Here is a 142,455-nt window from a genome sequence, read left to right as displayed (position 1 = left end):
GTTGAACTCATATTTCATTAATATTGAATTTCTCATATGATTCTCTCTTAAAAGATCCAACACATATTTGAATCCTGCAAAAAATCATAAACAAAAAACCACAAACCAATATAAATTCAAAAAATCCTAAAATACACATTATCCAACTTAAACTATATCAACTAAGGTTTTTTTACCATATTATTACACGTGTAATATCATTATTGACCACATTACCATAATATTTAAAAAAAAATACGAAATTTTAATGAGTAAATTTTCTTAATAGAATTCAAATTCTAAACTTCATTCGAAAAATTTACATCAATCTGACTTGACTTATGACATAAGATTCTGTTCTCATCATTATTTAATATATTTTATAGTTCTTTGAAAACAATAAAGGCAATTAAATTCAATTACATTAATTTTGTTTATATGTTAAATGTGTTTCATGTTACCATTTTGAGTTATTTATATTGTTTGATATCTTTCTATTTTAACATCAGTTAAAAAACACTTTTAACATGTCAAAATAATTTAAAATAGTTAGGTTAAAAATTATATCTAATAAATTTTAAAGTTTGAAATCAAAATATATCAAAATTTAAAATATGGATAAATTTCAATCTAACGTCAAACTTTAGATATTAAAAATATATTTAACTCTTTAATTCATTTAGATTGGATTTTTTTTTTTTTATTAAATTTTTCCTTTGACACATTAGAGTTTGTTTGGTAAGAATAAAACATATAACTATTGAATAAACGTTATGGGGCATGATTCTTAAGTATTCTGTCTTACTCTTATTTTGGTGAGCATGTGTTAAGAGATTAACTCTACTTAATCATATATCTCCATTAATAGTGCTATAGGATTAATTTAATTTTTTGCAAATAATTAATTTAAACTTTAATGATTTTTTACACACTTATCTTATATATGTATGTTATTTAATACTAAAACATTCATATTATGTTTCTTTCATATTCCATTATTCTGAAATAGAGTTTAAGTGTGAAATGAGAATTATAAAAGAAGGAAAGTTTCGAATTTAGTTAACACTTTGAGATAAGCCATCATTCCTGCAATAATTTGGAGTTTATTTATCTGGAAATATTGAATGGAGAAGATAAAGTAGACTTAGAGTATCAGGTGCAGTATATATGACTCATTTGAAATTGATTACTCTGATGTTTTTATTTATGTAAATGTATATATTTTATAAATTTTGTTTTTGTTAAAATCTGAAAAAAATAAAATAAAGACAATGATGATGATCAACGACTTACAATAATTTACTTTATTGTAATCAATATTATATATATATATATATATATATATATATATATATATATATATATATATATATATATATATATATATATATATATATATATATATATATATATACTACTTTGCATTATTTATGCAATTTTTCTAATTATAATTAATCCTACGTATTTTTAGTTTAAGTTGTGAACTTACATAGTCAAATAAAGTTTTTTCTTCTTATTATTATATTTGTATGTATTTTTAGGATTTAGAGTTCAGAGTCAAAGGTTTTATTGTTATTTTCTATATATGTTTAGACCATGTTTTGTAATTCACATAATTAAAGGTTATATTTTGTGATAAATGTGAAAATTAGATTATTTTAACAATTATATATATATATATATATATATATATATATATATAATTAATTAATGTAAACATTTATTATAATATTAATCAAATTTTATTCAAAGAAGTTTACTAAAAATGTTTAAGATAATTATTTTGTATGCAGGAAACATCTTTTTCTTACCCAAGACGGTATAAATGAATAGTTAAAAGAAAAAAAATGATAAATATAAGCTACGAAGTTTTATACTAATGAAAAAAAAAATTATTTTTTAATTTCTTTTACTAAACTTAGCTAGAGTCCAAACATCTAGTTTATTTTACGAATAACTTTTAATATAATCACAGTAAAAATTTACCAAAAACGAATTTTTTTTCCAAAGATACAAACTTTTGATATATATATATATATATATATATATATATATATATATATTATATGCATTGGGTTTAAACCCCAATTTTAAATTTTTCATTTAACCTTGCACATGATGTAAAAGCTTGGTTATGTATTAAGTGTAAGTACTTTCCTTTCATGATGACAGCTTGTGGTAGCTATACGCAGTTTCAATTAGTAAGAAGTGTTTTATTTCCTTAATTTGCATCTAAATTGTCCATATATTGGTTGCATAAGTTGTGTAAAGTCACAGCAAAAACTTCATTATTCTTGTATCAGCCAAATCCTAGTTTTCACTTTTCACCAAATCTCTTCATTCATGGAAAACAATAGCCACCAACACCATCACACCAACCAAATCTCAGAATCCAATTTTCATGCTTTATCTTCCAAACCCAATTGCAGTGACCACAAAAGGGTTTTCGATTTCGATTTAAATCAACCCAAAATCGATGCAATGCCTTCTCTTCCTCTTATGGACAACAATTTGGTTCCAATCTCTCAGGTATTTTAGTAAAAATGTTTTCTTTATGCTCTATGCTACTAGTAGGTGTCAATTTTTGTGTTTTTGGATAGTCCTTTGCAGAAATATTTTTGTATGAAATTAATTTGGGGGAAAATTGATTTTGAAATTAAATAATTTATGTTTGGGTATATTATTTTAAAAGTAATTTTATTGATCTGAATTTTTTTTCTCCATCACAAAATTAACAAGTTGCTTCAATTTTAAATCAAAGGAAAGGTAGATAGGAAGTTTGAAGTGAGACCGAGTACCGGATTTATATGAAGATTTAGTCTTCTAAAGATATTTAAATGTGACTGTAATGATTAATCTCATACATACATCATAAATAAATAGATAGATAGCCAAAATTAAAATGATTTTTGAAGTTGAACTCAAATTCTAATATAAAATCAAAGATGTAAATTTTGTATAAATTAACTAGTTTTTTTTTTTTTAATTGACAAGGAGTTTTAATTAAACGAAGCATTTGAGATTTTCTTATCCATATTCAATATACACTTTGCGTATTAAGGGTATAATGTCTTAATATTAATACACAAAACCGTCTATTGTATTACATCCTCATCAATTTGGTAGACTTTACACAATAGATAAATAGACAGAGATAGATAGATAGACATATAAAGTCAAAATTAAAATGATCTTTGAACTTGAATTCAGATTATAAAATCAAAGATAAATTTTTGTTTAAATTAATTAGTTTTTAATCAACAAAGAGTTTTAATTAAACAGAGCACTTAGATGCTTCAACCCATATAATATATACTTAGTGTATTAAAACATTTTGTATTACATTTCCATCATTCCATCATACTTACATAGCAAGAGCTAGATTACTACTAGCACAACCATGATCAGATTTGTATATTCCAATGTGATTCACAACTATGTATATGTCGTATTGACTTAACACAATTGTCTAAAAATGATTTTCTTGTCAATCATGGACTATTTGTCCTTCCTTACTTTACCTGCACTAGTGTCATATAAATTGTAATATGATATGCCTCTACATTTCTCCATCATTCATCATCACCATGGTCTTTATTTTGTTCAGAAAGATTTTTGTTACTCTAAGCACCCAACATCCGGACCTACATCAAATTATAAATTAACTAGTATTTTAACCAGATTTTATATTTTTTTTGGAGATCTCAAATTAACTAGTTAGACAAGATCAAATTATATTTATATATATATATATATATATATATATATATATATATATATATATATATATATATATATATCAAACATTTTTTTATTGAGCTAGTTTAATGAGTTTGAGTTTGACCAAAATTTTAATATGGTTTCGGAGTTATTAAAAATTTATCTTAAATGAGGGGAGGCTAATCTAATAGCGGGTATGGTAAGTTAAAATCTCGACTAACCTTACTTAATCGATTTATTAACACTGAGTTAAGCCTAAATTTCACTATTTTAATAATTTATCAAAGTCATTCAAGTCTATTGCTTGATATTTAGGTTTATCTAATCCCTCTCAATTTTTATGCTCAATATCTTTGATATGAGAATTTGTTGAAAGTCTTAAATAGATTATAAATAAGATTAAATTATATTATATAAGTGAAGACAAAACTTTCAATATTGAACTGGTTGATTTACTAATATTAGGTTAGGTCTAAATTTTTGAAAAGAAAAGAAATCTTTGTCTTGTAGGCTTATAAAATTTAATCATTTAAAAATAATTATGATATTAATTCACTTAAAGATACCATCGTGTGTGCAAACTCGTTTGTGTGGGTTGTATAAATTTAACAAGTTATCTTACTAGGAATCTAAAACTACGCTCCATTTTTGTAAGGAATTGCATAAACTAGCTATGATATTTTTAGAAAAGTTTACATATATACTTTAAATACATGTTATATTTACTCAATTTTCTACTTTAGTCATTCCAAACTCATCTTTTTAAAAATAATCTCTATAATTTTAAGTTGTGGATAAATATTGGTTTCCACTCTAAATTATCTTTAATTCAATAAATATATACACACTTTATTTTTATTATTTTTCTTTTGAATTTTAACTTTTATCTTTTTAGTCACCTATAGTATCAAAGAGCATAAATGGAGCGCGTCTTTGTTTGATATGTATATACTTTCAAAAGACCTTTTTTTTTATATATATAATTTTTAAAATGGTTCCAACATTGTTAATGATGACAAATATAATGATTTTTAAAAATCTATAAACTTACAAACTTACCGACTAAATTTGTATTATAGTTATAGAGATAAGGAATAAATGATCATTACCTTCTACTTTTTGAATATATAGATGAATTAGATTATTTTTTTTTTATCACATAACAATATATTTAGCTTATTTTATATTTCACTAAACTTGTTTATAGTCAATTTTGAATACATAAATATTAATTGTTAATTTAAATATGTGATACACAGATTATGAGTAATTATAGTAAGTAATCTATTTTGTAATTGACCGAAAATATTGATGTGAATTTCAGGTTTGTGCTGAGAATAATTTCCCTGTGGCAACGGAAGCTGCTACAGAAGTTGTTGAACAAGTGCATTCATCAAATTCCAATGATGACATAAGAGTGAAGTTTCCATTTGATCTTAATGCTGAAGTTGATGATGAGGTGGACTCAATATCTTGCACTGAGGAAGCACGTCCCAAAGTTGGTGAAACCATTCCAACTTTACCTTCCACTCATTCAGAGGTCACACTACCACAAGATGTTCTTCCTACAGACATGGACAATGAAGACAGAGCAAGTGTTGTCGAGGGAGGAACACCTACCTCTGAAACCAGGTTTTCCTCTATCAAAACTATCATTTGGCATCACACTCAACTATATATTTTTAAAACAATGATGTTATGTCTATGATGTTGTTATTTGACTTTATCCATCGCAATGTCTCATAAAAACGGATCCTGACATAACTTTATTTGAGGGTGTTTTTCATTGTTGAAAATCTCACATCGGTTATATATAATATCAAATGGACAATTTTTTTATTACAAATTTTGGTTTAAGTTGTGGTGAGGGGAAGCAACTTCATTATAGACAAAGTATAAATATTGGGGTATGGTGATGACATCCGTAGAAAAAAGTGAAGTTGTCTTCCTTAGTAAAGTTATGAGGACGATTTTCAATTGTTAATTCACAATTTAAAATCGTGATTCAGAACAAGTTTTCGGTATTAAAGTCATGATCTATGGACACAATTTTTATTTTTATTTTCTTTTGAAAATAAGGATCTATTAATCGAGTATTTTTATTAATAAATTCTTATTTTTAAAAGAAAAATAAAAAAGCAGAAGTCATGTTCTTAAAGCACGACTTTCATGTCAAAAACGTGTCTTGAATCATGATTTTCAATTGAAAATTAAAAATTGAAAGTCGTATCCATTGGATACAACTTCATCATACAAGTTGTGTTCATAGTGCAGGACTGGTGCCAAAAAATAATGGAAACTGTGTCAGTATCCACGACTTCATTAAGGAAAGCGTGACCATAGCTCACGACTTCACTTTTTTTTTTTTGCGAATGTCATCGTCATAGACCACAACTTTTACTTTGACTATAACGAAATCACTTCCTTAGCCAATAATTTATACTAAAACTTCTGTTAAAAAAATGTCCATTTGCCTCGAATTACAATATATAGATGGGTACAAATTTATTATGATAAGCTGGTTTTGTAAGTAAGACTTAACGTATACTCTTAACATGATATTAGATTCATGTTAACATATATTTAATAAAAGTTTAATGATTCTTTTGTCTATTCACTCACTATCAAATTGCTATTGGAAAAAATATCTAATTTCATACTCAAAATATGTATATCTATAACAATATATAAAGGGGATTCCCCTTTTTGTGTCCACTTTTCAAAATACCGATTTTACCCTTTAAATATAACAATTTTTTAAATTTTTTAAAATTGACCGTTACTTTTACAAAAATTTTATAAAATCAGATGTCTCTGCTTCTTCTTTATTTATTAATGGTTATTCTTTTATCTGTTCTGATATATTTCACTTTATTTTTAATAAATATAATTCTAATATATATATATATATTAACTTAATAACATTATCATATTATCACCTACTAATATAATATCACGTATATTTAAAAAATATATACACACAGGCGCGATAGCGCCTGTGTTACGCTAGTATATCAAAATGAGAATGTTGAAAATCTAGTATTTATTAACAATAAAACCAAATTATAGTATATAAATTACTACAAAATTTATCTTCCAAGCCGATTTCGACATGGAACATAATAAATGAATAGACTTTTATATTTTTGATTGTTAAACTATTTATGTATTGGTTTTGAATGATACGCAGGAAAAGAAAGAAATCTATGGAGGGGGAATATGTGAAAGGGAATTCGAGGTCATTTCGCGGAAAAACATTCACTGTAAATGTTGAAAGCCGAAGAAGGACCATAGTGGACGATGGTTATCGTTGGCGAAAATATGGCCAAAAAACTATAAAGGGAAATTTGTTCCCTAGGTATGGAATCTTTTACTTCTACTCCTCTAACACCTAAATGAATCTTCACTCATCATTATTATGAGATACTCTTTTGCCCTAGTTCATATTCATTCATGAAAATTTTCCAATATATGCATTGATTCAATACTGATAAACTTTTCATGGGAATTTTCTAGGGCCTACTACAAATGCACAGGTTCTGGGTGTTGTGTAAGGAAGCACGTGGAACGAGATTCGCGCAACAGAAAGAACGTAATCACTACTTACGAGGGAAAACACAATCATGAACAACCAATCCCCAAGAACCCTAATGAGAAACATTATGCAGAAGACGATGAAGATGAAGAAGATGAAACAGAAGAACTTGGTAGTGCTGCATCCAATGCTCGATGGAATTTTAGATTATCTGAGAGTATGAATTTTCTCAACACTCCACAACCTGCACAACATCGACTTCACACTCTTCAACTATCTCGTAATGACGCAAACCCTGGATTCGCCTCTGTGTGGCCTTTTGCAAGTTTCAACATGAATATTACATCTTCTTCTCACACCACTCAGATGCATTATTCTTCTTTCTTGAACAATACCAACACCACCATGCCTTACCGTTTCTATGGACTCGATCATAACCGTTTTGGTGCCCCTCAAACTGAGTTTCCAATGCCACCACCCTTTAGCATTCCTTCTTCTTCTGAGGTTTTTTCTCGCGCTAGGGTTAATGCTGTTGGCTCCAGTTCAGTCTTTCCTTTAAGGGGTGCAGCATATCGCAGATGGTAACTCCTAATGCTTGAAGAAGAACAGAAGAAGGAAATTGTGTGTGGAGAAGATGCAAATGCTTCTCTGCATCTTCAAAGTCATCGTGTGATCCGTTTATCGACATTTCATATCCATGCAGAAGAGATGTTATCTTTCGTAGTTATCTTTGTTTCGACATAACAGTTGTTAGCAGTTGAATTATTTTTCTGTTGGTTTTCTTTTGGTGTTTTGAGATATTGGTTTTAAGATTTGAATCAAACTATGGTATGAAGAAGAAAGCTTGTTGTACAAAAGCGCCAGTTAAACTTAACGTTGAAATGCAAATTTGGTTTATATATCTGGTGGCATCGTTTTTATATATTTTTGTTTGAAGAATCTATTTTTCTTTTCACATTTTTTATTAGAGTTGCATGTATATACTTTCTTTTATTTATATTTTAATATTTTTTTTTTGTTTTAGATATTAAAATCTAAAATATTTTAGTTTTAAATGTCAATTTTACAAATATTAGTATATTTTTTTTAAATATATTTAATATTTTTAAATGTTAATTTTAGAAATATTAGTATCTAAAAGAAAAGAACTAAAATAGTTTTAAAAAAATTGAAAATCCGCGATGGATATTGTAAATGGATACTCGCGGATAATGTGTACGAGTATTTTTTATACCCGCATGTTAACGGGACGGGTATGTGTATCATAGTCATCCAACTTGTGGGTACTCGTACCCACTATATTTTAATTTAAATTTTAAAAAAATTTAAAATATTATTACAACATTAACACATTGAAATTGAATGAATTATTTTTTATTAATTGGTTTTCAAGAATTTTCATTCTTTATAAACTGTCATTCAACACTATTTGAATGGGTTATTTGCATTCTGTTTGAAATTAATAAATATTACGCATTGTATTTTTATTTGAATTTATGATTAAAATATATTGTTAAATATTAAAATTTTCTTTTGTAAATATTTGTGGGTACCGTGGATATTAAAAAAATATATGGGTACCCGCATAACGGATCCCCGCACGGATATGTTTACGAGTACATAGCATATATTTATTCAACGGGTAGGGTACGGGGGAGCTACTATCCTTATCTTACCCGTCCCGTTGACATCCATATTCATATATAACGTTGTTACTGTAGTAATAATAAAAACGACCTAATTGTTATACATTTCCAAAAATAAAAATTCAATTGAGACGAATCAAAATCTGAAGACCAAATTGATATTTTTGAAAAAAAAAGGCTAAACAAGAATTTAAACCTATTAAAAAAATACATAGTTTCCATGGAATCTTCCACTAACTTTTTTCTATAAATTTTTAATACTGACAAATATTTTGTTAACAAACTTTGACAAACTCTTCACAAAACCTTTCTCTTATTTTTCCATACCATAATAAATTATTTCAAAAATGATACTTTAACAAAATTTCACAAACTACTTATTTAGATAAAAAAAATACTACTTTTACTTCATTTTGATTAAAAAATAAAAAAAGTTATTCTATTTTAATTCTATTTATAAAAAATTTGTCAAGTTTATCAAAAAGTTTTTTTTTTTGTTCAAACCTCATTTTCCAAATTATTTTAAGGCTTAATTACTGTTTTAATCCTCTTATTTGTTAGCAAATTTCAAAATGGTCCTTCTATTATTCAGAGTCTCAATTTAGTCCTCAAGTTTTCAAAAGTGACTAAATTTAGTCCTCACCATTTAATTTAAACAAACGCCGTTCAAACAGTAGTGAGGTGGCACAATTGTACTGATACGTGTGAACGTTTTCAAAATGCAAGAGTAATTGACGTGACATATGTTGAAGATGTTTAACTTTGTTTAGAAATGGGAATCATGAAACCCTAAATTTTTATCAGCTATGGTGCATTCGTTCATCTCCTCCGCTACGGTCCTGCAGAACATTGTTGTAATTAATTTGGCCCCAGATTTTGTTGTTAACAGAGATGTCCGAAGCCAACTCTTGTAAGTCTTGCTCATGTTCACATAATGAAATTTGTGGTGTGTCTTCTCTTGGTGGTGGGTGGAAGGGGTTGGGTGTGTCTCCCATTTGTCAATGTGGAGAGGTTGCTGTAATGAGAACTGCCAGAACAAGTAGGAATGCTGGGAAGAAATTATGGGGTTGTCCAAATTTCAAGGTTAGCTTGTTGAGTTTTATTTTTCGATTATTTGTAATTCGTGATTGTGAATAATGTAATTTTTGTTGTGCTTGATTTGATGAACAGAGGGGAAATGAAGGTTCTGTTGGCTGTAATTATTTCAAGTGGTGTGGAGAAGATGATGTTGATGATAGAGATGGTGTTATCATCAGACAGAGGAGAAAGATTGTTAGTTTAGAGAAAAGTAATAAGTTGTATGAGAAATGGATAAAGAGGTTAATAGGAATTGTTTGTGTTCTTGTTGTATTCAATGTATTCTTAGTTTCAGTAGTGATCAAAAGCCCCTAAATTGTTGTGAAGGGGTTGTTTGTAGTATGTTTTGTTCTGGTATGGTGCGATGTTGTATACTGCACCAAAGTTGTATTTGGTTTTGCTATGATATATAAAGTTCCAAAATTAATGAATTCTGTGATTTGCCTTTTATTTATGTATATGTTCATTTATATGTTTTGTTGGCTATTACACAGTGGAAAATAATCACACAGAAAAAGATTTGAATTAAACAAGGAAACTTAAGATATATTTATATCAACCACAATAAGTTTCTCCAAAATAGTACATCATAGTTTCTCCAAAATACATAGTGTTGTTTCATGATTCAGATTTGTCCAACATACATAGAACATCAAATTCAGCTTATCTGTTGTCCAGTAACAAAATACAAAATACATATAACATCATATTTTCATGGTTTCCAAACACGACCTCGCCTATGCTGAAGCTTTGGCCTTATATTGGGTCTGCCACGTGATGGTGGAATTGGTGGAATTGGTGTTGCAGTGGGATGTGTTGTAAGTGGTGGAATTGACTCTTGGGTAGTCTTTGCATGAGTTGAAGTTGAACCTTGTGTACAATTAACGGCTGGTGGCACATTTCCACCTACATCAGAAATGGATGTTTGGGTTCTAGGGACAGATTGAGCAGAAATAGGTGGCTGGGTTGGAGGCACATATTGAGCAGAAGTAGAAGGATGGGATGGAGTCACAGATTGTTGACTGCAAATATTTTGACCTTCATCAGCAGGTTGTCCCTGGTTTGGAGGCACAATTTGTTGACTGGAAATGTTTTGACCTTCATCAGTAGTTGGTCCCTGGTTTGGAGGCACAAATTGTTCATCAGAAGTAGTTGTTGGTGGTGGAGTTGGTGGAGATGGTGGAGCTTGTGGGCAAGTTGTTTTGTTGTGTCCAAGTTGCTTACATGTTGAGCATTTCTTCCTTATCCCCCCTCTTCTAACTTGGGTGTCATCTTTCTTCATCTCAGATGCTTGTAATCTTCTTTTCTTCTTAGGTCGTCCAGGCAATATGCGCTTTAGTGGAGGCAGCACATCAAGGAAGGGAGTGATTTCCCAGACATCTTGGCCGTTTACATTATGTCAACATATTGTGGTATATAAAAAGCTAAGTAATCAGTGGAGGAACTTGCCTTGGAGGAATAGCTATTAAATGTTTGAATGTCTCCTCGTTAACTTCTTTAAGCTCTAACATAACCTTTTCCCATGCTTGTGGATATGTGCAGTAAGCAGCCCTCCACATTAAGCGTTTGAGCATTTTCCCTGGAAATTTCTTCCTGAAATTCTCATACAGGTGGCGCATACAAAACCTTTGATCAACTCCTGGGATGAGTTCATTCAAAGCTGGCAGGAGACCCTATAAAAATAAATACTTTAGATTCTGAAAAGAGCTGCTAGTACACATATTTAACACAATGAATTACCTTTTGCTGGTCTGATATAAAGGTGCATGAGGCACAACATTCAACCCCACCAAGATCATCAATTAGAAGGTCTAAGAACCACGACCACATGTCCTTATTTTCAACCTCCACAACTGCGTATGCTAATGGCAACATCTGATCATTTGCATCTCGTGCCACAGCTGTCAATAACTCACCACCAAACCTCCCCTTTAAAAAACTTCCATCTAATCCTATTATAGACCTACACGATACAAAGTTGTCCTTACATGTTTTTAAACAAACATAAAATCTTTGGAATATCTTTGCACCATCATGATCTTCAACCTTTAATTTGATTGTTGAATCAGGATTTGATCTGCGCAGCTCATGAGCATAATCATAGATACGTTTGTATTGATTTGTAAATGACCCATCAATCTTGTTTGAAGCCAATGATCTTGCTCGAAAAGACATTGCACGAGATATAGAAACGTTCCACTTTCTTAAGCCCTTTTCACGAATGTGCACAGCCTTCACAGTAGGATTTTCTCTCACAATGTTTTCTATTCTTCCACTTAACCACTTTGCATTCATTAGCTTGTTGTTAAACTCTCTACAACAAGTATGTTTATCAACTATCTTTCTTAATTGCCAAGTCTGAATAACAGGTATATATGCACAATATGCAATCCAACCACATTTTCCTTTTGAACCCAAACAGGTCACCCTTACTCTTTTTTTGTCATTTTTCCCAATTTTCAAGTTCCTCCCGTTTTGCAACCCATATGTTCTAATGGCTTCTATAAATTCTTCTTTACTTACAAAATATGTACCCACTTCCCGTTCATAGTCAGCCATACTTTTGGGCATAGAAAATGTGGCAAACTTTCCACAAGTGTCTTCCTCCTCACTATCAGAATCAGTGCCTACCAAACTCAACAACTCATCAGATTCCCATTCATCATTAGATAGTCCCCTAGCATGTTTGTTGATTTCTACATTATTCTTAGCCTTATTACTTCTTTTCCTCTGTCCATAGGAAGTCCAATCTGACCCACCCATCCCTGGGTCACAATCTATATCCACATCATACAAACCATCATTTTCTTCATGTATGGAATCAGTGGAGGAACCATCTTCAATCTGAACCTCTTCCACATTTTGTGTTTGAGGTAGGACCTGCGACACACCACTCTGAGGTTGTGCCTGGGATTCACCAACATTCTGAATTTCAACCTCAACCTCAACAGTTTCAGGCTGCACCTGTTCTGTTGCCTCACACTGCACATGTTCTGTTGCCTCACACTATTACTACTACTTGTGCCTCGCACTGCACCTCAGCCTCACCAATTGCGGGTTCAACTTGTTCTGCATCAGTACATTGCACTTCCTCTACGGGTTCAGCCTCAGTGTCATTCTCCACACCAGTATTGTCTTCACCATTATCCTCAGCTGGATAATATTCCAACATATGTACACTACAAAAATATAACATTTTAATTGGGGTTTATTACTTGGGGTTATCATAACCTCCAATAAAATATACACATTGCGGAGGTTTTAAAAACCCCTTTTAACTACCAGGGTTTTTTTAAGAAACCCAGGGAATGTCTCTTTATTTTTCTCCTTTTTTCGTAATTTTTAATTACTTGACCCGTTACCCTTTCCTCCTCTCTTTCTTTCTCTTTGTTTTACCCTAGTAGTCATAAAATAAGCCCTTCTCGTGCGTGCCTCCACTATGTCTCCACTGAGCCTCCACCGTGCCTCCACCGTGGCTTCACCATTTTTGGTTGAAGTTTAAGGTAATGAAGATCGTTATCTTGCTTTCAATTTCATCTCCTTACTTTTTTATTGCTCTTTCTCTTTCGATTTCATCTCCTATTTTCTATTTCGTCTCATTTCAATTTCGATTTCATTCCCTACATCATTGCTTTTGATTTCATTTTCTTGTGTCGTTGCTTTCGATTTCGTTTTCCTCTTTCAATTTCATCTCTCTTACTCATGCCCTAAGTCACTGATTATTTTCCCACCATCAAGTAGTAGCTCTGGCAGTGCCATAGCCACCGCAATCGGAGTGTGATTCCACAACCACTGTAGCCATTGTAACAGTGTGATCCCTAGTTCTGTTCAGGTGCTCCTCTTTGCTCTTTGCAGCTTCATCTCTGATTTTGTACTCTTAGATTTTGTTCTTATCTGATTATATGCTTAAAGACTAAGGTTTTTTGTTAACCATGTTTTCCAATGGTACTAATCAAGTTTCTCAAATTTTTGTGAATTCGAGAGTAAACCGAAAACTGTTTAGAAAAATTATAGTAATCATTGCATTTGAGTAGAATTTAGTAACTATGGTATAAGAGAAGTGTGGACCATAGAAAAAGGTTCTCAGAGATCCTGAAACGAACATATGAACTAAAAAGGATCGCTCCTAAAGTACATATGTTCCTAAAGTGTGGACCATTCACATATATAATTTATCAGTCTGTTCACAAATCTCATGTAATCCTTTCTCCAAGAATGCCAAAGTAGTATAGGCCCTAATAAGCCCCAAAATCCCGTAAAGAATCCTATCCCCATGCTCATGTATAATGCCTCATAAAAGACATTGTCTTCATCACCATTGATTGTTTCAACTTCTGGGAACTTTACTGTCATTTGATCTCTATCTCCAGGACAACTTTTGTTCAATTGTTCACCACAAAGATCTCTGTTTCCTTCAAAACTATAGCCTTCAAAGGTTTCAAAATGCCTTTCTCGTGGGATTCTCCCTGAAAGAGAGTTGTGTGATAAATCTAATTTGCCTAGATCATCAATTTGAGAAAGAGAAAAAGGAATTCCCCCACTGATACGATTTCTTGATAAGTCCAAGGACTCCAGTGAACTTAAATTTCCTATCTCTAAATGAATTTCTCCGCTAAGATAATTTTGGGATAAATTTAGAGAAACCAGGCCAGCCAAATATCCAATCTCTTTTGGTATTTCACCTGTTAAATTATTACTCGAAAGATCAATGCTCTTTAAGTTGTAACTCTGGATCCGAAAACCACAGTTCCACACCTTTCCACATACATGTTATGTTAAGTGTATATCATACTTGGATGGAAAAGAATGATAAGGTTCATGGTAAGTAAGATTGATAGAGCAATATATCTGATTTAGAATTGGACCCCTGTTGATGATCTTTTTAGACATTACTGTCAAATTCTTTAAGCATCTTGGAATATCACTCGAGTAGAAATTCTTTGAAAAACTAAGTTCAATTACATAGATATTGCATACTGTCATTTGAAGACAACATTGCACAAAAGTTTTGCAGTCTTGTATTATATGAATCAAACAATGTTAAGACAAACAAGTTTCCATTTATGTTAAAGTGAATGTTTTGTAATTGCACTATAATTTCAAAGTCATAAAAGATTAGGTTGTATTATTACATAATTAATAACAATGTTACATTGCGGGTTATTGTAAGTTACAACAGATTTCTTTATAAACATTTTTAGAATTAATTGGGTGTTCATTTTAGGTATGGTGACAAAAACAGAAAATTAAAAAAAGACAGAAAATATATATAAAGACATAAAGTAGGATTTTTTTTATATATAACATCATGTCATTTATTCACTTCTATTTTTTGTGTGCCTATTACATATTAATATAATATGATATGTTAATATGGTTAATTTTCTGATGATTAATTAACTTCAATATGACAAATAAGGCATGTGGGGACAAAAGAAGTTATTTATTAATTTTCAATAAATAAGTTAAAATGATTCATATAGTAAAAGATTAAATGATAAAAGTAAGGATTTAATAAATGTTGTACTCTAAATAGATTTAGAATATTTAAAATTAAAGTTAAATATATTTCTCCTCTTTAAATTATTTTTATAAGTTATGATCAGTCCTTCAACTAAATTATATATTTATTTATTCTATGCACTATGAAAGTTAAGAAACGTCTTATAGAAGGTGAAGGCTATATTATAGTTTATTATATAATTTTCATGGAAAATATTTCATATGTTATTTATAGAAAAAAAATATTGACATCACTTTTATTATTTCACATCACTTTTAATATTTAACTCACATACTTGCAAGGTTTATGATGTGAAAGTGTAACAGAGGTTTATGCTATGTTTCAGGATTTCAGCTCCAGCTTACAGTAATAGTGAGAATCTGAAATGCATTGAAGAGCTTGCTGATATTTCACATGCCGAAAAAAATTTATTTTTGCTTATAATGGAATATTCTATGTCTTCTTTTAAATATTAATTAAATTTACAAATTCAAAATTCTGTGAATTATATGCAGGAAGCATAATATTACACAGTATAAAAATTATGCAAAAGAAAATTATAGCAGACCTCTGTTTGATAAAGTTTCTTTATAAAATATTCAATACTATTTTACTAATTCATCTTAAACTATTATCCTTCATTGTTTAATTTGATGTGTTTATCTTATTTGTAGACCACCGGAAGATGAAGAAAATATCAACCAAGAAGAAAATGTCAACCAATAAATCTTCTACATGGGGACATGTAGTTACACCTGCAGCTCATCATCAATCTCATTTAGGTAATTATGTCACTTCCTTAATACACCTGCAGCTTGCTACTGAGGCCTTCAAGGGTCTACTATCTTTAAATATTTATATTGACATAAAATAAAAATACTTCTGAACATCTATATTTATATTTAAGTTACGAATCATTACCAAATGAAAGAAATGAATATCCAAAGCAGATATTAATAAGCATGTAGCAACTAACATGTAAGAGAGCACTCCAATTTCTCTTCTTTAAGGTTTCAACTTAGAATCATGTCTGCATGTTCTGTTTGTGAAAAAATAATTTTCCTTTCTGTTTCCTACTGCAGATGCTGTGTACTACAGTTCTTTTCCTACTTCTTATATATTGCCCTTGAAAACCTCCTTCTTCTATTATTATCTCAGTTGTTCATCTATGGTGCACATTATGGAGAATAATTTTTGCAAAGAAGTTGGCACACAATTTGTTTTTTTAGGTGATTGTGTTCTAAATATGAAGGAAAATGACTGAAGGAATAAAGTATGGTACCATTTAAAAAATTTAATTCGTTTTTATGAAAGTTATAATCAGCTCAATTGAAAATGAAAACTTATTTTCATTCCTTCTAAACATTAAGTTGTTTCTAAAAAAATTTAAAAAAGTACTTTAATATGAAATTCTATCACTAAGATCCCATGACTCCATTTTAGATACTATCATTGCTTAGTTTGAGACTGCTTATGAGTTTATGAGTTTACTTGCCTAAAATTAAAAGCACTTCGATAAATTCACTGTAACTGGTACAATAACATTGCTAGCCCATGAATTCTGATAGAGGTACAGTACCATAATAAAGGACCGCGGAAACTCTACTCTTTAAAGTGTATGTGAGGGTGGGGGAGTAGCATTTCCATTCTAAAAAGTTAACAATTATTCCTCCAGAAATATTAAATTGAGATTTTTTTCCCTAATATGCCCCCCTAAATATAAGAATGATGCTAGGTAACATTCTATAAACTTGACTACTTAAATAAAAATTCACATTCATAGTATAAACTAAATATAAACATGGAAGGAAAATACTTAAGCTTTTATTTTATTTTCCCAATTAAAAACATTTATTTGAGTTACATCAATTAGATCTCCTGTACTAAATTGAATTGATTCTCACACACCAAACTAAAACCTGCTTTCTATGTCATTTAGATTTTATTAACTCCTAACTGAGAATCTAGGCTACTTTTTTATGGATGGAATATACAGGTCAGAGGTTGGTGCAAAAGTAGGTTATAAATCAAAGTGACTAAAACATTAAATTGATAGCAAGTGTATTGGCATATAATATTTTGAACACTGACTTTCTTTCAAAATTTAAAACAGTGACCTAGTAAGACCTAAATAGTAGACAAACTATGTTCCCTGTAGTCAAGCAATAAGGAGGGCAAAAATTACATTTTTAAAATGAAGCTTCTAGTTCTCTAAAACATTTAAAACTAAGTTTTTGGCCTCAGTAAGGTTCCAATGGGATCTCTAAAATAAGAGATACAAACCACTGAGAGCTAGAATTAGCTTTTTACACAACTATATCAGTGAAATGAAGGCAATGGTTAATTTTTTGGTACAAAATTATCAAGGAGAGTTGCCTCGTGATTTTACTGTGCATCATGCACCAACGGTAATATTTAAAAATTGATTAAATTAATATATGTTTGATATTATTATTTGGAAAGTTATTAATTATCATTATTTTTCATATGTTAGGTATCTGATCAAAGAAGTGTTCCTAACGAAGAAACAAATGATCAACATCCAACACCGCATTAGATGATATTTTTCGTTTACTTTTGAAATTTGTCAACAAATATGCTTCTAGGAAACTTTTGGTTAATTTTGGTTTTATTATAGGTAGATAGTGCATTGCTTATTATGTCATTGTCATTCAAATGCTACCTCTCCAACACTTATTATGTTAAGAGCATTATGACTGCTAGTTCTATTGGTACCATTTGAATGAATATTTGTATTGGTACCATTTGAATGAATATTTGTATTGATTGCTTATTTTGAAGTGGCATTGAAAGTTTTGCTTATTTGTATTGATTGATACCAAAATATTAAGTAATAAATAGGAAATTTTATAAAATAAGGTTCTTTTCGTACTCAAATAATTAATTAAACAAATCAATTATCAGGAAAGTACAACTTTAGCATTATAGCAATGTCATAATAATATGAGCACTAACTTTTTGGTATTAACAGGGGTTTTCAAGGAATTAATGGGGGTTTTTGGAACCCCAAGCATTACTGGAGTTTTTGTAAACCCCATGCATTACTGGGGGTTTTTGGAACCTCATGCATTACTGGGGGTTTTCAGAACCCCAGGCATTAATGGGGGTTTTTAGAACCCCAAGCATTAACGGGGGTTTTCGAAACCCCAAGTATTAATGGGGGTTTTCGAAACCCCCAGTAAATTGCGCTACTTCCAGGGGTTGCTAAAAACCTCCGGTAATCCGTTAGCCACGCTTGCACTTCCAGGGGAATCTCAAACCCCTGGTAAAACCATTAGTGGGGGTTAAAACCCCCAGAAACACCATATATAACCCCCGCTAAAAACAATTATTTTTGTAGTGGTACCTCCTCTGCTACACATACTGAGTGAATGACATACATATGGACTTCACCACGCTGCTTCGCAATTTGGACCATATGCAGTGCACCAACATCATCAACAAATTGACGCAACCTTTCCTCCAACACTGGACAACCTCATACTGAATAACACAGATCCTTGACATTAATATAACCCATTTCTCTCAATATGGAAAGCACCTCGAAGTAAGACCACATGTCTTCATCACACCATAATTCGCTTCTATGGCCATTAACGTACTTGATTCCCCCTCATTCACGAAATATCATCCATGGTGAATAACCACTTTAAACTTGTCATCTTCCATCATAAACCTGTGAAATTACCAGATACACATACCAATATACATTTATTACAACATATACCACCGACAAACCGACAGGAAACACAAACCCCGTTAAAGGGGGACCACAAACTACACATTAATGTCAAAGTGGTGGGACAACACCGAAACATCGAAAAAATTAAACAAAGCTTCACTAAAAACCGACAATCAAGTGTGCAAATCAAAACCCTATACCCAAACCCACCAACTGAAAACCCTATACCCAAAATACACAAAGCCCTAAAACGCAAGAATGGAATTTCGAAGAACAACTCACCTGAAATATGCTCCACGATGGCGATTACAGATGATAAACCCAAGAACGAAATTTGTGTTGCTCCCAATTCCTCACACCAATGCAAAGAAGCGACAAATTATTTCACCTCTGATCCCAATTCCAATATACTAACCCTAATTTCATTTCCCCCAATTCACCTTCCACATAATTCTAACGGGCCACGTAATTCGAAGTCAACCAGAGTAAAACAGCCATGTCACTGTTCTGTTATTGATTTTTGACGCTGTTAACTTTGAGAACTAAATTGAGTCACTTTTGAAAACTTGAAGACTAAATTGAGACTCTAAATAATAGAATAACCATTTTAAAATTTGCTAACAAATAAGAGGACTAAAACAGTAATTAAGCCTTATTTTAAAAAGATATTAGATCTAATTGAGTGCAGCAGTGTGAACATTGTTAAAATTTTGTCAAATAAAAGTTTTTAAAACATCTTTTTCCTTTTTCTATACACAGCTAAAAAATGTCGCCAGGATATTATTTCCTTCTCAATATACTAAAGAAAGATGTAACTTGCGAAAACCTAGAAAGGAAAATCGATCAGAGTCGGTGATAGAAGAAGCAATAATAATAAAAAAAAAAACTTTATTTTTTCATTTAAAATAATTGTAACTTTTTCTGGGACACTTGAGTGTCCTACACTATGTTTATCTATGTTATTTTATAATCCTGGATTACTTCAAAACTGATTGGATACAAATTTTTTGACAGAAACACCAATACAAATATATAAAATTTGTTTTTGATATTTTATTTCTCATCATAATTATCCAAATAATAACCTTCCAAATCTTATAAATAGAAAACTAAGTTCAACCAGTTGCCGCTTGCTCTAAAGTGGTGTGAAAAATGAAATATAAGAAATTAAGGTCACTTTTATTTATTGGGTTTTATTTTTCGTAAGCTTGATATGTGTATGGTTTATTATGTACGAGTGAGTGCTATAAGACATTTTTAAGGTTACTTAAATCGATATGGTTGAAAATTTCATATTAATAAAAAATAAGATAATTTTATAATATATATATATATATAAAGTACAAATTTTATTTTATAAATTAATTTTATGAAATCAAATAATGCAGATATTATACTATATCTTGTTAATTTTACAACAGTGTATGAAACAAATTGATTTAATTGCTCACAAAATTGTTGGGAAAATATTGGTTTCCATCTAAGATCAGGAAAAAACTTCCACTTTAACAACTGTACCATTTTTAAAAAATTGTGCCATTCAATTTCAATGATTACTTTTATTTTGCATGTAGTTTCATGATGGATTTTAGTTTAGATTACGGGAAATTTATAGCACGGTTATCTTTCTCAATAGATATTTTTCAAACATAAAAAAAAAAATTCAATTTAGAATAAGAGGAAACAAATATAACTTGATAAATAAAGAACCGATTGGAAGTAGACATAGAAGCCTAATAATTAAGGATTATTTAATATATTTTATTAATTACCTTTTATCTCACAATAGTATAATAAAATGATTTCATAAATTAAAATTTCATCTTTTATTTTCACCACCGTTATAAATTTTAAATATCCACCAAATTCCTTAACTATCATATATAAAAAATTATTAATCACTTTTAATAAAATCTTCATTTCCAACTATTTTTTTTTTCCATTTTGAATTTGAGAGTTTACTTACACTCAATCTGTACTATAATGCAATTAATGAATCAAAATCAAAATTTCATATATTTAATTTGGACTTGAGATTTTGTTTGATAAGATTAACTTAATTAGACATTTTTTCCTCTATGTAATTTAATAAGTCGATTATTTGTTTCTCATAATTTTGGTTGTTCATTTTCATTCGTACATTTAAAAAATAACACCATTATTATTATTATTATTATTATTTTATAGTTTTAATTTTGGTTAACTTAAAAGAATTTACATTTATATTTCTGACATCTTAACATTCAATTTTTAACCTATACGATCACGTAATAAATTTGCATAAGTATACAATACATTTATTATTTAGTTTTTACAAGTTAAAAAATTTAATTAAAAAAATTTAATTATTTAATAAAGTTAATAAATAACATTAAACAAAGTTAATATTAAATAAGTTATTAAATACGTTAAAAATAAAGTATAATAATATAAATTCACTATCCAACTAGAAATAAATTAGCTAATTGGATAGTGGCATCATCAGAAATGTTAAAAATGGACGGTTAAGAATGGAGAGTAATCAATTTTTTAAATGTGTAAACCAAAATTCAAGAATGTGAATCAAAGTTATTTTGGTTCCAAATTGAACCATTAAAACTATGATGATGAAATAGATTTGGTGTGATCTTTATGTTTTGTATCGTTATATTTTTTTCTTGTGATGATAAAATGATTAATGAATTTTGTAATGTCAATAGTCAAAATTCCTGTAATGTCTACATGACCTTATTTAAAAACTAGATAGATAAAAAATATTGGACAAAGAAATTTACCATTTCAACTTACATCGTTGAAGAGAGTTAACAAATAGTCTTATGTATGTCTTAAACACACAAGCTAATGTAAAATCTCTTTACTTTAATGGAAAACTAAATACTACGAGAGTTTCATCCTTTAAATATTATATATAATAATAATAATTATTATTATTATTATTATTATTATTATTATTATTATTATTATTATTGGACAGTCCATTTATAATTCTTACAAATTATATTAAACTTACATGGAAACACATCACAAAATACATGACAATACATAAGGGTATGTTCACTTCAGGATATACCATTCACGTGAATAAAAAAAAGACTAGTTGTAAGGTAATTCACTTGTTTACTTCAATAGATTTGAGAGAGAAGAAAGGAAGAAATAACAAGATTACTTTATTTTTCTATCCCCTCTCTTGCGTAAAGATTTGAAAGTGATATTGGTCATATTACAATTATGTTATCCATTAAATTCTGATTTTTAAATTGAAGTTAACTCACGTTAATGTTGTTCGCCGCTGCCATTTGAACCAAAAATTTTATAAAGAAGTAAAGTTGAAAAATGTAATTATTAATTTTAAATTTTTGTATTAAAATATTTTTTATAAATACACTTTATTAAAATATATTATTTTAATTTATTCATCTTAATATTTTAATTTATCCAGATGCAATAAAAAATATAGATAACCAAACATGTATTATGAACATAGAAAGGATGTAAGAGTCGCACTACAAATTTCTATTACAAAGAAAAATTACATAAATATAAGATTCACTATATCGGACCCCAATAAAATGAGGAGTTTACTCTCATACACATATAAACATAAAAAAACAACAAAGAGAATCACAAGTTATTGCTTGATTTCAAGTACAACGAGTACAACTATTTTCTAGGGTTCTCATCATTAGGTGAAGAGATCTTGAAATAACTTATTGCTTGATTTCAAGTTTTCTTTATTAAAAAATAAATAAATTATACAAATGATAATCACTTCTATCTACAAAAAAAGTATTTAAACCATAAATTTGGTATGAAATTAACAAATTCCATGTCATACATATGAACTCTATGTATATATGTTTGCAAAATGTGAATCTTGAGCTGCATAGACTCTATGTTGAATCTCACTTCACAATTAAATAAATAAGATAGCTCGTTAATATGATAGATTAAAGTATTTAATTAATATAATTCATTTCCGTATCCTATTTGCTCATTAAAATAATAGTTTTAGAAAATTATAAAAAAAAATAATTTTAAAAGAAAACAATTTAAAAATACATTTTTTTAAATATTTAAAAATAAATAAACTAAAAAAAATAATTATAAAAAGTTGGATGTATTGTTAAGTATTATTAGAAGAATTCATTCAATTTTGAGAAATAATAAATGAATTATTAACTATTCATAAAATTTAATAAATAAACTCAATTCAATTTATTTTTTATATTTTATAATAGTTACATTAAAAAAAATCTATTGTAAATGAACCAAACTGCAGCTTTTGATTAAGCTACTTGATAATCATACAGTCCACTTTGCCCTAATCACATTGTCCATCAGTAATAAAATTTTGTAATAACAATTAATCTTCTGCATGACAATAAAATTTTATACATCAGTTAGTGTCATAATTTAAATAAATTATAAAAGATTTTATTTTCTAAATTGATTTTATAAATTAAATATTTTTTTAATTGTATACTTCTTGTACACATTCAGACAGCTTAAACACATATGTAAAGTAAACACTTTCCTTTCATGATGATCCTACTCTGTGGTATGTGTAAAAAAGTTGCTAATTATTTGTTTTATATTTCCTTAATTCATGTTTCAAGTTGTTCATATATTCATTGTTCTATAACATTTTTCTGTGTATAGAATATAGTAAAAGAAAAATCTGGTTCATTAGGTTTCAATTTTCACCACCATGTCCACTTCCATTGAAAAGAAGCACCATCACATCAATGAAACCACAGCATCAAATTCTTCTGAAAGGGGCTTTCATGGTTTCTCTGCCAAGGAGAGAAAGGATTTTGATTTTGATTTGAATGAACCTGTGATTAATATCAATTTGGTTCCAATTTCTCAGGTATGTACCATCACCTTAATCTATTTGTTCATTAGAAAAAAAATATACCTTTTTCAATAGTTCAATTCTTTTTTGTGTATTGGTTTTTGTTAAAAATGACTTTGAAGTAAAATAATTAGTTTGGAATATTCTAAAAAGTAAATTAGTATAATATGTTTATTTAACATAAAAATACTTAGAGTTACTTGTTTGAATCAAAATCGGTTCTAAATCTACACTATGGGATCCAACATGTAATCTTTGTCTAAATTATGTTTGTTTTTGTTAGTAAAAAGAGAAGTAAAATAGTTATAAAAGACACTTGAAATAATCTAACTCTTGTATAAAACACAAGTTGTAGAATATCCATTAATTCATTACAAAATCTTAAATCTATAAAGTTTTATAACTAATTTTCTTGCATACAAACATGATGGTTATTACATGTTTCATGATAACTTAGTAAACAATTATTCCATTACTAGGAATATTAATAGCACCAAGTCATATTGATAACATATATTTAAAAAACGTATCTCAATAGTTTTCTTTAGATTCCTTCAAATGTGTTATGGTTTGATTTGTCCATTTTGTTACCCAAATCACAGTTAAGAACATTTCTGATTAGGAGGGTGAAGGTAAAATTATTTCAATTTAATTAGTACCAGATTCAAATTTTAAATAAGTAGTTAAAAAAGTAGTTTTGTTCTTAATGATAGTACACTAATCTAATAAAAGATGATCTCATTGGAGGAATATCATAAATTTTAGTTTGTTGTTTGTAAATATATTGTTCACTTCATCTTTATTACAAAATTCTTTTTTAAAAAATAGCTTGTTCTTTTTTTATTATAAGGCAAATTTTCATTTATACCTTGATTCAATTAATTTTTCTTAAAATTTTATTAATTAATTAATAATTTTTAACCAAAAATAATAAATATTTAAAATTAATTATATAGAATATTCTTTTTCTATTTTTGTTAAAATGGGAAAGGCCGAATGGAACCATTTTTTTTTATTGAATTGTATATTAAAATTTGTGATATTTTCAAAAGAGATAAAATGTCTTTTTTTAGTTTATAAATTTTTATTTTTATTCTTTTCTAAACTTTTATTTTTCAGAATAACATATGATATTGAACTTTTAGCTTAGTACCGACTTGTGCTTAATAGGCTAACTGTATTGTCTCACTATGTTATGTGAATACGTGTCATTTATAATTTTTTTAATTTAATCACGGTTTGTATTAATTTTTATTTTAGTTTTTTTATCATATATATTTATAATTTATCTATCAGAGAATTTTTCCTTTTGTATCCACATTTTATAATATATGTTTTACACTTAGTTATTTTAAAAATTAATTATTTTATAAATAATTACTTTTAATCATTTTTTCTAGAAATCTCTTTTATCTTAAATCGTTATTTAATTTTTTTACACATCTTTTTTATTTTTTAATTTTATATTTAATAACTATTTTAAAAGTTATATATTTGTTATTAATTTTAACTTAAATTAATAATAAAGATGATTTCTCTTTTTGTGTCCACATTTCATAATATCTGTTTTACCCTTAGTTATTTTAAAAATCTATCTATATCTATAAAGGGGATTCCTCTTTTTGTGTCCACATTTCATAATACCCGTTTTACCCTTAGTTATTTTAAAAATTAATTATTTTATAAATAATTTACTTTTAATCATTTTTCTACAAATCTCTTTCGTCTTAAATCATTATTATTATTATTATCTTCTATATCTATAAAGGGGATTCCTCTTTTTGTGTCCACATTTCATAATACCCGTTTTACCCTTAGTTATTTTAAAAATTAATTATTTTATAAATAATTTACTTTTAATCATTTTTCTACAAATCTCTTTCGTCTTAAATCATTATTATTATTATTATTATCTTCTATATCTATAAAGGGGATTCCTCTTTTTGTGTCCACATTTCATAATACCCGTTTTACCCTTAGTTATTTTAAAAATTAATTATTTTATAAATAATTTACTTTTAATCATTTTTCTACAAATCTCTTTCGTCTTAAATCATCATTATTATTATTATCTTCTATATCTATAAAGGGGATTCCTTTTTTTGTACACATTTTAAAATATCAATTTTACCCTTTAAATATAATAATTTATTAAATTTTTAAAAATTAACCGTTACTTTTATAAACTTTTTATAAAATTGGCTATCTCTGCTTCTTTTCTTCTTTATTTATCAATGATTATTCTTTTACATGTTTTGATATATTTTACTTTACTTTTAATAAATATAATTTTAGTTTATATATTAACTTAATAAAATTACAATATTATCACCTACTAATATAATATCACACATATTTAAAAAGGCACGGTAGTGCCTGTGTTTATGCTAGTTAATAATAAAGAGGATTTATCTTTTTGTGTCCACATTTCATAATACCTATTTTACCCTTAGTTATTTTAAAAATTAATTATTTTATAAATAATTTACTTTTAATCATTTTTCTAGAAATCTCTTTTATCTTAAATCGTTATTTAATTTTTTTTATATATCTTATTTCTTTTTTAATTTTATATTTAACAACTATTTTAAAAGTTATATATTTGTTATTAATCTTAACTTAAATTTCTTGAAAATTAAAAAATGCGAACATGCGTGTTGTTCGCTAGTATAACATAAATGTGTTTTAACCCGTTTTTAAGTTAGTTTATAAATATTTAGCCACGTCAGATACTTTTAGTGATTATTATGTATTTGCATAGACTTTCACAATATTTAGGGTAGAAAATTATCAAATAAAAATTATTTTCATGAAAATAAAATGCTTAGAGACTAATTCAAAAATTAATTTGGTAATTAAAAATAAATTAAAAATTAATTATTTTGGTAATTAAAATCTAAATAGTTAGCGTTAGTAATCAATTTAAAATTTAAATATAATAAAAACTAATTTATTTATCATTTTAAAAATTAATTATAAAATTTTGAGATTATTTTAGTTATCAATCATTTTTAATTTATAATTTAGTATCAAAATTAGTCTATAATGATTAAATATTTTATCATTAAAATTGATCATTAATCAATAATTGTCTTGAAGTATGTAAAAACAAATAAGTATGATAAAAAAATTAAAAATAAATTAAAAGTTTACTACTATAATAAATAAAAAAGAAAAAAGGGATTTAGAGATATGAATTTGAGGTATTTATGTGGTGGGTTAGGTAGGATTTTGAGAAATTCGATATCCAATTTACTGTAAAAATATCAAGTTGGGTTGAATTTCTTAATTTTTTTATGTCGAGTTTTTAACTCTAATCTACTTTTGACTGGGCTGGATCGATCAAGATTAACTGGATTAAAATTTTAAAAAGATTTTTTTTGTTAGAAATTATAATTTCCAAGTATCAACTTAATTTAAAATTAACACAGTCTATACAATTCAAAACATAAAGTAAGTTAACAAAGTTATAATAAGTTTGTACAAATTAATTTATGAAAAAAAAATATATAACAATTTGTTATAACATAAATATAAAAAAGTGAGTCTTGGGATTAGGTTTAAGATCACTTCCACTAAATCAACCATTCAACTTATATAACAATTAATTAGTTTCCTTTGGATCCAATTTGATCTAATCATAAATAAAAATCAACTCATTCTAATTGGATTGAATTAGATGATCAAATAAACCTACCCAATAAATATATTTAACATAAATGACAATGCATAAGAAATAAAATGGAAAAAATATTAGTGCATCGATCGTATTAATTTATACTCTATTTCCATAGATCACTTCCATTTTTTTAACTCCCCTATTTCCACTTTCTCCCTCTTACTTACAAGTTACACAGTTACATTAAATATCACACGAGTCACTTTTAAAAGATTAGTTAAATAAAAAATATTTTGAGTGCGTAAAAATAATATTTCTATCTAACATGCATTTATTATTTTTCTCATAATTCATCCTTATGAAAGCATCCAAACTAACAATTGGTAAATATATATTTTCCCACTCTAAAAATTTAATTAATATCAACTTATTTTATTTTATTTCTTTCTACCATATCACCTACAAAATTTATATATACTTGTTTCTTGTATTCAGAGAGTGGACACTATAAATTTTCATTAAAATGTCTGTGGAATTTATCATAATTAACACGAGTTTATCAGGTTTATAATGATAATTGTGATGTGGCAATGTGCCACCCTCATGCTCCTGAGTTGAATTCGTTACATGCTCCTCCTAAGAAAGTTGTTGAACAAGTGCATTCGTCCAATTCCAATGATGTGAAAACGTTGGAGTTTCCCTTTGATCTTAATGCAAAATTTGATGAAGAGGATCAAATTTCTTGCTCCAAGGATGTTTGTGGCAGGAGTGAAGCCATTGAACCTTTACCTTCCTCTTATTTGGAGGTCACTCCACAACATGTTCTTCCTACAGACAATGATAACGAGGACAGATCCAGTGTTGTCGGGGGAGGATCAGACACTTCTCAGAACAGGTTTTGCTCTTTGAAACATATAGGTTTTGTTAATCTCCATGTCACAGTTTTATTTTAATTTACCAAAAAAAAAATTGATATTATTATTTTTATTATGTTAAAGGAAGAGAAAGAGATCAATTGAGGAATGTGAAAATGGGAGAGGGAAGGCTTTTCGCAGAGAAAATGTGGAAGTGAAGATTAAGAGACAAAAAGATAATACAGTAGATGATGGCTATCACTGGAGAAAGTATGGTCAGAAACCTATTAAGGGAAATTTATTCCCTAGGTATTGTGATCTTTCTCTTTACTATTTGTTCTGTCTTCCTTTTGCTATACATCATTTACTCATAAGTTTCTAAGCATTTTGACAATTTTTTCTACAATTTGAAATGATATCTTTTAAGTGATTTTGGGATACAGAAAAATGAAAAAAATGAGAAATCACATTAAAGATATCACTTCAAATGGTAAAAAAAATTATCAAAATTTACTGAACAAGTTTCCATGAACGTTTTCTAGGGCTTACTACAAATGCACAAGTGTTGGATGTTCCGTAAAGAAGCATGTGGAACGTGATTCCCGCAACCAAAAACACTTGATTAGTACTTATGAGGGAAGACACAATCATGAACGACCAAACCCTAGAAAACAATATATAGATGATGAAGAAGATGAAGAACTTGCTGCTGTTGATGCAGCCAATACCCTATTGAATTTTGGATCACCTGGAACTATGAACTTTGCGGAACCTGGAGTTCACACCCTTCAACTTCTTCATAATCACACAAATCCTGAATTTTTCAATATGTTCATCAGACCCAACCCTTTTGGAAGTTTCAACTATAACATGCATTACTCTTCTTTCTTGAATAATGTCACTACCATGCCTTATGCTCGTTATGTTCCACCTCCATTCAACATGATGCCTTTTTCTTTTGGAGGTTTTTCTCAGGATTGGATGCATGCTAATGGGTCCACTTCAGTGTTTCGTTACAGAGATCGTAGCTGGCACTAGCTATGTTTCTGAATCTGGAACAGGAGCAATATGCTTCTCTTCAACTTCATCGTCATCTGTTCATAGCTGTCTTGTTTTTACACTGCAGCTATTTCCATGTACTTTCGTTTTTGTGTTTCTGGTACTTTTTTCCATCTTGTTTTTGGTTATTCGGATTTGAGTTAAACTTGTGTTTCATGAAGTATGGACAAAAGTGCATGCTATAAGACTACATTAAATGAAAATTTGGTTTAAACATTCAACGTCATTTTATGTTTTAAATTTAATGATTTAGTTTTTCTATTCTTCTCTGTTATCACGAAATTACAATGATTTTATGATGTAACACAATGAATTCAGACACTCTTTTATTTGTTTAATGGTGAAATAATTAATACTGCCACATTACTGTTGGATGTCTCATTTTTATAATGACGGTCGTTGATATAATTAAGAAAGATGGATCATTGCATGGATCGATATATATATAATCAGAACATTAGATTTTTCTAATTAATATTTCTTGAAAACTCTAGATTCATAACTAAATATAGAACTAAAGTTGAAGTTTACACGCCAATAAATCATTGGTAAATTTTTTGAATATAAAATTATATAAATCGAAAAAAAGAAATAGTATACATGGAATTGATGTCACACTGTTCAAAATTTAGTGATCAATTAACAGAGCTCTATTAGAAAGTTAAACTGATGTCAAGTGGAACTTGAGTAAATTATCATCTCTATACAGCAACTTGCGTTTCTTTGAAGAATGTCCTAGGTATTGGTATATGATGCTGTTAAGACACTTTCTCAGGTTTAAGAGATCAACCGTTTCTATGAAACTTAAATCTGTTGTTCTGGATTTAGCACCAGCAAATTTCTTGTACTCCTCCAACACGGAAGATAAACACCAACTCTGCAATTTTCTCAAGCATCCAACAACGCAACCAGTTCGATGCTGCATATATAAAACAACGAATATCGATCAAATTACGAGAAAAAATATATGCAGTTCAAATTTATCAGATTTTATCCAACATGGAATCTCACACATAAATCAATCAAATAAAGCAAACAAAAGCACAAGTAAAATTATATATATACATATACCTTTCCTTGATTACAGTGGACTAGAACTGGGTGATTTCTCACGTCTGAAACCACAAAAAATGAAGCAAGTTAAAATATATGATAATCACGATTCAAGAGATAATAAATAGTTCAATAAGAGTTTTATGAAATGAATTACCAATTAAAACTTTGACGGCCTCCAAGATCAAATGCTTAATTGCTGGCACAGAAAGATCCTGCAAAAACAAGCATTACCACAGAAAATAAAATGACTTTGAGTTTTGTAATGCAATCATGTATAATTCATGAGAATAGAAAGTTAATTACCGTTTTGCCTTCGATACCAAAGTGGAAGAACTTAATATTTTGTGATTGAAGAAACTGTAGATTTTGCTGTGGATAGGGTTCGGGGCACAAATATCTGCACTCGCTCACCAGAATGAAATGAAACCCATGAGTTTTGGTGATGCATGGGAAAATTAACGAAGGAGGAAAGAAAAGAAACAGTGTTAAACTTACACGACGGAACGAAGATTGAGAGTTTCAAGAAAAGAGAAATTTGAAGATCGAGGGAAACTGGAGCGAAAAATACCCTCTTCCACCATTGAAAAGTTGGTTGGAGCAACCACAACTTCGTCTTCTTCCTCTGTTATCAACACTTCCACCACCATAGTTCTTAAACCTGATTAATCACTGATCTTATTCTTTCAACCTTCACTAATAACAATAACAATTAACTCTATTTATAATGAAATCAATATATTTATGTGTTTACTTTATTAAACACTTTATTACAGATTCAAATTCTGCGGAATAATATTTAGTAGCAATAGATATAAATACTTATAATCTTATGATTGTCTTTGTGGACCAAATCAACTTGGAAAAGTTTGAAAATGAGATGCATGGCGGCTTACAAAAAAACAATTTACCCGAATTTTCGTTTTTTTTTTTTAAGTTATTCATGGTTCATTGATATTTACATATTTGTTTAGGTATTGATTTTTCTATAAATAAAACTAAACAAATTTTCAATCTTGGGAGATTCAAGTGGATTCGTTAAAGAAAAAAATTAAAATAAAAAGAAATAGGACTAAAGTTGACTTGTCTTCCACACTCAAATACCTAGGGAAGATATTAAAAATTCATAGTTTACGTTTAGTTTTATTTAATAAAATAGAAAAGAATTATCTTATTTGATAGCTTTTTAGGATTAAACTAACTAGGAACAAAAAAAACATCAACAAAATGTAAAAATTAAAACTAATTAAAAACATAATTATATTTATGTGATATAATATTTTAAAGATTTGTTATTTTGTAATGTACAATCAAAAATATTAATAAACGAAGATTCTGAAGATTTATGCAACACTTGCAAGACTTATAAACATAGTCTTTCTGTTTTCAACGAAGAGTTATGCAGTCAAATCCATTGCATGCTAAGACCACGTGGGTGAAAACAAACACACGTGCAAAATTGTAAATGGTTTCAAATTTCAAAAGGCGTCAAAACTGAAAAAAGGCCAAAGTTTTACCCAACCGATGGAACGAGTCTTGGATCACCTCTGTTACCACCCCTTTTTGAAAGCTTAGATTTTTAAACTTTAATTGAAACCACTTTATTTAGTTGCAGCAATAAAAAAAAGAATTTGTCTTCAAAGTTAGTCATATATACTTCTTTTTCACAAGTTATTCAAAGCAGTTTTTTAAAAACTACTAACTCGGAATTAATTTTACAATTGATTTTTAAGAAGTTAAAAAAAGCAACACTTTCATAAAGGCTATTTAACAAACCTGATTTTAGTATTGTGGGATTTTTATCTCATTTTTTTAATAATAATAATAATGTTTCTACCGTATCCAAAAGTTTCACATCACTTAAAAGCCGATATCTAAGATCGCTTAAATACCCTTTTTTCTTTCGTCCTTCAATACATCTTTTAAAGACAAAATTGTGATGAAATTCCATGCTTCAAAACTGACAATACTTCGGATGATGTTGATTGACCGTGATTTTATCACTATACTCGGGACAGTTACATTGACACCTATCATGGAACCGATAAGGAAACCCTCTATTGGGGATAATTAATTCTATCACCGGACTTCGAATCGAAAGAAATAATAATAATGGTTAAGTATGTTTTTTTTTCCTGAACTTGTAGTGAAATTGAAATTACTCTTTCTTCGAAACTTTGAACCAATTTAGTCTATCAATTTTAGATATGCGTGAATTTAGTCATTTAAATCAAATTTTTTTAAATTTATTTGACATTTCAATGTTAATTGAGAAAGACGTTTAAAACATTAAATAAATTTAATAAAATTTAGTTAAAAAGACTAAATCTACATTTTTTAAAATTAAATGACTAAATTGAACCAAAATTTTAAAAAATAACTAATTTCAATTTTTATTAAAAATTAAAAAATAAAATCATATTTAACTCGAATAATAATAATAATAGCTAATATACTTCGTAAATATTTTTTTCAGATGCATACATGTTTGTTTTTCAACAATGAAAACTAATAAAGATACAAGGATATCGGTCTTCTTAGAAAAGAATAGATAGAATATATATTATATATATATATATATATATATATATATATATATATATATATATATATATATATATATATATATAAACCCAAAATCCTAAGCATCCTATATCATAATTTAGTTACTTATTCTATTGTTTTAAATTTATCAATGTTTTGTTATGTTTTTCCATATTTGTGCCATTCTTTTACTAATACATATTATTCCCTTGGATGAAAATCTTCACTCTTATATAATCGAGTTGCATTAAATTTATGTTGAGTGATAAGCATCATTGAGTTCTTCTGTGTTTTAAATATTAAAATTTAATATCAAGCACTTTTCAAGCTAGATATTACTAGACTCTTATCACTATATTTTATTTTATTACTTATTATACTTTATAAGTTGCACACTTAGCATTCATATATTGATTCATTTTAGAAAATGCTAAACATGGATTACAAATTAAAATGATACTACTAGAAATGTCAACTTTGGGACTGACTTTAATTTTACAAGTTATTCTAAAATGGAATACATCAATGAGAAAGATGCTAAATTTATGGTAGACTTTTAAGGAAACTATTTTATGGCAAATTTACATCATAATAATGGTATACCATGGTTGAAATATTTTTTCATTAATAGTTTCATCACATAAAATATTACAAATGGATAAGAAATATTTAGTCATACTTTTGAAAAGAATTATTGTTTTATGAGGAATTGTTGTCTCTCACAAACATTTCATCACAAAAATAAAAATTGAATATCAAATAATACTTTAATTAAAAAATATTTGTGGATTTTATATCGATCAATATATTTTATTTAAATAAGAGATGAAAAAAAAACCTTCAGTTAAACGAGTCAGTATCATGTTCTTGTTCATGTATCTCAAAAATTTGAAACCATTCAAGTGGGAATATAATCGCTTTAAATAAATCTCACCACTAGAAATAGAAAAAGAAAAAGTTACACAAATGCACAAACTTTATCTCTTTCTATCTTTTTAGTTAAATAGTCAATTGATGTTACAAATAATGGAATATTTACTTTTTTTGATAAAAAAATGATTAAAACATTGTATTTGGTAATATCGTATTACAAATTTGAGATGTTATAAGTTAAATGGATTAAAAAGATTCTCATGACTTTGTTTAATATCTTTGACAATTAAGAACTTAGTATATAAGTATTTCACACCATTGTTTGTTTTATATATAAAAAAAAAGGTAATGTAAAATTCTTATTTTGATTATACAATTTTAATCTTCGATAATCCTTGTTAAATGAAAATATATTAAAATATGTGGTAGCTAAACATTGAGACGAATTGAAATATATATATATATATATATATATATATATATATATATATATATATATATATATATATATATATATATATATATATATATATTGAACTATTTATTCAAAACATGTATGGTTGCTTATAAATAAAAAAAAAAGTAATTGAAATTAATCAAGTTTTTGAAAATTTTTCAAACTAAGTCCCCATACTAGAACTTGATTGGGAAGTTAATTTAGTTGTCCCACAAATAACCAAATATGGCTTAAGTTTTGAGTGTTATAAATAGTACATTTTCCAGATGAAGAGATGTAAGTGTATTCAAGTCCAGATCATCGTGCTACAAATATAATATTAATAATCAACATCTTCAAATTAAGGAAAAAATGTTTCAAATATTTTATTAAAATATTAAAAAAGAAATTTATTAAAACATATACATATGTATTATAGATTATGTACATATTAACTTGTCTATCTAAAATTAAAATTAATTTTCTTAATATGATTTAAATATAAAGATACATTTTATTTTTATTATTTTTGTTTAGCAAACCAAAATAACTTGTTAATTAGACAGAAGACTTGGTCAAACTTAAAAAATTTAAACAATTTAAAATATAAGTCAAGAGCAATTGACTTAAATTTAATAAGTTGTCCATGAGGTGCAATTTTTAAATACTAAAGATTATAAAAATATTAAATTTTACACTAGTTTATTAAAAAAAAAGTACATTTTTAGTCATCATCTTTCTCTTGTTAAAAAAAAAACTAACTAATGATTGTGCATAGATAATGTCACCTAAATGAAATTCATTATTATTGATTTAGGAAAAACATTAATATTTTTCAAATTAATTTATTTTACATATAAGTTTAAAGCAAATATTAAAAACAATCTTGTATAATATTTTCATTAACTTGTGCTTAAATTAACTTTAATCTATAAAAAGTTAAATTTATTTTTCTTCTTTATGAGAAATCATCAAAGATGACGTTACCATTCCGTGTCCCCAACCAAAATGTTATGACTTTTTTTGTTATAACGTTGTAAAAATTGTCACACTAACCATCATGACATCATGACAATCACATCATCATTATTAACTCTACTTAAAGTAGAAATAAAACAAGATCAAAACACATTTTAATATTTTACTTTACTTTTATTTTATATGTTCTTGAAAATTATTAATATTTTTCTGTATTATTAACAATACCATATCTTCTCTTTCATCTTTAATTTATTTTAAAATAATTTGGTGTTTTATCTCATTCAAGTTCCTTAATTAAACTAGAAACGAGTCATTATATAAAAATAGGTTTCAAGTATCAATCAATAAAATATTAATTACTTTTTAATAAATTTATAATTAAATTATAATAATATGGACACAAACAAAGTATTATAATAATCCATGAACTTTTTATTTATAGAAAGAAAGGAAAAGAAGAGGAATAAAAAGAGTAAAAGCAGTTGATGTCGTTTTGCACAAAAGTTGAAAACCATAGAAAGGCGGAAAGAAAGAAAGAGTTTGTGGTTTGAGTTGGCGGCACCAATTAATGCGATAGCGAAAAAAAAAAAAAAAAAAGCGTGTGCGAGAGAGTGAGGAGTGAGTGAGGTCATAGCTTAAGAAGAAAGAGGAACCTTTTCACTCTTATTTTCTATGTATAGTATGTATAATTACATTTTTTTTTAATTTACATTTAAAAATTAAAATAAATGAAAATTGTTTATTGGTTTAAGTAAAAAAAGGAAAAAAAGAAAAATAAAAGGGAAGGGAAAAAGAGATGGCACGTGTGGGAGAAGAGAGAGAAAGAAGAGATGAGAGTTGTGGTGAGGTTTGTGGAGAGGAGAAGTTTCTCTTTTGAGGAATGGGGTGGAGAAGGTGGGAAATGAGAATTGAAAGGCTTATGAATGGAGAAGAAGAAGCTCAACCTCATCATCCCTAATCCTCAACCTCATGGAATCATTCCACGCCGCAATTCCCCAATCTCTCAAGGACAAGGTTTTTTTTTTTTTCTCTTCTTTTAATTTTTTTGTTTCTCTTTTGTCGTTTCGTTTTTTCAAATTGAATTCGCTGGTTTAAGAAAGTAGCATTTCGTGTTCCAATGCTTTGCGTTAGAATTAGGAGATGTCACGTGTTCAAGTCAGATCAATATTTTTTATTTATTTTTTGCTGGATTTAAACTGCTGCGAGAATCAAATTCGATTTCTGTTGAAGCGGTGTTTGATTTTTATTTTTACTTTTGTGAACATTTTAAAAATGATTATTATAGTTATTTATCGTGATGTAAGCTTTTTGTAACGGTAGTTGCACCGACACTTTTTATTATTTTTGTGATTGTAGGTTTGGTATTTGTAGCCATTGTGTGCATGATGTGGCTTCAGTTTCACTTACATGCTGTTCACGCGTTTATGATGTTGTTTCAGATTCACTGTGGATGATGAATTTGAGGAGTGGCGAAACAATGGATTCTGGAGCTTATCCGGAGCGTCCAGGGGAGCCAGACTGTTCATATTACATCAGAACTGGACTCTGTAGATTTGGTGCAACGTGTCGATTTAATCATCCTCCTAACAGGAAGCTGGTACAAGTTGGAATGCATTTATTTCTACAAATTATGTTGTAATTTTATGATATATGTGTTTAAATTAGATGATACATGTCTCTTGCTCTCAGACGGATTCGTTTTCAATTCTTCCTATTGTTAAAATAAAATATTAAAATCTCTCTAGTTGGTCAAAGCTATGCACACTTGAAACTATTTGCTGTTGTCCTCTAACATCTTCTGTCCATCCCATGTTTTTGGTTAGTTTTTTTACTATGTTTCTATGCAAAACACGTGCATTTCTATTCGTTGTACTGGATTATGACAGCATTTTAGCAGAGAAAGATTCACTTAAACACTGGGGGGATGTCACTCTATGGTATCTTCCTTTCTTGATGCAGCACTCCTAACTATCTTTGGGTGTGGAAACAACATTGTTTTTCTCTCTTTTTGGTTTTTCGCATACATGCTCTTTTTTCACATTAATGGTTTCACTTTACTGAAGCTACATAATGTTGAATCATACTGTGTTGTTGATTATTTTGATTTTGATTTCATACTGTGTGAATATAAATACCTAATACTGATGATCTCCTATCAGGCTATTGCCACTGCAAGGATGATAGGCGAGTTCCCAGAAAGAATAGGACAACCAGAATGTCAGGTACGTACTAGTTTCTCAATGCATGCATAAGGTGTATGTTGCTTATTTGTTTGCGTGGTCTGGCAATCGCTCCTTTTGGGTGGAGTTTAGCAATTTCTCTAAATCGTATCAATCTTTGTGAGGGTAATTGTTGGATTTGGATTGACACTTTCATGTGGTTCTTGTGACCATGTAAGGCTAGCCTAAAATTGTCAGTTATTTGAAAGTTGTGGAGAATGAATGTAGGGGAAAAGGGAAGAATCATAAACTTGTGTGTGCATGACTTTGCCTATATTATGTGGAAATTGTTGTAATCAGATTCAGTTTACTTTGGCTTTTATCTAATTAAAGCCGAAACTGTTTTGTCAAACTAAATACATATTCATACATACGTACACACACACAAATCTCTCTCTCTCTCTCTCTATATATATATATATATATGTATATTTATTTATTTATTTATGTGTGTATGCATATTTATATATTAAAAAACCAGTTGAACAATTGAAAATCTAAGTTGGATTAAATAGAAAATCTGCTTCTTGTCATTCCGAAATATATGCATGGCTTGCACGTAAGTGTGCCATTAAACTCTTAATAGCATGTGCTAATTCTTGATTTAAGCACTGATATCAACAGGAGCTCTAGTTACTATAGATCTGGAAATTACTTCATGCTACTAGACTATGGGTGTGTTTGGTTCAGCGTTGGAGAATTGATTTAAGCTTAATCAATTCTCCAACTCAGAAGTAAGAATTAGTTACTTCTAATTCAACATGAATATTTTACCCTTTAATTGATTTTGGAAACCAAACACGTACTGATTCTACATTAGAAAATCAATTCTATATCAATTTGACGCAGAACCAAACACGCACTATGAATGCTTATTTTTTATCAGATTTTCTTATTGATTTTGTATTTTTGTTCTTTATGAGTAAAAGAGATGTTAAGTGTTAACATCAACCTTGATCTTTGGAGCACTAATGTCTATCTTGGCATGCCTTCTTTATTTAATCATTCAACAATCACCATAATGAAGATGTCTTTTTTTCTGTTTTCCAGTACTATCTGAAGACAGGAACTTGCAAATTTGGCGCTACATGCAAATTTCATCATCCTAAAGACCAGGCTGGGATTGCTGGAAGAGTTGCCTTAAATACTTTAGGCTATCCGCTCCGACCTGTTAGTTTTCAATATTATTCATTTATAATTTATGATTACAATAGTAGTTGCTCATAAATTTGTAGCTCATTACTGTATCTTCACTCATTTGGTAAACAGTAAATTGTCAGACCTGCTTTTAGACCAGCATAAATTCAGATGTTATGGTTATACTTTCCAAAACTTTGTGTTCTTGCATGCAGATATTTAATGCCTGACCTCTGAGCTTTATAGAAATTGTACTTGCTTTATGATTTATATTAGTGTTCATATAACTTACAAAACTTTTGCTTTGTCTCCTGATTCTGCAGAATGAGCCTGAATGCACTTATTATTTGAGAACAGGACAATGCAAATTTGGAAACACTTGCAAATTCCACCATCCTCAACCGAGTAATATGATGCTTTCATTACAGGATTCCTCCGTTTACCCTACTGTCCATTCTCCAACTACACCAGGTCAGCAGTCGTATGCAGGGGGAATTACAAATTGGTCAAGGGCATCATACATCCCTAGTCCCCGCTGGCAGGGCCCTTCAAGTTATGCACCCTTAATTCTTCCTCAGGGAGTAGTTTCGGTGCCTGGGTGGAGTGCATACGGTGTAAGCTCATCTATTTTTTCCATAGGAAACAAACAAGAACAGCATAGTCTTATTCTGTGTTTTGGCTGGTTCTAAGGCATGTCATATGAGATTATGTTAAATGTACGTAGAAGGTCATTTATTCCATCATTATGATCATTGTTCCCCTGCAAAAATGATGCTGAAATTTTGTTGGTGTGAAATTTCACGGTATTAATGCCTTGGTGATCATTCTCTTAACTTCTGTAATAATGCAACATGGTGCATATGTGCACAACTGTTTTGTTAGAACCTGCCGTGGTTGATACAATGTCTTGATAGAATATTTATTTTTCAGGGTCAAGTGGGATCAATCTCTACTTCAGACAGTCATCAGCAAGCAATGAGAAATGGTCAAACGTATGGAACTTCTCGCCAAAGTGAGCTAGCAAACGCAGGATCACCTGGAGCATATTCTCAATACCGTTCTGGCACTGTTCCAGTAGGGTTTTATGCATTGCAGAGGGAAAACATATTTCCTGAGAGACCTGGCCAGCCTGAATGCCAATTCTACATGAAGACAGGAGATTGTAAGTTTGGCGCAGTCTGTCGGTTCCACCACCCAAGCGAAAGGCTAATTCCTGCTCCTGACTGTGTCTTGAGTCCCATGGGCCTTCCTTTACGTCCGGTGAGTTGGGTTCTTGCTATGGAGTTCTATCTGCCTAGTTGTTTTTCCTAGGCGTAAATTTTATTATTTCAGAATTTATTCTTCATTATAGTTTTCAGGATTTTGAGTTTGACAACAATTTGATTAAGATTAGTCTCCATAATTTTGCTTGGTTTCATACGACTTGTTATTTGATTATTTTTGCATTACCTCTTACTTGGATTCAGATCCCCTCCTTTTTTTTTCCTAGCATGACATGACCTGTTGTTAGGAAGTGGCACTCATAATTCTACTACAGATAGCTTTCTATGCATGGATTTAGTCATATTATACAACAAAATGCTTATCGAATTATGCGTGTGGCAATACAATGATGAATGTGGACATCGAAAAATTGTTGTTTTAAGTTTCAAAATAATTTGAAGTCAACCTAAGTTGGAATGGTTTGAAGTAGTTGCATAGACACCACAGTGGATGCTGAGAAGGGTCATTAGTTTGAGTAGTTTGAAGTATGTATTTGTTATATTATCTTAATCAAACTATGATGACTGACAGCATTAGGGTTTCTCCTTTGGCTCTTGATTTATCACATCATTCACAAAATATGGACATGGTATGATTTTCATATTAATTATTTTTTAAGTTAGTGTGAAGTCTGTAGAGTATTTTTGTGTATTCTCATCCTTTCCTTCACTGAACTGGATAAATGCGTGAAAAGGTTATTTGTTTGTGGTAATTGGAGAAAATGGGATGATCTGCAAATATTTATGTTCTCTTCATTAGTTCGAAGTATGTATTTGTTATATTATCTCTGCAAACTTGTCAGTTTTAATTGAATTTGAACAAGCTGATACGAGGCAGTGTCCCATTTCTTACAGGGAGAACCTTTGTGTGTCTTCTATTCTCGTTATGGCATATGCAAATTTGGCCCGAGTTGCAAGTTTGACCACCCAATGGGAATTTTCACCTATAATATCTCTGCATCGCCTTCAGCTGATGCCCCGAGCAGGCATCTGCTACGATCTTCATCAGGAACTGCTGCGTTAAATTTATCTTCGGAAGGACTTGGTGAGTCGAGCTCAGCAGCAACGCCCAGGCGGCTTTCATTATCAGAGACAAGACAGATACCTTCTGGTGATGATGACATCGATGATGATGGATGATGATGTCTCTTGAAAATGGGTCATTTAGCTTTTACAATTTTTGTAAGGGGAGAGATGATTAATCTGTAAATTAATTTTCCCATTGCTGGAGATGTACAGAGGTCATGTATGTTTTTGATTCTGTCAATAAAATTAAATGCAGTTGGCAGAGTCATTTGTTCTGGATTTCATGTTACCAGGCTCATTGGATAAATTTAAGCAAATGTTGTCACCTTAGGTCCAACCCAATGTGAACAATCCTTCTGTCCTGAAGCCATCTTTCTTTCTAATTAACTTTTCACATTATGTAAAAACCTCCTTCTGGAAATCTGTAATGACCAAAGTTTACCTCCTCTGTGGATATTTATTGGTTGCAGGATTGAAACTCGTTGCAAAAACCTTGCTCTCACTGTACTTGGGTTTATGCTGTCTACTGTGCATGTATGGAATTCTTTCCAATGGCAAGCAAACAGTATCGCCAATACCTTTCCATTTTTCATATTCTTGTACATTCTTACCAGAATTTAGCTGATCAAGTTAAACTATGATTTGGTACATCCGATCCGAGTAAATATCAACTGGAGGAATGTAATTGAAATCTGTAGCTCTATATTGTCCTTGTTATGCATACTATCTCTGGTGTTTGTCCTTGATAGATTTTGTTTTGCAGAAGTTGGAAGGTAGAAAGTCTTGATTATGAATGTTGGAGGCAGTGAAAGCTGAACCTTACTGATGTACTTTTTCCAATATGCCAAATCTCAACACCTATTTTGTTCCTGTAGAGAATGCTGTGGGTTTCAGGCTATAAATTTCATGGTCCCATTATAGGTGGGTGGATTTCTGGAGTTGGGTTTGCAGTTCACATGCATCAAATCGTAATCTGAAATTTATATCTTTAATGGAAGCTTTAGAAAGTCGCATTTTCTTTTGCTTGATCTATAACTAAACTTATGCAGGTGCTGCTGATCCTATTCTTATCTTTTATAGCAAAAATAATTATTGGATCGACTTTTGGCAGTTTTTTTATCCCTAAAATAATATAATTTCTACCATGTACAGTGAGTAGAGGAAGGATTTTCTTCATTATGCGGTGAAGCAAACGAAATGTGTTGGGGTTTCATTGTTGATATCAGACCGAGCGTGGGGTTGTACACGTGCGATGTACGATGTACGATGCAACTGCAGTTAAACCACCAAGCAGGTGCTGACGAAAATATATAATGGAAGTCGAGGTGAAAAGACATGCTAAGACCAAAATAATTTTTGTGACCGACAATGTTCACAGCTCAGTCAAATCAAATTGAAAAGAAAGCACGTCTAAGCCACTTCCAAAAAAAAAAAAGAGTAATGCAAGACATGATCGTTAACTGAGGTGAAAAAAATGTAAATAACAAGAATAACAGTAACACCAAAAGTAATATTTAGTCAATAACAACTCACGATCATGTAATAATTTATTTTCCAACGTAAGCCCGATGTGATGTGGTTTGTGTGCCACCAGACATCTTTTTAATGATGGAGAACGGCCTAAACTTTCAGAAATTCTAGGTATCATATGGTTGACATCTTTTCAACCAGTCAGAAATCTTAATATATTTTGGATAAAATATATAGAAATTTTAAAAACAAAATAGCTATTTTCATGTAAATTTGTATAATTGTTTTATGTGAAATGACTGTTTACATTAATGATATGTAATTGCTTATATTCATAGCACAAAAAGAAAACACTTACGCCTACATAAACCCAATTGATGGAAGTGTTTCCATAAAATAGAAAGTGTAATGAGAACAACGTTATTATTTGAAAGTATTATGCGGATAATTTCCTTTTATGTATGGACTTTTTGCAGTATTATACAGTGGTGGTGCAAGGTTTGAAGAGTTGTACAAGGGAAAATATTTTCCTACACCATTTGCGTCTGACAACCTATTTTTAAAGGTATTTTTTTAGATCATTAAAAAGTTAAGAAACAAAGAAATTGAAGAATAAAATAATGGATCTAAAAGTTTGTTATATGTTAAAATAATAATAACCTTGTACACGTCATAAAAAAGTGGTGACATCGTAAATAAAAACCAATGGGATTATCAACTCTAGAGAGAGTGGAAAGCAGAGAGGAGAGACAACAGGGGTCACACTCTGGTCTCTGATTTCAAATTAAACACTTGTTCTTGTGTTTGTGTTTCCTCTGCAGTTCATTAAACTCTTCGCTCTCCATCACCACCAACCTAGGAAGCACTTCTCAAGATGCACGCTCATGGCCTCATCATCTCTCTCATTATTTTGTCTATTTTCTTACCCAATGTGAATGTGAGTCTTCTCTCCTCATCCTCTCCCCTAAATCCAAAAGAATGTATCAAAAATTGTACCTCAATTTTCTTAATTTTCATTATAAGCAGGCAAATGGTGGTGCAGCATCCATGCAGATGATGATGATGATGAATGACAACCGAAGAAAATTAGGAAGTTTCCAGATATGCGCACTATGCACCTGCTGTGGTGGCGCCAAAGGGATCTGCTTGCCCTCTCCATGTTGCTATGCCATCAATTGCAACATTCCCAATAGACCTTTTGGCTTCTGCTCCTTCACCCCTAAAACATGCAATTGCTTTCAATGCCATCTTTAGTTCTTTCTCTTCACACTTTTTCACCTTCGAATCATGATACTAATTCGGGTATTATATTCGGGTGTGGTGTGGTGGGAGAATAGGACATTCAAGCCTTAGCTACAAACCTCCCACATTTGTAATGTTTTTTGCTTCTTCTTTTTTTTTCATGATGGTTCGTGTATCAATGCAATTAGCCTTGGTATGTGTATTATTCTCTCTTTTCTATGTGTTTTATGATGCTACTAATGTCAAGTTATTAATAAAGCAAGAATATTGCACTTCTGTGTTGCTAAATTTGTGGCTGTGCGCTTTGGTTTGAAGAGTTGCTACTAAATTCTGCATCTTGAGAAGAGTGTTTTGGAATCTTTCTGACCTCATTTCGCAACAACCCACGCACTGCTGTAAGGATAATTTAAGGATCCAACTGGAATTGTTTGTAGTTATTCTAATCAGCTTTGTTTCATCGAATTTGGATTCTCTGTGTTGTTAATGTATTATGGACACTAATTTTGATGTTTTAAAATATATTAAAAAAATTAAAGTACTCTATGCAGCATATTGTTCATGTTTAGCGGGTTTTACTCTGTGCAGCATTTACCATTCAAGTATCGTCTAACATTTTCTGCACTGTCTTGCGAACAAGTTCTCTTGAAGGTGCTAGTGCATTCTAATGAATGATTCTAAATATAATTACTTTTATATTTTTAATATAATATGTATTATCGTTTTCATTGAATACTTTTTACTTTTATTTCTTCAAGTATAACCTAAGAACACCCGTTAAGATTTGCCTTAACTATACTGATGTTGCTACCTTACTGCAGAAATCATTTTATACTGCTGAAACCTTAGAATACAGTAAACGTTCTGTAGTTTTGAGGGGGAATAAAAGCTCACTGGCCAGTGACCACTACTAATTTTTCTGTTTTTGAAATCTTAAACTGCATCTCATCTTGTTATCGTTCAGACCCAAAATCTGTGACTGTCTTGTACAATGTTCTGGGAAGGAAAATGTTGAATAAAGTGATGATCCGAGTAGAAACAAGAGGAAGATAAAAGGAACGATCATAAAATGGTATAAACTCAATCTTCATTAACTCTTTTCAAATGAACTTGACAAGTTGACAACAATTACTTTTCTCAAATCAAAAAAATTGACAAAAAAAATGACGGCAAAAATGTTTACTCAGGATAAAAACAGGGTGAAGAATCTAACTTACAAGTTTCTAACTACCCCCTTATCATTATTTTATTTCCTTCAAAGCTGATCCAATAAAAGGTGAAATTTTCTATTTAAGAAAAAAAAATATTCCAGGAGTCATGTCCATGTGATCTTGTAAGCTTTCTCTGTATGTCTTTTACTCATGATCCACACTTGCTGAAGCTACCAGTAGCACTTTTCTTCACATATAATATGTTTTTTTCTGTACAAAATTTACATAAAACTTGTTTGCCAATCCAATTCTTACTCTGATGATGGTGGAAATGGATCCACCCAACATTCATCCTCGTTAACTGCTTTTTCCCAACGTTTCCTAAAAATATCTAATTCCCGGTAAGAAAGTCTCCTCACCTGCACAATGTTAATGTTAGTGATGACAGAAAAAAAATATGTATCACTCAGATATACTAAATGTTCGGCATAAAATTTTTCTCTTGCAAGAATCTCAAACATGTAGAGCCAAATGGCAAAGCAATTAGTTCATTGGCTTCCATCAAACATCAAAGGGGACCCCCCTCCCCCCCCCCCCCCAAAAAAAAAGTTGTTTTTCTTTTCTATCAAACAAACACCACCCAAGTATTAGCACATCCAGAGGCACAAGTTTAGCAAATAATCTTCCGAGTCCAGATTCTCTATTGGATTTTTTGGTATTGTCCTCTGTTGAGCATTAACCATACACTGATGTTGGTATTAAAAATCTTTTGAACATATTTTAAAACATCAAAATTTGTCTATCAGTATATTTTGAAGGTACAATAGAAAAATAATACAACAAAACTCAGCAGAGAATCCAATTCGAATCTGATTGGTATCAGTCTATGAATCAAAATTGGATAAAAACGTGGTCTTTTAGAGGTAACATTCAGACAATGCTTGAATAGACAAACCATGATAACATGGTAACTTACATCTACTCTATGATCCTTTTCCTGAGGATTAAGCTGCAAAACACAGATAAGCTTCAGTTTCTAGGAAGATAGAATGCGAGACACACATGCAAGGTAAGAATTGAGCAAAGAAATTATAGTGATTTAGAAAATTAAAACAAGTATTTCTTCATAATTAAACTCCAATAAAAAAGCCGTTTTTCTGACCACAGTCTGATCTACTCCTCCGAGGGTGGGACGATTGTAGTGGATAATGTATTCAGAATCCACAACACCAACGTTTTTTGTTCGATCACCCTATAACCATCAGAAATAAGGTCAGATTGAACTATAGAATGCAGAAGTAAAATGTAAAAGGAACAAAGTTTAAATATGTTAGCATTATTCTCTAATTAAAATTTATGTTTCATCAAGCTAATCACCATTGATTCTAGTTTCCACTATGAAAACAAAGGCTACCCAAATAAAAAGTTCATTTTTTTATTTGAGAATAGTACCACCAATGCCATATAGAAAAAGAAAATCAAATTTAACCAAACATGGTTTAACTTGCCTGAGCACAGTAACCAAGCTGCATGTCTAGACCCCATGCATGGATCAAATCATTCTGTAAAACAAACCACAGATTGTGAAGAAATATGAAACAGTATAGAACAATGCTTATGAATTAATAGTACAGAGTGGAGCAAAACCTGAATCATATACCAAACACAACGCCATGCAGCTCTTGAGAAAACAGGAGCCATCATTTCTATCCACCTGAAGCAAATTACTTCACCTTTTATTTCTTCAACCGTGTAAATAAAGGGAAATCCACATTAAATTTGTTTTTACAACGTTAAAATCTTACTTACCCTGTACAAGGTGGAGCTGTACTGTTATTGTCACACCCTTTACCATCATTACCAGCTTTATAGGTCCTTCTGCAAACACAACGACCAAAACCATCCATAAAAAAGCATGTTCTTCATTCAAAGCACACTTATCCATTACAAGGAAAACACAACAAAGGTTCTTAACCGAAAAAAACATAAGCAAACCTTAGTTGATGCTAGAAATAGGGGAGATGAGATGAACTTTATAGAAAATGTATAGAAGTGAACCTGTGCACTGTTGACCTTCTCAAACGTGCAGTAATCTGATGATGCACTTCTGAGATTTTAGGATCCAGTGCTGGTTGTGATATCTCTAACCCTTCAAGTTTGATAATAGAAACATACCTGAAAATATTTTCAGAAATATTTGGATGAAAGTCCATGACCATCAAACTATATTATTGCAATTAACAAATGTTGAAAGGGAATTCTACATACTTATCTGGATGGAAATGTTCTACTCCCAGGTCCTCGTCCCAAAGGAAAATGTAATCATAGTCTTCAACTATGTCAGGGTGTAAGAAACGTTTTGCAAACCACCTAGTCAATGAAAACATGCCCATGATGATAAAACATCCTCAGAATAACAAATAGTATTATTCAAAATATGGATCTGGTGGAATGTGAAATCACCCTAGAAACCTACCATTTGCCTTGACCGTTTACTGACACATGAATTACACGACTATTCCACTCAAGATCGTTCCATCCATCAACAGTACCATCATAGTGGAAGAGCATCACAGTGAAATTACTTTCCAGAAACTGCAATGTAGTGTAGAAAGAGGGTCACAAACCCATAAACAAGGTTAACGGACGTAATTTTAGTTAATTTTGTTTAATTTTTAACTGGTTTATTGATCATTCAACATTGAAAATTAGTTAAAGTTAGATGACTTTTTCACTTTATCCGTCCCGGTAAACAAGAAGAGTACTTGTAATGAACAATATGAAGAAAACTCATTAAAGTACCTTTTTGACCATTTTGTTCACAAGGTCTTTCTGCTTTATCCCAACTGCCATCGCAAACAAACTGCTTGATGCATTTAGCTTAACCTTACCATACCAGAAGAAAAGAAAAAGGGTTTAGTTCCTTTATCCTTTTTCTCTCAAAACTTTTTCAGATTTTGGCATTTAGTCATTGATTAACATTTTGACCAACCAAAGTTACTAAAACTTTAGTTACCACTTTTACTCTCTGCTATTAGGTAAAATGTTGATTGATACACATAATTGGCAGTCTAATAACTTGTCACGTAACAAGACAATAGTGGATAGTATTTTTGGTAACCTGTATTCTTAACTTTTCATCTATTCAGATCAGTAGATGACAAAAATATTGCAGTTCATCCAAAATTGCAGATTGATCATAAAAACTCAAATAAAGTTTCAGAACCGAAAAGGCCAGAAAACCCAAAAGAAAAAAACCAATGAACACAGTGTTGGTGGTGATGTTATGAGTTTTCTATGGCAAAAGAGTGTAAATTAAAGAGACTGCATATTCTGCATCAATAAACTATAAGAAAGAGATATATAGAAACTCACTTCTGCAGCAGCTTCAGGAGGTTCTACAGTGTGATGATGACCTCTCTTTCTAGGCATTGGAGGATCCCAGAGAGGTCGCAAATCGAAACTGGAAGTGGAGGACACTATCCCTGCAGGTAATGCCTCACTTCCCTTAGGCCTGCACTGGTTCTACTAAACAATATAAACAAATATTAAGCACCAAAATTCAGTACCTGAAAAAATTGCACACGATCAAGAAATATAAATGCCTAGTGCGAAATCGAACCTTGCATTTATCAACTGTTGCAGATTGTTGAGCGTCCATTTTCCAGCTTGATAATCCAGGCTGCATGGAGTTTGGAAGAATGTGATGAATTCTACTTAATCAAAGGCAAAGTCGTTAAGAGACAAGGATGATTCATATATACCTGTGATGAGAACATCAAACTCGTGAAAATTACAATAGCACAAATTAAACAAACTGCTGGGAACATCGCATAAAGACATGATCTTTTACTCTTTGAATCACCACCAGACAAAGCCTGGTCCAACATACGACAAGGTTAGGTAAAAGCAACCCAAGATGTTTTTTTTTTTTTTTTTTTCATAAAATTGAAGACCTTTATGGTACCCTTTTTCACAAAATGATTATTTTTTTCATCATCGATTCCTTATGTAAGACAAATGAGGCATAACATAACCCTTATAGCCATTGGCCATGCAAAAAAAGGAAAGAATCAAAGAACATAAAAAAAAAGGGAAACATGAATCGAAGCAAAAGTACGATGATAACAGAAGGGAAAAAAGAAATGGTACTCGAGAAGGTGACTTCATATTTGGTTTTGAAAAACAGAGGAGGGTGCTGTGGTGTGATGAAAATCGAAAGCAAAGGTCATGGAAAAGTGTTGATTAGACAGAAGCAACATTCAAGATAGAGAAGGAGAATTAGTGGCGAAGATGGTGATCGTGGTCGCAATCACGAATCTGAATTCTAAGGCATAGAAAAATTAAATAAAATGGATAAGTTTCTTTCCCTTGATTTTGAGTTTAGATTAGATATAGTTAGTTTACGTAAGGAGCGGGAACGGAAAAACTCATGCCACAAACAAACAAACTGACAAATATCATTGTTAGAACATCAAATTCATCTAACTTCTTATCTTTTCTTTCTTTCTTCTTTATTAAGAAAAATTAAGGTGGTTACAAATAATGCACACTTTTTTGTCTTTTGCTTCTTGTTCAGTCCGATCCCATTCAATCTCAATAACATTCCTTCTTTTCTTTTATAATGGCAATGTACCTTGCAACTATGAGCAAGTAATACTATTAATTTAATTTAATACTATAACTTTCTTGTTATTATTTGTTAGGGTTAAATATTTTTTTTCCAAAAAGTATGTTTGGCTCTTAAAAAAAATTATATATTTTTTATTATTATGCTTGATGAAGGTCGTGTAATTACTTTTTAGCAAACTACATGTAAAAGATTTTTCATGTAAGGAAGAAGTTTTAAAAGTCAACTATAATATAAATTCCACTAAGATGTTTTATATGATTTTTCTTAAAATACAGAGACCAAATAAATACGTAACTTATACGAAATATAATTTTTGAAAGTAATTTACAGACGAAAAATATATTTAATTTTTTAAAAATAAATAAATTGATTTATGTCTAACAATGATTTAGTGAAGTTGTGTAATTTGATTAGATTATATTTTAAATAATTCTCAGTTGTGTTAGAAAGTGGACTCAACATTACAAAATAAATTTAGAAAATGAGTTTTTGCATTCGTTTATGTATATTATAATTTAGTCTTATTAGAGTTGTGGTGTAATCTAATAATAATAATATCACTATTAAGGTTATATATATATATATATATATATATATTCCTAAATTATTATAATCAATGACACTGAACTAAAATAAAACATCTGTTGAGAAGGATTTACATTAACTTCTATACATAATTCAATGACTAATTACTTTATAATTTATTTTAGAGACTAAATATAATTTTTATAATAATTTAGAAACACAAAATATATTCTACCATTATTATTATTTGTGTTTTGTATTTGTTTAGGGAAGTGATAATATTATTCTCTTGGTAGGTTGCGGCTCTGTATCATGTGCTTGTATTTGAAGCCATTGAAAAAGGTAACAGAGACAACCATGTTGGCCATATTAGTATTTTCTCTGTATTTGGTTATTGATTTTTCTTTTAGTGAAGTTATCACTATCAAACTTGCCTCATGAATCATTATCATCCAAAAAAGCCAAATTAGATTTTCCTAACTTGCTTTTATTTACTCATATATGAAAATACTTCACAGTTTAAATTATCTCCCTTTGCAATAAATTGTATATATAATCTGCTCACAAATGGACAAAGAAACCTCTTCCACTTATCCACAAATATCATATTTTTTGTTGATTTGCAAACTAAATTTCAACTATTTTTAAATTTTCAATAATTTCAAATATTTTAAAGTATTTTTGAATTATTGAAAATGCTTTAAATCATTTCATTTATTGTTTCTGCCAAACTCAATAGTCCCACATCCCTTAGGAGTTAAAGGCTAATGCAATTTAAATATTCATTCATCCTTCCACCTTTTGGATGTCTTTTAAGATAAAACTGTGACAAAATTTCATATTCAAAATGAATAATACTCCATGTTCCTGACTTTAGGATTCGAGGCCTAAGACAATTTAAGTTTACCTTCCAAAGTAGGTGCATGATGATTGACGCTAACTTTAAAATTTGAAGCATAAGACAGTTTAAGTTTACCTTCCAAAGTTGACTATTGATTCAATGATGTCACTTGGGATCATAACAATTGTAAATCTATAAAAATAATTTATATAATCATATACACAAATTTATTATTTAAATTATATATCCAAATATTTAAATTTTTAAAATTTTAGTTATATAAAAAATAAATAGTTATACTAACTATACTAGAAATTATATTAAATTAAAATCAATAACAAGATTGTTGTAAATAAAAACATTTTAATGACTTCGTCGATTCATCACACATAGTAATATATAATCTTCCCTTCTATTAATGATTAAAAAGCGATATTTTTATATGTTCTTGCTTCTTTAGAAAAAAATTCGGTTTTCATCAATTTTACTAAAACGGAATATAAAATATCTCGATTAAATTCTTATTTAGTTATTATGTGCATTAAGTATAAATTGCATTTTCATTTTCAAATAAGGTTTTTTTATTAAAGTTTGCATATTTGAGTGTGTTTTTTTTCCATAAAAGAAGATAAAAATATTTATTAATTAACTCTCAAGGCCTTTTTCATACGCATAATTATTGCATAAAGTAAATAAAACTTTACTTCTTTTTAGTAGAATAATTAAATACACCAAACAAAATAAATTATGAATACACATCTGACTAAAGTATTTTTATCATTGTCAGCTCTCAAAATATATGTTTTACTATTAGTATTAGTAATTATGTATCACATATATCGCTTTAAGATTTTCTAACTACTTGAAAGTTTTGATTCCATTACATAAGATATTGTGTAGTTTTTATATTTATTATTTCAAAAAATGAACTAATAGGTTGGACTTAACTATATCTCTTTGATTTAAGCTATAATTTTTCTCAACGTTTATGGATTTTTCATATTAATCTATAACTCAAACTTATTTGCCATCTCTCTAATTTTTATTCCTTACCTTGTTACTCCGTTGGTTTGTTTTTTTGGGAGGTTAGACATGTTGTTCCAAAAAAACCCACAAAAATAATATTAATTAATAAATTTTAAATATTAAAATAATAACACAATTTATTAACTTGTGGATAATTGTGCAAACTGCAATAATTACATATTAGGGTAATCGAACGCGTGACTTTAATTCTAATACCAATTGTTATGATTAAACGCTTATTACTAGATAAAAAATTATAGATTTTAGTCAAGACGCAACTCTTTTTACTTTTTAAGCGTCACGATTCAATTATGAACTGACTGACTTGACTTCCGTTATAGGACAATTGATGCCACTTGTTACAATCGTGTAAACATCTTATTTATCAATTTAATATAAGGACGTGGAAAAATATAGACCTAATTTGTCAAATTATATTGAAAATTTTAATAAATGTGGGGACAAAAATGAAAAAAAATAAATAAAAAGTAAAACCGAATAAGATATTAAGTATGTAGCTAAATCAAAATTTACAGACACAAAAATAGTATTTTCAAATTGTAAAAAGGTACAAAGTAATTTAAAACTACAAATTTGTCAAATCTAAACTCAAATGCTTGTTTTCATTTATGTTTATATATTATAAATTTATTTTATTTTTTAATTGATATCATACTTCCAATTCACATATAAAAAGTTAGATAGCTCTTTACGAGGTAACATAATAAGTTTAAATATCAATTAAAATAAATTATGTTCTTGTCGTTATTGTCGTCCACGTATTTACCCTTTAGTGTTTATGTGTTCTCTTTACGATTATTCGAATAAGGTTTTTGAGTTTTATCTCACGAGTCTTCGACCAAGAAACCTGCAAAATCAACACTTTAATAATATGTCACGGATAATAAATACTGTAATAACTAAATTAGATGTTATATCTTGTAAATAGATTTTTATTATAGTATATGTATGAGTGTATTTTTATTACGAATGTATTTTTAGGATTATAAAAATATAAGAGATATATACAAGATTATTTTATTTCATTTATAATATATATATATATATATATATATAAATTAAATTAAATTAAATGATTTTACATAATTAATCAAATGACATATTATGTAATATTTTTTTTAATTTAAATAATAAATACGAATTTAAACGAATATTTACTGTACAAACTTTAATATCCGAAGTCAATTCTTCAATTGATTTTAGAGTCAAAATTTATCTCAAACTCAGATCAAAATTCTTGTATCATATTCTTATAGCAAAATTTGTATGTAACCAAATTCTGCAAATTAACTTAATAAAATAATATTTACCTACTTATTATAATTTAATTATATTTTTAGTTGAGATTAATTTAAATTTAAATAGTAGAATTATGGAGATAATAATTGCGTGACATAAAATAATGGCTGCGGGAGACTTCTCTATGGTCAACTTGAGTGGTTCAGAAGTCTACTTCAACATTCACTTTACTTCTCAATTTATCTCTGAATGAAGTAAACGTTTATGTGCGAGAATTTAGATGCATCCACGAGATAAAGTTAAAAGCCCTTTCTTTCTTATCATCTTTTATTTTTGTATCATTTAGTTTTCTATTTATTTAATTATATCTAGCAACAATTATATATGGTCGTCATCCGTGTGATAGTTTATTTTTTCTTTCCTTTTTTTTTTTAAATTTTAATGTATTTAATGCGTTTGTTTTACTTATTATAACAAGACATCATATACATAAAATATATCTACTCACATTTTCAATATCTCGAAAAATATTCGTTAATTAATGGGACAACTTTATGAATTATTTTAATATATATATATATATATATATATATATATATATATATATATATATATATATATATTCCATAATAATTCAACCTTACCACTTTTTAATTTTTTTTTGTTAATTTAAGTATAAAAGATGTGACGTAGCTTTTAATAGATAATTTTAATAAATAAAGTATCTATATTTTATATCCTATTATTTGAGTTATTTGGTTCATTTGAGTTGGTTTGATTAGTATAACTAAACATTTTTATTGAATGGAAATTGTGTTGTGAATGATATAGTAAGACAGTGAGAGGGTGGGTTATGTTGGGATAAAATACCCTGTAATGTAATGTGAGACTTTTGATTATGTGAAATTGTGAATTTTTGAGTATCAGAATGGTTTAGGGAGATTTTTTCAGTTAAATAATTATTTGCAACATGTTGGATTGATGAGTTGTTTGTGATCTTAACTGTTGAAGTGTTATTTATTTGTGCTGTGTTAGAAACAATGATAAAAATAAATTTTATATAAAATTACAAATGATTAATTTGTACGTTTTTTTTGTGTGTGTTTAAATTTATGTACAATTATATGTATACCTTGTGAAGATCAGGAAAAAAATGAATATTTTATAAATGTAAGATTTCCTCTAAAAGTTTAGTGTGCTATGATTGTCACATCAGTTATTTCTGAGAGGAAATGCTACTATAGGATTATAGGATGAGGTCGAGTGTATTGGAGGGGACTTTTGATTTGGGAATATTTACATAAAGATGATAACTGACGGTATGATATGAAAGATGATCATACTTAAGGAACCATGCATAGTGGAAGGAACACCAGAATCAGGAAAGTTTAAAGAGTTGAAATAGAAACATAAAGGAAGCTAATGTTTTTGCACTTTTTAAAAATATTTGGTTGATATTGGTTATGTTTCGTGTTCCTGATGCATGAATATTGTTTGTGATAGTGTGAAAATATATTGCTTGTGGTTCTGGTTTGATTTTTGGGTTGCACATGCGTGAGTAGGAAAGAATTTTGTTGTTTTCGCCCAAACGAGCAACCCTCGCCTGAGCTAAAATAGCAGAAAGCTCGTCCAAGTTCTGCTCGAGTTGTCACTCAGGCGACGAACTCCAGTTTTGAGCGAGAATAATCTCGCCCAGGTGAGGACGTCTTGCCTAAGCGAGAACTCCCATAACCTTCCAATGCTCCCTGTTTGCAATCTCGCCCAGGCGAGGGGTTGAGCGAGGGACTCTTATCGCTTGAGCGAGAGCTCTTTAACTTAAGCGAGATTGACAACAGAGTTATTTAAATGCGTTTGTTTCCATGATTGTTTGGTTTACCCTTCTTAAAGTCTGAGGTATATGATGTTGTGTATGTTTAAGTACGATGGAATGATACTGTTATATGTTGTGCTTGACATGAAATGAAGCGTGAATTGGTTGGTTGTGCATTTGCATGAGATTGTGATGCGTTGAGATAACATGAGGTTTTGGTGTGGAAACATGGACATGGTATGAGTAGACATAATTCCATGAAACTCTTGGCGAGATTTCATGGTGGTGTTGTAGTGTATATAATTAGATAAGGATTCAAGCAAGGTTGCATCCTGAAACTCTAAAAAATCAGTTAGTCTCACATTGAGCGGACTGATTCAAGTAGTGAGAGTAACAGGAGGTCCTAGTCTTTGGTAGGATAATGACCCATGGACTAACCTTGTGCGTGGTAAGGTGAAACCCATTGGCAATGGCTCTGTAGAGCAATAGAGGTCACCACAAGTGCAAACATCCAGTAAAACCGATCTCTTTATATTTATACGGATAAATGAGTCAGAGGATCTTGCATTGTTTGACATCACATGCCTTATGTACTTATTGAAATGCTTGTTTATAATCTATTTAAGATTAAATGTTTGTTTATATATACATATGTTTGATGGAAATATCTTTTTATCTCTAGCTTACCATTTCTCTCTGTGTTTGTATTCTCTGTTTGGCTTTTCCTTATTGCGATGATCACCAAATACTTGGTGTGAGCAGATATGGAAGCTCCTGGTGGTCATTCAAGTGATGGAAATGCAACTGTGTAAGCTAGGTTCTATTTTTGTGCTTGTTTGGAGCACAATTTGTGTGCTATTATTTTGTAATTCATTGCAAAGTTGAGCAATATGTTGTCGAAATTGTTTTTTTTAGTTCTGTTATTGACATTGTTCTGTGTCTTAACTTACCTTTCGGTATATTATGGATAACTGTAATAATTATTACCTGAATTACAATTACAATTGTTCTTCAAAAGGGTATTCCTAAGAGAAAAAAACTTAAGGATGAGATATATAATGTACCACTTGAGTTATTGTTGTATATAATGAGGAGAACAGGGTTAGTATGACAGGTGCAAAGTCTCACAATTCCATTCAATATATTAGTTTTTCGGAAGTAAGAGTCTTAGTCTAAACAAATATTTGTAGGATGATTCTTGAAATTTTTAATTATCTGACTTTAATTTAAAACTTTGGTGAAAATTATGATATATTTCCATTATAGATTATTTTTGTGATATTTAGCTCACACTTGCATTTTATATCTTGTGTTATTTTATTCTTGCGATGATAGTATATTATGTATATACGAGAGTAGATTTAGGAGCGGACGAGGATGGAGTTATCCATTAAAGAAGTGCTATAGGAACGAATTAGAGGATGTGTGTTAGTTTTGTTTGAAATGAAAAACTATATTAAGTTTTTAGTTCCTATTTCGAAGTATTTACCCGAACCATATCTTGAAATACTCTACTATTGAGTTAATGACTAAATTATAACTTAGTTTAACTATAATCATTGATGTTATGAATGAGTTATAATCTTAATTATAATTATAACAAAATATAAAAAAATAAGATTGTTACATACCCAATAACACACGGGAAATAAATCAATTTGTTAATAGTGGAGAAGAATAGTTGTTGTTATGATAATTTAGATGTAAAAACGTTGATTTTTTTTGGTGAGATATCATTTATCAATTTTAAAGATTCCAAAAGCTTATTCAATCTTAAAAATGGGACAGTTAAAAAAAATTATAAAATTCAAGGTATATGATAAATGCACTTATACATTCTACTTTAAAATCGCATAAAAAATATTTTAAAGAAATTTGTACATTTTTTAATAGCAACATACATTTATAATTCTAATATAAAATAATATGAAATTCGTCGAGGTTTTGAAAGAAAATCTTATCGAGAATTTTATTTATAAATTCTAAAAGACTTTTTGTGAATTATTTTACACTACATTTTTTCATCATTATTCATTACTATATTTCGATATCCTTTCAATTTAAACTATTTAGTGTAAATTTAAATACAATTAACATAGTAAAATCATTTAGGTTAAATTATTATTTTTTCTTCTATTTATCAAGTAATATTAGTTTGGTCCTCAAGTTGTTTTTTGTGTCAATTTTGTCCTTATTTTTTTAAAAATAATTCAATTTGGTCATTGTCGTTAATTTTGACTAAACGGTATTAAAGTCAATGTCACGTGTCAATTTCTTATTTTTTTTAATTTTTTTTATTTTTTACATGTGTCATTTTACATTTGTGTCACGTGTCAAAATAATTCAATTTGGTCTCTATATTTGTTTTTAGTTTCAATTTAATCCCAATTTTTGTAAAAGCAATATTGTCTATCCTTAAATTGACACTCAATTTATTTTTTGTGTAAATCTTATGATGATACTCTTACTAAAATCGACATTTTTATTAAATATTTGTAGAAATATTTTTAAACAAGCTTTTTTTAGTTTTATTATTAAACAAAGTTAAACCCCAAACTTAATTTCAACTAACAATTTTGTCATCATATATAAAGACATCAAGTGTATCATATTATACAAACTTAATGAAAATTATAAATCAAATAACTTGTCACACATAAGATTATGAATTAAATTTCAAGTTTAAAACAAAACCAAAGTTTAATGTTTTGTATAGAATTTAAAGTTAATTTTAAATATTTCTAAAAATATTTAATAAAAACGTTAATTTTAGTAAGAATATTGTCATAAGATTGATAAATAAAGTGAATCGAGTGTCAATTTAAGAAGGACAATATTGTTTATTTAAAAAAAAATGGGACTAAATTGAAATTAAAAACAACTATAGGAATCAAATTAAATCATTTTGACACGTGACACAACTGTGAATTGACATATGTAAAAAATAAAGTTTTTTAAAAAATTAAAAAAATAAAAAAAAAAACCAAAAATTGACACGTAAGTTTGACTTTAACACCATCTGATCAAACTAATGATAATAATTAAATTGAATATTTTTTAAGAAAATAAAAATAAAATTGAAAAAAAAACTTGAGAACGAAACTAATATTACTAAATAATCCAATGAGTAATTTAACTAAATATTTATTATAATTATTTTCTTATATTTAAAAAAGTGTAATCGAATAATGTGATGGCGTGGGTGTTGTATAAACCCTTGGCAGTATGGAGAATGGAAGAAAAGAAAGGAAAGAACAGAAATTACAGTGTGGAAGCAAAGCCCTTAACCCAGCAGGGGCATCAAAGGGAGAGAGAGGAGAGAGAGTAAGTAACCCAGGAACCCTTTCTCTTTTTCTGTCGTTTTATTGCGAAAACCATTCATTCTTAGCGTCGTTTCGTGTATCTATGTGGAATATCTGTGGTTCACTGAGAGAAGATTAGGAATGGGATTTGTTTATCTCTGTGGCGATAATCGAAACTGAAATTAACCTTATTCTTTTCAAAAATCCTACACCTGAATTTGAGTTCGTGGTCCGTTTCTAGTTCGCAGGTTGCTTCTAACAACTCAGAATCATGTCTTGGTGCACCATTGAGTCCGATCCCGGTATGCAAAGTTCATGGCTTTTTGACTAGGGTTCACGGTTCATGCAGTATTTTGTTTGATATAGATGTTGATTGGTACATTGTTTTAGAGTTGATTTTGCTTCTTTTTCTCCCCAGGCGTGTTTACAGAGCTCATTCAGCAAATGCAAGTGAAAGGTGTACAGGTATTTTTGTTAGACTTATTTATTTTTTCGTTGTATTTAGCTTGGTCTTGGAGTGGGATGTTGGTTTTTGTTTCTTGTTTAGGAGATTTTGCTTCCCTTGGGGTGTGGTTGGGATTTGGGTTTTGAAGGGGACAACAATTTTTGTGTTTTTGATAAATTAATAAATATTCTCGATTTTACTTATTATTTTTTAAAATGACATGATAGATTAATTTGTTTATTTTTATGAACTTTGCATAACTGTTAATTTGGAATTGATAAATTACCCTCCCCTGCTAATTTCAAGGCGCAATGTTGCATTCCTGGGAATATTATTCCCACGAACATGTTTGGTTGGCATTTAGTATCAACATTATAGAGATATTTAATTGGAAATTTTTTCTATTTGTTAGTACTGTTATTCAGGTATTTTTTTAAGAAGTCTTTGTGTTGAACTCTATTGTATACTAGCATCTATAATAATGTGAATAACCCGTTGGAGAGAGGAGAGGGAGAATACAACCAGGGGAAGCTAAAAGTACCCTCCAAACCTTATAAAATGAGAAAGGAAAATGAACAAAATATAGAAAGCATCAATGAAAAGGTTGCCAAGTCTATTGCGGATTGTAGCTAACTCCCTTGAAGCAATCGTGAATCTATGAGCACAACGGCAATTAGAATTGATAAACACAACCTATCCTGTAATAATTTTAGCAGTAAAGAGACTTTCTTAAAGATGCAAGCATTTGATCCAACCAAAGTCACCTGTAGACTTAACATACCGTCTCGAAAATGTCATCCTCCTTGTTTTCTCAAAATTTGTAATGAAGTAATGAACCATCAGAAGCACCACCAAACCCCTCCAAAGGAAAAGGACACTGTCTGCTCAAACAGAAATCTTAAAAGTTCATCTCATGGTAGCAGAGATAAGCAAAAGGGCTGCAGGTCAACCTAATAGCAATAAAAAGTGAGAGTTAAAGAAGGACGACCTTTGTAAAGTTAAAGGGTTTGTGAGGAGGTGAAAGACCTCTATCTAAAATTAGATTTCTCATGGGTTGCCTTTTCAAACAAGAAAGTATGATCTATAGGGAAAATGAAAAATTATGCTGTAGAAGTGGACGGGCTGTCTTTCTACCTCTGCATGTCCTTTGAAAAAGCTTTTACCTTGTCAAAAAGATTTATATTCCTGGACATTAGTTAAAAGCACATTGTTAATTGCCATTTCTTGCCAAATTCAGGGCATGGCTATTTGGAATTATTCCGAGTCTGTTAATATCCTAAAAACTACTAGAAAATTATCGAATATTTCAATTCGATGACCATGGAACTTGTTAAATTTTGTGATCCAAAATAAATCTGATAAATTACAGGGCTTAGCAAAATCAATTTATTTTTCGTTTTGGTTCTAGTTAGAATGCTATCCTCAATCACATATATCTTGGCAGGTTGAGGAACTATATTCTTTGGACATTGACTCTCTCAACAGCCTAAGGTTGGTGCGCTATTTCAGCTAGTTTTGAACTTCCATATGTTGTGATGATTAATTTGTGAATGTTGGACTTCTATCTGTCTGGGGATTTTATCCTCGATTTCAGGCCTGTTTATGGGTTGATTTTTCTTTTCAAATGGCGTCCAGGAGAAAAGGATGACCGAGTCGTAATCAAAGATCCCAACCCTAACTTGTTTTTTGCTAGCCAGGTTATTGTTACTATTTTAATAATTGAAATCTAAAATCACAATTGTTCTCTGCGTGATTTTATTGATCTCGGGTTGATTTGTAGGTAATAAATAATGCTTGTGCAACCCAAGCGATCCTGTCCATTCTTATGAATTCACCAGATATTGACATTGGTCCGGAGCTGACAAAATTGAAAGAATTTACCAAAAACTTTCCTCCTGAACTAAAAGGTTTAGCTATCAATAACAGTGAAGCCATACGAACAGCCCATAATAGCTTTGCTAGGCCAGAACCTTTTGTCCCCGACGAGCAAAAGGTTGCAACTAAAGATGATGATGTTTACCATTTCATAAGCTATCTACCTGTTGATGGGGTGTTATACGAGCTCGATGGATTGAAGGAGGGTCCTATCAGCCTTGGTCAGTGCTCTGGTGGGCAAGGTGACTTGGAATGGCTGAAGATGGTGCAACCTATGATACAGGAGCGCATTGAAAGGTATTCCCAAAGTGAGATAAGATTTAATCTCCTGGCAGTCATCAAGAACAGGAAAGAGATGTACACTGCTGAGCTGAAGGAGCTTCAGAAAAGGAGGGAGCGCATTTTGCAGCAGCTGGCAGCATCAAAGTCGGATAGACTGGTGGACAATAGCAATTTTGAGGCACTGAACAATTCCCTCTCTGAAGTGAATGCTGGGATTGAAGCTGCTACTGACAAGATCTTGATGGAGGAAGAAAAATTCAAAAAATGGAAAACAGAAAATATTCGTAGGAAACACAACTACATACCCTTTTTGTTTAACTTTCTAAAGATTCTTGCTGAGAAGAAGCAGCTGAAGCCCCTCATTGAGAAGGCCAAACAGAAAACAAGCAGCCCGTGAAGAACGTTTAATACAAACTTTTTATGTGGATTTCCCGGATATGAGTATGCCCATATGTATCACGTTGCACTTAATTTTTTTAACATTTTGTTAAGTACTGATGCACAAGCTTCTTCTGATCCATGGATATAACTCTACCCTCTTTGGTAAAGATTCATTAGTTCTATTTACTAGTGGTTCTGGGTTAAATAATATATTGTTAGGGGATGAATTTAATCTTCAAAGTTAGTCTTTACCCCCTTCTCATATCCTCGCTTGTATTCTCTCTCTGCAGTTGAAAGACAAAACTTTCGAAAACTAGTGATATCAAGCTACTCCCCACCTCTTCTTTCCTTGTGAATGAGGAAGTGCCATGAATGTTCCGAAATGTTTAAGGAAACCATCACATTTTGTTTGACATTCCGAGGAATGTACAACATAAATGTTCACCGTGAAAATTTGATCCGTAAAATACTAGTTTTTCAACTCCCGTACTACTGATGCTCTGGGTCTTGATTTTCTTTGCATAATAATGAACCGAGTATATTTAAGCTTTGGGTTAAATAAGATTTTAGTTACTGAACTCTGATGTTAAATTAAAATTTGTCACTCTTGATTCTTCTTGCATAATAATGAACTATGAATGAATATGGTACTTTAAACCTAATTATACATTAGACAGATCAAAAAATGTATCAAATTTTCAGATAAGATAAATCTCAATTTCCTGTCAAAGTTAAGAAACTAACAACGTATTTAACATTAAGTTTTTTTTTTTTCAATTGTGCAAACCCTTTAAATTTGATAGTTAGTAATGAAGTTGCAAACTTACGAGTATACTTTTGCATGCAACCTTTCCCGTTTATAAAAACACGTATATAAAATATAATTTGCAAATCACTCCAAGATGCAGCAACCTTGCTCTTTTATCATAGGGTGGTATTTGGAACGATCCTTATGTCTTGCCATTTACCATTTGATTTAAATTAAACTTCTTTCACGATCACGAATAAATAACAATAGAGGTCTTTGCACATAAAGAGAGGTAACTCAAACTTGTGTGTCTTGCACATAAAAAACATCCTAAAATTACGAAACATATTTATCTAGCGCACTCCGTAAATAGTGCAAGCCAAATTATTTTTTATCTTCATAAAATTCAAAATTACACAAGGTAAAATTCAAAATTACACATGCTCAATCAAATGATTAGATGGTATCGTGTAACGGTAACGGTGGTTGTTACTTGTTTTACAATAATTTTTTATTATTCTGATAAATTCATTGGAGAAGAAGAAAAAGGTTACGGAGAGAGAAATAACACATTTAAATAATTTATCTAGTAAAATAAAAAAATAAAAACAACGAATGTTATCATATGTTTATGGGAAGATAAGAAATTAGAAAGCACGTTAAAGCGAAGGTGGCATGAGCATTTGCATTTCCCTCCTCCATGACGCTAGTTGCTTCAATTTCTCCTCCTCGTGTTGCATTACATTGAGGAAGAGTGTTATATGTTTCTGATCCTGAAACGGTACCGTAGCAAGAGTTATAGCTATTATAGGTAGTAGCGTGCGTGGTTGATCAATGATTTGATCAGAATTGTGATCGTGGATCGAAGCAATGTTCAAATTCTTGAAAGAGGTGGTGGCTGGATCTGGCACCGGCCTCAAAGATCTTCCGTACAATATCGGTGAACCTTACGCTTCTGCTTGGGGCTCGTGGCTTCATTTTCGCGGCACCTCCAAGGTAACTCAATGTACATATTTTTTTTATTCCTGAACGAGTAACTCCTAGTCCAATTATGCGTGCATAATGTTTATGTCAATGTTAGCTTCAATTGGAAGCTATACCTAACTAATTTGTCGTTAATTTGGTTTTGGTTTTGGTTTCAGGATGATGGTGCTCCAGTGTCAATATTTTCTCTGTCTGGGAGCAATGCTCAGGATGGACATTTAGCTGCGGGTCGTAATGGTGTTAAGCGTCTACGCACTGTAAGCTTTGCTTGTATTGTGTTGCTGCGGGGTTTCAAATTTTGGATGTTTTTCTCTTTTTGATGGTGCACCGTTTCAGGTTAGGCATCCAAATATTTTATCTTTTCTTCACAGCACAGAGGTTGAAACTGTTGATGCTGGTTCTCCCAAGGTTACAATTTATATGGTGACCGAGCCTGTGATGCCGCTGTCAGACAAGATTAAGGAGCTAGGTCTTGAAGGTAGCCAGAGGTATGAATGCAGTTTCTGCTGCATGATGTGGTTCAGTTGCTAAAACATTGATTGGCAACTTTCATTGCACATGATTTCGAGTGTAACATTAAATTAAAATAATGCAGGATGAAAGCTTTTGAATTTCAATTTGATTTTGATTTTGCTATTTTGTATCAATTGGTTTTTGAATTGAGAAAATAGTATTCATTTGTTATATTTTACTCCTTATCGTGGTTGTAGGGATGAATATTATGCTTGGGGACTGCATCAAATAGCAAAGGCTGTGAGCTTCTTAAATAACGATTGTAAACTGGTGAGTGTTCATGAGCTAATATAAGTATGGTTTTTATGCTCTCTGGTTATTGTTTTGTTTTTTTCTTGATAAGCTTTGCGTGTTGCAGGTTCACGCTAATGTTTGCTTGGCAAGTGTCGTTGTCACACAAACTTTGGACTGGAAACTCCATGCTTTTGATGTTCTATCAGAGTTTGATGGGAATAACGAAACTTCCTCTGGGCAAATGCTGGTAATTTAGTGTTTGGAAGTAATACCTTCTTTTCTTGTCAACTTTAGAACATGTTTCTTGGTATGTGGTTGAAAAAGGTCACGATGGCCTTACACTTTAGCAGACCCTAGTGTGACATCAAAACAAGCTATAGGCATGTGTTCTCTCTTGAAAGAGGGAGTCTTTTTTTCCCAGGGGGGGATGGGAAGGACCTCGCTACGATTTATGACACCTTTTTTTTATCGTCTAAAAGAAAAAACTCAAGCTGTGAAGAAACCTAATATCTATTCCTCGCATGTTTTCCATTCAGCAATATGCATGGCTTGTTGAAGCACAATACAAATCAATGGAACTGGCAAAATCTGACTGGGCTGGAATTAAGAAGTCTCCTCCTTGGGCCATTGATTCTTGGGGCATGGGTATGTTATTCTCAGTTATAATGCATTATGACGGCAATTTGAAATATTAAGTGCAATGGAGCCAATTAACATTTTGGCATTGTTACAGTTTCTCTTGCTTGCTGATGGTCGCATTTCATGTCCTCTTACTAGCCTAATCAATATGGTTGTACCGTGGTGCCCAGAACATATATTCTGGAATTCGTTTTCATCTATAGCTGGCCATAAACAAATGAATTTTACTTGTGAAACTACTTTAATTTTCTTACTAAAGATATAAAAACCGATATTGAACCTCACCAAACATCTTAAGCTTTTGCAAAAGTTGGTCCTTGACATGGTATCAAAGTTTCTATGATAAAATGGTAATGAATTTGATCCTCCACCCCTGTTTCTTGTTAATCTAAAAGCTGAATTTCAGCAAGAGAAAGATACAGCCTGTAAACTATTTATGCTTCTGATCCAGAGGGCCCATTTGCAAGGAGGTAGGCTATTGATATAAAACCAATCTTGAACCATCACCTAACTGCTTAAGTTTTTGGACAGAGTGGTGCTATAAGTTAAACTCCATGCCCGTTTACTCTGGGGGCTTGGTTCTGTTTGTAATTTACTGTTTTTGCTAAGAATGGATCATAATATCAATTTTTGTTCTTAGTGAAGAAGGAAGAACTAGAAATAATGTATCTTATGCTTTGCATAATGTTACGATAGTTACCAATCGACTTCTTTGCAGTCCTAGTAAGTAGCAAATCATATTTAGTTTGGAATTTATTGTTTACATATTTTGTTTAACCTTTTCCCTTATAAGTATTCCTTAAGAGCATGGTTATATATCAGAAAAAAAAAATGTTACCATTTGTCCATGCATTAGTAATATTGGTTAAAATGATGTAAACTGCACAGATATTGTTGGTTTACAGAATAGACCTCTCAAAACCAACAAATTCTTATTTTATAGGTTGTCTTATCTATGAGCTATTCTCTGGTTTAAAGTTGGGCAAAACGGAGGAGTTACGCAACACTGTCTTCATTCCTAAGGTCAGCCTGCTTAGGAATTTACTGTTGTTGTCTTTGTTCGTGTTACTACATATAATGTTTATTAAGTGAGGCTTTGATCTGTTGGTTACTTTTTTATATCTCATTCTAATAAAATATTCATTCTTCATCTCTGATTGTCTTTTTGTTTTTGGCTTACAGTCTCTGCTTCCAGATTACCAGCGGTTGCTGAGTTCTACACCCTCTCGTAGATTAAATACATCAAAGCTTATAGAAAACAGCGGTGAGTGCTTATTGATATATTTATAATTTGTTTTACAGAAACTTGGTTAGCTTAGCATTGTTACAGTTTTACTTCTTTGTTTGAACTTTGAAGGATTGTTTTGCAATTTGTCTTATATGCTATAGGATACAGTGTATTCCTCTGTCAGGCTACTTAAAACTGTGCTAGTTATGTCTAGGTATTTTCCATTCGGGCTGGCTTTACTGCGGTAGGATTGTCATAGATTGTAGTTTAAAACTTCATGGGAACGTTGGTAATTATTGGAGTTTTGATAGCCTTAGTTTTTTTGAGATGGTTGCTTAGCATTTTTGGAAGAGGTTCCATGTTTGATTAATACATTCAAGTGTAGTTTATAGCTTACCAGAATGCGTTTAAAACTGATGTTGTATAACTCTAACTTCCTGAGTTTACTGTATATAAGAGAATAGAGAAATTTAATGGCTTTTCTTGAAAAGAGGATTAATCAAGGAGAGGGGGTGTTGAGTATTACATGCATGCAGAGGTTATGGTTTATATGATAGAGTGTTGTTGGGAGCACATTCTAATGTAAATTGATCTTAGCTTTTTCAGATTTAGGACTTAGGAGGGAATTCTTCTGCTTCATGATCAGGTGAAAACAAGCTAAAATAAAATCCAGTTCAATAATCTATACCACATTCTAAATGTTTGCTTTTCTTGTTTTGAACTTCTAATAGTTATTATTTTCTGTCATGATATAAATCTCTGCAACTTTAAGTTTGTTGGTAATGGATGTGCAGAGTATTTTCAAAATAAGTTAGTAGACACGATTCATTTCATGGAAATTCTTAGTTTGAAAGATAGTGTTGAGAAAGACACTTTCTTCCGCAAGCTTCCAAATTTGTCAGAGCAACTTCCTCAGCAGATTGTGTTGAAAAAGGTCTCTTTACAAGTTCAAATTAAAAACTTTTAATGTTCAAAATTTTATCCCAATTGATTAATGAGACAATTTTGGTTTTCGCAGTTGCTTCCTTTATTAGCTTCTGCACTTGAATATGGTTCAGCCTCTGCCCTGGCTTTGACTGCATTGTTGAAAATGGGTTCCGCACTGTCAGCTGAGGAGTTCTGTGTCAAGGTGTATAATAACTTCAATACCTTTATGATGCCCCTTTTCTTCGTTCTTTCTTATTGTTTGATTCTCTCACTAACTAGGACTCATCTCATTCCTGTATTGGATTTCACTATATTATACTTAGGTGCTTCCAACCCTTGTTAAGCTTTTTTCATCAAATGATCGAGGTATTCGAGTTGGACTTCTACAACATATTGATCAGTATGGGGAGTCATTATCAGCACAAGTTGTTGATGAGCAGGTACGTTATCAGAATAAGATTGTTTTTTTTTTCCGTGGTATAATATATGAAGATTAATGTTATCAATGTGGATATTTTTATTCTATTGTTGACATTTGATGATCAGGTTTACCCTCATGTTGCTACTGGGTTCTCTGATACATCCGCTTTTCTGAGGGAACTTACTCTCAAGTCCATGCTAATTCTGGCTCCAAAGGTCTGTCTTTTAGTATTCATATTGGCTAAATTTCTGTCTTTTCGTAATGTTATTGGTGTAATTAGAATTTTAGGCACTAAAAATTTGTTCAGAAGAGGCGTGGGTTGTGTTAGAGCTTGGGAATTAGCATCACGGAGAAGCTCCTATTGCTATTAGAACTACCAATAAATCTTAATTACACTAATCTATGTTTGAATAAGTACATGTTTGGGAATGACTAAATTTCGCGAAATTATTGCTAATTTTTTAAGATAAATTAAATGTTTTCAAAGAAGTTGAATGATGTTGGGTTTGCATAATTGATTTTGAATGCACATCAATGAGATAAATGGGTTTCTTGTGATCGCTTTTATAATACCGAATTGTCTTTGAATTCTGATTGACTCTTAAAATTGGTTTTTGATATTATATAAAAGAAGAAACTAATTGAGACAGAGAATATTACACAGAGAACATATGATAAAGAACTCTCCTAAACAAAAGGACAGAAATAAGAAGTACCAAGAAAAAGAAATTCAATGAAACGAAGTGTACCCAATCGCTCAGTATATGTTAGTGAACTCTGTTAGCATCTTAAGAAAAGAAAAGTTAACATAGTTAGAATATTAATGAATTAGTTCGTTCAGGTGTTAATTAGATATAAATAGGGGAAGAAGGATAGGAGATAGAGTGAGATGTTCAATTATAAGTTGAGCATTAGGTCTTTGTGAAAAGAGAGATTCTTTGTAAAGGAGAACCCTTCGAGAAGAGAGTGTTGTTTTATATCTTGTTCTATTGAATAAAATCTTTTTTTTTCTCTTTTCAATTTTTGGTTCCTGACACAACCTCAATTAAATGCCATGTTTTTGAACGCTTTGTTCCTTTTTCTTTACGGGTTCTTTTCTTCTTTTCCAGCCCAAATCTTCTTTTCTATTTGATGAGTCTTTAGTAGCTAATTTTATTTGTTAAAATGTTATTTGTCTCATAATTGCAGCTGTCTCAAAGGACCTTTTCGGGGTCATTATTAAAGCATTTGTCAAGGTTACAGGTACTGCTTCAACTATTAATGTGTGGGGAACGAAAGCTGACTGGGAAAGTGAACAATTTTCCTGGTTTTTCCTTTTCTAAAATTTATAAAATCTACAATTTGTTCTCTATAGGTCGATGAAGAACCAGCTATACGAACAAATACTACCATCTTGTTGGGAAACATTGCAAGCTACTTAAACGAAGGGGTATTATCACATGATGTTTTCTAGTTCAGATAGTTGCCGTACTTTTGTTTATTGTTAGAAAATGTTCATTGGTTAATAACTCCTCGGAGCTTTTTCTCAGACAAGAAAAAGAGTGTTGATTAATGCATTTACAGTCCGTGCTTTACGTGATACCTTCCCACCTGCTAGAGGAGCAGGTATTGGACTTACCCCGAACGACGTATTACATTTTTTCTTCAGTTTTGCAACAAAATGTATTTTTTCACCATTTTAAATTTTAATTTACAGGCATTATGGCTTTATGTGCTACCAGTTCCTACTATGACATCACTGAAATTGCAACTCGGATTCTTCCTAATGTTGTTGTGCTCACAATTGATCCTGACAAGTTATATCCTGCTGATGCTTTATTTTCTTATATCCACTTTCAATTTGTGAACAAGTTTGTTAGTCAATTGATTTCTATATAACTAATATTTTTTAGTTGGTTAAATCCTTTTTTAAAGAAAAAAAGTTCTTGTGTTGCACAGTTGCTTCTTAATTCCTTTTTTTATGTTTTAAATTTTTTACGTTAGGCTCTTAAATAATGAATGTTCTTTATTTTTGTCCTGTGTGCTAATTTGTATGTTTTGCCAATCCTCATATTCTGCATAGAGATCTTTCTTTTCCTTGGAATATTTCACCTTTTTCAAGGCAGTGATTATATGTTTTTCTTGTCATGGTTCAAACAGTGATGTGCGATCTAAGGCATTTCAAGCTGTTGATCAATTTTTGCAGATGGCGAAGCAATATTATGAAAAGGTATACAATAAAATTCTTTTTGACTGTTGCCCAGATGCATAATATGGTTCTAAATATTAGCGTGTATCTTTGAGAAGAAAATAAATTTACGTTCAGAGTTAATTTTTTAAAACCCTAATTCTAATTTCATGTAAATCCACTCAGATGGCATGGGTGTTCCATTTCATTTTATCACATGCCCTTCTTTTTCCCCCTTCCAACTCAGGTATGGGATGGAATCAATCCCTTTTTTCATTCCATTATAAAAATTATCCAAACAATGGAATGGGAATTCTCTTCTATTCCAAAAAATTTTATTCCATTCTTCTGACCATTATATATCCAAAAGCATATTCTCCCTTAAGGAATAACAGTCATTCTTAACATCTTATAAATTCAAAATTGAAGTTGTTTTGAATTAATAACTTAAGAATTTAAACGGGAAAGCCTTGGTGCAAAGGTAATACTGTTTCCTTGTGATCTAAGGTCACGAGTTTAAATCTTGAAAATGGCCTCTCTCTGCTTAGAGGGGCAATGCTGTGTACATCCACCCTTGCTGTATCCAACTAAGTGGGAGCCTTGTGCACTAAGTCACTCTTTCTTTTCTATTTTAATAAATATTTTTTAGATTCTACCTACTTATACATATCTCCCTCATAATTTATTTTTTCTTTTAATTTAGATTTTTTGGACTTTACCTAAATCTAGAAATAGTTGTGCAGTGTACTCTAGTTCCTGCTTTACCTACTAATGCTCTTTGTTACACATTTCTCAGAAGGAAAATTCACTGTTTAAAGAAAGTGTAACTATTCTGGTTATCCCGTAAGGCCTGCTTCTCATCATTTAAACTAACAATATCTAGGATGATTTGCATGGGCCTACAGCTGAACGTCCATACTTATGTATGTACAGTCAGGGTATTCTTTTGCTTATGCACTGCCATCGTCCTGATCGCAGTAGTAAGAATATTTGCAAAACATCAACGCAAGTGTGACAAAAGGGTTGAAGCCAAGGAAATTAGGGGGTGTTTGACAATTATGATCTGTACATTTCGAGAATAACCTAACATAAAATTTTACCGCTTAAGTATTTTAGTCTTGCACCAAATTAGAATGGCTCATGTCAGGCCAGCATTTGAAGTTTTGTAAATGATCTGTAAGTTTCAATAACTGTCTTAATAGTGACAGTTTGTTGCCACCTTTAATGGTGAATTGTGATACTGATGTTCATGCTCTTATCTTTAGACGAATACAGCAGAGGATACTGAGGAAGCTAGCATGGGGATCTCTTCAATTCCTGGAAATGCTGGTTTACTTGGGTAAGTCAGTTCAAACTTTGTGGCCTGGCTGTTCACATATTAAACAACAGAGAATAAGTAGTGCCAGCTGGAGTTTTACGATATTGAGTAATTTAGTTTACACTATTTAATGTGAAGTTGCGCCTGTTTTTGTTCTAAATTAGTCAATTAAAAATGCATGGACTCTTTGTTGTCTACTTATGTAGAATATTAGTAGTAACAATCATAGCTAGAACAAACACGCCATTGAGTGAAACACACACGCCTCTCTCTCTCTCATTGAGTGAAATTCATGTGGGTTTTGCTAATTACGTAGGTTTTTTTCCTTATTTGGTGGGGTCCATTCCAAAAATAGTGGGACCTACAGGAATTTCAACTAATGGATAGTGTGTGTTGCTATTACGCCTCTTGATGTGATGGTGTATAGTATACCATGTAAAAATTTGTCTTTGTTTGGGTTGGGAGGGTTTGTGTCTAGATTTTGCAAGTTTCAGTATATAAACTAGTTAAATGATGCTATCTTTTGTCATGCCACTGTAAGAAAGGTACTTAATCAGTTGAAAAAATAAAAACCTGGCAGTAGTTGTCTTGTCTAAACAGTCCTGAGGAGCTCAGCATCCCATTAGGGGTGCCTGCTTTTCTAGCTGAGATTCAGTCTTCTTTAATTGCACCTAAGCTGCTGAGCTGTTTCTTTGCATTATGGTTTCTGACTTATTCTCATCATTGTGTAGATGGGCTATGAGTTCCTTGACTCTGAAGGGTAAACCTTCTGATAATGCTCCAGTCTCTTCTGTGAGTTCTACGGCACTTCCTCCAGCATCTGCTAATGCAGGCTCGGGTATGACAGATGATCGGTCTCTTGGCTATTTTAAATATGATTTACTATTGTGTATTCCTCTGAGTATGTGATCAAATCTTCCTCTCCCCCATCCATTTTTGCCTGCTAACCTTCATAACTCAATACACAAGGGTAAAAAAATATAAATTTAGGACAGATTTATCATTATAAACTAAATTAACTACTTTTCTTAATTCTGATGAACAAAGTAATTGAGGCTCATAAATAAGAATGCAGAGAGTAACTTTAAATCTGGTAATGCTTTTGTAACCAACTTGAGTCACTCAGTTCGCTAGTACTTCAGTGGAATAATGTCATCGTCTTTGATGCGCGTTTTGGCACGTAGGCAATTTAGGTATTACAAGTTCGTCATTGCATTTGTTAATATGTTGAGATGATGAAATCTTTTTAATAGTGAAATTTTTGCGAGAAGGACGGAACAGCTTGAAGAACTTTCTCTCTCTCTCTCTCTCTCATATTTGTATAAATTTAGTAGAAAATTGAGCAGCAGGTCCTATGATGGGTGGGGACAAAGTAGGTTAAAATTGTGCTACGACGCCTCGTTCCTTTTTCATGTTCATTTTTTATTTTCGTGTCTGCTGAACCTCTCACGTTTAAAGACAAAGGCTTTTCTTGTAGATGATGGGGTTTAAGGTCATAAAAAAAAATCTTAACCTGACACTTTCTTTTTGAAGTGGCCCGACTAACTTAGTGTGCCCAAAAAAATCAAACTCATTAGATGTGGGCGTAATTTTATGTTATTAAATGAAGAAAATAATGAGAAGACTGAGAAACCGTGAGGCGAAGGCATAACTGAAGATCTCATGCATGATCTCCCCTATCCATCATCCACCTTTGAGGAAAATCTATGCAATTTGCCCCCTTACCTGATCTTTTGACGCTGCAATTTGTTCTGCTTCATTCCGAGTAAATCTTTACAATTGAACTCTTGCTTATTTAACTTCTTGTTTGGGTATTCTAGTTATAGATACTCCTCCAACAGCACCTCTTCGTGTAAGGTCTGCGCCAGATTTTGCTGAGCAACCTGTCCCTACTTCCCCAACATCAACAGACGGCTGGGGAGAAATGGAGAATGAACTCGACGAGGAGTGTGAAAATGACAAGGATGGGTGGGATGATCTGGAACCACTTGAAGAAATCAAACCAACTCCAGCTCTTGCAAACATTCAAGCAGCTCAAAGGCGGCCGGTTTCGCAACCTGTTTCACAGACAAAACAAGGTATTAATTATTCAACTATTAGCAGCAGTTTGGTGAGGATTCCTTATTTACCTGTTTGCTAGTTACTATTTATAATTTTCGGCTCAGATTGGAAGTTATTTATCCATTCACTTGCATTGAAAAAATGCTTCTATGTCAATGCCAATGATTGATGCGACTGTATGATTACTAGTTCAGGTTTGCAACTTTTGATTGAATTTAGCGTTTAGTCACCCTTTGACAGGGCATGAACTTTGTTTCTTTGTTGCATGATAGGATTATTGATTTGATGATTGCTACTGAAAAAAAATTAGAGGTTTGTTTTGAAGATTATGCTGCCATTTTATTCACCCTTTCCTCTGTGCTTTAAACTTGAAAGTTTGACAGTGTCCCTACTCCCTAGATACAAAGGATCATCCCCAACCTAATTACTCAAATTCAGCTATTTACTTGGTGAATTTTATGCATTTGTTCTAATTGGAATTTTTGTGTGTAAATTAGCCGCGAATTTGCAATCCAAAAGTACATCAAAGTTGAAAAAGGATGAAGATGATGAGTTGTGGGGTTCGATAGCAGCTCCTGCTCCAAAAACATCAAAATCTTTTAATTTGAGATCAACTGTAACCGATGATGATGATGATCCTTGGGCTGCCATCGCTGCTCCTGCACCCACTACTAAGGCCAAACCCTTGTCTAGTGCCAGAGGGCGGAGTGCTAAACCTGCTGCTCCAAAGTTAGGTGCCCAGCGGCTAAACCGGACATCGTCCGGCGTGTGAACAGAACAGCCTCTTGCCGGTGATCATGTTCAAATTCAGGATCCCATCCAGTACATCAATTATTTCTCATTTTATTTCAAGGGCCGCAATAGTTGAATTATTCTAAGTCAACTAGGCTATTGTATTTACTACAATATTTTGAGGGCATGCTTTCTTTTTTGTTTGTTTTTTTTTTCTTTAGGGGGCTGTCCATCGAATAACATAAACATTTTACATGCAATGTAAATTACTTTATTTATATTATTATAGGAAAGTTTTCTGTGGAATTATTTAGTTAAACCTGTTCTAATATTTCTGATTTATTTGGTTCTTGTACTCTGGATAATGAATGTTCGGTCATTTATGACGAATTACAATCACGAAGTTGATTTTGATTTCATTTTATGTACCAGTCTATCCGGAGAAATTAAAACCTACACGAATTGTGACGACGAACATAGCCGAAGTTTCCATGGCACGGTTTGAGATCATGCTCACATATAATATATTATAAAACATTATTTTATTTTATCTTTTTCAAGTTTGGTCTGATCGTTAATGAACCCCAAATTAATATATTTCTCGGGTTAAATTACCCACTCGATTAAAAAGACATAGAGTTGGCGAAGAAAAGTGATGATTTTTTCTAAAAAACAAAGCAAATTGCATTACTCATGTTGACCACCTAAATTTATTAAATATATTAATTAGATAATGGATTGCATATTTATTAAAAATAATATTAGTAAAAGATATCCAGGACTGTCAATCGTACATTGCTACTTTTTTACTTTCTTTCAATGGGTTAAACAATTTTAGTCAAATTATGTTGTAACAGTAAAAATCAACACTAAATATAAAAAAACTGAAGTTGCATATTTTTAAAAGTTTATTATTCTTAAAATACTTCAAAGACAAGTTTTTAAAGATTACATAAACCAAAAATATACTTTTCTCCTTCTTAAATTTATGCATTCGCATAACAAAGTAAATAAGTAAATTTTATGATTACAATCATTTATAAAAGTAAGATTATTCATATCATATCATTAAAATCAAATGTATAAAATAATCTAGATAAATTTTAATAAAACCATAACATTAATTATGTTTAAATATAATATTTATCAATATAATAACTTAAACTAGTTAAAATTCATAAATATTTTTATTTTTAATATATTATAATGTGTGATTAATCTGGTTAAGTTAAATGAAGTAAGAGCTAAAATAATTATAATAGACTAAAAGATAAAATAATATATATTGTTATATTCACGGTGTTATATAAGAGAGATAATTGATACTCATAAAATCAGAATGAGAAATTAATTGAAATCGTGATAAAGGTAAAAACAAATCAAATAAAAGATGAAATAACTTAATTCAAAAGATAAAGTAGAAGAAAAATCTTAAAAAGATGTTTTAGAAAAATTATTTGACAATTTTTAATTAAGTGTTGAACTATATTTTTTATTGCGTTATTTATTTTTTAACTAGGTCCTTTAAAACGTTGATTTGAAAAATTACATGTGTTTAGAGATATTTGTGTAAAAGCAGATTTGGATGGAATAAATTGGCATATCTTACAAATATGAGATTCAGAATTTGGTGAAAATGCAAATATGGATAAATACTGTATTGAAAAGGTAAAAACACTTAACTAATCACTAGTTAATAATTAATTAGGTTTATGTGATTATTTTTTTGTAATTAAATAGAGGAATTCAATTAAAAACAAGAAAACACTCCTCAATTTTTCTACACCTATTAAAAGTTAATATTTTCATTTTTATAAGTATCTTTTTCTAAATTATTTTATATTTTAAAATAAAAATATCATATTAATAGTGTTGAATAGGTGTATAGTACAAATTGAAATGTCTGTTTTTCATCAATTTTCATGAAATAAATGTGATCTTTTTATAATGAAAAATATTCACAGGAAAATATAGTTAAAAGACAATTTAAATGCAATGAAACGCCAAAAGCTAAAGTACTAATTAGTTGTATATAAGAAAAATTATCATGTTAAAAACATTATTTTATAGTTTCTCCAAAAAAAAAAAAGATTTTTACAGTTATAATTATAGCAGGGGGACATGTAAAACTAGAAGTATAATAACGTCTTAAGATAAAAAAAAAAAATGCTCATAAAAGAAAAAGGAGGGCAGCAGCAACTTCCATCTATTGAACAAATCTGAAGCTGAAGTGAAGAGTAGGATATTTCAAATTTTTTGTAATTGGGAACCCTAAACCCTAAAACCTTTGACTTTCCTCAATTCCTTCGACATGAGTATGACCCAATTTGCCATGGTATGTTTCTAGGTTTCTCTTTCTAGTTCTCTCTATAGTGATATAATGAGTGGTGCTCAAATGAATTTCAATTCTGTGCTGCCATGCGCTACCCTTTTCACGGTATTATGTTTTTAAGGTCGTAGCAATTTGCATTGAAGTTAGAAGTTTCTGAACTTTAGGATATGTTTCATCACAAAGGTTGTTCCTCTTTCTTTCCCAATGTTAATTGAGGGGTTTTTTAAGGACAATTTCTGCTTTGTTTGGTTTCAGTATAATATCATGCATGTCTGATGATTTTGCTTGGCCTTTATGTTATTTGAACTGGCATGGCGCTAAGTAGCATCTCTTTAAAAGGACTTACCTTGCTGTTTTTAAAATTTTAACTGAGTCTTGGTACTGACTGTTGTTTTTGTATATCAGGTTGAGGAGTTGGCTTTTCTTGTCAAGGACAATCTTTCTTGCAAACATCTAGTTCTAACAATGGAAGAAGTCTTGGTTAACTTTCTTCAGGATGATCACACTAGGTAACATTTATGAGATAATTTGAGTGGTGTTTAACTTGAGTATTAGTCCCAGGTTTAGTTAAATTCATGTTTTACCTGTCTTGAGCATGGTTCAAAGACAAATTTGAAGACTCGGTGGATCCCTGCACATCGTTTCAACGGAAGGGTCAGGGGAATAATTCTAAACAATTTTATGATTTTTTTCAAGTTTCTCTAGTGTATGTACTTATGGCCCCTAAAAGAAGAAATCAATTCGTTAGAAATGAGAGGATACATTGTTACAATTAGTGTTATTGCATCACAGATTTCAGGGAAAACGCAATCACAACACTGTTGTATCATGGAGCTTGCAGAAAACATCATCAAGGTCGTGTGTTGTGGCTGCATGTTGTGTCATAGATATGGTGTTGTGGGTGGGTGTAATCCGAGGAGGCGGTCAGGTTTTCAGCTTTTTCTGAAAGCTGGCGTCTATGGAGACAGGGTGGATCTGGTTCTGCAAGGGGTGTTGAAAGTTCTGTGTGCTTGAGTTTGGAGAAATGAAATCAAAGGGGGCTGGGTTTGGTTTGCATTAATCATAGGAGAAGGCTATATAGGTTTGAGTCCCATTCTTAAATCGACTCACAATACTTTATAGTAATCTTACATGAAATGCAACGTATCACGGGACCATTTAAAACACTTCCATATATCCTCACACATGGCCTCTTCTTTATTCTATTTAGTGTTTATTTATTCACTTGGTCTTTTTGAGTTTTAGACTAAACCCAATATACCTCTTCAAGGAATTTGTCTCTGAAGATTAGACAAGACTGTTTCAGTCTCTCTCAAGATTTATTTGCATGTAGCATCGCACTTTATAATATGCCACTGTTATATTTGTGTGTGTGTGTACTATATTTCAACCACTGCGCCTTTTGCTGTTTGCGTGCAGTGCTATCTGCTATTTGATACAGTGGATATTTAGCTTTTCCCAATTTTCCATGATCCAAATGTTGATAATACTGGTTGCAATTAAAAATGGTTTGAAGTTTTTAATAATTAAATTTTGTTGCATGGTTCTTGCATGCAAAATAAAAGGGTTCATTTATCATATTCTAAAAAACTATGACAAACATTTTAGCATAACAATTCAATTATTAATTTCAAAACCAGATAGTGCATTTCAAGCTTTCTTGCAATATTAATAGTCTTAAGGTCTTAATGTATGTTGATTAATGTGTAAAGGGGATTTTGTAGAATAGCTTGAAAGCTTTGTCAGTCATATATGGCATCTGACCGTGGCTAGTTTTTGTGGCATTTAAGCATATGCACGGTGTGCTAAATATTTGTTTTACAATGAAGTTTTTCTTTCGCTGGTAGACTGGTTTATCTAATATGCTTCTTAATATCTGTTTTTATTGACTATAGTTCAGATGGGATCTTGGAATTGGAGCCAATGAACTCTTACAACCGTCTTCTCTTGCATCGCCTTGCTGAGATATTTGGGTATTTTCTCCTGAATTTTACGTTGGTGGATTTCAAAATTCCTTTCTGGTTTCATTTTGAATCTGTGTCTATTTTTCTTTTCACTTGATAGTTTTATAATTGGTGCCAGGTTTGCACATGGATCTGTTGGTGAAGGAGATGACCGTCATTTGATTCTGGAGAGATGTCCAGATACATCCATGTAAATGAACTTCCCTCTGTTTCTCTCTTGCTATTCTTATATGTAGAATAATTTGTATTACCTTATTTTATGGTTTCTTTTTATGAAATAAATTGTGTTGGATGGATTGCAGACCTCCAATCCTTGTTAGTGATATCCTATGGAAGTACGATGACGAACCTCAATCTTTGGTTACTTCCCACCAAATATTAAGGAGAAGCGAAGCCTCTTCAGGTAATGAATGCTGCTGATTTTTAGATCAGCAGCTATCATAGCACATCATATACACTATTAACCTACCTTTAGAATCTACCATTATCAGCAAGTTGGATTTTTCTATGATGTGGGTTCCTGTTCTGGTTAGGTAGCCTTAATCTGTGTGATGCATCTTTCAGTCTCGCAGACAAACAAAACATCCTTTTCAAAGTCATTGGAGGAGAGGAAAGCAGCTTATTTAGTTGCTCGTGAGCGAATTTTCTCTATGAAGTTGGAAGAGGCAAAAGAGCCTGGCGAACAAAAACCTCGGAGTGTGCCTGTGGTTGCACGCAGAATGATTGCTCATGCACTGGGTCAAAGAATTCATACAAACAATCAGAATGGCTTGGCTAGTGACAATATGAATGATGGAGGCCTCAAAGATGAATTGAATGCTCGAGATAAGAGCAGTGAAGTGTCCAATCTCACCAAAGATTCTGAAGAGATTTTATGCCTAAGAAGGAATCCAAACAACAGAATAAGAAACAGTAGCAGTTCTAATGCGTCCTCAAATGATAAAAGGAATGATCAAACACCAGTTCACCAAGAATTGCCTCTGTTCTCTCAAGATACAAAACAAGGGCAAACTGTAAATAAAGACCACATGAAAAAGGAGCACTTGGGAGCTGCAAAGAGAATGTTTGCACATGCTTTAGGAGTGCAATCTGGGAAGGATGGTTCAGTTCCTAGAAATAGAATTGGAGAAATAAAGAAGAATTAAGCTGAGAGGGTTGTGGTATATTTAAACAGAATGATATTCTGTTGCCCCAAATGGACCTCTTACTAGGTGCTTCCCCGGTTTCAAATTTCAATCACAATGACGAAGATGAGTAATGAGCTTTCTTTACTCAGGAGATACATGCAAATGACTATCGTAGTATTATGTTGGTTGCTTAGCTCTTCTGTGACTGCTGCTGGAGTAACTTCCCTAGCAGCCAAGTCAAAGGGCATCATGAAAGCACTGTCGAGAATGAAGTGCGACCTGTTTTGGTTATGTTCGAAGATGAATGAACAGGCTATGGTGCTTTGGCTCGTCAGCTATGTGTTGTTAGACATGCAGTTCTAGTTTCAGACTATGTTTAGTTTGTTCTGTGAATGTGATGATTTTCATTATGGCTGTTCCCAGGGCCAGGGGCAATGCTTGATTTCCTCTATCATGGAGGGTCCTGTGTATATAATACTTAAAATCGTAAATTTAATGTGTCATGCTTAGAAATTCCAAATTTCTTCCTCGTTATCCTTATATACGCTGACAATTGTCATTCACTGGTGGCTGTTTGATTTTGGAAAACATTTTCAAATTTTTCCAGAAGATTTATAAAATACAAAAAAAGTTTATAGCAGTAGAGCAGCTTTCAGGGAAGTTCAGGGGACTAATTCTGTCAAACGCTAAGTTAGTAGTTTTCTTCAAATATAATTATTTAATATTTAAAGTGACATTCGAAACTTATTTTGGATCATTTAATTAACTCAAATTATTACTATTTGTTTCAACTAATGTAAGTACGTATAAATATTTCGACTATAAGAGGACAGTTTATATAAACTGCGGAAATAACTATGGCTAATTTTAGGCCCCACGCACTTGGTTTCAAATTTTCCCAGGCCTCAGTTTAATACGTTAAGGTTTTTAAGAATAATGTTGTTGATTTAAACAATATAATAATTTTATAATAATATCAGAGAAATATTATATGACGTTTAAATTCTTTTACATGAAGTGTTATAAAACATCAAAATACTATTCCATTTCTAAATTTATCCATTATTTGCAGAATATTATTAATAATACAAGCAATTGTTGCTATCATTGATTTTTTTATTTTCAATACTGAAGTCAAAATTCGATTTGAAATTAATTATGTCTCGGGACGAACTAATTAAATCAGTAATCTTAGCCTTAAGATATGATTATTAGATAATAAAAAAAATCCATATTAGAATAAGCTTCATACAGTTTTTGCCTTAAGTCCTAGATTAAATATGGTCCTTATAATAACACTATACAAAAAAATTAACCCACTACGACTTTCTACTTTATCAGCTATTGGATGGTCGACTTAAATTACAAGCAACTTTAGAAATGAAATAAAATTGTCTCGAATAACATACTAACGACACAAGAACTTTAACTTATACATGTTTGCTGTGACTGAATGAATGTACTATTAAATATTATTTTTCAAAAACACAGGAGTTTAAAAAAGTTATAAACATTCATTTTCAAAAACAATATATTAGCCAACTGTTAGTCTATTATTTTAGACAGTCGCAAGGTTGCCACAAATTTGATTTCGAGATAAACTCAGTTCTCCTAAACTACTTGCTCCCTCCATATTTGAATATCAACAATTATCCCCTTTAGCTAGGGATTACAGGACTGTTTACAATCATAATTACTCAACAGATTCGTATACATGATGGGAAATTGGAAAGTATCAATTTTCAAAACATAAACACCAAGGAGCAGAGGAATTCACCCAAAAATATGGAACACTGGGTGGGTGATAAATATGACTTGCAACAATTAATAAGCATTGTGTGGTTTATAGTACAAGTCCCTTGTTCATTTATCCAGCAATCCGCAGTGAGTACTCAGGGACTGTTGCAACATCAACCGAGTATAATAAAACAGACAAGAGCCACGGCCAACACGAACATGCTTGACCAACATTGCACATCACATCTCAATGTCTTCAAGATCAGGGAGAGGGAACCGAAGAATTGCAGCAATGCCACTTATCTGGGCTAGTTCTGTCCATTAATATAAAGTTGGCATATTCAATTCAAACAGACAGTAAATTAGAACATAAAATTTTTGTGCAGAAGTTTCATTTACTTCCGTGAAGTAGCTCTAAATAATACAAGGGGAAGAGAAAAAGGGGTATTAGTTTATATATATATATATATATATATATATATATATATATTGTGATCTTATTGCTTTTACCTTCTTTTTCAATAATTGTTCACCATTCCCAGTCAATGAATTTCTAGGATCAATAATATCCCAAAATAGTTAAAGAATAATGAAATTAGTAAAACTTACGCTCTCCAGAGACATGCATGGATGAAAATACATGGACAGATCCTCCTGAATCCTTAACAGAGTTGACCAAGTTAACAAACTTTTGTCTTGTTGTTATATCTGAATTCCTATAACCAAAAGCAAATAGTGAAGACACAACTCCATCGCAACCTCAAACAGAGAATTTTCAGGATTAAATTCGAAATCCCTAGCTAACAAATAGGATCTAAAGAAAATGCAAAGATAAAGTTATGTGATGACGCTATACGGGCTAAAAAGTAAAGACCAAAATATCTTTCTATAAAACAAAAACTGATGTAAAAGGTAGTTTGCAAAGAAGTTTGACCTAAATCAGATACACGGTTAAAATAAAACAAAAAAAAGGAGGCGGGAAGCCAAAGTATGAATCTGATAGAACAATCCACCATGTTGTCTTTCACTCAGCATATTTTACGATTATATCATGCAAACCTGAAAAGATCATCTGTAATGAGAAGAGTTTGTACAGCTAGGCGTTCATTGGCAACCTCAACATGTTTCATTCCATAGCATGCGCGGGATGGATCCTGTTCCACACCAAATACATTCAATCAGGAGTTCATATATTTCTGAAAATGCAAAATTTAGGTAAGCTGTTTCTACAGCTTTGAAGAGACAATAATTCAATGGAGAAACATGAGTACTCCTTTTATGCTAAGGTGATACTTCCTTTAGATTTTGATCCTCACTCTAAACCAGATTTTTAATGCTTGATTGTAAACAAGAAAAAGAAAAAAAAAAAAAAAGGCACTTTTGTGGTACAGACAGAAAAATAATGGTTTCCCATGATAAATCCTCTCGAACATATTTTTTTTAACTTACCCAGCATCCACCCAGTTACATTGGTAACTCTCGATTGGGTTCAACAAAGATTATCATTATGTAAGAAGTATAATAAGGCGAAAGTATTAGTACCATATAATTGAGATAACTTTTACTTTACATAAATATATGATGTTATTTGAATTTTAAACAACTAATAAAAATATGATGTTATTTGAATTTTAAACAACTAATAGAAATATGATGTTATTTGAATTTTAAACACCTAATAAAAATATTAGAATGAAAAACAGAAAGCAAATTTGATGGAAGATGTACTTCTCTCATGCAATTCAATAAAGAAAACATCTAACTAAAAGTCATTATCAGATCAATTCATCATGCAACTGTATAAAAGATCAATACTCCTCTTTTAGACATGACTATGAGCAAATATTAGTTAACCAAAGACCTTATTGATCCACCTAAACTTAGTGTCTCTAACACTAATAATTTTAAAGTTGGACTAATTCTGAAAGAGATTAAAAAATAGGGATATGGCATTCTAATCATAAAAGTAGGCAAAGTACACAAATGCATCTCAAAATAGAACCTGACATTTGAAAGCATGTTGAAGAAATCCTTCATAACTCGAACCTGAAAGAAAACAAAGAATAAAAGCTTAATCCACACTCAATAGATAATAAGTAAACATAATACGGAATTTTTTCAGTAGTGCCAAAAGAAAAGTAAAAGATAGGTACTGATTCGGTTTTGATGGTACCTCTTGTGCTGCTTTGGTATCTTTTATCAAATTCATGACATTTGGAGCGTCCAAAACCTCCTTTAAACTATGCCTACAGAAAATAAATAATTAGGCTAAAGAGATAAGATAAAGAAAATACAACAGTGCCCACAAGCAATTGAACTTAAAAGTCAATCCTTAAAACAAGAGTCTTACTCTATGTTTGCAGCCATATTTTTTAGTCAAAACACATAAGAAAGATTACACAAGTTAAGCCGCAGTTAATTGATCAGAAAGCAGAACAAGGTTCACGTGCTCGTGTTAATTCTAATTACCTTATGAAGCTTTTCTAGCATACTAAAAAAGTAGGAAAATAGAACATGCAAATAGAGAAAGCAACCATACTTGTATCCTGAAGTTGTATGCACAAGAATGATGCGTGATTTGTTTTCAATAATTGGTCGCAACTGTCTTCGTTCTGCCTCCAAAAATAAGTGACGATGAAACTGATCCTGAAACAGAAACAGACAGAATTCCAAAATCCTGTCTTCACTTAAGCAAGCAAAACCACTAAAGATGATTTTATACTATTAATAATAATACATGCAAACGCACACTATCAAATTTGTAAATATTCACCATGAATGAAGCCCAAATAAAGCAAGCAGGAAATAATTGCTCACCTTTGTAAATCCTGGACTTGCAATTACAGCACAACGAACCACGTTGAAATCAATATGTTTCAAGAAAGCCTAAACAGATTCGTAGAATTCCAGTAAATTTGTCAATGCCCCTTTTACACTATTTTGTTGAATGTAATATATATATATATATATATATATATATATATATATATATATATATATATATATATATATATATATATATGATCAAAGATAAGAAAGAAACACTAAGGCAAAAGATCATGATAATATGTCCTATTAAGCAAGAGTAAAGAAACATAGAAAATACATTCATTCATACAATAAGGGGATATTTGATAACCGGCATTCTCATCCAGGCATCTAATATTATACAACAAGATGCCCATATTTGGTACATGGGTATGATATTATTACCATGAGCATCTCATATTGCTCTGGGAAAGGAAGTGGCTATAAGTTAGTTAATGAAAGAACACCAATTCAAAACTAGCTACACATATATAACATAACAAAAATCAGGTGATAGAGCTTTGGAGGGTGTTTGAATTTGCATTATATCATTATCTTCAATTTCAGAAACACCCTTAATTGAAAAAAAAAAAAGTTTTATAAATCATAGTAAATCCATTTCTTTTTTTTATATGGAATACGTATCATTAATGAGAATAAATGCTAAAGATAAGAAATTTAAGTCCTTATTTACCTGCATAACATTCTCGAAGAACTTATCCAAAGCCTACAAAAGGGAGGGATGCTTTAGAATTGTATCACTCAAGTTATATAATCATTCACTGATATCTTACAATAGGGTGATAGATCTTACTTTCTCATAACCAGCAATTGCAGGCCCATGCTTGCGAGGAATAGATGTTTCTATCCGTGATCGAGTAACAGTCATGCTGTTTTATTGGATTAATGAGATGAATCAATTCATTGTAATGGCACAATTACATGGAAAACATAAACTAGAGTATCAACAAACAGAATGTGTATTTAATTTCCAGTGTTTGTGGTTACCTACAGAAATAAAAACAAAAATAACAGTGACCAAGTTTAATATGTGTGCTGAGCAAATTATCTTATGGATAAAATGCTATTATAAGTAATACATATAAATGAAACGTAGTAAAGTTATAGCCAACCTTCTACCAACAAGGAGGATATGAGCTAATCCTTCTTGCATCAACACCACAGCTAGATCAGCACTTGCACCAGGATCTGCAAAATATGCATGAAACTTTCATTCACATTTTCGATTACTAAGATTTACACCACAGTCACACAACAAATGACCGGATGAGGATTGTTAACCCTTTGTTTGCTTGAAAAACATGACTGGTTCTATCTGAATATTTATTTCATTCTTTCCACCATTTTTCTAAAAGAACTACTTAAAGGTGTGCAGGAGATTTAAGACATCCCATAAAGTAGCAATTCAACAATTTTATCATGTGAAAATAGGTAAAGTAATATCTTCATTCTTCAAATTAGAATATTTTGTAATTTCCACGCAAACAGATTACGCTACTAAAATTTCCATAATTATAAATATCTATAAAAGAATTGAGACATTCATATAATTTGATACGTACCAGAGGCCTGCTGTAGTACCTCCAAAGCCAAAGAATCCCAAACATCCTACAAGAAGCAGAATATAATATTCAGTAATCATGATTCAAAAGGGTGCCAGTGGGGTGCGAACTATCACAATGTGATTTTCATAAAGATTCCTCACCACTCATTTCTTAGGTTACATTTTCTATTCTAACCATAATGGCCCAGTGATATATATACAAGCAAAAGGCCTGGCTTATATGCATATGAAGCACAAGTTTAACACTGCGAAATGATTTGTAACAAGAAGCACAATAATTCAAGACACAATACCTTTCTGACCACAAACGGTCGCTGCAGCTCAAGTTCTAGAGTATGGAAAGCTCCTATCTGCAACGAGTTACAAAGATGAAAACTTAAGTTTGGCAGTAACGTTTTGGAGATAAAATCAAGATGACAGTCGCAGTTCACTACCTTGACATGTTCATTCTCTAAAATGTTCTTTCCACGAACACGCAGAATAGAACCTTCTTTGTCATAATCAGCAACCTAGTATAAAACAAAATCAAGATAATACAACCTGAAAAACCAAACAGAAATCCTACTGATAGCACAAATACCTCTTCGACTTTAATTTCCAGTTTGAGCTTAACACGCTCTGCATCTCGACCGCCATGAGCAGCTTCTCTAACAACCTTCCTATTACAGTTACAACAAGCAAGAAAGAAACATGAAAATTGAAAAATAGATTATGCGATCAAAGAAAGCGAGAATTGAGAAAAAAAAAATAGCACCTAACAGTAACGGCCATGACAGAGTCTCCGGGAGCAATCAAGTTATACGCAAACCACAGATCATCGGAATCCACCGCCACCATCTGCATAGTGCACAGAATAAACGCAAAGAAGAAATTTGACGGAACAGAGAACGAAACTGAAGTGTCAGAGAATAGGAATTGAACCTTAACGCTACCAGGTCCATTGGGAACGATGTCTCTGCGAACGATCCTCATGGTTGTGGATACCGGTACGGCGCTAAACACCAACCACACTTTCTTCCGTTTTCTTTCTCCTCGAAACGACGGTTGTCCACGCGCGTCCCCTACTCACTGTCACCCAAAGATGGCTTTGCTTCTACCCCGCCGTAATTACTGCCTGCACCTCCCTATTCCACTAAGATTTGATGACTTTACGAATCCTTACGCTACATAAATATTATAATTATATTTTTATTATAATAGATATTTTAACTAAATTAAATTTATTTAAACTCAAATTTTGTATTTGAATTTTATTTAAAATTTTATTACAAATATTTAAATTTTACATTTAAATTTTATAGTTGTTATAAAACTATTTTAAAATTTTATATTTGAACTAATAAATTTGTTTAAAAATTATTAAAACAAAAATTTTAAATAAATTTAAATAAACTTAATTTGATTAAAAATACTTATTATAATAAAAATATCATTATAATATTTATATAAATGTTAAATTTGGTCTTAGTTTAGAAGGAATGAAATAATTTCAGTTTACAAAGAAATTAGGATTAAATTGAGACAAAATAATAAATACCACCAAATTAAGATTTTTCATATGAATATTTGACACGTGACATAACCACAATTTGACATGTGATCATTTAAAAAAATATCTTAAAAAATTTAAAAATAAAAAAATAAAAAAAAACACAAGCTCACACATGACAAAATCCTAATTTAACACCTGTTTTTTAAGAAAAAAAAGTAAAAGTAAAATTAAAAAATTAAAAATTAAAAAAATAAAAAAGTTAACCTCATCAGTTATAACGGAAATGACCAAATTATAACAAAATTTCAAAAATAGAACTCAATTGGGACGACTTAGAAATTAATGGTCCAACCAAAGTTTTTTAATGAAAATGATAATCTTCTGTGTGATTAAACCTTATTTTAAACATGTAATTTTTAAAATATTTCATTTAGATAAATAAAAATTCAAATTTATTAAATTTTAATTTTTTAAAATAAAATGTTTCAAATATTACCAAATATAAAATACAAAATACAAAAATTTTATTATAACCTTGCAAACATGATTGATTGTAGACTTCAAAATTAGTTAGTTTTGCACTAAACAAGTTAGTATTTTGCTTATATTCATATAATAAAAAAAATATTTCTTATTTATCTTTTTTTTTCATTAATTCAAATAATTTTATATATTTTTACTTTCCATTTTTATTTAACTTTCTAATTTATCTTTTCTTATAAATCAATCCAAAAAGAAAAGTATAACCATAAATGCCACTGAAATAAAATAAATAAACTGTGAAACCGGTTAAGAACTTTGTCTAGAAAGAAAAAAAAAACGCTATGAGTAGGATGTTAAAAAACTTTTCATACGTGATTATCCACGGATAAAATCTACAACCAATAAAGAATGAATATCGAAAATGGATATCTGTAAATAATGGGTATCAGTATTTTTGTATACTTGCATGTTAACATGGTAGATACACATGTATCATAGTATATTTATTTGTGGATACCGTACCTGCTATACTCTAAATTAAATTTAAAAAATATTAAAATATTAACACATTGATTTTGAATGGGTTATGTTTTATGAATTAGTTTTAAAAAGTTTTCATTCATTCGTAAACTGTCATTCAACATTATTTAAATGATTTATTTTCACTATGTTTGAAATTTATAAAAGTTATGCAAGGTATTTTTATTTGAATTTATGGATAAATTTTTTTATTAAATATTATTTTTTCTTCTGTAAATAGATGTGGGTACCAGTGAATATTTGTGTATATTAAAAAAATATGCAGATACACGTATAACGGATACCTGCACAAATATAAATATATGTATGAAGCGAATATTTATGCAACAGATAAGGTATAAGTACCGTTGACATTGATTATATGGAAAATTATTTGTATTATTATCTAATTATAAATTATTATATAATAAATTTGTTTAATTACAATATAATTTTTAAAAATTATATCAGACATTTATAACTGAATACAGATATAAAGCTTGTTTTACACGGTGGGCGCATGGTTAAACTCATAAAGTATCAAATACCAGAATTACGTCGAAAAGCATGTGGAAAATAGTTCCATATTATAATACTCACTTAGATGAATAATTTACTCTATTATAATATTTACTTAGATGAATAATTGCGATAATGCTACATGCAAAAGAAACCGAGGTGGCACTCTCCTTAGCCTGCATTTGGCAACTGAACCCTCTCTTTGTAGCACGCGTCATCAACACCCACATGGAAACGATGAATCAGACACACTTTTCATTTCACCCAAATTAGTCACTGAATTTGGCCATGCTACCGAGAATCAGAAGTAGCATGTTAGGTTTAAGAGATTAGAGATTTCAAGCTTGTTTATCTTACACTCTGTTCAGGTACAACTCTGATCCACATTCTTCCCATCTCTTTTTGAATTGCATTGTTCTCTTACCGTTTTCACTCTGTTCACTATTCAATTAGTAATGTTGATGTAAGTTGTAGAGACATGCATAGAGAAAACGTCTTTAATCTGTAATATTACAAGTTTCGTTTCGACTTTCAATAGCATTAGTTGATGTATATATTATAGGATGGAATTTGAAGAAGCGGAAGATGAAGAGTGGGATACTAGAAAATACTCGTCCAAAAATAATGCTGCAAATAGTTGCATGATGAGGTGGGTGCTGGTTGGAAAGAAGATCTTAGTTGCTGGTTTCATAGCTTCAGCTACTGCTGTGGTTGTTCCACCTCTTGCGGTTGCTTCTGCCATTGGCATTGCTGTTTCTATGCCTTATGCAGTTTTCTTGGCTAGCTATGTATGTACTCAGAATTTAATGAGTAAATTGCTCCCTAGGCCTACTCTTCAGGATCCCCCATTGCTTAAAGAGATGTGTTTTCAACGGGGAGGTGGTGATGATATGCAGATATATAGAGAGGAACAAGCCCTTGTAGATGAATTAAAAAGAGACATTGAAATGGATGGTTTCCGATGTATGAAGAATGGGGGAAATGTGACATTTGAAGAAAATAATGGAGTGCAAGTGCAACCATTTAGTGAGGACTATGAAGAATTTAAGACTCCCTTTGAGGTTACATCTGTGGTTTTACAGGAATCCCAGGATCAGCCCATGGAGGGTGATATAGAGGAAGCAGAGTTACAAAGAGAAACAAAGGGGCTGTTAGAAAATATTAGAGATGAAGGTAGAACTGATATGACTAGGGAGAGAGGAGAATATGCAGAAGGAATATGTGGAGGAGCAAATGAAAGGGATCAAAAAATTGGTTCTGTTGAAGATAGGAAAGAAGCATTGGTAGAAGCACCTAGTACCATTGGGGGAACTGAAGAAGACTTGAGAAAGGAAGAAATGATGCTTCATTTAAGAATAGATGAAAGTATGGATACCATGTTAGAAGGAAAAGAATCTGACACTACAAATGATTCAAGGAAGTTGGCTGAACCTTCTGAACTACTGATTCCAGCTGAACCAGTTGAAGGTTTACCAACAGAAGCACTGGTTTATAACATTCCAATGGATGAGAACTCTTCTCAGGACTCTGAAAATCAAGAATCTCAGATGCATGAATTAAATGAAAGGATGTACTTGGAGGATGCAGAAGCTAGAGAAATTGCTAATGAAAGTGCACATGATCTGTTTGATGGAAAGCAGATAGACCCTGATGAGAACGCATACACAATTGATTTGCATGAAGGTTTGGACCATAGAATATGTCTGCCATTTACAGTGTGTAGAGGACTAACTTTGCTTTGAGCCCTGATATCTGAATTAATTTGCATGGTTGCAGAATGTTCAATTATTGGCAGGCGCACAGATTCTATGGAGGTTGTTGTTTCGTCTGTTGAACAAGAGTCTTGGCCATCTGAATGCTCCTCTGAAGAAAACATTATCTGTTCTTCTGAAGAGGTCAATGCCTAATTTATTGCATTCTATGTGGAAATAATTGACCCAGTGTATGATTAAAAGTTTATTTCAACATATTTGATTATTATGGGAGTGTTTACTGAAGCTTTTGCAGGTAGCATTGGATGATGAGAAGATGTGGAAAGAGATTAATGTGATAAGGAAGATAGTAGGATATGAAGGTAGAAAGGAAGCATCATGTGCAGATGAATTGAAGGCTCTTTACATGTTCACTGGAGTTGAGCCTCCAACATCTCTGAATGAGAACTCCATCCACCCCTTAGAAATCAAGGAGAAACTCCAATTCCTTATGTCCATCCTTGGAATTAAGTCCAATATGACTTAGAATGTGACACATTTGTGTATTGTTTTCTACTTATTTCAATCAACCTGTTCTTCATTTATAAATTGTTGTTATAATAGAAATAAAATTTTTATATACTTCATTGATCGAAGGATTCAAACTCCAATGATTAATCATCTCATAACAGAATGGATGTATTGAAATAACACAACTCTATAAGGTATTAAAATCTAAGATATTCCACAAGTACAAAATTAACGTATTCCTAGTATTGTATACTTTTATATCATCTAAAAATTTCTATTTGATTTTTTTAGTGCAGTATTTAGAAAAAGGTATTTCTTGATAATTTTATATTTACCATTATTGTTTGGTTATATGAAAATCATACCTTTTAATTGTTTGAACTAATATTACTGTTCAATTCTTTTGTGACACCCAAACTATTTATGGATTTCTTTGGTGAGAAGTGTTATCAATTTAAACGAGTTCGTTGAAATGAAGGATTTTTTTAGGATTATCTAGGTAACCTTATTATATACACACTGTTTTAACCCTAATTGTTTTTAGGATCACGGTCCTACATAATTTTTTATATCATTTTATAAATTCTTTATTATGAAGTAAGAGTCATAATTTCTAATATCAATTTATAATTTTTTTTATTTAATTAATTTGATTTTTATTTATAAAAAATAATATAATTGATTTAATGTTTTATTTTTATTTAGATTAATTTTGGTCCTTATATTTTATGGATATTGATTCGTTCTGACTTTAATATTTTTTTTTTCAATCAAGTTTCATATTCACTGTATAGCTAAGATGTTAAAATCTGTAATAATAATTAACATGAGCTTATTTTGAAGTAAGAGACTAGTAAAATTTCTTTTATAGTTTTTATATTTTTATTGTATGTTTTATAGTTTTTATATTTTTATTTTGATACAAGAATTTAGTAAGATTTATATTTTAATTAATGTTTTATTCAACTACTACAAATATATATATTTTAAATGAATAAATAAATATTTTATTATTAAAATCTAAAATTTTATTTAAGATATAGAGTTTTAAATGTTGGATTATGTCATTTAATTAGGAATCGCAAAACGAATCAGTCCGGCCCATTTTGTCCTGACCCTCGTTTACCTGCTAAGTGAAAGTCAGGTTGGCCCACCCCGCAGTTCAAAATCGAGTTCACTTTCCTGGTCGGTCTTGACCCGCGAGTTGATCCGCGAGCCTGTGGGCTAGTTCGCATTTTTGATGAGCGAAATAAAAACTTATTATGATGAACAAAAATAAAATCTTTTTTATTTTACCATAATAATTTATATTCATTTCTTATCAAAATAATTCTGATTAGTCTAACTAATCAATGATAAGAAACAATAATAATGAAAATGATAGCTAAAGTACAATAGCAACATGTTATATTACAAGATATGTACAAATTTTTTAACTTAAAAATACATAAAAAGATATTTCATATACGAGAACTAAAATCATTATATTATATAAATGATTATATATAATAATAATAATAAATAAATAAATAAACTTACAAAAACAACATCATGAATGGTGTGAGAATTGATAAAAGAGAATATTTAAGTTTGTAAACGGACCAACATGTCAGCCCACCCTGCCCCGTCCCTTCTTTAGTCCATGTGAACTACGGGCCTATACAGGCCAACAGGTTCAATATCCTAACCCGTCCTGCGTTTCTTTCTACAGACCTACGAGCCAATCCACCTAGCTCGTCCCAAATTGTTATCCATGCATCTAATCTGATTTAGAGATATTCAAATTTTAGATTTATCGTCTTTGTACGAAAGATTTTCATTTAAATAATTGTATTTTGGTTCTAAGAGGTTTTTTCTTTAACTTATTTGTGGTCATTTTTCTTATTTGTTTTAATTTCATATTTTTAACCTTTATGTTATAAACCTGTTCGAATTATTTTTTTAGAAGAAAATTTTTGTATAAATTAAATTCATTCCATCCTTGATATGGACGAGCTTTTTCATTTAATATTTTCAAAATAAAAAAAAATAGTTTATGTAGAAAAAGGTCCATTCTATGAAAAAAGTTCTTTTACTTTTTTTTCTTGAAAACTGTCTGTAGGAAAAATTACAGCAAATCCTATGTCAATGTGACCAAATGGGAACCATTTTTCTATCACATGGATATCACATTTTCTATCTTATTTCTAATTTTATTTGTTTAAATTTGGACAAATTTAAACATTTATAAAAAATAAAATAAGTTTCTGAATAAATTAAGTGTAATCTTTCCTTATTTTGATTTTTAAATTTATATGTAAATTAATTTTAACTTATATTATTTTTTCCTTCTTATTTTATATAAAATTTTCCACCGCTTTGTTTTTCTTGGATGGGTTCCTACGTCCTTTGTTATCAAACTGAATTTCAGTTTTTGACAATAACTTTTCAGGTGCGATCCCAGATTTTCTTTAATTAAATAAATAATTTTTTTCTTTAATTAAATAAAGATATCCTTATTTAGATTAAAGAAAGATATTGAACGAAAATATGAAAAAAAAAATTGAAAGTGGGTAGTTAATAAATAGAAGAAGGCATATTAATAATTAATATGGAAGAAGGCTATAACTTATATTTTTTTCACTTTAGTCTAAAAATTTTAAACAAATTAAATTATTTATCTGATTGAGCCTTAGAATGTAATATATTTATTAAAATAACTAATTATTTAAAGGGTTAAATATGTTTATAGTCTTTTTAAGACAAATGTTAAGTTTATTTTATATTTTAAACACGTTTAATGATAGTATTTTCTGAAGTATTGTCTATTTTGTAACGTGGAGTTTCGTCACGACTTTATCCTTAAAATGCGCCTTTAAGGGCAGGAAAGAGTATATAAACTGCGTTTCACCTCGACTCCTAAACGATATGGGACTTGTTGGTACTGGAACAAAATTGGTTCAAAGTTTAGAAGAGAAACTAATTTTAATTTTCACTAGAAGTTAAGAGATAAAAAATATATTTAACCCTTATTTAAAATATAAAAAATAAATGAATGAATGCAAACTAAATTTAAAGAAATCTATAGTAAATCTTGTAAAAAAAATTGAAAATTGTGAGAGCAACTTGTCGAAATCTTAAATGGGACATAAAAATTGTAATTTAATATATAGATCAATAGTTATTGTCAAGGATGAAGTTATGTTAAAAAAACACATGAAAAAAAAATATTGATAATCGGAGGCAACCTAAACAATAGGGAATTCTTAATAAATATGTGTTAAGTCTAATTCATATTACAAAATTAGTTTGTGGGATGAGATTTACGTTAATCCGACTTTATCCATAGGCGATGTAAGATTTTTAACACATCTCTTCATGTTGAGACATGTGTTAAACATCTCAAGTATGAGCAAGATAACTATGGTGGCTTGATAAAAGTCCAATGACAAGTAAAATAATAAATCCAACAAACATATAATAGGTTTAACATGACTTTAATTAGCAAGATTTGTTATTTGATGGTGTCTAGTCTTACACTTGATATATATATTTGAACCTTAAGAAAGAGCTCCTCTAATTGAACAAGTTGAATCATGCTTCAAAATAGTGAAGAAGTTGAATCTCTTGTTTTCATCTCCATGGACAACTTTTCTTTTATCACTTTTGAAAAATGAATAGTGTATTATTTTATTCTTCATTAAATATCGGTTATGAAAAGACACATAATACATAAATTTTCCTTCTATATTCATAAAAACCAAATATATAAAAAGGCTCGTGAAATAAAAAAAAATTAATTATCAAACTAATATTTCACGATCAAGTAAGACAAGAGAGAGTTATATCTTTTTTCTTCAAAAATTGAAAAGAAAATATCAGAAATGAGTAAAAATAGATACCTAATTTAACGTATATATTACATATTTAATTTTTAAGATTTCAAAAAAATTGGGGGGAGGGTAGGGGAAGGGAGGGGAGGGTAGGGGAAGGGAGGGGAGGGACATGCCCGCCTTGCTTGTTCAATGATGTACACTGCTCAACATTATAGGTGTGTTAAAAATCTTACATCGATTAGATATAAGACAAATTTACAGTATATAAATAGTTGCAAATCTTATGTAACAAATCAATTTTACAAAATTGAATTAAATTTAAAGTCTGTGTTTTAAAAAGAATCAATTATGTTTTTTATTTCAAAATTATACATAAGTATGTTTCTACTCTCATCTATGCTTGAGGATGAGACTAATGTTTCACATAGGTGGTAATGTTTCATTATATGTTTGCAAGGTGCAAAATAAGATCAAAATGATACATGGAAAGGAAGGCAGAAAGAAGATCCGGTCAACCCTTTTCATTTTATCTATGAAAATAGAACAATCGACTTTCAACTTTTGACTTTAGACAATTTGTTGAACAATGTTCAACCCTAATCCACTTTGAAGAAATGATTTGACTTTGAACACCATCATTTGCTCACAATATAAGCTCTATATGATTATGTTTACAAATTAGGAATATTGGTACACCTAAATGGAAAATAACTAAAGATAAAAAAATGCAAAATGCACATTTATATTTTACAACATATGTGCTAACATTAATTATTTGTACAAAAAATTAATAATTAAGATAAAACTGATCGGATTTCTCCTTTTTAAATTGGATAAGGCAGTTTAAAAGGTAAGGTGTACTTTAGAAAAGTTAATATTTAAAAAAACTTGATAAAATTAAATATATGGAAAATTATATCATTAATTATAATTTTAATCATTAACTTTATAACTAATGATTATAAGTGCATTTTATCAGGAAAATCAAATCTCAATTGAGTCGCACCTTAAGTATTACTTAGTAGCAAATACACAGAAAAAAAAAATTATAGAACAAATACATTGTAAACCTTGCAGTTAATTTTTCTATTATAACTTATTGAGTGAATATGAAAAATAAAAACATTTGACAGTTTTTTTAAATATCCATAAAATGAACCTTGGTTTTATCAATTTTTATGTCAAATATTAATTCTTTTAATGTCTCATATTCTCACTAAATACATTCCTAGTATGTATAATAGGAAATACTGATGTGTCTGTCAAATGATTTTATGTTTTTGGTTTTGGAATCAACCTCAATTTAATTTAATAACCCGAAAATGGTAAACGATGATGATTATATTGAATATTTGAACTCAAATTAATTTAATAACCTGAAGATGGTAATAAATGACTGTTTTACTATTTTTCTTTTTCATTTCCTTTTTATACTTGCATACCTGCATTTAATTAACAAAAAAATGTGACTACACTACATTAATTTATTTTCATCACTTTCCTTAATAGTTTAACATGTTCATGTTGTTTCTTATATAAGATTGACATCAAAGAATAGTGAGTAAAAGAACTATCATTTTTCGTACACAAGGTGATCATCTCTGATTTTTCTATAGTTTCGATTGATGAATGATGTCGATAGTGTTCTAATAACCTCTGTGTTAATTTTTTCCTTAGTTGTAGTGTCTCCAGCAGTAACAAGCTAGCTATAGCAGCTATTTCATATATATATTCTTCCAAACTGATTTTTGTTTTTCTTAATTGATGCAGGTAAAGAAACTTTCTCCCTCAGTTAAAAGATTTTCTCTGATATAAGGTCATCCAAACTTTCTTTTTTCTCTTTCAATTGTTGTCTCTCTTCGTGTATATTTTATGTCTGAGAAGAAGTATCCTAATCAAATACTGCTAAATACTGTTAATTTATAATCTTTATGCATTTGAAAATTTGATAGTGAATTATTACAATTTATATATAATGATTTCTGCATGTATATATGTTTTAGGAATTTTCAGCCGTTTCAGCTCATTATGTCAAACGAAGAAACTTGTGCGCGTGAGGTATTATCTTCTTCACTAAATGGTTAAACTGCTAGATTGATTAGTTTTACATTTTAGTCACTAATTTCACGTAAAATTTAGTTAGTTAAAATTCATTGATATGCATATGAAATTATACATGCAAGAAATAAAATCTTAAACGTTTTACTTTGATAGGAGCTGCGGGTGGATCAAGGACAAACAACTGGAATAACAACCTCCAATGGTGGAACTAGTGGTCTTGACTTTGATGAAATTGTCTCAAACTCTACTCATCTTAGTTCATCTTCCAATAAAAGGTATTCATAATGATGCAAACAAAATATATGTGGTTAGAGATCTTACACACATCCATTAACAATACAAATTTACATCGATTAATGATACAAATTTATATAAATTGATGCAAGTTTTTATATACAATTTTTATATAATTGAGTTGAACTTGAAATATACTTTTTAATATCATATCAAAATCATTTAAAAAGTGATTTAACTAGATTTATTATTTTCTGAACCTATCGTATTATTTATTATCGAATCACGTATAAAATTTACTTTCATGTCAAAGTCTGCTTCTTCTTTAAAGTATGTTGTAGTTGATGGTAACTATAGTTGATAAAAATGAATTTCAGGTCGAGACCTATGCTTGAATTTGATCTTGGTGAGCCCTTTATTAATAATAATGGTCTAAACCAACAACAAGAAAGATCTTTGTCAGCAGCAATACCCCAGAGTTTTCCTTCTTTTGTTGTGAGTATTTCCAACACATGCATACTCTTATTACGATGTTGTTGTTGTTAGTTTAATAATTTACTTTTCGATCAAAACAAGCAGGGAGAATTAGAGAGGGATTTGCAAGCCCAAGAGAGTGTGTTTCCTGTCTCTCAAAACTCTCTTCAACCTGAACTCTTTCATCAGTGAGTTATTATGCTTAGCTTCTTTAACTAAAATTTACACAAAGTTTCAAGGGTTTCCATATCAATTTTTATTTGACACAATCATGTTATATCAGTGAGTAAATTTAATGAGTTTAGCATTGAAATTAAATTCAGGCTTGGGAATGTGGAAACGGGAACAAACTATGGAAGTTTCTTTCCAATTGCTTCACCAACTGCTGCTGAAGGCACTGTAACTAGTTTGATCAATGGTAATTACCATCCAACATCAAACCTTACACCACACCTGCATGGAGGAGACTCTTCTTCAACTCTTAAACTCTCCTCAACTCAAGTATGAATCATATCCTAAGCTACCATCCTATACACGTGTGATATGTTATATTTTTGGTAATAATTATCGTAAAAGGGATACTTTTTCTTTTTTATTTGATATCATAATTAATTTTTTGTACACTGATACGAAAAGTCAGTAAAAAATGTTATCTTTGCATATGAAATCAATTTTATAAGATACTTCTTTCTGATTGTTGTCATTCAGAACCAACTGGTTGGTGCAAATGGTGCAGCAGCACCTTACTTTCCGAGGACTCAGTGGACCAGTTATCCCAATTTGCAGAAACCGCATTCTCAACTTTCCACTGGCCTAGAGTAATTCAAATTGTTCTTCGTTTTCTTGCTTCAATATTTATATGTACTTGAAGAAAATTCAGTAGTAATTAAATGTTCACTGTATATACCTAAAATTAAAGGGCAATCCCGGAGATGGTGCAGTTAGGAGGATTAAACAGCTTCTCTTATGGCAGAAGTGGAAGATCCTCCAATGAATCTCTGTTCTTAAACACTAGAAAGGTATATAAGAATAGCATTATATATATAATACTAAAAACATATAAACTGTGCTTTTATTTTTCACTTTTCTCTCTCAAATGTGTTTTTGTCAGCACTATGGACCCAGGAGCAATATTTATTCAATTCCCAACCTACGTGAAATGGGAGAGCCATCGTCAAGGAATGTGAAGGTATTGGTGACAATCACTTCTATTATCAATCCCTCATGCTTCATGTTAATAACTTTTCTTCATTGGTGTTCTTGAACATGTATATATATATATATATATATATATATATATATATAGATGAAAATGACTTTGTCAGAAAACAGTCAAACATCAACGGAGCTTCATGTGGGTAGCTTGTTTAATCCAATAACTCAAAGCAATGGAAACTCTCAGCCTCCAAGGTACAGTGATCTTAATTAATTAATGAATAAATGTAAAACATGGTCATTTTTTTTGTATTATGAATTATATATATTAATGGTAGTATGTTTTGACTACCCTATAGGATTATAAGCAACTCCCTTTATGATCCAATCTATGAAAAAAGAGGCCTTCCAGTGGATCCCATTCTGAGGACGTTTTTAATGGGGCGGGAAGCGTACATGATGTAAGTTTTGATTCTAATATAACTCTTTTAGAAATGTTTCTTTTGTTTGTACTAGGGTTCATACTCATATGTACTGTCTTTATGTATTCGCAGGTAACATGAAAGCTGTCGTAAGCTATATATATGTTTGAGCCGCGAAGAAAACATAGTAGCTTCCTGAGATTTCAATATATGCTTTAGTTTTTTGTCTTGATAAGGCCATCGAACTTTATTAGACGTGGTAAAAGTTGGATGTATGTTTGGGGATTTTTTTTGTTATTACTTAAGACTCGTAGAGTTTAGTGTTATGTTTTTGCTTTTTTCTTCATGATTAAATACTTATTTGCTCGTTTTATGAAATCCAAATATTGCAACAATGATTATCTACAAATCTATATAGCTTCAAAGTTTTGAATTTGAGACAATAATTCGATCTATTGTATGAAATGTTCATATCTTGCGACAACCTAGCTATTAACTTAAAAAAACATGGGTAAAAGTGGCTAACCAGTGTTTTGGACTTTTAAGGGGTTTAGATTTTTCAGCAGAAAAGAAGGAAAATGTCTTGGAATTGCCGTTACTTTTATGAACAAACAAACAATTAAGGTTTTGAAGTTGTCTCGGATTGTTGATCCATTAAAAGTGAAGGTGAAATTGGAGACATGGCCGTTTGGGAATGATTTTGACTTGAGTAAAGAAAATTTATATGCTCTACATTTTAAAAATGATTATTTATACGTCATATATATATATATATATATATATCTTTTAATTCATTCCATGTTATTTTCTAACAAAATATATGACTATGAAAAAAAATTATATATTTTTTTAAGTACAGAAAACGTTCGATTGGCATCAATTTTTGGGTCGATATAGGTGAAGGGAAAAAATAGAAAAAAAGAGAGTAAATGATGTAAGGTGAAAAAATTATTAGGTAGTTTTACGATCACTAATACAAAAAAGTCTTTTAATGTCCGATATTTTTGACTTTTGACGTCTTTCCAAACACCGACGTCGTACTGGGTGACGTCAAAATAACGTCGGAAAACAGAACAGGCGTCACTTAACGTCGGGACAATAGGGATCCGACGTTATCCAACATCAGGACCAAAATCAGCAGACGTCAATTTTCGCGCTAAATGGAGCAAAAAAATAGAGCAGTTTGACTTTTATTGGGCTCTGACAGACATTAAATAACGTCGGCCATGGTAAGCTCAGACGTTAAATAACATCTGTCAGAGCACCACCAGACGTCAAACTGCTCTGTTTTTGTTTTAATTTGGCTCCTTTTACAACATTTCCACACCTGAAAATCTGCAAATTTCCAGAACAATTTCATAATAATTTCAGCACAATTCTAGAGTTACAATTATATCTAATAACATTTCAACATATATTCTAAACTAATATAAATAACACCAAACTAAAAGTTTCAACATGATATTTTTATACAACAAAGTTTTTGAAAGGAGTTATAATTTTTGTGGTATCAACTCCATCTTTCCAATAGATATGCTGCCCACTCCTATCTTAGTGTGTGGATAATGTCATCTGGTAAAGTTGATGGATTCTTTAAAGTTTGATATGATTTATAACATGTGAAAGATATATATATATATATATATATATATATATATATATATATATATATATTATTACCTCTACCCATTCATCTTATTCAAGACATGACATAATATTCACATTCTCATGAATCTTCTTGTTTGTTACACTAAACATTACAAATAAAATAAACACATATCAAAGTCATAAGTTGACATACAGAAATTAATAACTTTAAACTGAATGAGTTCTAACTTTGGATATAATACTTTAAGTTGTTGGCCTCTAGGCTTACCTACAATTCTAATGAAATTTTGGAAACATAAAACATATGTTAGTTTTTATAACTAAGTAGATACATAGGTTATGATTGAAAAAAAGTAATACTTACTCTTGTAACATGTTTTTCAAAGCAGGTGGAATCTTCCTATGACATAAATAAAACCATAAAATCGTGCATTGTCTTGGAATGATGACACATAGCTGCCAATAATAACAATTCATAAAATATTACCTGGAGGAGCTCAGAATGGTGGTCGCCGGCAGAGAAGCTTCGCGAAAAATTGGTGGCGCGACGAAACAATTAGGGTTTTTGCGTTTCGCGTAGAGAAAACACAAAAATTGACATCGGGGCTGCGTGGTCAGACGTTACTTAACGTCGGTGCAGAAGGGGTCAGACGTTAAATTAAGTCGGGGCAGAGGGGGTCAGACGTTAAATTAAGTCGGGGACAGAGAGCTAAGATGTTATTTTTTACATAACGTCGGGGTACTGTGGGTCAGACGTTAAATTACGTCTGTGTTGGAATGGACAGACATTAAAAAAGTCAAATAATTTACAAAAATGCCATCGGTCATTTTTAACGTGAGACTTATTCTGGACAGACGTTATGTGGATGACGTTATAGGGTTTTTTTGTGTTAGTGAATATATGATCGAGATTAACCTTCATGTTATTATATAAATTGAAAACATACTTGTGATACAGCAACTTGAACAGGTATTGTTCCTCATTTATCTAACAATTTCTTTGTCATGACTAATATAACAGAACAAATATTAAGAAAAATGGGGCAAATTACCATAGTAGTTAACTTTCAACCCATATATTTTTTTTTTTGGAATGTCTGTCATTCTTCCTAACCATTTTATTAGTACGGATATTAAAAATTGAGATGAGGTGTATAGGAACACTTTTTTCGATATTTTAGAGGTTAATTTTTTGTATACATATGCATATTTTTTTTAAATTGTTAATGCTATTTAAATATTAAAATTTGACTATTATTTTGATGTAAAGTTTAATTTTAAAATTTTATATTTTAAAAAATATTTTTAAAATAGAAAAACTGTAAGACCCACTTTAATTTTGTCCTAAAATTTAAGGGCCTCTCTTAGTCAGTTGGGCCTAAGGCTGGCCCATAAGGCATCCCAAAATCCCTAAACCAGCCTAACCCTCTCATGTTCTGCCCATTTTGCAAAAATCAGTCATCTTACTCCTCTTTTCCCCTCAAACAGTGCTCTGTTAGGGCTCGAAGCTCATCAGATTCAAGTAAGCTCAACCTCATCCTCTGCTCCACCTCTTGAGTATGCTCCTAAAGCTGTTGGGTTCGTTGTCGTAAGTGTCTGTGCTTTCCACTAGCATCTATCCAGGTGAGGGAAGCTAGGATTTTTCATGCTTTTATAAATAATGTGTCTTTTTGTTTCTGTTGGGTGCTCTTGATAATTTGATGTGCTTTTGATGGTGTGAAAATAATCGGTGTATTGTTTCTGGATGGATTTTTGGCTTTGCATGCGTGAGAGCAGGTGAGATCTGTTATGCTCACCTAAGCGAGTTGTTTCTCGCCCAAACGGGAAGCTCTCGCCTAAGCGAGGAGCTCTTGCCTAAGCGAGAATGACAGTAACTCGCACCCTTTTATTTTCGAGTGCTCGCCTGAGCGAAGGCCTCTCGCTTGAGCGAGATGAGCTAGCTTGAGCGAGAACTCGAAGTACTCTCTGTTTTCAATCTCGCTTAAGCGAAAGTTTTTCGCTTGAGCGAGAGACCTTGTTGCCTGAGCGAGAGCTCCTTAGCTTGAGCGAGATTGACAATTGTTAAATGCTTGTATGCTCCCATAATTGATTTGTTTACTCTTTTAAAGCATGAAATATGATGTCAACGTTTTATACAATGTGCTTGTGTTTTCTTAAATTTTTTATGTTTGGGATTTTGTGTTTTTACATGTTGAAATCATTAAAAAGCTGTCAGTTTAGCTTAAGCGAGAATTTCTAGCTTAAGCGAGATCAGTCTAGCTTAAGCGAGATCAGTCTAGCTTAAGCGAGAATTTCTAGCTTAAGCGAGACCAGTCTAGCTTAAGCGAGATCAGTCTAGCTTAAGCGAGAATTGCTGCAGAATTTTAATTCCTTACTTTAACTTGAACTTGTGGATTGATTCAATTACTTTTAAAAACATGAATTGGGCGAATGGGTATGAGTAGAATGGTTTAAGGTCTGTGATTGATAAGTTTAACATGACCTTGGCATGTGACTTGTATGAGATGGTTGGTAATCAAAGTGGCATGGTGTCGGTATGAATTACATTTCTATATTCATGAATTGAGAAGGATGATTTAGAATGGATTCAACATGGAGCATGTATGAGGATGGATTATAAAGGTTGTCATGAGATTTATAAGCATGATAAATATTACTGTTTGTTTGAATATGTATAGTATGTGGTCAGTACGTAATTCCTTGGAATTTCTAGGTGAGATTTCAGGGTTGTGCTTCAGTGGTCGGGACGTAATTCCATGGCCCCTGTTAGTGGGTGTCCATGGTGGTGCCCCATCTATATAATTTGGTAAGGATAAGGTAAGGATTGCATCCTGAGACTCTAAAGAGTCAGTTAGTCTCACTTAGAGCGGACGGACTCTTGTGGTGAGAGTAGCAGGAGGCCTAAAACTCATTAAGGGCTAACCTTGTGTGTGGGGGATTGATTCATTGTAACACTTGTAACACATAGCTTGGGGGTGAGCAGAGGTATCCACCACAAGTGCAAGCATCCGCTGAATCCGACCAGGTTATATGTATTCGGATGAGTCGAGTCGAGTCTTAGTGTATTGATTGGAAGGTCATAACATGCTTGGATGATGTATGCATATTGGACTGTGAAAGTATATCTGATTGCATGATAAAATCTTTTTGGCTCTAGCTTACCCTTGCTTGTTTGATTGCCTTGTATGTTGTTCTTCTACCTTTGCGATGATCATCAATTTATTGATGGGAGCAGATGCGAGAGGTACTCGAGGTCAACAGGGAAGAGATGATTCTGCTACACAGTCTACCTGGGCTGGACTTCATGTTTTATTTGAGCTTTTCTTTAGGGCTAAGGACCGTGTATTGTATTACCCCCAAGGCTTTATTTCGAATATCGGCTATCTCTTACTCCTTTTGGGTTGTAGGCTTTGTAATGAGCTTTAGTATTTTCTTTTAAGTACATTGGATAGAGTGACTTTATACTTTGCAACTTGGCTTTTTTATATTATCCGGTGTAAGATTTCATTTAATTATGTTGTTATTTAAATGAGATGTTACAAAAACTCAATTAGTTTATTAAAAAATTAAAATGTAAAATATTTTAATTATTCTATTAAAAAAATCAATTACAAACCACTCAAGTATTTCTTGAAAATATCTTATCCAAAATATCTTATCCAAACACGGGCAAAAGATTTTTATAAAAGTACATGTTGATTTACACACATTCATTTTAAAATAAAGATCACAACAATGCATGTTAAAAACATATTTTTTTTCTTTATCGTACAGCGTGTAGTATAGAATATATTATGTATGCACACACATAAATAATTATGCTGATACAAGATGCGACAGCTACTTGAATCATTGCTTTTAAAATAGCAAAGCAACAAGACTCATCGGCAAAACACATGTTTGATGTCTAAAACCAACCAAATTTATTCACCGATACCACAGTTTTTTTTTTGTCCTTATTCCAAGTCTTTCTCCAAATCCTTTTCAAACAACTAAACACCAGCGATACATATTATATTATATATATCATGCTCTACATGTCCTTTGTGATTATCCTAGCCAGACAAAACTACAGTATTGGAGATGTAATAACACATTACAAACTGCATGGTACTTTTATTTGTTATTATGGCCACTTAGATGTAATCAAACTTCGACTTAAGCAATTTCACTAGGTGCCACAACAATGGGGCTTCTCACCTTGCGTGCACCACCATCTTCAACCCAAACAATGTCCCCAAATGTGATCTTTTCCTTCGTATTTCTCCTGTACTTTATGGTAACCGAGTAGTTCTGCTTTTCATTCTTATACCCAAATGACAATGTCTCCGGTGAAACCTTAACAACAGCGCCCTTAGGTTGTTTCACCTTCACTGTATACGTAGCAGCACCATCTCCAACATTGGTCACGGTCCTCCTGAACTTCTGGACTAATGATCTTGTTTTGTTACTGTACAAGACTATGAAAGAAGGGTAGTTAAGATCAGATGATGGGTTATCGGCACATTTGTAAAAATTTGATCTTGTGATGGTTAGGATCTGGTTCTGTGTGTAGCCCAGAGCGCAAAGGAGGTTAACATAGTCCTGAGGGGTGGCATCATATATGAAACCTGGATCAAGTGCTTTGTTAGGATCAATCTCACCAGCTCCCATGGCAAGAGGAGAAGCATATTGCAATGGGTTGCCATTATCTCTGATTGGACTTTGGGTGTTGTCAAAAGGATTAGCAGTGGTGACCAGTGCTGATCTTATAGCAGCTGCACTCCAATCAGGGTGTGCTGCTTTGAGAAGAGCAGCAACACCGGATGCATGAGGACATGCCATGGATGTTCCAGACAAAAAATTGTAGTCGCTAGAGAGAAACACGTTTGTTCCAATTCTAGCTGAAGGTTTATTTGGAACAAAAGCAGCTAGAACATTTGAGCCAGGTGCCATTACATCAGGCTTCAAGATCCCTTGGTAGCTTGGTGAAGGACCTCTTGAAGTGTAATATGCTGCAGCTGGTGCTGGTTTTATTCCAACAAACGTTTGTTGAAAGTTGATGCTGGCAAAGGGATTCTCAACTCTTTTTGCGTACTTGATCACGGATGGTGCATCACTTGGGTTGATCACAATGCTTGGAGAAAACAAACGTCCTGTTTCAATTAGCCGTGGATCCTCGGAGATAAACACAGCCCCTACCACACTGGCTGCAGTGACAAGATCTATTTGATCGAACACAGAAACTGAGTCAAAGGCATCACATATAATGATCCCTCTTGTGGCTGCTTCGGATAACAGTTTAACCGAGTTGCACGCTGATAGATTCTTGTTGTAAATAAGTGGAAAATTCTCCACTATGGAGTTTGCCGCAAACAAGGTCCAACCCACAATGATTTCGCCATTGCCAAGAGCCAAACTGCCAAATGTTCGGTCTATGGTGCCTGCTGCAACTGTTAGCACCCAAGGGATTCCATTATGCAAAGTACCAACTTCAGGACCTTCATTGCCAGCTGAAGATGAAACCAACACCCCTTTTTCCATTGCTGCAAAAGCAGCTATTGCCACAGGATCCTCATAGAGTGGAACATCATCAAAACCCAAAGAAATGGAAATGACATCAACCCCATCAGCAATGGCTTGGTCCATTCCTGCAAGAACATCAGAGGCTTGACGCCCTTCATCCCAAAGGACCTTATACATGGCAAGCATGGCTTGTGGTGCAACGCCTCTGGCTACCCCTTTGGCGTAGCCAAAGAAAGAAGCATCATTCACATAATTCCCAGCAACAGTGGATGATGTGTGGCTTCCATGACCCTGAGTGTCTCTCGCCGAGTTCATGCTGATAGTGACATTTGGGTTCGCTGCTTTCACACCCTTGTTGAAGTACCTGGCTCCAATCAATTTGAAGTTACACAAGGAGGCATCAAAGTCTTGTCCTGGCTCGCATGTTCCTTTCCATTTGGATGGGATGTTTCTGCTCATGCCATCATCTCTGAAGCTGTCACTTTCAGGCCATATTCCAGTGTCTATGAGACCCACAATGACACCATCCCCAAAATTTGAAGCATTCCATATTCCACCGGGTGTGTCCAATGACAGAAACTCAAAGGTGTGTGTTGTGTCTATGGTGGCAGATCTATCAGGATAAGCTGTCACAAAACCATGAACTTTCTTTAGGGTCTCCAACTCTTCTGATGATAACACTGCACTGAATCCATGCATGGCATCATCATAAGTGTACACCAATTTGAGCTCTTGTTGCTTTGATGGATCATCAGCTATTGCCAAGTCTATGGAATGGATGATGGATTCATACCAATCATGATGGCTTGCAAAGAGTTGAGGCATGAGGGACTTGTCCATGTGAACTACATATGTGGAACTTTCAGCTTTAGCATGATGAGCCAGTAAAAGCCAAAGAGTGATCAGAAACATCATCGGAAAGGGAACCACAAAGTGAGGCTCCATTGATTATTTCTAAGGTTTAAGCAGCAAGAGAACAATGAGATCTTTGGCTTCAAAACAACCAACTTATATAGGCTTCTCATGTTTATGTAAGGCTAGATTGATAGTGACTTCAAATTATAAAAATCAGTAAAATATTATTTTCGCAATTGTTGTATCATCTATTCATTGACATAAACAAATGTCAGGGAACTATGAGGGGCGAGATTACAAATCAAAAAATTACAGGGTGAAAGGATTTTAATCTTTTTAATCATCAAAAGAATTTTTATATTGACAAATTAATCTTCTGTTTATTAATTAGATAATGCATGATAAAACTGAATTAGAATACATACGGCCAGTTAATTATATTAAAAGAATCTTGAAAGCTATGATTTTAATTTTTATTGATTGAATCAATTTCAATACAATAATTATTATTTTTTTCTACACAGATGAATCACAGACAGCCGTTTATGGTATCCATTTTAAATGCCTACATTAACTGGCATTTTTGCCGGATTAACAGCTTCGTAAATATCAACTTCCAAATTTAAAAATATAATAATATTTTTACAACCAACATACATCCATTATCATTAGAAGATGTTCGAACTCTCGTATTAATATTAATGAGTGATAAGGCTAATTATCATATATATAAAATGAATATAAACTTTATTTTACGAATGAATTTCGTACGATTGATTTGGATTTAGAATCTGTTATTAACGAAGTTTATTATTAGTTAAATTTATTATTTCACTTATTAAATTGTTATTGAATCATCTATTTTAGTCAATTTTTTATGTTAAACTAGGGAAAAAGGGTGAAAAGAGAAACTAAGCTGTGTAATTGATTTTCTGAAGATTAAACGTAGAAGCTGCCACTTTACACTTTATTTTATCCGTAGAATTCATGTGCATGCAGAGTATATCGTTGACCTCTAATTTGAATCTTGTCTTTTTTTGCATTATTAATAGCATCTACGTATCAACTGCTATATAGTTTAATCTATCATGTTGTAAATTATTAGGGAACAGAAAGTTGAAGATCACATGTTGCCACATGGTACTACAGTTTTTATATGTGTTATTGTTTCATTTGTTTTTGTGAACGTGTGCATTAAGAATAAGAATGAAAATCACTTCCATTTCCTCTGAAATCAACTCAATTCGACTGAACCAAACTTGCATTCAAACAAGCACACGATGAGTTGGGTGAGATTGTAGAAGATTGATTAATGATTCTTGAATGTATTAAAAAAGTAAATTTTATCAAATCTTATAAAAAAAATTATAAAGTTATCATAGTCTTATCTTAATTTGCAATTAGTTAAACACGCAGCAGAGACAGCAGAAACATATCATAGAACATTTATGCACCTTTGACATCCAATCTTATGATTAATTAATGTTTTCTTAATAATTAAGATATCAAGCGAAAATCTTTTACCTTATGGACTCTCACTATAACTTAAAGCTGGTGGACTTCTTTTTACACATGTCAAAATTAAGTCCAAGAAAACATGTTGTAACTAATTGTAAAATTAGTGAGCTCGAATCAGCTCATTAAAAATAATTATATTTATCAGATTTATTTTTCTAAAGAAAAAACAATTATTTTTCTAAGGAATGAAAAAATATATAACTATCTTAGTTTAATTCCAAAAGTTTGGTTAATTAAGCAAATCCAGATAAAATTTGATTTCTGCGGGGCACTAATTCATTTTTATCAGGGCTTTTGAAATATCAATAGAAATATATATATATATATATATATATATATATATATATATATATATATATATAATATAAATAATAAGCAAGACCTGAGAAAAGGGTTGTTTTATTGAAATTTGTGATTTTTTTTTTATATTTTCATATATAAATTTAAATATTTTACATATAAATTGCTTTATTACTAAAATTTATGGTAATTGTTTACCACTAATCTCACTGTATCATCTTTTCCTAAACTACCTTTTATTTTATTTTACTTTTAGAAATATATGTATAGGGTTTAGTCATCCAAATCTTTTATTTTATTTTACTTTTAGAAATATATGTATAGGGTTTAGTCATCCAAATCTTTCTCCATCAACAAAAGTGGCACTTAAGAAAATTCATTGTGACACGGAAGTGTAACAGAATCAACCAAGCATTTATGACAATAGTTAGATGTCAAAAGGGAACTAACTAACATGGACATCGAACTCTTTAAAAGAATTTTTATAAAAAAAAAAAAAAAATTAATTTACATAAAAAAAAATTAAAAAATATAAGCTCTTTTTTAAAACTAACTTATGTCGTGAAAAAAAAAAAGAATTAAAAAATATAAGCTCTTAATCCCCACAGTTTCTTTAGACTTCTAACGAAGGCCCAAAAAGGGAAATAAAAACTACATGATTTTTTTGGAGACCTTTCCAGACCAAGGAGTGCTTATTGGAGGAATAAATCTTTCTGTCAATTTTTTATTTGGCACTGTTATCTCATCTGCAATTTGATGCTTATCATCATCATCATCGTCATCTCTTATTCATATGAAATTCATAAAATTCTGACAAAAATCTTCATATATTATTGACAAATGAAGTATAAAATGTTTTACAAGATAAACATAAATCAGTGTAGCAGGACAAAAGGAACAAACAAATCCCCAAGTCTGAGTTCAAACAATTCATTAGCATGGCAACAATTTGGTTTACTAATGGAAGCTTCAAAATTGAACACAATCGAAGAGAACATGTGTACGAGAAGCAAGACTTAACTAATGGAGGGTACTGTTTTAGGCCTTATTTCGATTCCTTGAAGAAAAAGACCACCTTTCCAATCACCACTCTTGATCTCACAAACACCCATTTCCACTTCCTTGTCATCTTCTCCATCGTTGAAGAAATCTCCCAATTCCACCTCCATCCACCCATCTCCTCTCTCCTTTGGGTACTGAAGATCAACACTGTTGTTGTTGTTACTACTGTTGTTGTTATTATTGATGTTGCTGTTGTGTTGTGCAGGGGGTGTCTCAACACTGGTAAGAAAACGTGCACGGTTGAATATGCCAGCCCGGCGAGGAACAATCTGGTACCTTAGCCTCCGTCCTCTTTCAGCATCCAAGAAAACGGTTCGCTTGGAAGCTTCACCTCCGGCAATTCCAACAGACACTTCCACTGACTGGTAATCGAACCCGAAGATTCCTGCAGGGCTTGGCTTGAACACAAGGTATGCCCCATACAGTGTCTTAGGGGACAGCATGCCAGTGTTTATCCACCCCCGGATTTCCAACCAACACACACTCACAAGCTCAGCCACCTCAGAAAACCTGCAATTCCAATCTCATCAAACTACACTCCATAATGCACCAATATGAATGAGACTTGTTTCTTTGTTATGTTCTTGTCTTGAAGGTGTTTGTAGGAAAGTTTATACACATATATGTCTATTCCAAAATCATATCTATCTACAATCATAGAGGATATAAATAGACAAAACAATTCAGAGCGTCATGCTTCAGACACCATAATTTAAGATGTTCTGGTGGGAGAATTGAAACTTCATCTCATTGATTACATTGTGATAGATTCTTAATTAGAACATCGCAAACTACATGGGAAATTGCAAAAGTTAAAAACTGTAATGGTTGAATTGATTACCTGGCATCTGGTAGCGAAGTCCACCCCCAATACCTGGGAGTATCTCCCCATACAATGAACAGAGTCCTGGCTGATAACATGTAGCATTTCTTTCCGTACACTTTATCCAGTTGAAAGCTCTGCATAATTCGATTCCCCACATTAATACAACATCACACACACACACACAAAAAACAAAATCAGAACAAATTGAGACTATAAGATGAGAAAGGAAAAGATCCAAGAAAGAAAAAAAGTAAGAAACCGATCGTGCAATTCAGAAAGTGAAATGAAAGATAAAAAAGATACCTTTTTGCCATGATCAATGAGGAGGGGGTTGTGGCAGAGGTGGATATAGAGGTGCTTCTTGGAAGGAAAAGATGAGGAGGGAGATTGGGAAAGAAGGGTGTGGAAATCGGAAGGCAGAAACTTGTGCCAGACAGCGTCGGATTCAGCAGCGGATTGGAAAGTTGATGAAACTAGAGAAAGCCTGCAAGCATCCTTCGGAGATGTTAAGGAGAGGATAGTGGCAATGCAACCTTCTGGAAGGTTGTTGAAGTCTTCTTCGGCCATTGTAACAGGAAGAAGGAAGAAGGAAGGAGAATGAGAATGAGAATAAGATGAGGATGGTTGTGTTGTTTCTAAATATATAGAAAGGGTGTGAGAAGAGGGAAGCTTAGCGGTTAAGAGAATGGCGTCAGCCACACGATTGTTGAAGAAAAGGAAGATAGTGAAAAAAAAGGATCTTTTAACTTTTTTGGATTTCTGCACCTTTTCCTTCTCCTTATCTTTTTTTAATATCTTATTGCATATAAAATGATCCGGAAAGACAATGATAATAATTATCCGACACTTTTTTTATATCATTTGAAATTATTTCTCATAATTAATCAACTTTTCTTTTTTTAATATAAGAGTTAATTTTCATTAAGATTATTTCATTCTTTATGAATATTGTTAAATAATTGTCAAAATATGATGTTATACAATATTTTTTTAAAATTTATTTTATCAGTTACATTGTTTATTTTTATTTTTAAAGTAAAATTTTACTTTTATTTTTATTTTTATATTTTTGTATTTAACAGATAACAAAATTATATTATTTTTATAAGGATATTTATATTTATATTTATTTTATTATAATTTTTGTTGTGTTATCATTTAGGTCGTGTTTGATTCCGATAAATAGAAAGATAAGATGCAACAATTTATAAGAAAAGTGAGAAATTCGATACACACAAACACTGTATGCGATTTATTGAAAACTTTCTTCGCATAGATTTGTACAGAGATAATCTTATGATAATGTAGATAAACATTATATTGTTATTGTAGTAAAATAACATAATATAATAAAAATGATAAAATATAAATTATTAATATTAAAATAATAATAACAATAACAATAATTATAAAATAAAAAAATAAATAATATAAAGAATTATAATATAATAATAATAATTTAATTTTACAAATTAAAATATTTTTTAATTTATTAAAAACATTATACATCCACTAATTTTTATAAACTTTCGTCTCAAATTTTTTCATTTCTCATCATTTTTTCCTTAATCAAAATAATTCCAACTTCGCCTCTCTCTTTTTTTAAAATTTATTCAAATTCACTCTTTCAAATCTATCTTCAAATCCAAACACACCCTTAGACATAAATTTTTTTTATTGTTATAGACTATTTTTGAACTTCATTAACTTAAGTAGTCAACCAATATTTTTTTTTCTTCAAACTATACCCTTTTATTGTTGAATCCTTAGTGAGAACATGTATAAAGTGAACAAATTTACAAATTTTCATAAAACATATAGTGACACACTCCATAATAGTGGATCTTATAACGATCTTTTATCTCGGATCTTTCATGAACACACTATTTTGATAGATATTTTAAAGTTTGGAAAATTTGTGTTTAGTGAGAGTTGCTCATTTAAGTGTTTTATGTTCTATATTTGGTATTATGTAAACATACTCTTGTATTTAGATAATTTTTTTTATTAGATATCAAGTTTGATATTCAATCATTACACTTTGTATATTATTATTGTTGAATGATTTAAGGTAAACTATGATTAGTTGAAAACTGACATGACCAAACAATTTTTATGTGATTTTCATGCTACTCATTTCATTATAAGATTGTGTCTTTTGGTTATGTCAATATTAGTAATCATTGATGAGTTTATTTATGATTAATATAAAGTTTTTATGTATTGATGTAACTAATATAAATGGTTATTTGGTTGTGCAGAAGGACTACAATAATAAATTTTGAACTCATAAAGTCTGACCTATTTGTAAGGATATATATATGTGAACCGTGATAGATTTTAAAAATTTTGGATCACAAAAAAAAAAAAAATATATATATATATATATATATATATATATATATATATATATATTACTTAAATATGTTAGGATATTATCTATTTAGTTAAGATTATAAAGTGTTATGAGTTATGTTAATATTAGGTTTATAACTAAGGACATAATTGTATAAAAAAGTTGTTATATAGATTATAAAATAATATTCTAATTTTATAAGAGGTCAAATTGAAATTATTAAAATCTGAAATGTAATTCTTTGGAAAATTACATACACAGTGTTTATATCATTATCCAAATCACTTTCAATGACAAATTTAGGTTAAGTTCCACGTTATATTTTCATCATGAATTAAGATATGGATTTATTAAGGAGTAACATATGACTATGTTGTGAATTTTGGATCCATATGAGTAGAAGTATATGATTAGGCATAATTATTATTTGTTAAAAAATCTCTTAAAGAATCACTTACATGTTTTTTTTTTTCTTTGTGTAATTTTAATAGTATATTGCATTTTAAGAAATATAAACTATAATATTCTTGTATTAAATCATTTATAGGAATTTGATCATTTACGTTTTTTGTTTATTTTTGTTAAGAGAATATCTAATTTTTAATATTAAGTATTTAATAGTATAAATTTATAGTTTAATAAGTAGCCTAAATTTTGTTTTCTTCTATCTGATGTTTTTAATTTCATCTCATTTGAATAATTTTTTTTTGTTACATAATTGTTTCTTTGTTTTTGTCAATGGTATTCAATATTGATCAAGTTCAATAAAACTTCTATGGTAACTCAACACTTACAAAAATAATAAATGTTGTAATTGTTATTAATTTTCAATATGTGTAATATTTTATTCTTTTATACACTTACTTAAAATTTATCTAATTATTATTTGATGATATATTTTAAGAGTTATATAAATTTATGATAAACCATTTCTTTTATAATTTGTGTGATTTGAAAATCCAAATAATAGTTATAATTTTGAGGTGGAGTAAAAAAATATTTTGTTATATATATATATATATATATATATATATATATATATATATATATATATATATATATATATATATATATATATATGATGTCTTTTTGTATTGAAACCAATTTAACTTGTAAAAGTGTTAAAATTTATTAATTTTTAACTATTTATTAGACTTTTTTAATATTTTGGAAATTAGCAATTGTGTGTATTATAAATAATAGGAGTCTTCTCAATGCAGTTTGATTCTGATTTTCTCTAGAAATATATTCAAACTAAATATAAAATATATATGGGGTTTGATTTGATCCATTTTAAACATAAAAAAAATCAAACTAAACCAATTTTGTTTGGTTCGGCTTTAGAGTTTTATTTTATATTTGAACATATGAAATTGAAATTGTTTTAAAATAATGAATTATAATCCAATTTATTCAAATTTAACTTTTAGCAAAATCAAATTTATTTACACTAATTTTCATTATGAAATTTTATTTTAATTATACTTTAAAATTAATTTTTATCAAAATTTATATTTTAAAGGATTGCCTCAAAAACAATATTTCGAATTAAAAAAAATGAAAGACAAAGAGAAAGATCGGTTGGTGAGTACTTCTAGTTGTATCCCTACATGTGTTGAATAACCACTTGAGTTGGTTATGTTGGATAACAATTATTTAGTGTACAAATTACAAATAAAATATGAAATGTATGAGCTTGGTTATATATCCACTTTATTATGATATCCACTTTATTATGATATGTACAAATTTTGTATTATGAATTTATGAAAGTTTTTGAAGCGCTGATTAGTTGTGACATGACTCTAAAATTGTATCCTTACACGAACTCAACAAATGGCATGACAGATGAGAAAACTCTATTCAATATAAGAACATGTGTGATAATAATGTTTTTTATTTTGTTCCTGCAAAGAGGAACTGAATTGTTTCAGTTGGAAAAAAAGTACATATGTGCTACGAAAATACAACATAGTTGAAGGGTCAATGGTATGCTTAAAATATGCAAGCAGCATTCTACCATCTAAAAAGCAAGACCCAAGCATATGCAGTTCTGTGAATTAAATTACACAGTAAATACTGGCTACTTAATTCTCATACTTTGGCCTAACTTCTATTCCTTCAACAAAGAGGCCAGACTTCCAATTACCAGCATTTACCTCCTTCACACTCATATGCACATTATCTTCTAAGCCAACATTGAAGAATTCTCCCATCTCAATCTCCAACCACCCATCACTTCGCAAACTGGGATGCTGCAACCCTGCAACTCTTCTACCGTTTGATGATCTATCCAAACACACATTTTGGGTACTACAATCACCATTGAAACCAACTGATACATCCACTCGGAGGTTTCTAAATCCACGGGGATCGATCATCTTGAAAACAAAATAAGCAGCATACCGAGTATCCGGGGACAAGGCAAGGGTATTTAACACCCCACCAATTTCAAGCCAACACACGTTTCTGAGTTCAGCAACTTCCGGGAACCTGTTCAAAAGTTTACGAAGAAATTAGAAAAGACGGGAATAATCAGTGACGATGAAGTGGTCATAAGAAAAGAAAGCATCCAAAATCAGTACAGCAGCCATTGCAACAAGGATCTGAAAAATGCTGAGTAATTCATTGATTCATAACCATACAGGTGTAGATAGCTAATGGATCTAGTTCATACAAAGATAGGTAATTTTGCAGCTTTGCTACAGAGTGTCCAATCCTCCTATAGAAATACTTGCTCTGTATCGAGAAGATACTATGCGCACACATGACCAGTAAGAGTATCAAGAAACTAGTTATGACTGGTGGGGGAAACAGTTTACTCCCAAATTGCCTATAACTTATTTTTCTTTCAGCAAATTTTCACAATAATTAATACATGTATAGTGACTATTATCTCCGTTATTAATTCATCTACAGGTAACGATGCAAATAAGGAAACCTCTCACAATCCCTTGATTCTGAACTGAGATCACAACTAATTATCTAACACTACAAATTGACAATGATAAACCAACTTATCTCACCACAGAGATGATCAATTCTCCCCCCACCCCTTAATTGTCTATACAAGCTTACGCTTCCTCAGCATGGCTGAAGTGCAGTAATCTTATTGGAGACAAAATTCATTTTCCCTAATAAAAAACAATGTCATTCTGAGTCCAACCACTTAAAAGTTGAAGATCAGCATAGATACAATCAAACAACAATTAGAGTATCAAGAAACAAAAGAATTGACCTAGAATCGGGATCAGTGGTCCAGTTCCAATATTGCTCAGTGCCACCCCAAATAATGGAGAGAGCCCTGGCAGCAAGCATGTAACACTTCTTCCCACTCTTTTTGTCCAATTGAAGACTCTGCATTCCACAGGTTGCACAGTTAATTGCTGTACCAAAGCAACAGAGAAGGTTTGAAGAGATGTGAAAGATGCAGGGGTTTTACCTTCTTGCCCTCATCGACGATGACAGGGTGATCTGCCAGAGCGAGGTAAAGGGCTTTCTTAGAGGGATAACTGGGAAGAGAGCATTCAGAAACGACGGAATGGTAATCAGTAGGAAGAAAACTTTCCCAAACAGCGTCGGAATCGGCGGCGGAATGGAAAAGCTTTGAAACCAGAGATAAGCGGCACGCATCAACCGGCGTGGTGCAAGAGAGAATGTCAGCTATGCAGCCTTCTGGTAAACCCTGAAACTCCATTTCTGTTTTCAATTCTCAGGCCTCCCTCACATATGTTTATAGTAACAATATTGACGTGTTTAAAGGTGCAGGCCATCACAACCGTTGGATAAATATATATCTATACATACACGCATCAGGCATCGTACATACTTACGCGCATTCAGTGCGTGTACCCGTCGTGTAAGGAACCACTTTGTTTTATCACTGTCTTTCTGTCTTTCTTAACGAGCAATAAATGAAAAAACAATACATGTTCTACTTTTAGGCATATGAAGAAGAAATTTACCTAAAAAATATTTTTTTTTTCATTTGCTTCATGTTAATATCATCATTTCATTAATAGCATAATATAGTAGAAGCATGAAGCACATTCTCCATGATAGCTCACATGAGAGCTTTGCTCTCAAAATGTTGTTACACGAACATTTAAATAATTAAGTACTAATGAAAATAGTATAAATGTTATAAAGACAAAAATTTTTTTTTTAATTTTTAAATAATAATTTTTTAATATAAAATAAGATTTTTGAAATTTGTAAGATTTTTACTCAAATTGATATTTTAGTTTTTTTTAAAAAAAATTTTTAGATGTTTAATACTATTTTTTGTTGTGAGTTTTCTATTAATTTAAACTCTCCTATCTTTAATTATATTTAAATTTTAGCAATATTAAAATATTAAAGACACATGTATAACACACATTTTTGTCCTTTAAATAAAATAAAATTACATTAATGATAATTATACCGTATTTTATTTAATATCACACTTAACTATGTATTTTTGTATGATTAAATGCATATTAATTATCTTTAACCAATGTCCTTAAAACATTGGTTAGAAAGATCGTTTTTGAATAGTTAAAAAGTTATGCATTCATTACATTATTATTAACAATATAATTAGAATCGAGATTATGAATAGGATTGAAATGGATTTTATAATTGTAAATCGTTAGATCATAACACAACACGGATAATAGATTTCACTTTTTATATATATAATATATATATATATATATATTTGATTTTATAAAAAATAAAAATTAATCTAATTTTATCTTTTGAATTTTTAAATAACATGAAAATAAATAATGTAATAAAATATGAAAATATAAAAAGAATTAAAATAAAATAACAGAAGGAAAATAAATCTAAAAAAGCACTTTGGTGGTATTCATAAGTAATAAATACTAACGTTATAATTAATAAATACGATAAATAATAAATACTATCATTATAATTAATAAATATTAAATATTATTATGTTTTGAGTCTATACAAAATTGGGAAATTATAATTGTTTTTAACTTTAATTAAAAAATTGTATTAATTTTTTTATTGAGAAATGAAGTTTAATTTGTAATAACATTAATTTAATGAGGTGAGGTGAAAGGTAATTGTGACTCAGAACACGTATAACAATGTAAATCACCAAAAAATAAAGAATATGAACAGGTAGTGCAACAAAAAATTCAAACAAAAAAAAAAGATTTACACGATTTTTACGATTTTGTTCAACGATCTTATTATATTACGATTATGAGTGAGATCTATATCGTAAACAGTTTTGATTTTTGTAGTTTCACATAATTTTAGTGGTTTTTAGTAATTGTTATGCATTACTTATATTCCCCCAATTTATTGGACAAATTTACAAACTTTATGGTTGTTCAATTTCTTGCATTTTTTTTTTATTGATACCTAAGTTGTTCCTTTTGTTTGGTTAAGAGAAAACTAAAATTATTGTTAAATCCTTATGCGACTAGGGGTTTATCACACACATTCATGATTTAAGGTGTGTTCATTGTAAAGATTGATTGTGAGAGATAGAGATGATGCACTTGAGTGGATTAGAGGGTGAATATTGTGTTGTTCAAATCATTTATCTCCCATCCCTCTAAATAATAAATACTCTCAAGTGAACACAATGTTAAAGTGTGTTATCATGAAGAGATGAATCTGGGTGAGAGTCTAAAGGTGAATTTGTGTTGATTTGAGTCGATGAATATGTGTGTTTCTTTGAATGAATTTAGATAGTAAAATGAGTGAATTTAGAGATGAATTTTGTGAAAGTTAGTGAGTGATTTGAGTAATGTGATAGATAAAATAAAAATTTATAATAGATAAAATTTGAAGATTACTAAAATATCCTTAATGATACAAATATACGAAATATTTTTTGAATTGGTTAAAATATTAAATTTTAAAAACTATTATTTAATAAAAATAATAAAAATATTATTATTATTTTTATAATAATTACATAATTTAAATTTTTATTAATAATTACTATTATTATTAATTATTATTATTATATATATATATATATTATTTTTATTATTTATTATTATATTTAATTATTATATATATTGTTTATTGTTATTAATAATAATATTATTTAATTATTACATATATATATATACTATAAATATTTAATTATTATATATATATATACACACTATATGTTTAATTGTAATATATATTTTAATTATTATATACAAATATTATTTATTCATTATTATTATTTAATTATATATATATATATATATATATATATATATATATATAAATTAAATGTCTGACTTTTTAATAACAAGGTATAAAAGTAGAAATTTCGTCTATCCTCTTAAATCTTCTTCATCTTGAAACGCTGAACTATGTATATGATATCTCACAAATCTGTCTTGAATAATTTGTGCATATCTTTCCAAAGCAACACAAACTTTTTTCAAAATTCATCTTCACAGATCAGTATATTGTGACTATCAGTCCACACACTTACCAATAATTCAAAACCAACAAAATTTACCATGAAGTAATCATCAATTTTACCCAAAACAAATTACTAAAAATTCACGACATAACTTGTTACAATTAAATAATTATATGGTCACGTCTACGTCAACCTTTGTACACCAAACAAAGTATGTATTACTAATAACTCACCATATAATTGGTTACACTTCATTAATTATATGTGGTCACGTCTAATCAACCTTTGTACAAATCAAACAAAGTAAGTGACATCAACCCTTACAAAACGCTCTGGTAAGCCTAATAAAAAAAGAGGCCAACAAAAATATTTACATTTTCTATCAAATAAAACCTACATATAAATCTTTCCTCTAACAAAAGCAACTTACATGGCATTACTGTGTTTGAATCTTCATTAACCACCCCAAAATCACCATCTCCATCATTGATAACATTCCTTCATCACCATCCCCAAATATATATATATATATATATATATATATATATATATATATATATATATAACTTTCTTTTGAAATCAATTTAACTTGTAAAAAAGATTCATATTTATTAATTTCTGACTATTTATTAGACTTTTTAATATTTGAAAATTAGTATTTATGTATTATAAATAATAGGAGTGATATCAATGCAGTTTAATTTTGTTTTTAACTAAAAGTATATTCAAACTAAAGATATATGTAATTTGATTTGATCCATTTTAAACATAAAAGAATTAAATCTAACTAAACCAATTCTGTTTGGATCGCCTTTTGGAGTTTTATTTTGTAACGTTTCATTAGTATATGCATTTAGTTTTTATTTATTTATGATAATTTAATGTTTTATCACGATGAATAACTTCATTTTCCATTATAGACTTAGTTAGATTTTAAGTCTATGATCTTAATAAATTTTTATAAATGATTGAATACTCATTAACTTTAAAAATTTCAATTGAATTCTCCCTATTAATTTTTTTCTCTTAACTTAGTGATGTATATGTGACATGGTTATTATTTTGCATGTTACTTTGCCGAGTTGTGATCACATGTAATTTTTTATTTTAATTGTTTTTAAAAAATAATTTATGATTTTATAATTTTATAATTATATCGTTATTGTCATATTGTTATTCGCTATATTATTATATCTTCATATTATCATATTGTCATAATGTTATATCATCATATCCTTTATATCGTCATATTGTTATATTATCGTATCGTTATATCATCTTATCATTATATCTCCATATAGTTAGATTGTTATATTATTGTCTTATCGTCTTATTGTTATATTATTATATTGTCATATTGTTATATCATCATATCATTGTATCATTATATCGTCATATTGTTATACCATTATATTATCATATCATCATATTGTTATACAATCATATTGTTATATCGTCATATTGTTTTATCGTTATATCATGTTATCGTTATATCGTCATATTCTTATATCGCCATATTATTATATTGTCATATCATTATATCGTCATATATTCATATTACTATTGTCATATTGTTATATATTCATATCGTTATACTGTTATATCATCATATTGTTATATTGTCATATCATTATATCATTATATTGTCACATCATCAGATCATTATATCTAGAGATGACAAAAATACACATGTCCGTGGGTATTTGCTGATAAAATTCATAGCAAAAAATGTATTTTTATACCCTTTTATAAATGAATCGAGTGTAGATATTATACTACTCGTACCTGTGGGTATCTGTTACCAACAAAAAATAATCAAGTCCACGGGTTCGAATCTCTGGGGACAGAACCACAAAATTGAATTTATTTTCATACAGCAAGATGGGCTAGCCACCCGCATTTTACAGACCAAATTCGGGACAAGTCTAAATGGACTAGATTGATCCATATTGTCACTCCTAAACTTAATTGGATCAAAATAACAAATAAAGAGATGATCAAATTGAAATTAAAACAATTAAACTTGACATGACAATGAAACGTGACACAGTCACAAGCACATATCATACTGCTTGCTAACTTGACATATGACTAATTTTTTAAGAAAAAAAATAAAAAGAAATAAAAAAATAAAAAATAAATCACGAATTAAGACATAACACATTTTTTTAAAGTTTTTCGTACAATTCTAACAAAAAGAACTAATTACATCAAATTTTTCAAAACAAAAATTAAACTAAAACACATAAAATTAAAGATAACTATTTGAAATTTTCCTAAAAATAGATGACACGGAATGTATAATTTAACCTATTTTGTATCATGAAAGTTTTGAATTGCTGATTAGTTTGGTTGTGACATGACTGTATTCTTACACGAACTCAACAATTGACATGACAGATGAGAAAACTCTATTCAATATAGGAACACGTTTGATATTAAATATTTTTATTTTGTTCCTGCAAAGAAGAACTGAACTGGTTAAGTTGGAAAAACAAGTATATTTCTGGTACGAAAATACATTGTAGTTCAAGCCGCATTCTGCCATCTAAAATACATCATCATACCCACGCATATTCAGTTACATACAGTTCTGTGAATTAAATTACACAGTGAATACCGGTTGGTTATTCTCATACTTTGGCCTAACCTCTATTCCTTCAACAAAGAGGCCAGACTTCCAATTACCAGCCTTTACCTCCTTCACACTCATCTGCACTTTATCTTCTAAGCCACCATTGAAAAATTCTCCCATCTCAATCTCCAACCACCCATCACTTCGTAAACTGGGACGCTGCAACCCTGCAACTCTTCTACCGCTTGATGATCCATCCAAACACACATGTTTGATACTACCATCATCACCATTGAAATCTACTGATACCTCCACACGCCGATTTTTAAATCCAATGGGATTGATCATCTTGAAAACAAAATAAGCAGCATACAGAGTATCCGGAGACAAGGTAAGGGTACTAAACACCCCACGAATATCAAGCCAACACACGTCTATGAGTTCAGCAACTTCCGGGAACCTGTTCAGAAGTTTACGAATAAATTACAAAGGACAGGAATAATTAGTGACGATGAAGTGGTCATAAGAAAAGAAAACATCCACAACCAATACAGTAGCCATTGAAACAAGAAACTGAAAAATGCTGAGTAATTCATTGAATCATAATTATGCAGGAGTAGATACATTACTGTGACCTTGAAAAAAAAAACACGAAATCTTCCTTCTTCGTTTTGTAATTCAGGAATGAGCACTAGAATTCCCAAAAGCACTTTCCGAACTTTTATCCATACATATGCTAGGTTAGAAAGATGATGGTGACTACAAACATGAGACCATACATTTCCCTAAAAATATGTCAGGTAATGTCTATTCTTCATCATCTTATCAGAGGGTTTTGAAGCAATTGGATAGCTGTTATTATTACAATAATTAAATAAGAGATAGAGTTAAAGAAATGAATAAATTATGCTGGAAATACAATGAACCAAGTTAATTTACTTTCCACAGCTGATAAGGACCTATAATTAGCCTGCAGATGAATTGATGACCGCTGACATTAGATTGCTTCTGTGTGTTAAAAGAGACAAGTCAATTCCTCGGAAAATGAAGAGAAACTAACTGACTAGCTTGCCTAAGATTTGGATCCTATTTACCCATGAGACTTAAAAGGTTTGAAAGTCAAGACAAAAACAGTAAACTTTTTAGGGTCTGCAGTTGCCCATATGTGTGCACTATTCTGCAACTGCTTAGACCTGCAAGTGTAAGCACGAACAGGCAGAAAATAGGAGATCCTAGCCAGAAGTGCGTTCCAAAAATTTGAGCAGACAATGATGGACTGCATCTGCATCTAAGTGAGTATTGACAGCATAACTGATTTGGGGTCTAGAAATTGTCAAGCATGATAATAGTAAACCATATTTTAAAATAATTATTGTACAGTTGAAAACCTTCATTCCCTGTTATCGAATTTCAGATTTGAGTCCATTAAGGTCATAGGAACACCACTTATCTAATGAGGGAACAGTACCACAAAAAATCTCATGTTTTGTTTTACTCAGATCCACCTACCAACAATGAGTTAAATAGCTCCAATTGCTGCTGTTGGTAGTGAAATCTTTCTCATGCTTTAGAATGTGGAGCTGAAAGGCACGAGGTAACGTCCCCAATTCTAATCATGAAGAAACCCAGTTTAGCTTAATTAAGCTGTACTGTATGTTATTTCAACTTTAACATTTGATCAGGCAGAAAGACCTCCTATTTTTCAAATGCACAACAGCCACCACCCAATCATTAAGAATGTCAATTCACTGATCCCTCCGTCTACATTTCTCACAATAAAAGCATCAATTGATAGGAACAATTCTTATCCAACAAGGGAGATAGAATTATTTACATAAACTCTAACTGTTTACAAAAGAAAAACCATATACTGATCTCCAAAGCATGAAGAAATTATCCTAGTCCAAGGAGAGAGCCAAAACAGTAAAACAATTATGTCCAACCCGCCTTATGACCCCGGCTATTTGCCAACCTTTTTTCTTCCTTTAAAAGAAAGTCACTAACTGGTGCTTCTATGTTGAGTCTGCAGACTTGCTGCGTTTGGGTATGGATCTAGTTAATACAAAGATAGGTAACTTTGCAGGTTTGCTACAGAGTATCCAATATCCTCTGATCGAAATACTATGCTCACACAAGACCCGGTGGTACTCAAGTTAAAATGAGACGGTCAAAAGTGGTAGATTACACGGTGGGAAGAATAGCAGCATAACAAAGAGAGGGTTAATAATCTAAAGAACCACCCGGTACAATAGTCAAATAGGGAGGTAAGTAGTGGACATAGAAATTGGGGGGAAGATGACAAAAAATATTAGGAGGACAAGCTGGGGCAGTAAGAATATCATAATATTAGTTATGACTGGTGGGAGAAACTGGATACTCCCAAATTGTCTATAACATATTTTTCTTTCAGCAATTTTTCACAATAATTAATACATGTATAGTGACTATCATCTCTGTTATTACTCCATTTACAGGTAACTATGAAGATAACGAAGCCTCCCAAGATCCCTTGATTCTGAGCTGAGATCACAACTAATTATGTAACACTACGAAGTGAAAGCGATAAACCAACTTATCTCACCACTTAGTAGAGATGATCAATTCCCACCACCCCCTTAATTGTTTATATAAGCTTAGGTTCAGCATGGCTGAAGTGCAGTAATCTCATTGGAGACAAAATTCATTTTCCCCAATCAAAAAATATTTCATCCTGATTCCAACCACTCAAAAGTTGAAGATCAGCACAGATACGGTATTCATAAAAATGAAGATACAGTAACAGCAAAAATGCAGATACAGTAACAACACAATCAAACAACAATTAGTATCAAGGAAAAAAAGAATTGACCTAGAATCGGGGTCAGTTGTCCAGTTCCAATATTGCTCAGTGTCGCCCCAAACAATGGAGAGAGCCCTGGCAGCAATCATGTAACACTTCTTCCCACTCTTTTTCTCCAATTGAAGACTCTACATTCCACAGGTTGCACAGTTAATTGCTATACCAAAGCAACAGATAAGGTTTGAAGAGATGTGAAAGATGCAGGGTTTTACCTTCTTGCCCTCATCGAAGATGACAGGGTGATCTGCCAGAGCGAGGTAAAGGGCTTTCTTAGAGGGATAATTGGGAAGAGAGCATTCGGAAATAAAGGAGTGGTAATCGGAAGGAAGAAAACATTCCCAAACAGCATCGGAATCGGCGGCGGAATGGAAAAGCTTTGAAACCACAGATAAGCGGCAAGCGTCAACGGGCGTGGTGCGAGAGAGAATGACAGCTATGCAGCCTTCTGGTAAACCCTGAAACTCCATTTCGGTTCCCATTTCTCACGCCACACTCGCGTATGTTTATAGCAGACACGATTTGACGTGTTTACACGTGTAGTCCCCACGTGTAGTCCATCACAACCGTTGGATGCAAATCCAACGTTCAACATGTATCAATATCGATCTAAATCTAAATTTATGCATGGTGACCTTTTTCAATCAACTTGGTACTTCCGTGCATTCAGTGTGGATGTTTTCTTTTTCTGTCTCTTTTAAGGAGTTCATCCATTCCTTGTCGTGTAAGGAACCATTTTGTCTTTATAGTCTCTTTCAATCTTCCTTAATAGGGTAATAAATTAAAAACAATGCATGTTTTATTTTTAGGCATAGGAAGAATTAGTGAAGAAATTTAGCCAAAATATTTTTCTTTTTAAATTACAAAACTCACTTTGTTTATCTAACCTGACTTTTTTTTTTCAATTGAGAATCTCGCTCTCATTGATTACATTGTTCTGATTAATTATTATAATTAAATTAAATTAATATTTATATAATTTTAATGAATGTAAAATATTAATTTAATAATGTAAATTGATATTAACACTAAAACTAATAAATTAGTACAATTTAGTGCTGTTTAAATGACATTTTTAGTATATTTGTATAATCGATTCAAAATTTTCTTACTAATAGCTTAATATTTTTATTGAAATTAATTGTATATTAATTTAAATATTTTATTAATATTAATGGTTTGCATTATTTTTACACAAGGATTTGAGCACCTTTTTCCCTTAACATTCTATTTTTATTATCACAGATTTACCATAACCTTTATTTTTCTAATTTGTAAATTGGAACAAATTTGTGGTCTTTCTTTAGTAATTTATACGGCTTAATTTTTTTTCAAATATATATATATATATATATATATATATATATATATATATATATATATATATATATATATATATATAAATTTTATATATATGTATTACATTTTTCTTTCAACTTAGACTATCCTATAATTTAGAGACGAGTAACTCTAATAATTAGTCTTTCAATTCAAAATTAATTTATGAATTATCATTTAATTTATACATTAGTTATACCAAAAAGAGTACCAAGCTCTTAATTTATTTTTTTTTACCAAAGCATTAAAATTAGTTTATAAGTTATTCATATACTAACTTTACTAAAGATTCTTAATTAAAAAGTGAGTTAAGAAGAGTTATTATCTAATCGTAGGGTGGTAAAAATAAGTTATACTTATGGATTGGCTCAACAGCTTGTAAAACTGACAAATTGGGTAGAAGTTTTTAACTCTTCATCCCGGTTTTTTATCTCTAATGTCCAACTTGTCAAATTGTAAGGATGAAAATGCATGTGGACTTGTTCCATTTCGGTGCGTCTCACATAAAATTAGAAAAATTATAAGTTAATCTATTGAAATTATTGACATTGTTATATTTATACTCATCTAATGATTTTAAATCATTCTTGTTATTTGTGGGAGATTCCAAAAACATTTTAAAAGTATCAATATGAACATATAAAATTTAATGAATATCAAATACATAAAATATATGAAAAACAAGTCTAATTACGTAATCCTAAATAGAATGGACGCATAGATTTATATGTAGACATAGTATTTATTTATATATGCTCATATGAACCCTTCTCATAATGAGAATGTATATAATTTCATTTCGGTTAAATATGGTATAGAATGAATTTAGAATCATGGAATTGACTCGATCATTATGTTTTCGATTCTAATTCTAAGTTCATAACTCTAATCCATTCCCAATTTTGGCAAAGCATATATACTAATTATTTGATTTCAGTTACTAAAGTAAGAGTTGAACTAATAAATAGATTCTAAAAACTAAAAATAGATATCCTAAACTCTTATATATATATATATATATATATATATATTATATTATATGGGGGAACATGCCCGTGTAACTCTTATAAATTCCGCCACAACTTTTGTTGTAAATTCCATTTAATATTAAGAACATTTTTCTTTTGTAATTTGAATTTATGCAAACTATACGAATAACACATTTGTTAGAAAAGGTTCATATTATACATTATACACAATACTCTATGGAGAGGAGAAAAGAAATTAATATTTTATTGCATAAAGAAGTATATCATTTTAAGTGATTTTAAGTTTGAAGACTAATACCAAAATAGTAATAAAGTTATTAGAAAACGATTAAAAGATTTGTTAAGAATTATGAGAATTAATAATTTTATTATTATTTTGTGTAACTAAACCTTAAACTCACACACTAATAATAGTATATTTTAAATCTCGTGCTTTTTTTTACCAACTTCATTGAGCAATTGAATGTTCTTATTATTGTGTTAAAAATAGGGTTGACAATTGATCGAATCAGGTTTAGATAGTCAATACAAAAAAATTACAATTTATCTACAGATTATTACATACAGATTTAAATTCATAGATAAATCAGGTGTTACATACGGATTTTACCTACTAATATATAAAATTGCATTACATACAGATTTTTTTCGTATATAAAACAAAAAAAAATTCTACCAATTTTTTTTTAAATAAAATCAGTATGTAAATAAATGTGTTAGACTTGAAAATTTTTACAGATAAAAAAAATAAATTACCTACCGATTTACATACGGATCTATAACAATTAATTAAAAATTAAAACCCTAAATGTTAAGTTTTACTCTCGTGAAGTCTCGCCCTCACTTCTTGAAATTTTCTCACTCACGCTCATTCACATTTACTAACAGGGAAGAAGAACGTCTCGTGCTTGGCCATCGTGCAGACTTGAGATATCTTCATTCGGGCGGTAAGTTTCCTTGTCTTCTTCCCCTAAACCCTCTTATTTATTCATCCCATAAATTTCTAAATTTTCTCAATCATGCTTAGTCACAGAGAAGAAGAATTTCGTCTGTTCTTTTCTCACTCACTCACCCTTGTTGGACATCGCGCTCATCTGGGAGTGTTATTCGGTCGGTTGATAAGTCTCCGTTCAAACTCTCTTTTCTGTTCATCCCCTAAATTCCTAAATCTTTCAATCTTTAAATCCCTAAATCCCTTTCTTCTTTTGTTGAGAATGGAACAAGTACTTATGACATATAGTACTAGTGCTTATGACATGGACCTGATGAAATTGAATTCTCCGTGAAGATGCGAAGTACCAATAGTTAGACAGTAAGACCCATTCTTATTGCTATGTGCGTGAGTTTTGACTTGAGAGATTCATCCAATCAACGGCGGCGGAGCATAATAGAAGCTGGGAGGGGTCCGCGGAGGGTCATGGCCGCTCCAAATATTTTTGAATTTTTTTTTAAAATATATATATTTTGAAATTTTTGAATTTTTTTAAAATTTTTTAAATTTTTTAAATTATAGGTAGTATATTTTATAAATGAATGAAAATTAATTTGTTTGTCTTTTTATTTCTTTTATAAAATACAATCAATTAATGTTAATAGATAATAAAACATAAAATTAAATATATAAAGAATAGAAATATTTAGGTTTAATTAACTTTTTAGTCATTATTTTCATCTAAATATATCAAGTTGATTCTCAAGTTTTTTCTACTCTCAATTTGGTCTCGACTTTGAAAAATTGATGCAATTTGGCCATTCTCGTTAAATTTATTAAAGTAGATCAAAGATTTTCATCAAGATTGATTAATTACACCAACACAAACTTTCTTTATTTACAACTTTAAGTTTAATGAAAAAACATTGATCCATTTCAAGAAATTTAATGAAAAAGAACTAAATTGCATCAGTTTTTCAAAATTCAGAACCAAATTGAAATTAAACAAGATTGGAGGACCAACTTAACATTTTTGAACTAAAACAATAATCAAAAGAATAATTAAACCAAATATTTATTAAGATATTTTTTATGTCATTTCTTGTTGTCTTGTTAGTTTTACAAAAATTGTACTCATTTCTGACTCTCATATATTTTTTTTAAGAAAAAAGGTAATTATTTTTTTTCTCATTTCTCAATTTGTCTTATTTCTTTTTTGAAGAAAAGAAAAGTAATTCTCTTTTATCTTACTTAATAATGAAATATTAATTTAATAGTTAACATTGTTTTTTTTATCTCTCCTTTAGTATATTCATTTTTTATGAATATAGAAGAAAAAATGTATTATGTGTTTTTTCATAATCGATTTTTAATTGTAACTTAACTATACTATTTTTTTCTTTAATATTTATGCTTCTCAATCTTTTTAGTAAGGTATGATAAATTATTTTTAATATTATTTTAAAAATAGGTATATTGATGAAGAATAAAAGAATAGATTCATTATTCAAAAATGATAAAAGTGAAGCTATTTGTGAAGATGGAAACAAGATAGATTATATTTTTCACAACATTAAACTAAAGATCAAATTATTTAGTTAGAGGAAACAATTTTTAAAACATTATACTAATGATCCAACAATTTAATGATAAAAGAATTATACTATTTGGCCCCTCCACTTGTGGTTAAGATCCGCAACTGCATCCAATGGAGCCCACATTGACCACAAGCTCGGAGTTCGATGAAACATTAAATATCAGCATTAAGAAACTGGCTTATTAGACAAATAGTCGACCCGTACCAAAGAAGATCACTCGTTATTCACCTTGTTATTTGTCAGATATAGGGATGTCAAAAAAAATTCGTACCCGCGGGTATCCGCGGATAAAACCCGCAACGGGTAAAAAATGGATTTTGTAAATGGATATTCACGGGTAACGAGTACTAGTATTTTTAATACCCGTATATTAACGGGACGGGTACGAGTATCATAATATTCGTACCTATGGATATCCATACTCGCTATACTCTAATTTAAATTAAATAAAAAATAAAAAAACATGATTAAAATATTAATATATTAATTTTGAATGAGTTATTTTTTATCAATTAGTTTTGAAAAAAAAAACATTTCTTTGTAAACTGCCATTCAACACTATTTAAATGAGTCATTTGAACTTTATTTGAGATTTATGAATATTATGTATTGTATTTTATTTGAATTTAAAATATTTTGTTAAATATTTATTTTTATTTTTTGTAAATACCCGCAGGTACCCATGGGTACGAGGTGAATATTTATCCAGCGAATAAGATACCTGTATCCTACGTGCCCCATTGACACCCTAATTAGATACTTGTTTTAAAAAAGATTTGTAGGTTTTATAAAATCCACTGTATCCGTGAATAGTCAAGAATTACTTAAAAAACTATTTTATAAATTGTTAAATTAAAATCTAAATAAAATTATAAAAAATATAATATAAATTAAATTATAACTTTAATTAATTTTAACTAAATAAAATATAAATTAAATTTTAATTTCAATTAAATTTAACTTAATAAAATATAAATTAAATTTTTATTTTAACTTTTTGAGATAATAGATATATGTGGATATAAATAATATGATAACCCCCTATTTTTTTATAAACAAATATTAAAATATATGTTACCTATTAATCCCAATTATTTGGTGCATATTTTATTCGTAAATATTCACGAAGACTAATATTTTTGTTATTCATAAGAAAGATAATTACTTATATTATATTGAAAAGACAATGTAAGGTTGAAGTATGTAATAATGTTCCTCCGTACAATTACACTCAATATTTCTCTGAATTATTTCATTAATTTTTTATTTACTTGTGCATGTTAAATATTAATAAACTATTGAAATATACAAATCTATCTGAAACAATACAGTGTATTAATTTCAAGTGTTTAAATATACTACTTCAATGTTACTTTTATATTTTTTATGTGTTCTTCGATGACAAAAAAAAAAAAAAATATATATATATATATATATATATATATATATTTAATATCATTCACATTATTTATATCTTAGCGCATGTTAAAAATCAATTAATACGTTTTTCTAAAACATCGTCAACTTTTTAATCATCATATAATAAATCATTGAACATTTATAAAATTTTAATTTCAATAAATTACACATATTAGTATATTTTTGTGTAATTTCATTCAATATTGTATTAAGATAGCAACAGCAATAAACACCCATGTTCAAGATTTACTCTAATTTCAAATGAATTGAATTTTTTATTTTCAGAATTGACTTTACTATAACAACATGAACAAACACCCATGTTTAATCATTTCTTGTAACGTGAATTGACTTTTATCGTAAATGTCTGTATTATTATAACATGCACATCTTCGGCAGTATAATATTGTAAGGGTTAGAAAATATTAAACAAATAATATTATTAATAGTAAAAATATAAAATAAAATAATAATAATAATTAGAACAATGATAATATTAAGGCATATATAAATTAAAAATATTAATAAGATATCTAAATATAATAATAATAATAATAAGAGATAAAAAATAGACGAAGAAAGGATAGAAAGAATTTGGGTTGAGACACGCATAATATTATTTTGAGAGAGAAAATGATTCATTAGATTAATCGAGTGCAGTGAAGGAACTCTGAAACCTTATGAATTGAACACCACTATTTTAAGAGAAAAAAAGAAGAACATTTTTAAGAAAACTTTAGTGCTAATGTTTGTTGTTGTTTGTTATATATTTTCTCATGCACCTAGATGACATTTATAGATAATAAAGAGAGATAAATGAGTAAATTGTAATAAAAAATATAATTATTAACAATAAATAACATTAACTTATAAAATTAAAAGTCCATAAAAATATGAATAACACTAAAATTTTTACTTTTATTATTTATTTTTTAAATCATATTAAAATATTTCTCACAATAAATTCAGATTGACATTAAAATAAATAAGTACACATAACATAGTTAAGAAAGCCAATTTAGAAAAGCAGTAAGTGAATCATCTAAGAATTGGATAACACAATCTTGAAAATAAAATATCAATATTTGTTAACTGTAACGGTGGCCTCTGTTGCCACAACTGTAAAACCAGAATGAACAAGACGTATCATCATCTTTCATCACTGCTAAATAACTAAATCAACTTACTTATGTTTAATTTGTAGCTTGAAATAATTTCACAGTACATAAATTCTGTAAAACCTAGTAACTCATACAGTTTAATTAAACAATTTAAAAATCTTTTAGGTGGTAGAAGTTCTTAAAGATAAACCATGCAAACATCATAATAGTTAAATTTTCATATCTAAAAAAATCAATATTAAGATTATGATAATGAACAGACTTTTTTTTTTCTAATGACAGATCATAGTAGCAATTTTTCACAGTCAACACACTTTATTTTCTTCATATTCCTTCAGTACCAGACAGACCAAAAACATGATTATTTATTTTAAAATCTCTCAAAGATACATAAACGAACCGATGAAAGCACACATTTAAAAACAGCAAGTTCATATTTGTCTTAAAGTTAAATGAAAAGAACAATACAGGGACAACAGAAACTGCGACTCTAGCGAACATGTTTAGGCCTAACTTCAATCCCTTCAAGAATGAAACCGTGTTTCCACATATTGCTGGTTGTTTCCTTGATTTTCATATGCAGTTCATCTTCTTCCATGCCTGAATTGAAGAACTCTCCCATCTCAATCTCCAGCCACCCATCTTTTCTCTCACTGGGACGTTGCAGTCCCAGGAAAGTCTCATCCTGTTCGTCAACTTCTAAGCTGGGATCCAAACAAACATTTCTGGAACTGCTACTGCCTCCAAGAACCCCTACTGATAACTCCACAGGATGGTGGTGGAATCCGCTGGCATCGATCATCTTGAACACTAGAAAAGCTGCGTAGAGAGTGTTTGGGGACAAGACACGGATGTTTATCTTCCCATCGATCTCTAACCAGCACACAGCATAAAGCCTCGCAACTTCTTCAAACCTGCATGCTTGGAACCCAACAACACAAGAACCGCACCAAATTAAAGACATGCCTTATAAAGAATCAAATTCATGATGGAAATAAGAAATTGTTTCGGTTATGTTGAAAGTGCCACGTCAGAGACAATTTCATAATATATAAATAAATGCAAATTTGATCTTACAAGCTGGTTTTATGGAATTAAGTTAGACTTAAATTCCATTAGCATAGGATCATGTACTCTCCTTGTCTCCAAGTCAGAATCCGAGTAATACTTAGTTCATCAAAGATTTTTATAATGATAAGTTGGATAGCTCGTTCAATGATAAGTCGGATAGCTCGTCCAATGATAAGTTGGATAACTCATCGAGTGGTAAGTCGGATAGGTCGTCCAGTGGTAAGTCAGATAGCTCGTCCAGTGGTAAGTCAGATAGCTTGTCCAATGGAAGTCGGACAACTCGTCCAATGATAAGTCGGATAGCTCGTCCAATAGTAAGTCGAATAGCTCGTCCAGTGGTAAGCCGGATAGCTCGACCAAACTGTAAAGACGTTCCTGTACACAGGCAGATGGCCCAGTGATATGGCCCAACAACCGCCGAAAAGGAGGAAACTTGGCGCAGAAAGAACGCGTAAAATAAGTAGTAACTGACAAGCAAATATCCTTGAATTTTAGAAACAATCCCTGGCGAGATTTCAGGAGAGAATAGTGGAGAAGTGGGTAGGTTAATTAGCTATAAATCTGACAGCAAGATAACAATTGCCTGAAAGATTTTATATATACATAAGAGATTAAGGAAAAGAGAGTGAATTTTTTGGGATGAGCAAAAAATAGAGAAGAGAAAGTCGAGAGAGTTCCTTGACGACAATTAATTATCATAGTTCTGATTTTGATACGAAAGAACAAGAGTCATCGTTTAAAAATAAATATAGTAATGAGATTTCTATTTCTCGGACATATAATTTCGTCCGTTATTAATCTGGTATCAGATCACCCAAGTTAAATTACGCCATTATTAACTTTATTTCACGATATCGGTACTACAATGAGGTAGACTCCCTGAGACTAAACAAAAAGCAGAGTATTCTACGGTAAAAGAAAAGGAAAAGTGAACAGAAGCTTACCTGGACTGTGGCAAGTTTGTCCACTTCCAATATTGAGAAGTGCCACCCCATATAATGTGGAGATCTCTGGCGGAAAGCATGAAACACTTCTTCCCACTCCTCTTCTCCAATTGAAAACTCTGCATGAAGAAATTCAGTGACACGACACAACGCAAGACAACACTGTTTCACTTCCCAGACAATGGATCAAACATTGCGTTGCATACCTTTTTACCCTGATCGATGATTGTGGGGTTGTCGGAAAGAGCGTGATAGAGAGCCTTCTTAGAGGTAGAGGAAGGGATGGAGGAAGAGGGAAGGAAAGAGGAGAGATCGGAAGGGATAAAACGATCCCACACAGTGTCGTATTCAGCAGCAGAAGCAAAGGCCTTGGAAACGAGGGAGAGGTTAAGAACATCTGCAGGAGTGGCAGCGTAGGATAATATCTCTGCGATGCATCCTTCAGGCAACTCTTCCTCCTTCATCCTCTTTCTTTTGGTTGGAGAAATCAACTATGAAGGAAGAAGACTCAAACTTCAACACGAGGTTGCTTATTATCGTTCATTTCCTTCTATCTCAACATCGCCCAAGTCTTCTTCGTCAACTACTGACTCAGCCCGTACATTAACTCTCTCAAACTATAAGCGTGTTCTTTTAGATTTTCTTAAGATGTTTCCTACTACATCCTTTGACGTGTTCCTATCCTCTCTCATTTAAATTTCACACTATTTTTTATGGTTTTTCTTTTTATGAATGACCCTGTATTCTTGAACTATATTTTCAGTTGATGACTTTAAACTTTTATATTTTTGACGGAATAGCATTGAGTTCTTTTAGGTAAAGATAAAATTAAATTTTAAAATGTGAAAGTTAAGAGATTTATTATCACAACAAAATTGAATGTATTAATTATATAAAAAGACTTGGATTTTCAGAAAATTTGAATTTTTGTTATAATAAAAAGTATATTCTTGACAAAATATTATTTTAGAGCGAAAATAAATAGTTATAAAATATAGGATTAAGTTTCTTAATCATCTTTTACATTTTTATATATAGTTTTAGTACAAATATAAATGTAAATACAGGTAAGAAAGATTGTGACTTTTACTTTAAATTTATGTTTAAAAAATTAATTTGTTTATATATAATTTTATTTGAGTTTTTATTTAGCATATTATGTTTATATAAAACAAAGAAAATCATTGTTAATTTATTAAAAAAAAACAAACAAAAGAGTTAAATATGTTTTAAATTCCTTAACTTTCATTTGAAATTGTATTTGATTTGTATCTCAAACTTTGAATAATTTTCATCTTCAAAATTATTAATGATTGAATGTAATCATCGTGACAAAATGACATTAAATATTGGTATAATTACTAATTTGGTCCTTTAATAGTTTGGTTTAGGTCTTCATATTTTTTTGTTGGTTCAATTTAGTACCCAACTTATTTGAAAGGGTTCAATTTGGTCATTTATGTTAAGTTGGAGTTAATACCGTATCCGTACCGGACACGTGTCAAACCGCGAAATTTTTTAACTTTTTCATTTTTTTTCTTCTAAAAATGTATAATTTGCCACATGTCAGGTTACTGTCATGGCACGTGACAATTTACAATCATGACACATGACAATGGTATAATTTGTTTTCAATTTAGTCCTCTATTAAAAATTTTGGTTCAATTTAGTACTCTAATTATTTAAAACGATCCATTTTTGTCATTTCCAAATTGAGACCAAATTAGTAAATAAGTTTAATTATAACTTATATATACATATTAAAATAATTGTTTTGAATTTATACATCAAATCATTACACCTAAATATTCAAATTATTTTATTTTTTACAAGTGTAAAAAATTATAAAGGTAAAAATATAAAAAATAAAATAATTTGAGTATTTAGGTGAAGTAATTTGATGTATATATTAAACAAAATATTGTAACATGTATATATAAGTTGTAATTAAGTTTATTTACTAATTTGGTCTCAAATTGGAAAGAACAAAATTGGATTGTTTTAAAAAATAAGGGTACTAAATTGAACAAAAAATTTAAAATAGAGGACTAAATTGGAAACAATTTTTACCATTGCCACGTGTCATGACTGTAAACTGTCACGTGGCACGATGGTAACCTAACACGTGTCAGATTATAAATTTTTAGAAAAAAAAAATTAAAAAAAACCTAAAAAAAATTAAAAAATTTCACAGCTTGACACGTGTCCTGTACGAACACGGTGTTAACTCCAACTTAACAGAGATGACCAAATTGAACCCTTTTAAATAATTGAGGTATTAAATTGAACCAACCAAAAATATGAGTACTAAATCGAACTAAACCAAAAAATTAGGAGATCAAAATGAATAATTATATCTTAAAGATTTGTTGATATCACAAATCACGTTGTCGATGTGTGTTCACATGTTGACTTGCGTGTTCATGTTTGTGTCCTTTTCTCCTGTTCATTTTTTCTCCTTTCCTCCTTCATCATCTATATCCCCCCTTCACACCCTCCTCCATTGATATGTCGACGTCACCCATTTTTCTCCTAGTGCTCCTCCAACCATTCATCCTAGGAAGTGGTGGAGTGCATTTTCAGTGGCCTTCGATAGATGAAAGCGAGATCCCTTGACCGGAAGACATAGACTCTTCCCATTATAAAAATATGCTTAATTATAAATTGAAATTGGAAGACATAGACTCTTCCCATATAAGAATATGTTTAATTATAAATTGAAATAAATTCATCTATAATTTTGATTTACCAACAAATTTTACGTACAAATATTTAAATTTTAGTTACTAACAATAATGTTCATCACTAATTACAATTTTAATTATTGACAAAATTTTTGTTGGTAAATTAGAATTTTAATTACCAACAAAATTTTTCATCAGTAATGAATTTTGGTAAAATTCGTCGATAAAACTCGTTGATAACTTATAATTTCGTTTATTGATAGAAAAATATGTCACTAAATTTTATTATTAAAAGGGCGCTAATTTTTGGTTTGGGCTTTGATTATTTCATTATTAAATTTGTCGATAAATATATTGGTAATTGATTTTTTTTAAATCAATTAGTAAATTTGTTGATAATGATTTTTTTTTTCTAAAATTTTTTTGTTAATTAATAATTGAGTTTGTTGAAAATCCATCAGTAAATTCGTCGACAACTTAATTTTTAGACTTAGTCAGTAAATCCATCGATAAATTCGTCAGAGAAATGGTTGCCAAATTTCCATCCAAATTCGATGAAATGTGTTTATAAATTAGTTGAAGATGAGTAAAGAAGAAGAGAAGGAGAATGAATAATAAGGATGAGAGGAGGAGTGGCGACATCTCTACAGCGACACAACGACAAAGCAATAATGGAGGCCATGGTGATAGTGATGGAGGAAGAAAGGGAGGAGGAGGTGGAGGAAAAAGAGAGAAAGAACGAGGAGGAACCACTGTCATTAGAAGAGGAGTCATCAAAGGAGGTGGAGAAAGGTGAAGGAGAAGAAGACGAAGAAAAAGAAAAAAAAAAGGTGGAGAAAGAAGAACTAAATCACGATTTTATAATGAATTTTAGTGACAATCACAAATCTTTCCGTAATAATTAACGTATAATTATCACTGAATTTTTTCTATAAATAATTAAAAATAAATAATTACTTATGAATTTGTGGTTTTTGATAATTATTGACAAACTTTTTATCTATTAAAAAAAGTTATCGTTGAATTTTTCTAATGAATTTTGTGTTGATGCTAAAAGTTATGACATATTTTAGTGATTACCGAAAAGTTTTATCTATAAATAATTTCGTTTTTTATAATATCCATATCCTGGAGTCTCTCTTAATAAACCCGATTTTCTTCCTTAAAATACCTTTTTTTTTCAAAAAATAAATAGAGTAAAAATAACGCATAGATTTTTATATTAATTTGTCTCTTCTACTTAAAACATGTTTTCTTTTTTGTTTTCATTAAATTTCATTAACTCTTAAGTTGTGTTCTTTTGGGTGAATGTACTATTCATGAGAAATGGGAAGAGATGATTAGGATGTGAGTAGTATGTTCTTTTGGAGGTGATACAAGGTGATGGGAGGAGATGATTAGAAGGATTGACTGAAAATTTAATCTCACCATCTATAGTGAGATGGGAGGGTGACACAATTGGATTTACCAAATGACCCTTCATTATTTAATTTTGGTTACATGTGATCTAACGGTTAAAATCAATACACGTGGTTTTAGTTCACTTTCTTAATTCTATGTTAACGATAATAATTTATTATGGTTATAATAAAAAATTATTACTTCTAAACTTACTATTAACAAGAAAAAAAGTTTCCATATAAATTAATTATTTTTCACCTTATATATTATATTTATTTTTATATAAAATATATTGTATCATTCATTTTTTATAAATATTTTTTATATAATTTTAAGCATTCAATAAAATTTATAAAATAATTTTAAATTATTTATATATAATTTTATATTACCTATAACAATAGGGACATTTTGGTAACCTAACTCTTTTTTTTCTATTAAAAGTTAAGTTATTTTTAATATATCACATCAGTGAATTCAGTCACAAACTTCACTCTCTAATTTATTATAGAATTATCTCTGAATCACTTAAAAGAAACAACACCAACTTCACCCGCAAATCCTTACTATCTTTTCTTCTCCCTCTCCATCTAATCATTCCTTTCAAAAGAACATAGCCTTAGACATGTACAAATATTTTCTCCCAATAACCGATGAGTTATTGTAGTCATAGAATATTAAGGACTTATTATTGTTGACTAATAGATTTCACAAATTTATAAACTTTAAGAATCAAAGTCTGTGTATAGTGGTGGATAGATAGGGGTTACGAATATTTTTTCCCCCATATTATTATTGCCAAATTTTGAGTAATTAGCATAACCTTTCATTCACCAACTGCTGTAATTGTTAATTAACTCTTTTCATATCTTAATTAAAGAAAACCTACGAATATAGTCAACCAGATAAAAATTAATAGATTAAATAACCAAATATTTTTATTACAAAAGTTAATAACAAAAAAATAAGAATGATACTTTTTTATCTTATGCAATTAATAAAGAAATGCGATATATAATATTAGATCAAAACCATTTTCTTACGAGAATGCAAATTAGTTTACCACGATGAATTTCATTTCATGATAAAATTATCAAAGAGACAAAACTAAATTTGTAAGAAATTCTGTTCTTCTTTTACTAAAAGGAGAACAGACTGTTTTATGAAAGAGAAGAGAAAAAGACAACTATTTTTAGCCTCTTTGAATGGTTGAAATGAACCACGTAAAAAAAAAACATATATAGTAGTTGACGTTAACCATATACCTCTGACGAAAAACGATAACCATACGTATGTTTCTATGTAAAATGGAGAAAAGTCAAAATATGACCTTAAATAACCAAATGAAAACAAAGGAAACGGTTATCATTAACTGATTTTATCCTAAAAAAACCTGAAACTTGATTTCCACATATTTTGGAATCCATCTAAAACGACACCTCGTGTTCAAGTCCCCTCAAATCACCCACTTTTTCCTCATTGCAGGAGATTAACCTTGTCGTTTATGCATAGTTTCACCATCCTTTCTTCCTCCTCTGGTCATCTCTTCAGCTTTCTTGTAGTTTCTGCTTCTTTCACAGGACAAGGGTCCTTCAATGTCATTTGGGGGGCCCTCGTTCTTTAGTTTTGCTACTTTCTGTTCATTGATTCAACCTATAGTTCAGTGAGAGAGATATTTTTGTCATCGTTTCTGCGTCAAAGTAAATTTGTTGAGAAGTTTTTGTCAAATCTTCCACCATAATTTCTTCCAGATTCTTTATTTGGTATACACATTGTGAAAGGTTATAAGCATGAATTGCTTCCCTTGTTGTGCACCTAAGAAAAGCCTGAGCAAGAGGGAACATGATGCTCCAGCACCAGCACCGGAACCTGAAGCAGCAGCAGCAGCAGGAGGAGCACCAGCACCAGCACCAGCACCAGCACCAGCACCAGGTAAGATGGACCGATTTGATAATTAACCAAAGATGAGGTTAATTTATAAATGATAATAAGAATGACTAAGGGTGACAGAATATAATAGAAGCTTGGCATGAATGAAAAATTGAATATGGTAGAGGTTTTATTCGCGACTTAAAACATTGTGGTACGTGTTCCATTGGCATGCAGAAATAAAGAAACAAAAATCAGATGATCAAATCTCAGTTGATCCTGAAAATATTAAGGTAAGGGCTTTCACGTTCCGTGAGCTAGCAACAGCAACAAAGAATTTCCGACAGGATTGTCTGTTGGATGAAGGAATTTTCGGGAGAGTATACAAAGGAGTAATTCCTGCCACCGGCCAGGTCACATATAAGTCTTTGAATTGTTTCTTTTTCTTTGAAGTGCGAAAAGAAATTCTCAATAATTTCTGATTTCCTTTTTGTTTTCTTTGGATCCATCTCTCCAGCTTGTGGCCGTGAAGCAGCTCGATCGAAATGGGATCGGTAAGGAATTTCTGGGTGATGTTTCTGATCTAAGTCTGATGCAGCATGAGAATCTGGTAAATCTCATTGGTTATTGTGCCGATGGTGATCAACGTCTTTTGGTTTACGAGTTGTTTTCTGGGCGCACTCTTGAAAGCCGTCTTTTTGGTAATTAATTACCCTTTTCATTCTTTCCTCAATATCTTTCATTTCATCAGATTTTTTATGTATGTTGGTTTTCTGAGTTAGAAGCTTCAAAATCTAAAACATAGAGAGCATTTGTGTTGTGTGGCAGAGAACAAAGAGGATGAAGGACCACTAAGCTGGTTTGACAGAATGAAAATAGTTGCGGGTGCTTCTAAAGGGCTAGAGTACCTACATGAGAGTGCAGACCCTCCAATTATATTCAAGGATTTGAAAGCATCGAGCATCTTGGTGGACAATGATTTCAAAGCTAAAGTCCGTGATGTTGGAATGGCCAAGCTTTTTGGTGCAGACAAGATGAACAACGGACCTCCAAGACTCATGGGCAACAATGGTTACTGCGCTCCGGAGTATGTAAGAGCAGGTCAAATCAGCAAGAAATCAGACGTCTACAGTTTCGGAGTTATCTTGCTGGAGCTCATTACCGGACGAAGAGCCATAGACACTACCAGACCAAATGAAGAGCAAAATCTAGTTGCATGGGTAACATGTTTTAACAGAATGAGGTTTCGTGTAATACAAGGATAAGGATGTCTGATATATATGTGATTGTGCAGGCAACACCCTTGTTCAGGGACCCGAAGAGATATCCAGACATGGCGGATCCGGTTCTTAAAAGGAATTTCCCAGATAAAGATCTGAATCAAGTTGTTGCAATAGCATCCATGTGCTTACAGGAGGAAGCAGAAGCTCGACCTTTTATCAGTGATGTTGTAACTGCTCTCAGTTTTCTTTCCGCTGCTCCTGTTGCTGCGCCAGCACCACCCAGTGCTAGTGAAAGCGAAACTGGATCAGTATCCAGAAAGGGGAGCCGTAGATCATCAGTAGATGGTGACGGGCAACTTCCGCCGGCGGTTTCCTCTAAAAACAGTCGCAAAGGCAGCAAAAAATCTTCACTGAAACTGTTAAGCCAGAAGCTAAGCCAAAAATCCTCTGGTGATGATTCTGGGCGGAAGAGCGGGAAAAAGTCCCACAAAGATCCAAGCCAGAAGAAGAGCAGCAGAAAATCTTCCCTGAGAGGTTTAAGCCACAAGAGCAGTAAAAAATCGTCTAGCAGAAAGAGTAGCAAAGACTCGGAGGATGGAAGCGTTTCCTCAAGCTGCCGTAGCAGCAGTGTGGCATCAGATGATGAAAGGTCCATGTCAGCTCGTAGCAGCATGAGGCTGTCACAAGGGAGTGATCACTCTGACTCAAACAACAGCAGCAGAAGGACAGAGGATGCCGACCATAACTTGCTAGATCGTACAAGCACCATGGAATCTGATGTGGGAAGTGGTCACCCTTTTGACCAAAATAGCAGCAGTGGATCAAGCGTTTACTCTCGATAAATAAATTATCAACCTTGGTACCTCTTGTGATGATCATCACCATGGACAGCCATCCATGCTTGTTCTTTAATACCTTGATTTCTAATTTTGTGCCGCAGTCTGGTTGTTGCTAACACAACCGTTCGTTTGAGCTATATATACAACATAATATGTGGGTTCTTTGATTTTTAACACTCATTCTTCAAAATCAAGCATCCTTAATATTTGTCTGTTGTTCACTAGGCCTATATCTATTGTTTCCACAACTAGATATATAGTAGAGATATCCTGAATTTCACTTGGGCAGCTGTTGCTTGCTGCTATTCCAAGTGAGATTCCAGCTTGTTTTATATCTAAATAAACTGAACTTACATATCAATCTTCTTATAATGGCTGCGTTACAATTAATACTGTCTAAAGCAACGTTCTGTGTTATACCGAAGGGAATGTGTTCATCGTGTTACAGAAGACAGTAAAAAATATGTGGGAATGGATTTTTCTTTCTTTGGCTTTGGTCCCTCGTTGTTGCCAAAATGCGAATAAAGGAACCATGTTTCCTACCAAAAACAAACACTGGTCCTGCCTGTAGTTTTGAGGATTCTAGGAAGGAATTTGGCTGTGTTCATACTCTACTTTATAAAACTATCAATTTTATAAAATAATTTTAGTTAAAATTAAGTAAAAGAATCCTGTTTTGGAGTCTTTACTTAAAACAATGAAGGAACCAATTAATCTAATAGCTTTTACTTCACTGTGCACATTTTTTTCCCTTTCAATGAATAAGAACACCTCCAACATGGCGTTTGACTGAAGTAATTTTATCAAGCATTAGAGGTGTAAATGTTTTAGCAAGTTTTGGCGTTTAAGTGTGCTTTGGGTCATTGCGTACTTATGCGAATTAATTCTAATAAAATATGTAGATTTGGTTATATTATTTACAATCTCTTGTTTAATAACTTTTAAGGTTGC

General features: G+C 30.7%; 15 protein-coding genes, 2 long non-coding RNA genes and 1 pseudogene across 28 annotated transcripts; 9 read left to right on the top strand and 9 right to left on the bottom strand.

The window, feature by feature from the left end:
- Positions 1-30,125: 30,125 nt before the first annotated feature.
- On the bottom strand, positions 30,126-31,377 carry LOC114189460 (inositol diphosphatase DSP3-like). Its single transcript, XM_028078007.2, has 5 exons — positions 31,102-31,377; positions 30,910-31,003; positions 30,761-30,818; positions 30,622-30,665; positions 30,126-30,469 (listed from the first exon to the last, which is right to left on the bottom strand). The coding sequence occupies exons 1-5, from the start codon at positions 31,251-31,253 to the stop codon at positions 30,212-30,214; spliced, it is 606 nt and encodes a 201-aa protein (XP_027933808.2). The 5' UTR covers positions 31,254-31,377; the 3' UTR covers positions 30,126-30,211.
- A 4,851-nt stretch (positions 31,378-36,228) lies between these two features.
- Positions 36,229-41,537, top strand: LOC114192224 (zinc finger CCCH domain-containing protein ZFN-like). The gene is made up of 7 exons (XM_028081867.2): positions 36,229-36,451; positions 36,877-37,034; positions 37,597-37,659; positions 38,707-38,826; positions 39,117-39,407; positions 39,724-40,053; positions 40,911-41,537. Exons 1-7 carry the CDS (start codon positions 36,361-36,363, stop codon positions 41,193-41,195), a joined length of 1,338 nt encoding a protein of 445 aa, XP_027937668.2. The 5' UTR covers positions 36,229-36,360; the 3' UTR covers positions 41,196-41,537.
- Positions 41,538-42,278: 741 nt separating this feature from the next.
- On the top strand, positions 42,279-44,081 carry LOC114192427 (uncharacterized). The gene is made up of 3 exons (XM_028082145.2): positions 42,279-42,375; positions 43,028-43,116; positions 43,578-44,081. The coding sequence occupies exons 1-3, from the start codon at positions 42,279-42,281 to the stop codon at positions 43,803-43,805; spliced, it is 414 nt and encodes a 137-aa protein (XP_027937946.2). The 3' UTR covers positions 43,806-44,081.
- A 779-nt stretch (positions 44,082-44,860) lies between these two features.
- On the bottom strand, positions 44,861-49,303 carry LOC114190175 (uncharacterized). 4 transcript variants are annotated; one of them, XM_028078967.2, is made up of 14 exons: positions 49,094-49,303; positions 48,706-48,819; positions 48,564-48,623; positions 48,317-48,466; positions 47,744-47,827; positions 47,418-47,536; positions 47,210-47,311; positions 47,000-47,116; positions 46,751-46,819; positions 46,589-46,655; positions 46,450-46,503; positions 46,104-46,193; positions 45,918-45,950; positions 44,861-45,360 (listed from the first exon to the last, which is right to left on the bottom strand). In XM_028078967.2, the coding sequence occupies exons 1-14, from the start codon at positions 49,109-49,111 to the stop codon at positions 45,253-45,255; spliced, it is 1,185 nt and encodes a 394-aa protein (XP_027934768.1). In that variant the 5' UTR covers positions 49,112-49,303; the 3' UTR covers positions 44,861-45,252. The 4 variants fall into 4 exon arrangements, with proteins under 4 accessions (XP_027934768.1, XP_085531595.1, XP_027934770.1 ...); XM_085675469.1 differs by lacking the exon at positions 49,094-49,303 and adding an exon at positions 48,909-49,085; XM_028078969.2 differs by lacking the exon at positions 48,706-48,819 and having other exon boundaries at positions 48,564-48,705; positions 49,094-49,297.
- Positions 49,304-58,233: 8,930 nt separating this feature from the next.
- LOC114192123 (ubiquitin carboxyl-terminal hydrolase 2-like) lies at positions 58,234-61,561 on the top strand. The gene is made up of 6 exons (XM_028081728.2): positions 58,234-58,360; positions 58,580-58,640; positions 58,757-58,803; positions 60,228-60,274; positions 60,378-60,480; positions 60,564-61,561. Exons 2-6 carry the CDS (start codon positions 58,610-58,612, stop codon positions 61,335-61,337), a joined length of 1,002 nt encoding a protein of 333 aa, XP_027937529.1. The 5' UTR covers positions 58,234-58,360; positions 58,580-58,609; the 3' UTR covers positions 61,338-61,561.
- Positions 61,562-62,701: 1,140 nt separating this feature from the next.
- On the top strand, positions 62,702-73,612 carry LOC114189556 (uncharacterized). 3 transcript variants are annotated; one of them, XM_028078152.2, is made up of 21 exons: positions 62,702-63,065; positions 63,212-63,310; positions 63,390-63,541; positions 63,764-63,836; positions 63,925-64,047; positions 64,337-64,445; positions 65,383-65,462; positions 65,622-65,703; positions 66,462-66,601; positions 66,686-66,796; positions 66,918-67,034; positions 67,141-67,230; positions 68,204-68,257; positions 68,370-68,444; positions 68,545-68,620; positions 68,712-68,811; positions 69,155-69,224; positions 70,448-70,521; positions 71,232-71,338; positions 72,321-72,578; positions 73,059-73,612. In XM_028078152.2, exons 1-21 carry the CDS (start codon positions 62,940-62,942, stop codon positions 73,331-73,333), a joined length of 2,391 nt encoding a protein of 796 aa, XP_027933953.2. In that variant the 5' UTR covers positions 62,702-62,939; the 3' UTR covers positions 73,334-73,612. The 3 variants fall into 3 exon arrangements, with proteins under 3 accessions (XP_027933953.2, XP_027933954.2, XP_027933955.2); XM_028078153.2 differs by having other exon boundaries at positions 62,703-63,065; positions 63,395-63,541; XM_028078154.2 differs by having other exon boundaries at positions 62,704-63,065; positions 63,425-63,541.
- On the bottom strand, positions 69,864-72,353 carry LOC146884829 (uncharacterized). Its single transcript, XR_014996817.1, has 3 exons — positions 72,226-72,353; positions 71,074-71,448; positions 69,864-70,549 (listed from the first exon to the last, which is right to left on the bottom strand). It is a non-coding gene; the product is annotated as an uncharacterized LOC146884829 (long non-coding RNA).
- Positions 73,613-75,453: 1,841 nt separating the features above from the next.
- On the top strand, positions 75,454-79,236 carry LOC114189691 (uncharacterized). Of its 5 annotated transcripts, none has more exons than XM_028078333.2 (7): positions 75,469-75,628; positions 75,747-75,808; positions 76,031-76,134; positions 77,521-77,598; positions 77,708-77,779; positions 77,892-77,992; positions 78,154-79,236. In XM_028078333.2, exons 3-7 carry the CDS (start codon positions 76,091-76,093, stop codon positions 78,732-78,734), a joined length of 876 nt encoding a protein of 291 aa, XP_027934134.2. In that variant the 5' UTR covers positions 75,469-75,628; positions 75,747-75,808; positions 76,031-76,090; the 3' UTR covers positions 78,735-79,236. The 5 variants fall into 5 exon arrangements, with proteins under 5 accessions (XP_027934135.2, XP_027934133.2, XP_027934134.2 ...); XM_028078335.2 differs by having other exon boundaries at positions 75,481-75,628; positions 77,526-77,598; XM_028078336.2 differs by lacking the exon at positions 75,747-75,808 and adding an exon at positions 76,418-76,706 and having other exon boundaries at positions 75,510-75,628.
- A 1,086-nt stretch (positions 79,237-80,322) lies between these two features.
- Positions 80,323-85,988, bottom strand: PEL1 (Eukaryotic release factor 1 (eRF1) family protein). Its single transcript, XM_028082008.2, has 16 exons — positions 85,768-85,988; positions 85,601-85,683; positions 85,427-85,505; positions 85,281-85,355; positions 85,140-85,196; positions 84,845-84,890; positions 84,395-84,470; positions 84,076-84,151; positions 83,956-83,988; positions 83,271-83,339; positions 82,993-83,099; positions 82,627-82,699; positions 82,461-82,499; positions 81,513-81,607; positions 81,063-81,169; positions 80,323-80,767 (listed from the first exon to the last, which is right to left on the bottom strand). Exons 1-16 carry the CDS (start codon positions 85,816-85,818, stop codon positions 80,694-80,696), a joined length of 1,140 nt encoding a protein of 379 aa, XP_027937809.1. The 5' UTR covers positions 85,819-85,988; the 3' UTR covers positions 80,323-80,693.
- Positions 85,989-88,050: 2,062 nt separating this feature from the next.
- Positions 88,051-90,206, top strand: LOC114190664 (uncharacterized). Of its 2 annotated transcripts, none has more exons than XM_028079638.2 (4): positions 88,051-88,227; positions 88,422-89,542; positions 89,636-89,754; positions 89,858-90,206. In XM_028079638.2, the coding sequence occupies exons 2-4, from the start codon at positions 88,423-88,425 to the stop codon at positions 90,095-90,097; spliced, it is 1,479 nt and encodes a 492-aa protein (XP_027935439.2). In that variant the 5' UTR covers positions 88,051-88,227; position 88,422; the 3' UTR covers positions 90,098-90,206. The 2 variants fall into 2 exon arrangements, with proteins under 2 accessions (XP_027935439.2, XP_027935440.2); XM_028079639.2 differs by having other exon boundaries at positions 88,059-88,227; positions 89,867-90,206.
- Positions 90,207-95,924: 5,718 nt separating this feature from the next.
- LOC146884828 (uncharacterized) lies at positions 95,925-98,285 on the top strand. Its single transcript, XM_085676046.1, has 10 exons — positions 95,925-95,954; positions 96,111-96,232; positions 96,569-96,686; positions 96,771-96,853; positions 96,989-97,166; positions 97,374-97,483; positions 97,585-97,684; positions 97,777-97,854; positions 97,972-98,075; positions 98,180-98,285. Exons 1-10 carry the CDS (start codon positions 95,925-95,927, stop codon positions 98,283-98,285), a joined length of 1,029 nt encoding a protein of 342 aa, XP_085532172.1.
- Positions 98,286-103,774: 5,489 nt separating this feature from the next.
- LOC114192371 (subtilisin-like protease SBT3 pseudogene) lies at positions 103,775-106,481 on the bottom strand (annotated as a pseudogene).
- Positions 106,482-108,836: 2,355 nt separating this feature from the next.
- Positions 108,837-110,532, bottom strand: LOC114189818 (putative F-box protein PP2-B12). Its single transcript, XM_028078519.2, has 3 exons — positions 110,220-110,532; positions 109,932-110,050; positions 108,837-109,600 (listed from the first exon to the last, which is right to left on the bottom strand). The coding sequence occupies exons 1-3, from the start codon at positions 110,481-110,483 to the stop codon at positions 109,045-109,047; spliced, it is 939 nt and encodes a 312-aa protein (XP_027934320.2). The 5' UTR covers positions 110,484-110,532; the 3' UTR covers positions 108,837-109,044.
- Positions 110,533-114,153: 3,621 nt separating this feature from the next.
- LOC114192499 (F-box protein PP2-B10-like) lies at positions 114,154-116,017 on the bottom strand. Its single transcript, XM_028082239.2, has 3 exons — positions 115,715-116,017; positions 115,511-115,629; positions 114,154-114,765 (listed from the first exon to the last, which is right to left on the bottom strand). Exons 1-3 carry the CDS (start codon positions 115,967-115,969, stop codon positions 114,360-114,362), a joined length of 780 nt encoding a protein of 259 aa, XP_027938040.2. The 5' UTR covers positions 115,970-116,017; the 3' UTR covers positions 114,154-114,359.
- A 5,130-nt stretch (positions 116,018-121,147) lies between these two features.
- On the bottom strand, positions 121,148-124,690 carry LOC114192748 (putative F-box protein PP2-B12). The gene is made up of 3 exons (XM_028082546.2): positions 124,293-124,690; positions 124,090-124,208; positions 121,148-121,701 (listed from the first exon to the last, which is right to left on the bottom strand). The coding sequence occupies exons 1-3, from the start codon at positions 124,557-124,559 to the stop codon at positions 121,272-121,274; spliced, it is 816 nt and encodes a 271-aa protein (XP_027938347.2). The 5' UTR covers positions 124,560-124,690; the 3' UTR covers positions 121,148-121,271.
- Positions 124,691-127,188: 2,498 nt separating this feature from the next.
- LOC146884827 (uncharacterized) lies at positions 127,189-127,691 on the top strand. Its single transcript, XR_014996729.1, has 2 exons — positions 127,189-127,351; positions 127,432-127,691. It is a non-coding gene; the product is annotated as an uncharacterized LOC146884827 (long non-coding RNA).
- Positions 127,692-131,820: 4,129 nt separating this feature from the next.
- On the bottom strand, positions 131,821-134,121 carry LOC114189822 (F-box protein PP2-B10-like). Of its 2 annotated transcripts, none has more exons than XM_085676119.1 (3): positions 133,695-134,121; positions 133,489-133,607; positions 131,821-132,394 (listed from the first exon to the last, which is right to left on the bottom strand). In XM_085676119.1, the coding sequence occupies exons 1-3, from the start codon at positions 133,883-133,885 to the stop codon at positions 131,964-131,966; spliced, it is 741 nt and encodes a 246-aa protein (XP_085532245.1). In that variant the 5' UTR covers positions 133,886-134,121; the 3' UTR covers positions 131,821-131,963. The 2 variants fall into 2 exon arrangements, with proteins under 2 accessions (XP_085532245.1, XP_027934323.1); XM_028078522.2 differs by having other exon boundaries at positions 131,821-132,387; positions 133,695-134,116.
- Positions 134,122-139,030: 4,909 nt separating this feature from the next.
- Positions 139,031-141,678, top strand: LOC114190896 (putative serine/threonine-protein kinase PBL25). Its single transcript, XM_028079966.2, has 5 exons — positions 139,031-139,505; positions 139,680-139,855; positions 139,960-140,143; positions 140,271-140,662; positions 140,737-141,678. The coding sequence occupies exons 1-5, from the start codon at positions 139,364-139,366 to the stop codon at positions 141,505-141,507; spliced, it is 1,665 nt and encodes a 554-aa protein (XP_027935767.2). The 5' UTR covers positions 139,031-139,363; the 3' UTR covers positions 141,508-141,678.
- The last annotated feature ends 777 nt before the right edge of the window (positions 141,679-142,455 follow it).

Source organism: Vigna unguiculata, chromosome 7 (assembly GCF_037176805.1).
Source record: "Vigna unguiculata cultivar grain cowpea cultivar isolate G323 ecotype 2 chromosome 7, ASM3717680v1, whole genome shotgun sequence".
In the NCBI taxonomy this organism is placed as follows: domain Eukaryota; kingdom Viridiplantae; phylum Streptophyta; class Magnoliopsida; order Fabales; family Fabaceae; genus Vigna; species Vigna unguiculata.
Note: the sequence above shows the minus strand (reverse complement) of the source record. Positions and strands in the feature narration are given on the sequence as shown.

Coding starts and splice junctions, on each gene's coding strand:
- LOC114189822 (XM_028078522.2), bottom strand. CDS start 133,952: ATGAAGGAGGAAGAGTTGCCTGAAGGATGCATCGCAGAGATATTATCC. Junction 133,608..133,694: donor TCATCGATCAGGGTAAAAAG/GTATGCAACGCA, acceptor TTCTTCATGCAG/AGTTTTCAATTGGAGAAGAG. Junction 132,388..133,488: donor ACAAACTTGCCACAGTCCAG/GTAAGCTTCTGT, acceptor CCAAGCATGCAG/GTTTGAAGAAGTTGCGAGGC.
- LOC114192224 (XM_028081867.2), top strand. CDS start 36,361: ATGGAGAAGAAGAAGCTCAACCTCATCATCCCTAATCCTCAACCTCAT. Junction 36,452..36,876: donor CCCAATCTCTCAAGGACAAG/GTTTTTTTTTTT, acceptor ATGTTGTTTCAG/ATTCACTGTGGATGATGAAT. Junction 37,035..37,596: donor ATCCTCCTAACAGGAAGCTG/GTACAAGTTGGA, acceptor ATCTCCTATCAG/GCTATTGCCACTGCAAGGAT.
- LOC146884828 (XM_085676046.1), top strand. CDS start 95,925: ATGTCAAACGAAGAAACTTGTGCGCGTGAG. Junction 95,955..96,110: donor AAGAAACTTGTGCGCGTGAG/GTATTATCTTCT, acceptor TTACTTTGATAG/GAGCTGCGGGTGGATCAAGG. Junction 96,233..96,568: donor AGTTCATCTTCCAATAAAAG/GTATTCATAATG, acceptor AATGAATTTCAG/GTCGAGACCTATGCTTGAAT.
- LOC114189818 (XM_028078519.2), bottom strand. CDS start 110,483: ATGGCCGAAGAAGACTTCAACAACCTTCCAGAAGGTTGCATTGCCACT. Junction 110,051..110,219: donor TCATTGATCATGGCAAAAAG/GTATCTTTTTTA, acceptor CGAATTATGCAG/AGCTTTCAACTGGATAAAGT. Junction 109,601..109,931: donor ACTTCGCTACCAGATGCCAG/GTAATCAATTCA, acceptor TTGGAATTGCAG/GTTTTCTGAGGTGGCTGAGC.
- LOC114190175 (XM_028078967.2), bottom strand. Junction 48,624..48,705: donor GTTTGATGTTCTCATCACAG/GTATATATGAAT, acceptor AACTCCATGCAG/CCTGGATTATCAAGCTGGAA. Junction 47,312..47,417: donor GTAAACGGTCAAGGCAAATG/GTAGGTTTCTAG, acceptor TTCATTGACTAG/GTGGTTTGCAAAACGTTTCT.
- LOC114192499 (XM_028082239.2), bottom strand. CDS start 115,969: ATGGAGTTTCAGGGTTTACCAGAAGGCTGCATAGCTGACATTCTCTCT. Junction 115,630..115,714: donor TCGTCGATGAGGGCAAGAAG/GTAAAACCCCTG, acceptor TGTGGAATGCAG/AGTCTTCAATTGGACAAAAA. Junction 114,766..115,510: donor ACCACTGATCCCGATTCTAG/GTCAATTCTTTT, acceptor ACTTTTGAACAG/GTTCCCGGAAGTTGCTGAAC.
- LOC114192123 (XM_028081728.2), top strand. CDS start 58,610: ATGTCTTGGTGCACCATTGAGTCCGATCCCG. Junction 58,804..60,227: donor TGCAAGTGAAAGGTGTACAG/GTATTTTTGTTA, acceptor ATATCTTGGCAG/GTTGAGGAACTATATTCTTT. Junction 60,481..60,563: donor ACTTGTTTTTTGCTAGCCAG/GTTATTGTTACT, acceptor GTTGATTTGTAG/GTAATAAATAATGCTTGTGC.
- LOC114189460 (XM_028078007.2), bottom strand. CDS start 31,253: ATGGTGGTGGAAGTGTTGATAACAGAGGAAGAAGACGAAGTTGTGGTT. Junction 30,666..30,760: donor GGCCGTCAAAGTTTTAATTG/GTAATTCATTTC, acceptor TTGTGGTTTCAG/ACGTGAGAAATCACCCAGTT. Junction 30,470..30,621: donor TCCACTGTAATCAAGGAAAG/GTATATGTATAT, acceptor TTATATATGCAG/CATCGAACTGGTTGCGTTGT.
- LOC114190896 (XM_028079966.2), top strand. CDS start 139,364: ATGAATTGCTTCCCTTGTTGTGCACCTAAGAAAAGCCTGAGCAAGAGG. Junction 139,506..139,679: donor AGCACCAGCACCAGCACCAG/GTAAGATGGACC, acceptor ATTGGCATGCAG/AAATAAAGAAACAAAAATCA. Junction 140,144..140,270: donor TCTTGAAAGCCGTCTTTTTG/GTAATTAATTAC, acceptor GTTGTGTGGCAG/AGAACAAAGAGGATGAAGGA.
- LOC114190664 (XM_028079638.2), top strand. CDS start 88,423: ATGGAATTTGAAGAAGCGGAAGATGAAGAGTGGGATACTAGAAAATAC. Junction 89,543..89,635: donor CACAATTGATTTGCATGAAG/GTTTGGACCATA, acceptor GCATGGTTGCAG/AATGTTCAATTATTGGCAGG. Junction 89,755..89,857: donor TTATCTGTTCTTCTGAAGAG/GTCAATGCCTAA, acceptor TGTTTACTGAAG/CTTTTGCAGGTAGCATTGGA.
- LOC114189556 (XM_028078152.2), top strand. CDS start 62,940: ATGTTCAAATTCTTGAAAGAGGTGGTGGCTGGATCTGGCACCGGCCTC. Junction 67,231..68,203: donor TGCTAATTCTGGCTCCAAAG/GTCTGTCTTTTA, acceptor TCATAATTGCAG/CTGTCTCAAAGGACCTTTTC. Junction 68,621..68,711: donor CCCACCTGCTAGAGGAGCAG/GTATTGGACTTA, acceptor TTTAATTTACAG/GCATTATGGCTTTATGTGCT.
- LOC114192427 (XM_028082145.2), top strand. CDS start 42,279: ATGTGTTGGGGTTTCATTGTTGATATCAGACCGAGCGTGGGGTTGTAC. Junction 42,376..43,027: donor GCAGTTAAACCACCAAGCAG/GTGCTGACGAAA, acceptor GACTTTTTGCAG/TATTATACAGTGGTGGTGCA. Junction 43,117..43,577: donor CTGACAACCTATTTTTAAAG/GTATTTTTTTAG, acceptor CATTATAAGCAG/GCAAATGGTGGTGCAGCATC.
- LOC114189691 (XM_028078332.2), top strand. CDS start 75,605: ATGAGTATGACCCAATTTGCCATG. Junction 77,780..77,891: donor AGATGTCCAGATACATCCAT/GTAAATGAACTT, acceptor GATGGATTGCAG/ACCTCCAATCCTTGTTAGTG. Junction 77,993..78,153: donor GAGAAGCGAAGCCTCTTCAG/GTAATGAATGCT, acceptor TGCATCTTTCAG/TCTCGCAGACAAACAAAACA.
- LOC114192748 (XM_028082546.2), bottom strand. CDS start 124,559: ATGGGAACCGAAATGGAGTTTCAGGGTTTACCAGAAGGCTGCATAGCT. Junction 124,209..124,292: donor TCTTCGATGAGGGCAAGAAG/GTAAAACCCTGC, acceptor TGTGGAATGTAG/AGTCTTCAATTGGAGAAAAA. Junction 121,702..124,089: donor ACAACTGACCCCGATTCTAG/GTCAATTCTTTT, acceptor ACTTCTGAACAG/GTTCCCGGAAGTTGCTGAAC.
- PEL1 (XM_028082008.2), bottom strand. CDS start 85,818: ATGAGGATCGTTCGCAGAGACATCGTTCCCAATGGACCTGGTAGCGTT. Junction 83,989..84,075: donor CAATTGCTGGTTATGAGAAA/GTAAGATCTATC, acceptor TCCCTTTTGTAG/GCTTTGGATAAGTTCTTCGA. Junction 80,768..81,062: donor CATGCATGTCTCTGGAGAGC/GTAAGTTTTACT, acceptor ATTAATGGACAG/AACTAGCCCAGATAAGTGGC.